Genomic DNA, 144,179 nt, shown 5'->3' with positions numbered 1-144,179 from the left:
CCATAATTTATCCATTTTATGCTTAAAATAGTTTATAATAAAAAAGCTTAAGAATATTTAAGAAATATGGAAGATAAAATTTCAGGCCTATTATGTAATAATAATATCCCCAAAGAGAAATATTAGAGCATCATGCATGGTATATTCAAAGAAATAATGGCTGAATATTTTCCATAATTGATGAAAGACATAAATTAAGTTAAAAATATATACACATAATGCCCTTTCATGAATACATGTTTCTCTTAAAGATCAATTAAACTTGGCCTGGGATCTTTTTGACTATAATTTTTATGGAAAAAATAAAAGTGTCTAAGTGAGAGTGAACTAAATTTATTATAAAACTTGAATATCACAATGTTTTTATTAGCCTACTGAAGAACAAATAAAGAAAAATTAAGCCATAAGTGAAATTCTCTCAAATAATACCATTAGTTATTATGTAATATAAATGGCCTACCATGTGGAAGAGTAGTAGTAATTTTCTGTATGCTGACAGGTAACTGATTTCACTGTTAATCACTGGTGATCAGTTTATGGATTACATTTGAGCATGTATGCAGTACGTTTAAGGTAGAAGGGATTGATGATTTTTGGGTTTTTTGGGGGGGTTTGGTACTGGGGATCGAACTCAGGACCTTGTGCTTGCAAGGCAGGTGGTGGAACCACTGAGCTAAATTCCTGGCCTTGATTTTTGTTTATTAAGTAAGCATTTTTGTTTATTATCACTAAAGACCCAGACCACATAAAAAGGACTTTTCGTTTGATTAGTTGGTTTTCTTTCTGAGGCATAAAATAGGACATGGGTTAGCCAACTATGACCTGCAATACAAATCTGGCAAGATACTTGGTAAATAAACTACTTCAAGTATACATTTATATTTTAAGTGGTGTAAAGAAGAAAATAGAGAACAATATTTTCTGACACATGAAAATTACATGAAACTGACATTTCAGTAACTTTAAATACACATTTTTTAACATAGGCACCTCATTTACATATTGTTTATGGCTATTTTCATGCTACAATGGGCAAGTAATTTCAACAGAGACCAGAAGGCTAGCAAAGCCTACACTATTAACTCTCTTAGCATTTACAGAAAAAGTTTACTCCCCCCTGACACAAACTCCAAATAGTAAACTCAACTGATTTAGCTGTGTATGCAGGAAGAAAAGGAGATGGACTGGAAATAAAATAGTTTATATTAATGCTAATTTATACACAGCTTTAATCAGAGAGGAATTATGTAAAAATATGACACCTGAAAATGAGTGATTCAACACTAAACAAAACTAAAAATGTCATTAAACTGTGGTAAAGAGTATAACTTTTTTCATATTACATGAAAAAATCATGAGTAAGTAAATGATGGTGCATTTTCCTACCACACTAACTTAGCTGTTGAAGGGAAATTTTCTGCATGAGTCTTGAAAAGGAGTCATAAAATTAAAACACTATGTCATGACATTGAAAATGCCAATAAAAATCATGTTTTTAGTTTTGTGTTGTGTTACTCTTATGGGAGTAATAAGAATCCAGTGCTTCAAAACCAAAACCTCACATGTTTACTTTGAAAACAAGATACATACATTTCCATAAGAAGATAAATTGTGGTTTAAATTTACTACATTGCTGAATTTTATTCTTGTCAAGCACTTGGTATTTTCTCATTCATTCGTCAGAGAATGGAATTAATGATATTATTGTGCAAATTTTAAATTGCCTCATTCCACAAAATGCAGAAAAAACAGAATAAATGTTTAGAGCTAAATGAAATCAAAAGTTCAGCCTAACATTGTTGGTATTATTGTTTCAGTATGTTTACTTATTTGTGCATGTCTAACAGTGATAGCAGTCATTCTCAGTAAACAGTCTCTCTGTAACTTCCAGGTTCATGTTTAATACAAACATGGACAACTGTATCAAACAGTACTGCCACTCACAGCGATAAATAAAAGTAATTTTCTAACTCATTTGAAATAAAACTCAGGGTAAAAAATTCTTATATGTGGAACCTCACTGTCCTACATCCAGGAAGACAACAGATACTACATTCTTTTCTGATTTGAAACAAAAGATGATTAACATTTTAAGTACTTGCTTTTCTTTTTAAAATTGCAATGAATTTATGTTTTTTATCTGCCTATAATAGGGAGGCTTAACTTTGCATATAAGTAGCCCACAGACACTGCAATAACCTTTGACAAAAATGTTAAAAAAAAAAAAAGGATGACCTTTTATGTTAGAAGTAAATGGTGAAAATGGCATGAAGAAAATAGAAAATCAAGTGAAACAGAGGACAGGCAATATTTTAACACAGATATATTTTTGAGCTTAAAAATCTAGATAAGAAGACATATAGAAATATGATAATGAGGTAAGTTTGGGAGTTTTTATAGTTTAAATCTAAAATATCCCCCAAAAGTCTCATATAGTCAGGGGTGGGGCTTTTAAAAGGTGATTGGATCAGGCTACATTCATCAGTGGATTAATCCATTGATGAATTCATGGCTGAACATGCTATGAGGAGAGCATCCTGGCTGGAAGTGTGTCGCTAGGGGGATGATCTGGAAGACTGTATTCTTGTCCTTGGCTTCTCTCTTTTATCTATGCTTCCTGGTTGCCATGAGATGAACAGCTTTCCTCTGTCAGGCCCTTCCACTATGTGGTTTCTGCCTTGGACCCAGTCAACCACGGGCCAGATCCTCCCAAACCATGAGGCATATTAAATCTTGTTACGGATGTCAAGTATTTTGTCCCAGCAAAGTGAGTAACCTAGTTCCTAAGAATGAAAAATTAGTATGCAGGAGGTAGAAATTGACTACAAAGGTAAATCAAAGAATACTTATTTTGTTTCCTACAATGCTGATAATATAAAATTCCATTTATTTTATTTTTGAAATTTGAGAGTTTTTTTAATTCCAAAGTTCTACCAAAGGGGAAAATAGGTATCTTTAAGAATTTCCAAATCAGATTGTGAATAACCAAAACAGCAGATTTTTATAAAGAAAAAGAATGTTCTATGAATATGGACAACTGTGGTTAAGCTTAATTGTGTCAACTTGATTGACTTGGCAACCATCTAGAAGATTACTAAAGCACATTTTTTATTGTGTTTAGATGGGTCATTGGAGGCATGATGTTGGGTAATATATGTGGTATCTGGACCCTTCCTCTCTGGTGCGGCTCCCCTAATCTGCTTCCTGGCCTCCATGAACTATGCAACTTTGCTCTATCATACTCTTTTGCCATGATATTCTGCTTTGGATCCAGCTGGCCATGGACTGAATCCCCTGAAACCATGAGTAAAATTAAACATTCCTCCTTTAAGCTGTGGGTGTTGGGTATTGTGTCTCAGTGCTGTGAAAACTGACTGATAACATGTTCTCATAAGCACTTTCACTAGAGAAAAAGATGAGCTATTTTCAACCTAGTATTTAATGGCCTATTCTATTATAAATTAAAATGGAAGGTTCTATAACATTTTTAGACATACACTCACAAAAACTTGATACCTATTTATCATTCCTCAGAATGGTATTGGATCATTTCTCAGCCTATTGGCTAAGATCAAGTACATAATGCTATTGTAGACTATGCTCCATCAAAATAAGGGAGAAGATATGGGATCTGAGAGCCAAAAGAACAAATACAGGAGGGAAATCAAGAAAATCACTGTTACGACTTTGGAAGAGTCATCTTACACAAGATGAAACTGATTCAGTTCCTAATGTATTTGAAAATGTTAATTGGGAGTTTACACAATTAGAGGACAATATAGAACTAAATTAAGTACATAAAAATCTAAGCAAATGAAAAACAAGATACAAATTCCAAGGAATAAAAGATATTTGCAGTTGAGAGCCAATGCCAGCACCCAGGAGGAGGCTGCCCAGCTGCCATTCCACCGCCACCGCTCCCAGGGCAGAGGAGGTGAGCTGTGCAGGTGCCAACAGCACATGCCCCCCGCCCCAGGTGGAAATGAGAAGACACATAAACAAGCCTCAAAAAGTGACTACCAGATCACCTACAGCAACCCCAAAGGGAAACAATATGGAACAATCTGATACTCAACTACCTGGACTCCCTGAACTGGCAACAAAAGAGGATCTGGAAAAAATGAAATCAGAAATAATTCCTCACATAACAGCAGAGATTGTGCCCATAGTGCAAGACATGATTAATAAATCTAGAGAGGGAGGACACAGATAAAAAAAATAGAGGAGCTGAGGAACATGATGGAATCCAAACATAGGAAACAAATGGAATCCATAAAACAGATGCAAACAGATTTCCAGGAGATTAAAAACTCCATTGAAAGTCTACACAGCAGAATGAACCAATGTGAGGACAGAATTTCAGATATAGAAGATAAGATTGCAATTGGTGACCATTAAAAGAAAAATTTGCTTTAAAATTGTAAGGGACCATGAGAATTCAACCCAGCAGCTGCTAGACAATGCAAAGAAGAATAACATAAGGCTGATTGGAGTCAATGAAGAAACAGGAAAGAGTGCAGATGACATAAAAAAACTGTTCACAGAAGTGATGGCAGAAAACTTCCCGAGCAGGGGAAAAGAACTTGACATACAGATAAGTGAGGCATATAGGACTCCAACTAGCCTTGATCAAAAAAAAATCTACACATAGGCATATAATAGTTAGGATTCCTTGGGTCAGGGATTTAGCTCAGTGGTGCCATCACCTGCCTCACAAGTGCAAGGTCCTGAGTTCGATCCCCAGTACCAAAAAAAAAAAGTTAGGATTCCAGAAATCCAACAGAAGAACAAAATTCTACAAGCAGTGAGAGGAAAGAAACAAATCACATACAAAGAAAAGCCCATCAGAATCACAGCAGACTTCTCAATGCAAACCCTCAAGGCAAGAAGAGCTTGGAGCGACATATTTCAAGCCCTAAAGGAAAACAGCCTCCAACCCAGATTGATGTACCCTACAAAACTATCTTTCAAAATTGATGGAGAAATAAGATACTTTCATGACAAAGAGCACCTCAGGAGCTTCATGAATACCAAACCAGCACTCCAAAAAATTTTAGACAATATCCTAGGAAAAGACAATGAGGATCACAACTCCAGGAAGCCCAGCAGAATGAATCCATTGGGCGTCACAAATTAAATGCAAAGGGGGAGAATCCAATGAAAAGAAAAAGTCATGACAAGGCTTTTAAGACTTTTAACTTCATCTCCCTCATGAGTGTATAATTCAATCTTATTATTGTACTGATTAGTATTCTTCTGATTCTAGTGTTGCACACCTTTCCTTTGCTGTACTGGCTATTTATCATCTTGTGCCTACTTTTTAATTGGGTTGTCTATTAATGAGTTGTAAGAGTTCTTTACATAGTCTGGTCATAGGTTATATGCATTGTAAATATGGTCTGTTTAAACACTACTTTTCATTTTAACAATGTCATTTAAAGTTCTACATTTTGATGGAATCTCATTTATCAAATTTTTTCTTTTATACATCATGTTTTTTATATCCTAGGAAGTTCTTTCCTACCCTAAATTCATAAACATTTTCCCTTGTAATTTCTTCTTAAAATTTTATAGTTTTAGTCTTTCATATTTAGGTTCATAGATCCTTTCAAGCTATTTTTTTGTATGGAAATAAAGGGTTGAGGTTAATTTTTTTATACATGGATACCAGGTGTTCTAGTGCCATTTGCTGACGACACTGTCTTTTCCTTGGCTCTTGACTTGAGTTTATATTCTATAAAATGTTAATGTTAAATAATCTTTCAAAAACTCAGTGGACCATATATGTGTGGTTCTATTTCCAGATTCTCTGTTTTATTCCAATGATCTATATGTCTTTCCTTACACCAACACTGCCTTCATTACTATAGCTATATAGGAAGTCTTAAAATTAGGTACTGAATCTCTTCCATCACTGTTTTTTTTTTCTTTTTACTTTTCTAGGTCCTTTGTACTCCTACATAACTTTTAAATTTCAATATCTAATTCTTCATTTATAGCAAGTATACATAGACCTGAAATTTTATATATACCTTGTATTTTCTAATCCTGCTAAATTCAAATACAAGTTCTAGGGGTTCCTAGAGATTTCTTAGTATTTTCTCTGTAGATGATCATTTCATCTACATACAAAGATTTTACTTCTACCTTGTCAATCCTATCCTAATTGTGTCATTTTATTGCCAGAGTATTTTGGTTTAGGCCTATGTTTCAAAGTTTAATGGACAGATGAAGAGTAGCCATATCTGCCCTTGTTCCCCAGCTTAAGGAGAAAGCATTTTATCTTCTCCGTTCATATAAGGCGTTCTCACTGGAAGTATGGAGTACATGTCTTTAATCTGTTGAGAAGGTTCTGTTCTACTTCTAGTCTCCTGATAGCTTTTACCATGAACAGCTGTGGAATTTAGTCCAATACTTTTTCTCCAACTAGTGACAGGATCATATGGCTTTTTCCTTTCCTCTGTTAAAATGATGACTTTTGGGGGTGGATCTTCCAATGCTGAACCAACACTGCCATCCCTATAACAAAACCACTTTCTACATCCTGCCAGATCTGACTTCTAATAATTTGTTTTGTTAGACAAATTTCTATCTATGTTCATACTTTTTTTTCTATTATCTTTATCCAGTTTTAGGATTAGCACAACATTGATTTCCTAAAATGAGGGGAGAAGTGTTCCTTATTTTTTCTGCTTTAAATGTTTTATATAATTTATCAGTTAAAATGTATATGAGCCTGTTGTCATATAGGTAGGTTTTCAAGCTAGGAATATACTTTCTTTAATAGGTACTATTTAAATTTTATATATCCTCCAGAGTTGGTTTCATTAATTTGTCTTCCAAGGTACTTCTTAGAAGTTGTCAAATTTATTTCAAAACAGATTTTTGTAATATGCTTTCTATATCCTTTCAAATTCTGTAAAATCTGTGGTAATGTCTCCTAGATCTTGATATTGTAATTTTAAAAATGTATAATTGATATTGTGTAATAGGAAGAAAAGGTCTAAAGCAGTAGTGGAAGTGGGAGGGGTAGGGGAAAGGAAAGAGGGGAAAAGAAAAAATATGAGAAAAGAAAAAAAATGGAAACAAAGTCTTTGCAAATAGGGAAGGGTGGAGGTGGTGAAGGGAGGGCAGGGGAATGGGGAAAAAATAAGAACCACGATACTCACGTAATGGCACAAGATCCCAATGATGAATGTAACTGTAATTTATATCTAAAATGCACCAATAAACTTAATGGGAAAAAAAAGATAGTTGCAGTTGAAAATAAAAGTAGTCACAATTTACCATACAGCTTAGGAGTAAAAAAAAAGTTTACATAGTTATCATAAAGTAAAAGATAAACATAATGTAAAAGATGTTCTTATTAAAGTTAAATCTATGCAGAGAGATAGGGGAATAGAATGTCCTGTATAGATGGAGATAAAATCAAAGTAGATTTTCATTCTTTGTAATGGAGATTTGTTATTGAATAAAACTGAGATTGAAAAGTAGCAAATACACATTTTGTATAGATGCATGATGGTTATAACCATAAGGGCCAGGCAAGGGAGTTAAAAGGGAAGTAGACATTGGAGAGGTAGGTGGTTCGAGGGGCTGCTCCTTTTTATGGAAGCATTGCTTTTTGCAGGTATCTCTGTCTCCATATTACAGGTATGATTAATTTTATTAAAGTATATTTTTAATCATTAAAATGTAGAATATCAAGTTCTAGCTATTATAATATGAACAAAAATTAGAAGATATAGCTTAATATACACATTGATTTGCAAAAAGAAATTTCTTCCTTGATCACTAAAATAATATGCTAATTTAGATAAAAATTAAATTTGAGGCCTACGTACTTCTCAGACTTCATCACATATTCTCAACTCAATTGATTTCAAAGGACCAAAGGTGAGAAAAGTTTCTTTAAAATTTTATCTAGGACAATGATTTTCCAACTGGCTAACATTAATACTTTCTGTAAGGTGTGTGCACATTATTTCTAGATCTTAATGTTTTTGTCAGTGGCATTTCTTAAAACTCTTCTGCTGGAAGCCATTTCCAGGGTTGAAGATTATACTGATTTTCCTTGCCCACTCCCATTTCATAATTATTCTGCTTCCGTTTTACAAGTGAAATACATATCCTTCACCCTTTGCTAGTCTGACCACACAGAATGAACAATGCCCTGAGAATTGAAAAACCTTCCATAGCATCAAGTCACAAGAAAATCCAAATATTGCTGAAACAAGTGGACTCTATTGAGTAGGTAACAATAATTTTAAAAAATCAATTTCTTGTTCTTTCTTTCTTTTTGGGGGTGGGGGGTGGGGGGCGTACTGGGAATCGATCCAAGTAACTTGTGCTTGCCGGGCAGGCACGGCGCCACTGAGCTACATCCCCAGCCCTCTTGTTCTTCCTTGCTATGAGAAATAGCAAAGAAAATACAAACAGCAAGTAAATAACAAAATATTAGGGAGATCTAATACAGTTGACAGCTATAAGATCACTAATGTATTGAAATTAAAATACGAGCAATGATAATGTGACTTTTGACATACAACAAGAGGAGTTCAAGGAATGTTATGTTATTTTCTGACTGAAACTTCCTTTTTGGTCTACCTATGTTTCTCTGAAATAAAACTGATGCTGAACCACACCTCAGTGTAGAATAAATGTCCATCCACTTAATATCTATATTTTAAGTAAAATTTTACCAGTTTGACTTGATAATTATCAATATGCATAATACATTTATGCTGCTTTCATTAATTAAATGTTAGCAATAATGTCATAATTAGAATCCTATGCTTATCTGAAATTTTTACAAATGCATTTCAATTAATATACACACTTTTTCTTGCGGGGAAGTTTGAGAAAGTGATCAAAAATTCTAAAAGTCTATTATTTGGTGATTGAAATGGAATTTATATATAAATTTGAAAGAAAAAAAATAAAAGTTTTTCCATTGCTGAAGAAAGATGCTTTGTACATATTTCTAAGGAGGTGGCCAACAGCGGTGGAGCATATATATTTTTAAACATCAATATTTAATGATATCTTTTCTTATAACATGCAATAATTTTGTCCTTATCTTGAACAACTTTAGATATAAATTTAGACTATTTAAGGGGACTTAATAAGACTATTTAACTTAGAATATGTATTCTCATCACTTTTGAGATTATTTTACCAAGTCTGAGACCAAATATTTTGCAAAACAGCTATCAAAAGTTGACTTCTAGCTTACATAGTATGGGCGGCGACATTAGCTAGCGCTCGCTCTACTCTCCCTAACGGGAAAGCAGCGGACTACAAGAGACTGAACTGTATCTGCCTCTATTTCCAAACAAACTCACGTTCAACTTTCGCTCAAATAAAAAAGCCGGGAAAATTTTATTAATCCTTTTTTAAAAAAAGTTAATATAAAATTATAGCAAAAAAGGAACCTGAACTTTATAGCAACACAGCTGGAACAATCCGCAGCGGCGGCGGCAACGGCAGGAGAAGAGATTTAATTTAGTTGATTTTCTGTGGTTGTTGGTTGTTCGCTAGTCTCACGGTGATGGAAGCTGCACATTTTTTCTAAGGGACCGAGAAGCTGCTGGAGGTTGGTTCTCCCGTCAGAAACCCGACGCCAGCCGGGGATCTGGGGATCTTCGCACTATCCCCGAGATCTGAGTGGGATGTACTTTTGAAGGATGTGCAATGTTCAATCATAAGTGTGACAAAAACTGACAAGCAGGAAGCTTATGTACTCAGTGAGAGTAGCATGTTTGTCCCCAAGAGACGTTTCATTTTGAAGACATGTGGTACCACCCTCTGACTGAAAGCACTGGTTCCCCTGTTGAAGCTTGCTAGGGATTACAGTGGGTTTGACTCGATTCAAAGCTTCTTTTATTCTCGTAAGAATTTCATGAAGCCTTCTCACCAAGGGTACCCACACCGGAATTTCCAGGAAGAAATAGAGTTTCTTAATGCAATTTTCCCAAATGGAGCAGCATATTGTATGGGACATATGAATTCTGACTGTTGGTACTTGTATACTTTGGATTTCCCAGAGAGTCGAGTAATCAGTCAGCCAGATCAGACCCTGGAAATTCTGATGAGCGAGCTTGACCCAGGAGTTGTGGACCAGTTCTACATGAAAGATGGTGTTACTGCAAAGGATGTCACTCGTGAGAGTGGAATTCGTGACCTGGTACCAGGTTCTGTCATTGATGCCACACTGTTCAATCCTTGTGGGTATTCAATGAATGGAATGAAATCGGATGGAACTTACTGGACTATTCACATCACTCCAGAACTAGAGTTTGCTTATGTTAGCTTTGAAACAAACTTAAATCAGACCTCCTATGATGACCTGATCAGGAAAGTTGTGAAAGTCTTCAAGCCAGGAAAATTTGTGATCACCTTGTTTGTTAATCAGAGTTCTAAATGTTGTACAGTGCTTTCTTCACCCCAGAAGATTGAAGGTTTTAAACGTCTTGATTGCCAGAGTGCTATGTTCAGTGATTACAATTTTGTTTTTACCAGTTTTGCTAAGAAGCAGCAGCAACAGCAGAGTTGATTAAGAAAAATGAAGAAAAAACGCAAAAAGAGAACACACATAGAAGGTGGTGGCTGCTTTCTAGATGCTGATACCAGGGGCTATGCTTTCCATAACCATCACCTTGTAGTTGCAGAAAGCCCTATATGTAATGATAGTGTAATCATTTTGAAGTGTATGAATTATTATATCAAGGAGTTAGATATCTTGCATGAATGCTCTCTTCTGTGTTTAGGTATTCTATGCCACTCTTGCTGTGAAATTGAAGTGCAGGTAGAAAAATTTTACTGTATGAAACTTTACAACACTTGTGAAAATAATTCAGTTTGGTTCATGCACAATGTAATATTTCTGCAGGTATCGTCCAAGATTCCCCACAGACAAGGCTTTCGTCCTCATTGCGTGTTGGCCTCAGCCTAATAATCTGGGACTTTTCTGTTAAATTGCTGCCAGGATTTTACATCTAGTTACCTCCACTTTCTAGAACATATTCTCTAGTAATATTATTGAAACCAATTTCTACTTCATAAAAATGTTTTTGCAACAGCGATTAAAGTTTTTCTTCCATGAGTCAGGTCCTCCTAAGAAAATGGTTCCAGTTACTCATTTTGTGTATTACTGTTTTAATAATTGTTCCTGCATTTGTAGTCCTCGATTTCTTCCCTCACCATGGTGTCTTTCCCCCACCTCCAGGCCCCCAAATAAAAGCAATACACTGTTTTAAAAAAAAAAAAAAAAAATGTTGATTTCTATTCAGTGTACTAGGTAGAGTCATATCCCCCTCTAGTGGTTAAAATAGTAGCATATGAGGTACAAATGTAAATAAACATGCAGCATTTTGGAAACAAATTTTATTTCCTTTTTTGTATTAAATAGCAAGTTTTGTTAACTCTGAATAGAGTGAAAAGATTTTGAAAATTAAGAAAAAAGAAGGGGATCAACAGATGGATGGAGGGGTGAGACAGGGGAGGGAAAGGGTGGAAAAAAGGAATTAAGATGCATTGTGTACATGTACCAGTTCCCCACAAGCAACGTCAACCACAAGCAGGTACAAAGTTAATTATTAAATTGGTTAATTAATTAATTTTTAACAGGGATTTGACAACTTAAGAATAATTGTGATTTAGGGTGAACCAAGCAAGACTTTTTTTCCAGAGATGTCCAGACAGCCCTCAAGAGTTCAGAAACATAATGCAGATGGTCCATCAGCTGAATACAAAACTGGCCCTTGGCTCATGTGTGCTCATTGGAACTGTAGAGGTTTAGGGATGCACACCTCTCCCTAGACCATCTCTTCTCCTTCTCAGTCTCCGTTACTAGGGACTCCACAGGTGGGTGCTATAGGTAACTAGAATGCACTTTGTGGAGAAAGCCTGGCTTAGTGGAATGAGTAGGGGATGATTAAATTTGAAAACCAGATTTATCCCCACATACCCGTACCTATGATCTTAGGAGAATTAGCTTCTCTTGGTCATACATGAATTGATATTAGTTACATATATATATGTGATCGATTTATTACATACATACTATATGAAGAGAAGATACTGTATATATCTATGTGTTGATATATAGATATAATCAATCTTCTATTGGCTCTATTTCTCTGGAGAACTCTGACTAATGCAGTCACAAGAATAAGCATGGCCATATCATCTCCCCCATGGTTGGGGAGCAGGTGTAAGAGACAAGACACGGGCAGAGTGGCTCAGGCAGTATTATGCACATGACTGCCAGAGACTCTCCACCTTGTCACCAGGTTCTTAGGCTCTAGAACTGCATATGGACCACACATGTGACAGGTGCTGTGCACAGTCTGGATTCTCTGGTCCCTTCCTCTCAGGTATGGAAGAGTTTAAGACAGTAAGTGGTCTTGATTCATCACTGGCTGTCCTATCCAAGTCCTCAGCCGCAACCAAGAGGAGTAGAGCTCAGCCTAAGTCTCCCGCAAGTTCTGCAAGGCCTGTTTTACTTGAACGGAGGCAAAGGGGAGATTTAGACCCCAATATAAATATCATCACAAGAAGGAATATTGGACTGGTTTTCTTGTTGTTTTGTTTTGTTTTGCGGAGTAGGGGGATTTCTAATATTTTAAAGGTTTTTTTTTTTTCTTGTGTGATGTTTCTTTCTGTAAATTCCAGGAGGGTGTACTTGTATTTGTAACTCCATATGAGTACTAGTTATTGGTTTTACTTCTATAGTATGTTACCATGTCATGTTATGTTCTTCCACAAAAAGTTGTAGGGTTTGCTAAATTAGTGTTTCTCTTAGGTCATTAGTTGAACTCAATCTCCTCTCTTCCTTCACTTTCCATTTAAACTCCTCCCCACCTCTTCTGCCTTCCTTTCCATTCATACTCTTTCAAGTCTCCCCTCCCGAACCCCTTCTTTTCATGTATCTAAATACCACCATTAAAACTTATTTTTTCTTGTTTTTCAAGTATATGTGTGGGGAGATCATATATATGTAACTGTGTTTGAAGGCCAATTATTGCCTTTGCTTCTACACTGTATTATTTTCACTTGTGTGGTTCTCCTTCACCAATGACTCAGGTCTTCTAACATTGCGTTTCTGCTATTTTATTAAGGATCATATCTCTATATATCTCCTATTACTTCCCATTTGTATTTTCTTCACTTTTCTTGTTTCTTTCCACCTCCTCACAAAGCCTTTCAAGACTGCACCTTGTGCCTCCTCCTTTCTGGGTATAAAAATATTATCATCAAAACCTATTTTTCCTTTATTTGTTTTTGTCTCTCTTTTTTCTTTCCTCTTAATTTTTCCTTATTTTTCTTCCATTTCCAAGCGTATCCTTCATCATTACTATTCCTTTGTCTTCCTGGGTTACAGAAAGAGTTGAGAACTTCTTAAGTAAGATTTGTTGTATGTTGATATATGGTTGCTTCTTTGGATGCTAATGTCACTGGTAGCTGTTCTTGCCTTGCAATGCAGTGCTAAGGATTGAACCTCGTACTCTGCATAGGCCCACTGGGTGCCTGCATGCTGAATCAAACCCAAAGGCAAGGACACATCACAGGGAGAAATCCATGTACTAAAACTATCTCCACAATAATGGCACAGCTTTCTGTCTCAACTGATCTGCAACCTTCAACATAAAAATCCCCCAAAACTGAGAAAATAAGGCAATAAGATGACTCAAAGAATTTGTAACTCCTCAAAAGCATATCTCAAAGATACTGAAGTGGACAAAATCCTAAAGAATTTTTTAAAAAACAAATAATTAAAATTATTAAAAAGACATCAAGGAAGAGACAAACAGCTGAATGAATCAATTGCTAAGATGATCATTAAAGAAGATATAAATAAGCAGTTGAGTGAATTAAGGAAAACAATGTAGGATATGAAAGACTACTTCAGTAAGGAATTAGAAACTATGAAAAGTAAACAAGCAAAAATCCTGGAGTGAAAAAGTCAATTGAAAATCTCAGCAGTAGCCAAGATCATTCAAAAGAAAGGATATCAAGCCTTAAAGACAAGGTGAATCTAAAACAACATCTAGTCAACAATAATGAAAAAAAGGGAATAAAAAGATTCTCTAAGTACACCCAGATAAATTTAAAAGAACAAGCTTAGGGATCAATGAATTGGAGGAAGAGGTTGAGGTAGAGGCTAATGACATAAAATATTTATTCACTGAAATCATTACAAAATTTCCCCAAATTTCTCAAATCTGAGGAATGAGATTGATACCCAGGTAAAAGAGGCATTTAGAACCTCAAAGAGATACAGCAAGCTAACAATGCCAAAATGTCTAATAGAATGAATGCATCAGGCAGGGTGAGCAGTAAGAAGTTAAGAAAAGGAAATCAGCAATAGGGAAATAATGCAATGACAGGAAAAATGCCAGTCATTTCTGGAAGCTAATATCACTCTGTTTCTACAACCAGAAAAGGACACAGCAAAAAAGAAAACTACAAGCCAATGTGTTTTATGTTATGAACATAAACACAAAAATTGTCAGCAAGATACTGACAAACAAGATGCCACAAATCATTAAAAAAGATACAGTATGACCAAGTAGGCTTCATCCTAGGGATGCAGGAATGATACAACATATGCTAGACAATAAATAATACATAAACAGAAGCAGGGGCAAAAATCTCATGATTATCTCAATAGATGCAGAAAAAAAGCCTTTGACAAAATGCAACATCCATTCCTGATAAATACCCTAAAGGAAATAGGTATATAAGGGCCTTATCTGAATCTAATAAAGCCATTTATAACAAACCAATGACCAATATCATATTAAATGGGGAAAAGCTGAAAACTTTCCCTTTAAAATCAGAAATAAAAGAAAAAAATCAGGAGCAAGATAAAGATATCCACTATCACAACTCCTGTTCAGTAAAGTTCTCAAAACACTGGTCAGAGGAATCAGGCAAAAGAAAGAAATTTAAAAAATAGTTATAGAAAAAGAAGAATTCAAATTATCAGTAGTTGCATATGACATGATTGTTATGCCTTATATCTAGGTGTCCCTCCAAAGCCTCAGGTGGTCATAGACGGAGCTTCTCAGATGTGGTTGGGTCTACAGTGTGTGATGCTGGGATTAAGGATGTAATGCTGGAAAGGGCAGCCCATCCTGGGTGTGAGTGCTACCCACCCTAAGCATGGGAGGGAGGAGAAGGAAAGGGATGTGAAAAGAATTAAGATGTGTTATATGCATGTGTCTACTCCCATAATGAACGTAATCATTATGTCTCCAAATGTGTACTAATACAAACAAAACTATTTTAAAATCAATGAATCAGAGTTGGTTCTTTGAAAGGATAAATAAGATTAGTAAACCCTTAGCCAAACTTACCAAAAGAAAGGGAAGCCTTATATCAATAAATTAGAAATGAAAAAAGGCAAATTTACAACAGACTCTACTGAATTCTAGAGGATTGTTAAAACTATTTCAAAAATTTATACTCTGATAAACCAAAGAATTCATAGACATATGACTTAACAAAATTAAGTAAAGAAGATAAACAAAACCTGAAGAGACCAATGACAAACAATGAAATTGATTCAGTTAAAAAAAAAAAAAAAAGAACTATCACCTAAGAAAAGCCCAGGACCCAATGGATTTACAAGATTTACTTTAAAGAAGAACTAAGGCAATACTACTCAAAAATATAATGTAATTGAAAGAGAAGGAATGTGTCTAAACTCATTCTATGAAGCCAGCATACCAAAACCAAATAAGAACTCAACAACAAAAGAATACTACAAGCCAATGTTCTCTATGAACATATCTGCAAAAATTCTCAATAAGTTACTTACAAATAGAATTCAACAACTCATTAAAAAGATCATATACCATGAGCAAATTTGTTTCATCCCAGAGATGCAAAGATGGTTCAAAGTACATAAATTAATAAATGTAATACAGAACATAAACAGAATCAAGGATAAAAGTCACATGATCATCTTATGGAATCAGAAAGAGCCTTTGAAAATTTTTTTAAAAATCTCTTCATGTTAAAAAATCCTGGTGAAAATAGGTATAGAAGGACTTTACCACAAACTGATAAAAGCCATGTATGACAAACATACAGCCAACATTATACTAAATAAGGAAAAACTTGAAGCATTTCTTTTAAAATCAGAAATGAGACAAGAGTGTTTACTTTCATAACTCCTCTTCCATACAGTACACTAAACTTTAGCCAGAGCAATCAGGCAAGAGAAAAAAATAAAAGGGATATGAATGGGAAAGAAATAAGCCAAATTATCCTTATTTGTAGATGTTATGATTCTTTACATAGAAAGCCTAAAGAAACTCCCCCAGGAGACTTTCAGATCTGATAAACAAACTCAGCAAAGTGGCAGGATACAAAATTAACACAAAAATCAATAATGTTTTCATACACCAATAATATATACCATCAAGAAAGAAATCAGGAAAACAATCCCACTTATGGTACCATCAAAAAAAAAATTAAATACCTAGGAATCAATCTAGCCCAGGAGGTAAAAGAACTCTAAAATGTAAATTACAGAACTCTGTAATTTAAGAGATAAATTGAAGAAGACTTAGAAAATGGAAAGACACGTTCTTGGAGTGGCAAAATTAATATCATTAAAATGTCTATATTACCAAAAGCCATCTCTAGCTTTAATGCAATACCTATTAAAATATCAACAACATTCTTCAAAAACTAGAAACAACAATCCTAAAATTCATGTGTAACCATAAAAAAGGTTTGAGCCTAGCCTGGGCAACTTAGTGACTTAGTGATACCCTGTCTCTAAATAAATGAATAAACAAACAAAATGGCTAAGAATATAGCACAGGGTAATGGCTCTGAGTTCAATCCCCAGTACAAGAAAGAGGGAGGTGGATAAAAGCATTATAAATAGTAAAACAATATGAAAAGTAAATATATCTGTTCTAGCAATAAATGAATTATATACATATTTTTTCTCTTGGAATTCACAAATGAGTCAAAAAGTAAAATTAAATCCTTTGTTGGACAGTTATATATAAAACTTAAAACAGAATATATAACATATCATATGCACAAAAATGTTACATCTTTATTACTATATATTAATTTTTAAAAGAAGTTGGTGTGCTATTAATGACAAAAATATTTGAATTAGGGGAGAACAATGTGGTAGAAAAAATATATTTTTCCTGAATCTGAACTATAAGTGTAAGTATGTTTCTTAATGGAAACATTAATGACATTATACTTTTCAAATTAAAAATGTTTAAGGAAAAATGGAAACATTGTTTATTTCAATAATTACACCATTAGAAGTTGGATTTGATTAGTGCACCATATATTCATGTATGGAAATATCATATTTGAACTCCATTAATTTGTAGAATTAATACATGTCAGTAAAATTTTTAAACAGTTACCACTTTGATTTAAAAGTCAAATCTCCAGATTGGCACACCATGGCTTCTAGGCAGCAGGAAGCTTTCCAGATAGGTGTGCTGCAAGCTCCCAGCATAGAGGAAGCTTCCAGGTAGGCATGCCATGGCTCCGAGTGCAGAGGAGACCTCCAGATCAGTGCACCGTGGCTCCCAGGCAGCAGGAGGCTTCTGGGTAGGCATGCCATGTCTCCGAGCCCAGAGGAGGTGAGCCATACACCCCCCACCCCCACACATCAAAATGAGAAGACAGGTAAACAAGACACAGAACCAGACTTCCAGATCACCTACAGCAACCCCAAAGGGATACGAGATGGAACACTCTGATACTCAACCACCTGGACTCCCTGAACTAGCAATGAAAGAGGATCTGGAAAAAAAGGAAATCAGAAATAATTTCTCACATAATAGCAAAGATTGTGCCTATAGTGCAAGACATGATTAATAAATCTAGAGAAGATACAGATAAAAAAAATAGAGGAGCTGAGGCACATGATGGAATGCCAACAGAGGAAACAAATTGAATCCATAAAACAAATGCAAACAGATTTCTAGGAGATTAAAAACTCCATCAATTTTCTCATATTAATGCCATGGAAAAATAGGAACAAAATCTTTGTAAATAGGGAGGAATGGAGGGGTTGAAGGGAGGGCTGGGCAAGGGTGAAAAATAAGAACCAAGAGAGACTATGTAAAGGTGCAAATTTCCAATGATGAATGTCATTATATTGTATACCTAAAATGTACCAATGATTAGAATGAATAATCGATAATGAAAAATAGGAAGAAAAGGTCCAAAGGGGTAGAGGTAGTGGGAGGGGCAGGGGAAAGGAAAGAAGGGAAAGGAAAAATGATGAGAAGTGGAAAAAATGGAAATAAAGTCTTTGTAAATAGAGAAGGGTGGAGGGCATGAAGGGAGGGCTAGGAATGGGGGAAAAACAAGAAACAAGATGCATCATGTAAAGGTACAATTCCCAATGAGAAATGTAATTGTGTTGTATACCTACAATGTACCAATAAAAGAATTTAATTTAAAAAAAACTCCACCGAAAGTCTATGCAGCAGAATGAGCCAATGTGAAGATAGAATTTCAGATATAGAAGATAAGATTGCAATTAGTGAACAGGAAAAGAAAAAATTTTTTAAATTTTAAGGGACCATGAGAAATCAATTCAGCAGCTGATTGGAGTCAATGAAGAAGCAGGAGAGAGTACAGATGACATAAAAAAAACTGTTCAAAGAAGTGATGGCAGAAAACTTCCCAAACAGGGGAAAAGAATTTGACATACAGATAAGCGAGGCATATAGGAATCCAACTAGCCTTGATCAAAAAACAACTACACATAGGCATATAATTGTTAAGATTCCAGAAACCCAACAGAAGAACAAAATTCTACAAGTAGTTCGAGAAAAGAAACAAATCACATACAAAGGAAAGCCCATCAGAATCACAGCAGACTTCTCAGTGCAAACCCTCAAGGCAAGAAGAGCTTGGAGTGATGTGTTTCAAGCCCTAAAGGAAAACAACCTCTAACCCAGATTGACATACCCTGCAAAACTATTGTTCAAAATTCATGGTGGAATAAGATACTTTCATGACAAAGAGCACCCTAGGAACTTCATGAATACCAAACCAGCACTCCAAAAAATTTTAGACAAAATCCTAGGAAAAGACAATGAGTATCACAACTCCAGGAAGCCCAGCAGAATGAATCTGCCAGGCAGGACAAGAAATAAAAAGCAAAGGGGGAGGATGAAACAAAAAGAAAAGGTCATGACAATGATAACTTAATACATATCAGTTATAACCATCAATGTTAATGGTCTCAACTCACCAATCAAAAGAAACAGACTGGTAGAATGGGTCAAGAAGAAAGATCCAACAATAGATTGCATACAAGAAGCACACTTAATTCAAAAAGAAACTCATAGACTCAAAGTTAAAGGGTGGAAAAAAATACTCCAAGTGACAGGCACCCGATAAAAAGCAGGAGTAGCTATCCTCTTTGCAGATCAAGTGGATTTCGAACCCACACTGATTAAGAGAGACAAAGAAGGACACTATATCCTTGTAAACGGAACAATCCAAGGAGAAGAGATGACAGTCATAAATATCTATGCACCAAACACTAGTGCACCCAACTATATAAAACAAATACTAATGGACATGAAAAACCATATAAGCACTAATACAATAGTAGTGGGGGACCTCAATACCCCATTGTCACAAACAGATAGATCAACTACAAAAAAAACTAGCAATGATATACTAGAACTCAATCAAACTATTGAAGATATGAATCTAACAGATGTTTACAGAGTGTCTCACCCCACAAAATCAGAATACACATTCTTTTCAGCTCCACACGGGTCATTCTCCAAAATAGAACACATACTCGCGCATAGAACCTATTTAGGTAAGGGCAAAGGAATTGAAGTTATCCCCTGTATATTATCAGACCATAGTGTGATGAAATTGGAGATCAACAGCAAATGAAACTACAAAAACTTCATAAACACATGGAAATTGAACAACACACTTCTGAATAACCAATGAGTCACAGAGGAAATTAAAGAAGAAATCAGACAGTTCCTTCAAATAAATGACAATGACAATACAACATATCGGAATTTATGGGACACAATGAAAGCGGTCTTAAGAGGGAAATTCATAGCATTGAATAATCATATTAGGAAAACAGAGTGTGCCCAATTAAACAACCTGATGCTGAACCTCAAGCTTCTAGAAAGAGAAGAGCAGGACAAACCCAAAGCTCATAAAAGGGAGGAAATTATAAAGAACAGGGCAGAAATCAATGCAATGGAGACTAAGAAAATAATACAAAAAATCAATAAAGCCAAGAGTTGGTTCTTCAAAAGAATAAACAAAATTGACAAACCCTTAGCCAACCTTATAAGAAAAAGGAAAGAAAAGGCCCAAATCCATTCAATTAGGAATGAAAAGTGTCAAATTACAACAGACCCAGCAGAAATCCAGAGAATCATCAATACCTACTTCCAGAACCTATACGCCAATAAGATGGACAACACAGAAGAAATGGACAGATTCCTAGACATGTATGAATTATCAAAATTGAATGAAGAAGACCTAAAAATTCTAAACAATCCAATATCAACAAATGAAATTGAAAACATAATTAAAACTTACCAACCAAGAAAAGCCCAGGTCCTGATGGCTTCACCACTAAATTCTACAAGACATTTAGAGAGGAACTGCTGCCACTACTGTTTAAACTCTTCAACGAAATTGAAAGGGAACCAACACTCCCAAAATCATTCCTGGAAGCAAACATCACCTTGATCCCCAAAGCAGAGAATGACACAACCAAATAAGAGAACTATAGGCTAATCTCACTAATGAACATAGATGCAAAAATCCTTCATAAGATACTGACAAACAGAATGCAGAAGATCATCAAGAAGATCATACACCCTGACCAAGTGGGATTCATCCCAGGGAGGCAGGGATGGTTCAACATATGCAAATCAATCAGTGTAATATATTATATCAATAGAACCAAGGACAAAAACCATATGATCATCTCAATAGATGCAGAAAAAGCATTTGACAAAATCCAACATGCATTTATGATAAAAACCCTTCAAAAAATCAGAACAGATGGTCTCTACCTCAATCTGACAAAAGCCATCTGTGAAAAACCAACAGCCAATATCATACTAAATGGTCAAAAACTGAAATCCTTCACACTAAAATCAGGAACAAGAAAAGGATGTCTACTATCACCACTCCTGTTCAATATAGTTTTAGAAACATCAGCCACAGCAATTAGACAGGAGAAAGAAATAAAAGGAATAAAGATAGGAAATGAAGAAGTCAAATTGTCATTATTTGCAGATGCCATGATACTCCACAAAGAAGACCCCAAGAACTCCACCAAAAGTCTTCTAGACTTAATAACCAAATTCAGTAAAGTAGCTGGATACTAGGTCAACACACAAAAATCAATAGCTTTCCTCTACATGAACAACAGAGTCACTGAGGGAAATAGTGTAAACAATTCCTTTCACAATAGCATCCAAAAAACTGAAATACCTAGGAATGAACCTAACAAAAGAAATCAAAGACCTCTTCTCTGAAAATTATAGCACTTTGAAAAAAGATATTGAAGGGGATATCAGAAAATGAAAAGACATCCCTTGCTCCTGGGTAGGAAGAATCAATATAGTGAAAATGTCCATACTGCCAAAACTGCTATATAGATTCAATGCAACCCCAGTTGAAATCCCAGTAGCATACTTCACAGACCTGGAGAAAACAATCCAAAAATTCACTTGGAAAAAGAAGAGACCAGGAATAGCAAAAGCAATTCTAGGCAAAAGAGACGTGGCAGGGGGTATCACAACCCCCAACTTGAAACTATACTACAAAGCTACTGTGTTAAAAACAGCATGGTACTGGCAAAGAAACAGACCTGTAGACCAGTGGAACAGATTAGAAGATGCAGAAACAACTCCAGACAAACTCAGTCACCTCATCTTCGACCAAGGAGCCAAACACCCTAACTGGAGGAAAGATAGTCTCTTTAATAAATGGTGTTGGAGAAATTGGGTTTCAACTTGCCAAAGACTGAAACTAGATCTATATCTCTCACCATGCACTAATCTAAAATCAAAATGGATTAAAGATCTAAATATTAAAACAGAAACGCTGAACCGGCTGGAACAGAGGTTAGGTAGAACTCTTCAAGACACTGGGGTAGGAAAAAACTTTATGAACAAAACCTCAGATGCTCATGAACTACCACAAACAATCAACAAGTGAGATCTCTTTTTACTAAAAAGCTTCCGCACAGCAAGAGAAACCAGCAGCAGTGTGAAGAGACAACCAACCATGTGGGAAAAAATTTTCACCAGCAGTCCCTCAGACAAAGGTCTACTATCTCGAATCTATAAAGAACTTAAAAAAATCAGACCTCCCAAATTTAAAGATCCAACCCAAAATGGGCATCTGAAATGAACAGACATTTCCCACACAAAGAAGTAGACATGCCAAATAAACATATGAAAACATGTTCAACATCACTGGTCATTCTAGAGATCCAAATGAAAAAAATGCTGAGATTCCACCTCACTACAGAAAGAATGGCTGCTATCATGAAATCAACCAATAACAAATTCTGGCAAGGCTGTGGGGAAAGAGGAGCCCTGCTCCACTGCTGGTGGAAGTGTTGATTGGTGCAACCACTGTAGAAATCAGTATGGAGATACCTCAAAGAACTAGGACTGGAAGTCCCATTTGACCCAGGTGTTCTTCTTCTGGGTATCTTCCCCAAAGAATTAAAAAAATCATACAACAGTGATATCTGTGCACCCATGTTCATAGCAGCACAGTTTGTAATAGCTAAAACTTGGAAACAGCCCAAATGGCCATCAACTGGAGACTGGATCAAGACAATGTGTTTTTTTTATAAAATGGAGTACTACTCAGCCATCAAAAATGAGAAATTAGAGACATTTATTGCTAAATGGATGCACATTGAGGTGATACTCTTAAGTGAAATAAATAGGACACACATGTGTAAGTACAGAATAGTTTCTCTAGTGTGAGAAACTGAAAGTGTAAATAAGGACTAAAAGGTATAATAGATAATGTGAAATAGGAAGAAAAGGGGCAAAGGAGAAGGGGAAGTGGAAGGGGGAGGGGAAAAGAAAGAGAGGAATGGAATTAATATGAGAAAAGGAAAAAATGGAAACAAAGTCTTTGTAAATAGGGAGGGATGGAGGGGTTGAAGGGAGGGTAGGGGAAGGGGGAAAAATAAGAACCAAGAGAGTATGTAAAAGGTTCATATCTCCAAGGATGAATGTCATTATGTTGTACACCTAAAATGTACCAATAAAAGGATATACAAAAAAATTTTTTTTGAATAAATAAAAATCAAATCTCAGTACTCGTTCTTCACCAAGATGCAAGTATTATTTTTTCTTTTACTTAGAGTTGTGCAACATACAATTTATATTGTATATAAAATATACAATATAAAAATTGAAAATTTTAACTCAGTGACATTAATTAATTTCAGTATGTAACCAGAATAAGCAATTCAAAAATGTAGCTGGGGCGGGGGATTTAGCTCAGTGGTTTCGTCGCCTGCTGCACAAGCGCAAGGACCTGAGTTAGATCCCCGGTACCAAAAAAAAAGTATGTGCTTCTAAAGTCATAGATTTTTATTTGTATATTTGGGTTAAGTTTTGAGAAAATGTAGAATTATCTTGTTTTTTTTCCCGCCACTACACTGCATTTCAATAACTTGCATTTCTAATCTTCAGTTACACCATGTATCACATACCAAGGCAAGCTGAGAAAGATGTTAATTATTTCCATAGTTTTAGATCAAATGTCCTATCAGGAAATTGATTCTTTAATCCTACAATTTGGGGCATATAGTTTAAGGTCATTACTTTGATTTCTGAGAACCATCTTTAGCATAACAAAATGTCTTTTGCAAATGAATTTGCCAAAGGCACACTTTTACTAGCAATGAGCAAATAAAATCATTTGTGGAATTACCCACTGATTCTCTGAAGAGAAATATTTAAAATATTTAGATAGCTACAGCATTAGCCAAAAAGAGCCAATCTATTGGTGAGCCTTCCCTGATGAACTAGAAATTTTCTGTAAATTATATAACGAAATCATTTAATTGTTCCAAAATTCTCGTCAGCAAAAATTACAACTCTCATATATCCATGCACAACAACCCAGTGTACTGTGTACAGTTCACACTGAGTGAGACATGGAGGCTTCAGGCAGAGATCCTGTTGCATGCACAATTCTAATTACTGCATCTGTACCTGGCTGCATGTTAACTCTTTGCCAAAGAGCTTCTTGGTGGTACACTGATTATACTTGAAACACTTCTGTTTGTCCAAGTTTGCTTTTTGGATATATTCTGGCAATCAGACTGTTGGAGGAACACAATCTCTGGTCATCCTGAATTTTGACCAGTACGTGTTTAACTTTTCAAAGCTGATTTCAAAGGACAAATGGGGCATTAGCAGGGGCAGCAAAACAGTCTCACATTGTGATTAGGTCTTGTCTTACAACATTCTTCCAGACCAATTTTGGTTATCTGACAATTCAAGAAATTTTGTAAATCTCTAATATAATTTAATAAACCTTTTGTTTAAACTAGCTAGATAAGACTGTGTTGTGTGTAACTAAAACATCTGAAAACTACTGAAAATGATTGCAGGTTTGATATGGTCTCACAAAGCAAAAACCTGGGTTTGGTTATTTGAGAGTGGAAGGGCAGAGAAGATCTAAGAGGAAATGCTGGGACACTATGTCTGAGGCACAAGGTGGCAAAAATCACTGCTGAAATCATCCCGAGTTTATCAGGAATAAAAGATTTAAAAATCAACTTTGAGATGTTCTCTCTCATATGAGAAATCTAGGGAGAACTAAGAGAAATGACATGAAAATAGAAGGGAGACTGTTAGAGAAAAGGAAGGGGGCCAGGGGAGGGAGAAATGAGGGATGAAAATAGTCAAAGTATGTCATACACTTGTACCGAGATGCCAAAATGAAAAACACTAGGCTGACTCACTTACATACACTAAGAAAGAAAACACAGCTTTGAGGAGTTCCAGGCCAGCCTGTGCCACAAAGCAAGACTGTGTCTCAAAACAAAGAAACAAACAAAAAATAGCTTTGGCAGAACGAGGGAAAAAAGAAAACAACAACAACAAGAAAAATTTTGCATCAATAGCACTTTTGATGCCAACACACACGTCCCTAACCCTAAATCAATTATTTTAGCTGTATTGTTCTCATATAAAGAATCAGGGATCCTTGAGTCTACATGATTCCATTACTTGGTGTTAGAAAATACAAAGATGGTGTCTGGAAAATCTTTTCATTGCCAAAAAGAAAAAAAAATGCTTTTGACCTGAGCCAATAGACCCAGGAAAAATAAAAAAGAACCAGATTAAAGGTCTCTGAAGAGCAAGATTTAATGATTAAGTCATTAATATTGTAGATGTGATATAAGAGATTTAAAATAACAGAATTTATTTCAATAGAATATATAGAGCATAGGCATGCATATGCTCATTAATGTATGTGTATCAGCTAAATATTTCTGTGTAACAAACCACCACAAAACTTATTAGCTTAGAATAACAATCATTTATTATTGCTTACAATTTTGCAATTTGGGAAGAGCTTAGCTGGGATGCCTTCTTCTGCTCCATTTGGTGTTCGTTGGAATAGCTCTACAGGGGTTGCAGGACCCCCAGTGGCTTGACTTGTATATCTGATGCCTCAGGTGGAGTGAATGAACTGGCTTCAGGCTGTCTGGGCCTCTCCTTCCACATGCATTTCTCACAATTCACAGATCTAGCCCAAGATTCTTACATGATGGCTGAATCCAAAAGAAAGAAAATGGAAGCTGTAATAACTTTCAAGGCCCAGGCCCAGAAACCACATAATGAAGTTCTGACCACATGCTGTTAGTCAAAGTGAGTCATATGGCCTATCCAGATTCAACAGGAAAAATAGACCTCACCTCCTAATTGTAGATGTAGCCTGTGTACAGGGTTGGGAGGAATTACTGGGGATCAGATTTGGAAGCAGCCTTCTAGCTACAACAATTTATCCCCCCTGCACACACACACACCTATGCAAAATATACTTTCTTTCTCCTGAGACTCCTCAAGGTTTCATTCACTTATGGTACCAGGCTTGAAATCCAAATATCATCGTATGAATCAGATCTGGATATGGATGACACTTCTTAGGTGTTCCTCTTCTTGTTGCAAGGACCAATAAAGTGAAAAACAAATTCTTTTGGCATCCCAAACACCTAATATACAGTAGTGAGCAGGGATAACTGCAAGATTCTGCCATCAAAACAGGAAAAATGGAAGACAAAGCAATAATCAGTCTGCAGCACTTCTGAAATCCACCTGGGCACTTATCACTAGCATCCCCAAATCTGGGAGGAGGCAGTGCTTCTTCATTAGGGTTTAGTTCCCCGTCTGTTTTCCTTTATAATTTTTAGTTTCACTTTCTATGTTCTTCTCTTTTTTTCAATAGAAATGGCCCATTTCTCATAGTTCAGTAGTTTTCTCAGTCTGCTTCATAGAAACTTGGGGGACTCGGGAGCTTCTTCTCATTTGATCTATCTCTGTCCATTTTATTCCAACTAGGTGGAGCTTTAATCAATACACTTCTTTAAAATATTTTGTGAAATTTTTATAAATCTTACTGGGTTTGCTTAATGTCCCAAAAGACATCCATAATTCTGAGACATTTTTCACTTTAACTTGGAAATATCAGGCCACTATGTAATAAAACTCTTCAAAAACAAAAAAAAAACAAAACAAAAAACCCTTCAGTTTCTTAGGATGACCTTAGGCTAAATAAGAGGGTTACAAGGTAAATATTTCGGAATTCCTGATAAGAGGTCTTAAAGTCACACATGGATTTAATCTTTATCTTGCAACATCCTTGATTTTATCTCTGTCTTGAGGCCATTTCTTTTTTAAAAAATTAATTTTATTGGTACATTTTAGGTATACAATATGACATTCATCATTGGAGATTTGTACCTTTACATAATATATCTTGATTCTTATTTTTTCCCCATTCCCCTGCCCTCGCTTCACCCCCTCCACCACTCCTTATTTACAAAGACTTTATTTCCATTTTTTCATTTTTTCATATTAATTTCATTCCCCTCTTTCCTTTCCCCTACCCCTCCTACTTCCCCTTTGCCCCTTTTCTTCCTATTTCATATTATCTATTATACATTTTGATCCTTATTTACACTTTCAGTTTCTCACACGAGAGAAACTATTTGGTATTTACGTGTGTCCTATTTATTTCACTTCAGAGTATCAACTCAATGGGCATCCATTTAGCTTTAAATGTCTCTAATTTCTCATTCTTTATGGCTTAGTATTCCATTTTATTTAAAAACCCCACTTTTTTTTACCCAGTCTCCAGCTGATGGGCATTTGGGCTGTTTCCAAGTTTTAGCTATCACAAACTGTGCTGCTATGAACATGGGTGCACATATATCACTGTGGTATGATTCTTTTTTTTTTTTTTTTTGGTACTAGGAATCACACTCAGGACCTTGCACTTGCGAGGCAGGCAGTAGCACCACTGAGCTAAATCCCCAGCCGTTTCTTTTAATTCTTTGGGGAAGATACCCAGCAGGGGAATAGCTGGGTCAAATGGACTTCTGGTCCTAGTTCTTTGAGGTATCTCCATACTGATTTCCACAGTGGTTGTACCAGTCTACACTCCCACCAGCAGTGGAGCAGGGTTCCTCTTTCCCCACAGCCCCACCAGCATTTGTTATTGTTTGATTTCATGATGGCAGCCATTCTTTCTGGGGTGAGGTGGAATCTCAGCGTTGTTTTCATTTGCATCTCTCGAATGACCAGTGACGTTAAACATTTTTTCTTATGTTTATGTGCTACTTCTACATCTTTGTCTGAAAAATGTCTGTTCTTTTCAGATGCCCATTTTGGGTTGGATCTTTAAATTTGGGAGGTCTGATTTTTTTAAGTTCTTTATTCTAGATAGACCTTTGAGGGACAGCTGGTAAAAATTTTTTCCCACATTGTGGGTTGTCTCTTCACACTATTGGTGGTTTCTCTTGCTGTGCAGAAGCTTTTTAATAAGAAGAGATCCGACTTGTTGATTTTTTGTGCTAGTTCACGTGGAACTGAGGTTTTGTTCATGAAATCTTTTCCTACAACTGTGTCTTCAAGAGTTCTACCTAACCTCTTTGCCAGCGGGTTTAGTGTTTCTCTTTTAATATTTAGATCTTTCATCCATTTCAATTTTAGTTTAGCACATGGTGAAAGATATAGGTCCAGTTTTATTCTTTGGCAAGTTGAAACCCAATCTTTCCAGCACCATTTATTAAAGAGGCTTTCTTCCAGGGAGGGTGTTTGGCTCCTTTGTCAAAGACGAGTTGGCTGAGTGTGTCTAGAGTTGTTTCTGCATCTTCTAATCTGTTCCACTGTTCCTCAGGTCTGTTTCTTTGCAGTACCATGCTGTTTTTATCACAGTAGCATTGTAGTATAGTTTCAAGTTGGGGATTGTGATACTCCCTACCTTGTCTATGTTGCCTAAAATTGCTTTTGCTATTCTAGGTCTCTTCTTGCTCCAAATGCATTTTTTGATTGTTTTCTCCAGGTCTGTGAAGTATGCTGCTGGAATTTCAGCTCATTCTGCAAACTAAACTTTCATTGGAGTTTTTAATCTCCTGGAAATCTGTTTGTATCTGTTTTATGGATTCCATTTGTTTCCTATGTTGGGATTCCATCATGTTCCTCAGCTCCTCTATTTTTTAAATCTGTGTCTGCTCTAGATTCATTAATCATGTCTTGCACTATGAACACAATCTCTGTTGTTGTCTGAGAATTATTTCTGATTTCATTTTTTTCCAGATCCTCTTTCATTGCCAGTTCAGGGAGTCCAGGTGATTGTGTATCAGATTTTTCCATCTTGTTGTCCTTTGGGGTTGCCTTAGGTGATCTGGAAGTCTGGCTTTGAGACTTGTTTACTTGTCTTCTCATTTCAACAGATATAGCCTGCTGTGCCTTTGTCGAGGCAACTTTTTGCTTACCCAGTGGTCTTCAATTCTTAGCAAGCCATTGAGCACACTCTTGTCTGCTGCTCACCATTGCCCCAATTCCTGGCTTCAGAATGGTGGCCTTCTGGATCCCTGAGCTGACCTGTTGTCCAGGCAGGGTTCTGGCTGGGGCCTGTGCACACTTAGGATGGTATCTAGGTGTGCCTCTGGCTAGGGCCTGCCCCTCTATGTAGATGTTGTCTGGGGGAGTCTTTGGCTGGGGGCTGTGGACCCCAGTCCCTGATGTCTGAGTGGGCTTCTGGCTAGGGTCTGTGTGCACTTATGGATGGTATTGGGGTGGTCCTCTGGCTGTTGCTTGTGCACTGTGCAGCTCTTTTCCAGGTGGGCCTTTGGCTGGGACTGTGGGTCCAAGCTGCTGTGGTTGGGATTGGGGTGGGGCCCTGGCTGCTCTGGTCCCTGCCAGCTTCTCGCTGCTTGAGGCCATTTCTTACATTGAAAATATTTTGGGGGATGAATATGTTTTGAATCCTCTATATCTTAGCAAAATTTAATTTTACTAGGCATAGTTTCTAACTTTTATATCAGTGAGACAGTGTTGCCAAATGTAACAGCATTTTGCCAATGTAATAGCAATTTCCTAACTGCTACTCTATTTGCCATATTTACCGTTCCTCTAACTTTTTCCAACAGTATCCTTGGCAAATTGGTAAACATACTAAAAAAAAGTGAATAGACTTTGCAGGCATATCTCATTATAGTGAACCTCCTAGACAGTTTTCCCTGCTAATATATCCTATAATAAACAATTGAAGTAATGTTAAAAATATTTAGAAACTAAGCCAGAACCTTTAAAGTAACATACAGTTCAAAAAATAAATCATGAAAGAAATTAGAAAACACTTTGAACTGAATGAAAATTAAAACTCAACATAGTAAAACTGGGGGATGACCCCTTAGTGTTTTTAGAGGGACATTTATTGTTTTAATGATTCTATTTTAATAAAAAGTTCAAAATCAATGATCTTAACTATGATATTAGCAAACTAGAAAACAGTTAACCTAAATAGAAGGAAGGAAATGATAAAAATAAGAACAAAAATCAGTGAAATAGAGAAAAGTGATAAGAGAAAAATCTAAGTGGCTTTGGACTTGGCAATGGTCTTTCAGATAAGACATCAAAGGCACAAATCATGAAAGAAAGAATAAGCTAGACTTCATCAAACTAAAATTCTCTGCTCTGCAAAAGACACTGTCCAAAGAATGAGAAAACAAGCCATAGATTGGAAGAAAATATTTGCAAATATATATTTGATAAAATTGGGTTATCCAAAATATACAAAGACTGCTAAAGAAATGAACAATAAGAACCCAAATTTTAAAAATGGGCCAAAGACCTAAACAGACACCTTGCCAGATAAGAAACACAGATGACAAATAAGCATACGTCATAAGAAAATACAATTAAGACAATGGAGAATACTGCTGCACATCTACCTATTAGAATGAACCATATCCAGAACACTGACACCAAAGGCTAGTGAAAATGGGATACAGAGCAACAGGAACTATCATTCCGTGTGAGCTACAATGCAAAAGGATACAGCCACTTTGGAAAACACTTTGGTAGATTCTAAACAAAACTAAACACAGTTTTATCAAACTATCTAGCCAGTGTTCCTTAATATTTATCCAAAGGAATTTAAAATTTATGTCCACACGAAAACTTGTGCATAGACACCGATAGCAGCCTTATTCATAGTTGTCAAAACTTGGAAGCAACCAAGATGCCTTTTAGTATGTGAATGAATGAATACATATTAACTGTGATACATCTAGGCAATGGCATATTACTTAGTGCTAAAAAGAAATGAGCAAGGGCCAGGGATTTGGCTCAGTGGTGCCGCCTCCTGCTTCACAAGTGCAAGGTCCTGAGTTCAATCCCTGGTACCAAAAAAAAGAAAAAGAAAAAGAAATGAGCTACTAAATCATGAAATGACAAGGAGAAAACTTAATCACATGTTACTGAGTGAAAGAAGTTTGTCTGAAAAGGCTTTGTGCTGTATAATTCTATTACACTTTGGAAAAGTCAGAACTATAGAGATGGTAAGAGACTCGGTTGTTGCCAGGGGATAGGGGAAATAGAGGGACAAGTAAGTGGAATAGAGAATTAAATGTTAGGGTAGTGAAAATGATGCTATAGTTGGTGGATATATGTCATTATATATTTAAAGTCCATGGAATGTGCTATCCCGAAGGTGAACTCTAAAGCAAACCATGGCCTTGGGTGATGACATGTCAGTGTAGGGTTATCACCTGTAACAAATGTATCACTTTCTTGGAAATATTGATAATTTGAGAAGCTATGCATGTGTGGCAACAGTCATATGTGATTTATGTCTGTAGTTTCTCTTCCTTTGGCTGTGAACCTAAAACTATTCTAAAAATGAAAGTATTTTAAAATAAGAAATAAAGTGCCTTTTTAAAGGACAAGTAATAAAAAATCGACAAAACTACTACTTTAAAAATAACAATAAAATTGGTAAACCTCAGAAACAAAGGGAAAGATCACTACAGAACATTACAGTTAAGAATATTAATACTACATGCCAACAAATTTGACAGAGAAATTTATAAATTTCTTAAAAGAAAAATTATAAAAATGGAAAAACATAGAGAATATCTGATTAACCCTGTATCTTCTAAAATCAAGCTCTAAATGTTCTCATGGTTAATCCTGTTAAAATATAAGGAAGAAGGCCGGGGATTTAGCTCCGTGGTTCCACTGCCTGCCTCGCAAGCGCAAGGACCCGAGTTCGATCCCTGGTACCAAAACTATATAAGGAAGAAGTAATATTCCTACCAAACTCTTAGAAAAGAGAGGAGAGGCTGGGGATTTACCTCAGTGGTTCTGCTGCCTGCCTCACAAGCACAAGGTCCTGAGTTCAATTCCTGGTACCAAAAGAAAAAGAAAATAGAGGAAAGGAATACAATTCTTAACATATTTCCTAAGGTCAGCATTAATCCTTATGGTAATATTAGAAAGTTAAAACAGAAAACTAAAGGCTAATACTCTCATAAACATAGATACAAAAATCATAAAGAAAAATAATACCAAATTTAATCCAACAATACATGAAGAGGAATATGCTTTGATAAAACAGGGTTTTTCCCAGTAATGTCAGGTTGGTTTAAATTTTTAAAAAAATCAATGTAATCCATGTCAGTAATATACAAGAAAGGTCATTTCAGCAGGAAATATTTATATCACCTCTCTACAAATAGAAGGTTAATTATTAAGCCTGATGACATCTACAAAAAAAAAAAAAAGCCTACAGTTAACAGAATACTTATTAGCCATAGTGGTGCACACTTGTAACCCCAGCATTCTGGGAGGCTGAAGTAAGAGGATCACGATGTTCAATATCATTACTCATCAGGAAAATGCAAATTAAAGTCAGTTTGGTACAGTGAGTTACACACACAATAGAATGGCTAAGGTTTTTAGAAAACTGACTGAAGTTATTCATACAGAAAGTATTAAGAATTCTCATGTATAGCTTTGTAGGGATGTAAAATGGTACATGCACTTCAGAAAATAGATCTTATAAAGTAAAACAATCTGGCAACACCATTCCAAGATATTTACCCAAGAAAAACTGGAATGCAGGTTTATCCAGATAACTGTACATGTATGTTGATAATATCATCATTCATAATAGCCAAAACTGGAAATCAAACTTTTCATCCAGTTGGTGGAAAAACAAATTATAGTACACCCAATACAAAGGAATACTATTGAAAAGTAAAAGGGAATGAACACCTGGAAAATGCAACAAGGATTAACCACAAGAGTATCATATCAAGTAAAAGACAGGTTCAAAGTGCAGCATACTAGATGATTCCACTTTATGACATGGACAAAGTAAAAATCTACAAGAAGAAATCTTGTCAAAAGCTTTGTGGGATGGGAAAGGTTGATAATTTTATTTGAGGTGATTGAAATATTTTATATCTAAATATGGTTGTAGTTAGACAATTGTGTAATTTATCAAAACTCACCGCACTGTACACCCAGAAAAAGTAAATTTAGGGCCAGGGATTTAGCTCAGTTGTTCTGCCACCCGCCTCACAAGCCTAAGGACCCAAGTTTGATCCCTGTTACCAAAAAAAAAGGAAATTTAAGTAAATATGATCTAAATTTTTTTAATGGGAAAAACTTGTCGATATCAGGTTAACAGCAAGGAAAAAAATTCTTTTTGCTGATTCACTTCAAAAACATTGGAAATGCAAAATATTTCTCTTGCATTAGGTTAATTACATTTTTTTTTAAGTAGAAAAAGTGTCTCATGCTGTCTACAAACATAGACAAAATGTTTTAATTTTCCCTATTATTCTCTGAATAGATCTTTGCAAAGTGTCTAAGTGGCCCTTTAGTTACAGAAAGAAATCTTTAATATATAAACATAAGCATCATTTATGAGACTAACCTTTGTATTATTCAAGTCAGCAAAATAAATGTTAAAACCTCATTTCTTGGAGCTTCTCTCTGCACATTTTAGTTCCTGGAAATAAAACTTAGATATTTCTCTTTCTCAAATGTCTCAGTAATATTTATCAGTCAAGTTTAAAAACTGGAAGACAATAAACAGACTGAAGTAATCATGAGATACTTGAGAAAGCATACATGTTTCCAATAATACTGAGTCAAGTAACAATGGCAAGGTAAGTTTGGTAATACTAGCCATTTACGGGGCATAGTATTTCAAAGATACAATGAAAATAATACAGTTCAGACGAAGGACTATTTTAGGTATTGAGGATACAGCAAGTAAACAGACTAAAAGCCCTGTTCTAATAGCATTCATTTTCTACTGAGGAGGCAGACCATGGCAAATGAACAAAGCACGTAAGATCAGATAGTGCATATGTGCTAGGAGAAAAAACAGAAGGGATATAAAAAATGATGGCTCATGATACTAATGTGGATATTTGAGATGACATTTGAGCTGAGATTTGAATTATGGGAACAAGCTTTATAAAAGACAAATATTTTGTGTTCAAAGTATAGAGGACCCTTGACTTATGAACTCGATTTGTTAGCGGGGGCTGGTTGTAACTCAAGTTGGTAATTGAAGGCTCAGGCTCCTTTACACAGCCTTCAAAGTCTCTCTCCTGTGTACAGGCAGATCTCAGTGTTCTTTGGAGAGACACTGCCCCAGGATTTCCCAATTAACCCCACATAGGAAAGGATGTTGTAATGTTCCTTCTAGAACTCTTTAAGGATTAAATCTGTATCTGACACCATCTGGAAGCACAAGCAGCTGGCATTCAGGTGTAACTCAAGACTTTGGTCTAAGTTATAACTAAAATCCTCGTTGTAACCCAAGTTGTTCATATGTTGGCCAGTCATAGCTTGAGGGTCCACTGTAGCAGTAAAACAAAAACAAAGGTAAAGCAGTGCTAAAGATAGGTCAAACATAAATGGGGGTGGATATTTTAATATCATTAGTGTTGAAAGGTTGCTTAATTTCATATATTTCAAGATTTGATATCTTTTGGCTATTTAAGTGGAAATCAGGGCAGGGATGTGGTTGAAGCTGGGATACTCAGCATAAGAGACAGATACAGTGAAATTTCTGAAAAGGACATAAATAAAAGGCATATGATAGTAATAACAGAAATTCCAGAAAGTAAAAAGAATTAGGCAAAAGGCAACACTTGAGTAAAGAAAAATTACAAACAACTACAAAAACCTACTATACCTAGATCCAGCTTAGTAAAACTGCAGGGCAGTTCAGTTCCACACTCATTCTACAGTCTAGTCTAATATAATATACCATAATGATATTACAACACAAAGTAATCTGCCAGCTAAAGCATGCATATCGTTATCACAGTCAACATCCTTACTTAGCTCATTTAACAGAAGCATTGAGTTTAAGAATGCCAGGCCAGGGATTTAGCTCAGTGGTTCTGCCACCTGCCTCGCAAACCCAAGGACCTGAGTTCGATCCCTGATACCAAAAAAAAAAAGGTTCAAACTGGGCACAGTGGTACATGTCTCCAATCCTAGCACTGATAAAGAGGGTGAAGGCAGGAGGATACAAATTCAAGTCCTGACTGGCAACTTTGTGAGTCATCATCTGAAAATAAAAAAGAACTCAGAGGTAGAGCACCTATTAGTTCCTAAAAACATTTATAAAAGAAAACAATGAGCATAAATTATTCTACAAAATCACTACTTATTTCCAAGGGAAATGCAATTCCAATGAAATGATTTTCTTCCAAATAATCTACAACAGAATGGCTAGAAATTTTAGCAGTTTTGAGTCTCAAGATACTCATCATGTTCAACTGTGTCCCCTTTAACACCCTTCACTTATCACAGATCTGTATTAAATGCAATATGTGAAAGTTTTCTCAGTGCTTTTACACTCTGAATGTAGAGGCATCTCTATTAATATCTTTTATAGACTACTTCGGAAACTTAAAAATATTTTAAAATTATTTTCTAAATAACAAACTACTCAAAATTGCAACAACCCATATTCTTGAATATACAGTAATACCTCCATTCACAAACACTTGTTTGCAAACAACTGGGTTCATAAACAAAACCGTTTGGCAAAATTTTAATTTTGTTCATATATTGCACCTGGTGACAAACTCGAACACAGCCATCTTCCCCACACAAACATGGCTATCTTCCCCAAAATTGTAAAACAAATTAAGTTCTTAAACCAAGATATTGGTGTAAGTTTATGTTTAGATAAAGCTGGGAAAGTCTAAACATATATTCAAATACTATTAGAAGATTGGCTACTTTTCCAAATCCTCAAAGGTAATTTTATAGTCAGAAAGAGTAATGTGCTACAGAAATAAAAATCACACATGTTCTCGAAGAAATCTCATCAATGATTTTTATATAAATCAGCAAATAAATCACTCAACTTTCATAATACATCATAAAATTACCAAAAGAAATGGTCACACATGTAATCTCTATTTTATGAAGTTGTAATGGTTCTCACTGTATTTTGCCAACCATTCTAAAATGAAGGAAATCATTCAAATTTCAGTTTTTCATAGCTTTCTGACAGTCTGAACACTAATCTCTAACCTACACTGACATTTTCTTTATAAGCAAACAGGCCATTGCTTTTAATAAGAATCATTTATTGTATATTAAGGTGGAGGGTTAATTGTACAATGCTATGCATAATCTCTTATCCTTAAAATATTAAACATAAATGGATAAAAATAGCAAGAGAATGAGCATGTAAGACCAAACATAAGCATATTTATAGAGAATGTTTTCTATTATATCTATGTACTGTTGCTCTACTGTGTCTTCATAAACTTATGGCTTTGCTCCTTCCCAACATAGATGCTGATTTTTTATAGTTAACATTTCCTGCAAATTAATCTTTCAGATTCCTCATTCAACTCAATTAATTGACTTAAATATCCAACTAAATGTAGCACTGTTAGACTACTCTATTTTCTCCAAAAATGTTTCATGAAATTTTCACAGGATATAATGCAAATGTTTCAGCTACAAAGTGAATTTAAAAATGTCAACCCCGATTCCACTTACTGTATTAATATTGTAACTTCATTAGGTATAATTTTTACTCAGATGATCTTGGGGAATATAATCATTTATATGAAAAGTGAGAAAAGTGAAAAGGCTTAAAAATGTGTGCCAACACTGAGTTCTTTCGTTTTTATATTTAATTATAAACTAGATATTCAAAATTAGGTTATTCTCTTTTATGTTATCTTATATACCAGGAAAGAAACATATTATTATTCTTCAGGGTACCAAAACAAAGTAATAAAAAAATTTTTTAAAACATGGGAAGGTTCTGTACACATAGTATAAAATTTAAACTTAACTGAAAAATATTCAATAAATAAATCTATGAATGAATTTTAAGACTTTTCACAGCTATCAATAGGGCTATGTATAGAAGTACTATCTGAATATATCCTAATTGTCAGAATTAAGATTAAAATTTGTTACATAACAAGCATAACAAAAATGCATGTCACATGATTCAAATAGTCTTGCTGAATATAACAAAATTAAAAAATATATGAATAAAATATCTTCAGGAAGCCAAAGGTTCCAAAGATTTTTAGACCTAAGTTTTACTTTATAGAAAGATTCAGTTTTCAAAACAGATTTAGTTGTAGTACATTACCAATATTCAATTGCTTACCAAAATATCCTTTTTCTGTCAAATGTTACTTTAAAAAAAAAGATTAAGTGCTTGAAGGAGTAAGAATGCAGCAGAAAACTACAGGAGCCCACATATCCTTTTTCTTAAATTTAATTTGTCATATATAAGGTTTTTATATACAATCAGTGTGCATTGTAACAGTTTATATTAAAAGTCAATCAAGTTTGTCTAAAATGTTAAGCTGGCTGCATAGCACATTTGACATTATTGCCCACATGAAAAGGGAAAACAAATGGATTTATAGTAATGTTTGGCCATTTGGATTCTGAGAGTCATATACCTACCCTTTTAAACCTTTCAAATGCATCTGAAAAAAATGTTTCCAGAGCATGCTGTTTAGACTTTCCATATTATCTCATCATTTTTTCTTTTACTACAAACATAATATTGACTAAAAAAGGGGGAGGGGAGTAACATGTATCTAATAAAGTATTCAATATAAAAAGGACTAATGGAAATAAGTGGCCCCTTTCCCCATTTTTACATTCTACACAATGATTCCATCAAGACAAATCATTAAAAAGTGTTATTACACTGATTTTTTTTTTTTTTTGATAAGAAGGCCTGAGTTGGTAGAGAAAGGAACAGTCAAAAAAAGCCTGACGGGGAAAGAAGGAAAGCTCATTTAATACATTTACAATAATTTACAGCCATTTTTTTTCTTGTAAAAAGGCATAATAATAAATCACAAACAGGAAATTCCTGGCTATATTACAGATATAAGTACAGAATTTAAATATTCAAGCTTGTGATGAAAAGCGGCAAGGTGGTCGCAGTGTACAATGTAAACAAGTAGCTTTGGAAAGTGAACAAAGTCCTTGAGCCTTTTTTCTTTAAGAAAAGAACTCTCTTTCATTCCTTCCTGAAACATACTCACAGGTCAGAGTAAAGTTCATATACAAACATAACTTAAATGGAGGTCAGTCTAAAATAACTGACTTAAAAAAGTTTTATCCAGCCTATATGGGAGGGCAGTGTTGAGGTCCCTGTTATAGTAAACATTTCCATTTCTTTAAAAAAGAAAAAAAAAAAGTACTACAATATTTGTAGTACAGTGCAGCATAATCAAATATAAAAATAGTTTCTCTTCTGTTGGGATAATAGACCTTGCATCCTGGAAAGAAGTAACAATACTGCTACTGATAGAAGATCTGTTTATATCTTTCAAGTCATGTAAGGCAATTACTGTGTTGGTTTATGATATATGGCTAAAAGAAAAGTCCAGAAAGACAAAGCATAAGTTTCTGTTATGTTTTCCGATTACTCCAGGTGTGCTCAGGTGTACTTTTGTGTTCAATTGAATGTTCAAATGGAGATCTGGAGCCATAAGGAGACCTCTGATCTAGTGGTGACCTAGGGCCACTGCTGGAAGCTCTGTGGTCCATTTGCCACTCTGAGTGATACCTATAATCCCTGGAAGATTTATGGTGTGTGTACTCAGAACTTGATCGGTGATCCGAATGTACCCGATGATCTGAATGAGATCGATGATCAGAATGAGATCTCTCTTTTAAACTTCCTTCCAAATTTGACCTGTGATCTCTACTCCTGTGATCATCCAGTTTTCTGTGTTTCTCTCTGTCACTGTAATATCTAATAAAAGAGAAATTGTATCTTTTAGTCAAATCTAATAATGCAAATTACGTTTCCAAATAAAATACTAAGAATAAAACAAAAATACTTTAAAACGTACTTATCATTGTATATAAGCTCATACCCTCACTAAACTCCATAAATCAATTTTAAAATCACTGGAGTATCTCTTTGGGAAAAAAATCATTTGATTCATAACATTAAAAACCATACAAAATACCTCACACAACATCTAATTTCATATGCCAATCTGAGAAAATATGCTATTTTTATTCTTTATTTACATTCATGCATCATAGCTGTCTGGAAGTCAGAACTGGATAATCACAACCATCCAGGACACCCGTAAAATCAAAGTCTTTCATATCAGAACTTCTAGCCAGGAAAAATTTTAAATTCAAGAACAAAGTCTATGAAATGATTTATAAAGGAGAATTTCCATTGACTGATGATGCCTATTTAAAGCCTTCTCAAGTTAACTAATTTTATGTCAACACAAAAATCATTACTGAAAACTGTACTCTATATATAAATGTGGCAGTCTACTAAGAAGTAAATGTGGCAAGTTTAATGATAACTAATCTCTAAAATGTTTGCCTTTTCAAATAAAAAACACTGAATGAGAGTTATTACAAAGAATATAAATTATCTTTAATCAGCCTATGAAATTATAAACCTATACCACTATTACAAATTTTTCTTTTTATCATATGTCCCTTTCTAATATTATACTATTCTATAACTGATGTCTTGGAGTGTGACAGAGCTTCTCACAGAACAGATTAATACTGTGAGCATAACTGAAATAGAAACAGTGTCTTCTAATTTCTTCTGAAATGCTGGGGTGGAACCTAGGGCCTCAGGCATGGGAGGCAAGTACTCTACAACGGAGCTGCACCTCAGCCCTTCTAATGTTCTTCTGATTTTTACTTTTATTCCTCTCAATTTTTGAGTTTATAGTTAGCAATAATCATTAACTATTAAAAATAATCCTTTATCAATAAATGAGTATATTATATAAAGGAGTATAATATATATTCAAGTTCTCTACTCAAAAACTTCCAACAGCTGGCCATGGTGGTGCATGCCTATAATCCCAGGACTTGGGAGGCTGAGGCAGGAGGATGACCACAAGTTTGAGGCCAGCTTGAGCTACATAGGGAGTTCATGGCCAGCCTGAACTACATAGTGAGAACCTGCCTTGAAAAATATTAAAACAAAAAAAAACCAAACCTTCCAACAGTAATCATATTAAAACTCAAGAGAAAACTTCCTGGTTTCAGTTCTATACCAGATTGCTGAGATTAAAGTTTAATCTCAATAAGGTTGTCAGAATAATTTTTTTCTACCCTTCATGAGTATTTTTATAATACAGGATGTAGAATCCCCTCCCCCACCAAATCAGGATCACTATTCCATCAAGCTCTTAGTTTATCTGATTATATTTTGAGTATATGATCCAGTATTCTCCAAAACCAATTACAATGAATCCCAAAATTTAACATCTTCCTACATCAACTTCCAACTTGCACTGTATACTTTGATTTCAACTTTTTAATTCAAAATTCAATTTACAGAGTCAGGGGTGGTGACATGTGCCTGTAATGCCAGCACTTGGGAAGCTGAGGCAGGAGGATTGCTCTAGGTTTGAGGCCAGCCTGGGCTATGTCATTCAAAGCAAGTCTGAACTGAATAGCAAGACCTGGTCTCAATAAACCACCTCATTTTATAGAGAAATTAAGTTATCAGTGGTAGAAAATACTATAGATTAATTCTTTTGTTTATAAATACACAAGACTTGTTCCGACAGTAGGTCCAATACAGTAAATAAAAGGAGAAACCTATAAAGCAAATTTCAAAGTAACTCAAGTTTACCTGCTGTCTTGCTTGTAGTGATCCCAGTCTCGATGATCTTTACCATTACTAAATGAAGAATAGGGTCTTTTCCTGGAATCACTCTTTTTGTAAGAATCTCCCTGATGTCGGTCTTTATGGTGGTCATGGTACTGAGATAAATGTCTATCAGAAGAATAACTATCCCTGCTGCTATCGTCATGATTTGTATTCTCTTTTAATCTCTCCACATCTGTTAAAGACAAGAAAGTCCAACTTTTGTTAATGATTTTAAAAAAATACGTGGTGATAAAAGTATTTTATTCCTAGATAGTTAAGTCCTGTTTTAACCCCCGCCAAAACAAAATCATCTCAAATATCAGTAGTTAAAGCATTTGGAAATGGTCTAAAAATGGCAGTTCTAAGACTTAAAAAGAGGTCACTTGGTCCTGAAGTGTGAAAAATCACAACTGGAAAATATGAAACCCAAACTGTTCTTGGACTACACTTTTGTACCTGCTGTCACAAAATAGAAAGAATGCATTATTCTAAATGATATTAGAAATGAATAAACATTCATTTTAACAATTATCCTACAATTTCTAGAATTTAGCAAAAGGTTTATGCAAAGGATAACAATAAACTGAACATTAAAAAAATAGATTTTATCTAATAATGTAGGTATAAATGAAATTACAGTATCTTCTCAATATAAAAGTACTTTTAAGCAAGAACAACTTAAGCTTTTCATAATTTTATCTAAAAACCCCAAAAAAGGAAAACAGTTTTTAGATTTATCTTCCAAAACAACCAGTAAGGCTTACCTACCTGGATTTCTAATCACATGAGCATTCAAGTTGCTGTTCTGGTCACTGTTTTGCTAAAATAAATGCATACAGGTAAGAATCTTTTCAGTGGCTTTAAATACTCTTAAACACTCCTAAACCTGGGGAGGGGATGGCCTTAAAAAATTCTGATACTGATTGAAGTCTGCATATCAGATATTGAAATGTATAACATTTATAAATCCTATAAACTATTTGCTCCACAGATGTCTTTTTAAGCAACCGACTGAAATAATTTTAGACCTAACAAAAAAGTTGCAGAGGTGGTAACAAAAGCCCCATATACCATTCCCTAGCTTTCTCTTTTATTTTACATAACCACAGTATAATGATCAAAACACTGACAGAAGACTATTAACTGAGCTCTAGACCTTATTCAAATCTCACATTTTCCTGCTCCAAGACCCAATCTGGAACCTATACTGCATTTCAGTGTCATATCATATTCTGTGACAGCTCCTTAGTCTTTCCTCACCTCCACAACCTGGACACTGTTGAGGAACACCAGTTACTGAAGACCACCCTTCAAATGTGATTTATCTGCTATAATCTCAGGATGACAGCGAAATCATATACATCTTTGGCCACAATTCCACAAGTGTGTATCAGAGGGTTTCATGATGTTGATGTCTTATTACTATGATTACTTGTTTAAGTTACTCTTAAACAAGTGTCTCTTCCATAAATTGTTATCCTTTTGTAAGAAATCAACATCTCAGAGGGACCTTTCAGACTATGCCAGTATTCTACTCTTGCCCATGAATTTTAGATTCCTTCTGTGGATCTTGCCTGCAAAAATTATTACTGATGTGTTATAACACAAGTTTTCTATTTCATTAAGTGCTTCTTCATTGACTAATTAAATTCTTCTGTAATAATGTATCATGGTTTTAATGAAATAAATTAAGGAATAAAATGTAATGCACTAATTTACCTGAGTTTCTTGTCGTTTTTTAATAGCATGCTTATATAACTTATGTAACTTTCTTGCATCAAACTCAGTAAACTTAGATACAAAAATCCACAGGTTTCTAGAAAAAAAAAAGGCAAATTAGTCTGGTGGAAAATCTTCTCCTCAAACACACACACACACACACACACACTCTCTCTCTCTCTCTCTCACCAGCCCTCTATAGAACAGTTTAAAGAGATTAATTTTCATATTTACTTTTTCAAACTTTATATATGGATAAACTCCAATGAATTCAAACCCCTTCATTTTATAATCTTTGTAATGAAAAGTAATAATCTTAAACTGAAATTCACTAAAGATAAGTAAACTCACAAATCAAGAAGAGACTCAAGAGGTTCATGCTCCAAAACTCTGTATATGACATCAGGTAAGATGAGGAGAAACAGCGTGAGATGACAGGGATTAAACTAGTATAGAACATTCTTAGCCAGGCATGGTGGTGCATGCCTGTAAGCCCCACACTCTAGGAGGTTGAGAAGTTCAAGCCTACCCTTGGGCTACTTATCCAGCTGTCTCAAAAATTAAAAAGGGCTGGGCATGTAGCTCTGTGCGAAGGTCTAGGTTCAATTCTCAGTACTGACAAAAGGGTCTTCACACATGAAAAAGCAACTGTTTTTTCATAAATGATGTAATAGTCACAAGACTACCATGACACTATGAAGCAGGCACAGGGCGGTGTCTCTAGGTTTCTCTTTCCATTCAAATGTAGGCATTATTATAGATTGTGATTATTTCATAATATATAAATACATCAAATCAAATTATATGCCATAAATATATACATTTTTAAATTGTCAAATACATCTCAAAAAATACTGCTAAGTCACTTGTCATCAGAAAACACAAATACACACTGAAGGGATAGTTACCCTGAAATATAAAATTAAACTTGGTTGAGAAAGCTAATTGATACCTGACTGAACTGAAATCCACTGAAAAAATTTACCTGGCTTTTAAATTTAGACTACTTCTAACGTATCTACATTCTACAGTTAATCCTCAAGAGGGAGAAAATTAATAAGCTGCCTTTTTGTTCAAAACTGGTTCTTGTTAAAAATACATCTTTTTTTATTTTTGGTTGAGGATTTTCTTGAAACAGGGTTTTGCTGTATAGTTCAGGCTGGCTTTGAACTCACCATGTAGCCCAGGCTGGCCTCTAACTCAAGGCCATCCTCCTGCCTCAGCCTCCCAAGTGCTGGGATTACATGCATGTGCCACCATGTCTGGCTAAAAACACAGTTTGCCCTAGAAAAACCTAGTCAGGAATTAGATTCTGGTCCTTATTCTATCCCTTGCACAACATCTTATTCTGGGCAAAGCACCAAAACTGACTAGTGTTGGCACTTGCATAAACCTAAGAATCAGTACCTTCTGTAAAAAGTTCAGTTCCCAGGGGCTTTTTCTGTTAAACCCCAAACCCAACACAGTCCTAGGAAGCTTTTCACCTTAGTCCTTTTTCTCCTTTGTAAAATGGAAGTTGTAAACTGTTCAGATTTCCTGAAAGTAATACTATTGAAAGATCTATTAGAATGTGGCATATGAAATTACTGACAAATGAAACATAAATTTTCTATTATTTTGGCCACCTATCAATTACAGTGATCTTTAAATAAAAATTAGTATTCCATTTCACTCATTTTGAAGAGAGTTGGTTAAAAGACTGAGCAGCATCTATGAGCAACAAATAAGGCAGGTAACTATAGCTACTGTAAAAACATACTTAATGTCAACTGTTCTGTAAATCAGGTCTTTATATGGTAACTATGGCTGAGGTCTCTGTCTTGTTTTGTTCTGTAGAATCAATACTTATTATTCAGGGACTCAAGGGCGGGGTTAGCCATTCAACAACTGGTCATTATAAGTTATGTATTATTTTCCTTGTTTCTGCATTAAATTTTTTTTCTCCAAGATAGCACTAGACCAGAGAAAAAGTTTATTTACTTTCTGGGATATCTGTCAGTTGGAGTCTCTCTGCTCCCCTTTCCTCCTTTTAAGGGGTTCTGTGCCACCAGAGTGGCAAGAGGAATGAACAGTAAAGAATATGGTATTAAGGTGAACAAAAACTAGGGAAAAAAACCAAAGAGATAATGTGGCCAACTGAGTAAAGAAAAGTAAGACTGGCCTTTAGAGGTAAAATGACCCTACAACACAACAAAAAGAGTAAGTTTCTTGACTATTAAGTCTTTCATCTTCCAAAGATTCCCTGATCTTTTCCTAGTAACTAAATCTGAAACAACATCTATTTGTACTAGTCACTATGTAATTTCCTTTTTTCCATTCTAGAAAGTAGGCAGCGCTCTCTCTGCAACGATGAAAAGCTAACCCTTAATGTAAGTTTTTAACAATTGGCATGTAGTAAAATTAAGTATTTTTCCCTCAGTGGTCCTCCCTAACCAATAATCCATTCTTGGCAAAAAGCATTATCTAAACAGAGCTGCCAAACTCAAATTTCATAATTTGTAAAAGGAACCCAGGCTTTTTACACTAAGAGTGCTCGCTTTGGCAGCACATACACTAAAATTGGAATACAGATTACCATGGCCCCTGTGCAAGGATGACACACAAATTTCATGAAGCGTTCCATATTTTATGCACATCCTTGCAGCACAGTTCATAATAGCTAAATCCTGGAAACAACCCAAATGCCCATTAAGCAATGGATAAAGATGATGAGGTTTTTTTTATAAAATGGACTAGTACTCAGACATAAATGAGGATATACTTGAGACATTTCTAGGTAAATGGATGCACCTTAAGTAACATAAATAGGTCACGTGTAAATACTGCATTGTTTCTCTGGTGTGAGAAACTAAAAGTATAAATAAGGACTAAAAATGTATAACAGATATTGTGACATAGGAAGAAATTGTTCAAATTGGAAGGGGAACTAGAAAGGAGACAGAGGGGAAGGAAGGAAAAGAAAAAAACGAGAAAAGAAGGATAAAATGGAAACAAAGCTTTTATAAATAAGGAGGGGAAGGACTGAAGGAAGGGGAGGGGAATGGGAAAAAAAGGATCAAGATATATCATGTACAGGTATAAATTCCCTATGATGAATGTTATATATGTATCTAAAATGTACCAATAATCTTAATTAACTTAGAAGAATTTTTACACTAAGAAAGTGGGAAAGAATATAATTCTTTTAAATGTAAAAAAATGGAAACAAAGTCTTTGTAAACAGGGAGGGGTGGAGGGGTTGAAGGGAGGGCAGGGGAATGGGGAAAAAAGTAAGAACCAAGATAAAGTATGTAAAGGTGCAAACTCCCAATGATGAATGTCATATTGTATACCTAAAATGTACCAATAAATAACATTAAAAAATATCAATTTTGAGAATAATTCACTGCATTCCATTCCTTTTCCTAATTGTATCAAAGGCAAGCAACAGTCTAGAATGTATTTGGGAACTACAGACAGAGCAAATTAAACTTTAGATCCTGAGTATGAAAAGACAGAAAACTTGCCTATATTCTCATTTCATTTGATTTTATTGTTATTCTACGGTTCTATGCTTTGGGGATCATCACATATTAAAAAAGCTTGAGAAAAACAAAATAATTCTGCTTATAATATCAAAGAAAAGTATGAAAGCTCCAGAACAGTAGCCTCCTTCAACCCATGCTTTGCTTTCCAGTTTCAATTACCCAGTACCAACCATGGTCCAAAATCATTAAAAGGGAAGTCCAGAAAAAAATAACTCCTAACTTTCAAATGCACACCATTCTGATTACAGTGAACAGCACAGTGAAATCGATGCCATCGCGTTTGCTTCCAGCCCCACTCCATCCCACTGGAGCAAATCATCCCTTTGTGCAGCACGTTCACAATGAACATTACTTGCCTGTTACTTAGGGTGGTGTTGCTTATCAGAATGACTGCCTGGGGAAAGCAGTGCTTTGTGTTCAAGTAACCTTTATTTTAATGTCCCCTGAAGCACATAAACAGTTATGCTGGCTGGCAATATGGAATTGCCAAAAAAAAAAAAAAGTTATAAGTGCTTCCTTTATATGAAAATAAAAGCTCTCTATTTACTAGGAAAACAGAAAATTCACATGCTAAGGTTGCTAAGATCTACAGTAAGAAAGAACCTTCTATCTGTGAAACTATAAAGGAAAAATATACATACTAGATTTCTGTAGCATCCCAAACTGCAGAAGTTGCAGCTATTGTGTGTGGTAAGTGCTTATTAATATGATAGCTCAGTTTTCACTTGTGTACCAACATTCTAGCTTCTTTTGCTAACTGGGTTCTGGATGAATTTAAGGAGAAAGAAGAACAATGATAGGATTTTTCTAATATATTCTAGTCATTTTCACTCCTCTAGAAATGTCATTATACTTCTTTTGAAGTGTACCTGCACTGCACATAGCGAAAAAGTTAGTAGACTAATGAACTGACATTAATGACTGCAAGGTGACCATTTTATTTCTTTCCTCATCTGTCTTGCAGTTTGGCTTAACACTGATCCGGATCTAGTAAAATAATATAGCAGCTCAGGTTTCAAGATCAGTAACTGTGTTACTGCTATTTCTAAAGTAAAGAGAAAAATAGAGCTTTGCTTACTATATTTCTTGAAACGAGCTATTTTCATAAGTTTATAACATATCTGAAGACAAATTGCTAAATTTGAGCAACAAAGTTTTGCGGAACAGCAACTTCTAAAGATTACTGAGAATAATTTGGTGAGTTGTAAAGACACTGAAAATTCAAATGCAATCTAAATTTTAATGAAATAGATCCCCTTATTTCTCATTTAAAGACAGAGATGACAACTGTAGCTCATCATGATCGTAAGCAGTACTCATAAAAATACTTTGAAGGAAAAAAGTGAAAATAGGTTACTTTTTAAACACTATGTTGTCACCTGAACTTCAGAATTAAGAGAAATAAACTGAGACACACACATAAATAAAAAGTTACAGAATTATAAATCAGACAATTCCTGAAAGCTTATTACTTACTTTCTCCACTGCTTAATTTGTTCAGGATTTGCATACTCTTTCAGACATTCTGTGATATGGTCTCCAATTTTTATTAAACATTGTCTAGTATGTTCCAGTTGTTCTCTTTCTGAAAGGCCTTTCTCAGGCCTATCAAGTTGTTTCAAAGCTGCTTTGACAGGCCTCATTCTTTCTTTACACTTGAAAATGTGAAAATAAGAACACAAATATATGTATTAAAAATCTGAAATCAAGATCTCTCTGAGCAATATTTATATGAGTAAAAACAACATTGGTGACCATTAAATCTCATCTCAGAGCTATTACATATCAGTTTCCCCCCTTTTTTCCTTTTGGATATTGTTCAGGAAAACAAGGCTTTGAAGTCTGGATTTTACTCGGCTGCTACAAAAATGGTTACTTCTTATACTGTAGGGTGTTATGTAAGTAGTCTCGCCTACTTCCACCCCACCAGGTACTGGGGAATGAATGAACCCAGGACCTTAACATCCTCAGACTCCCTCCTTTTCTTAAATTTTTTATTTTGAGACAGAGTCTCATGCTGCACAGGGTGAGCTTGAAATTGTTATCCTTCTGTCCTGGCCTCCAAGAGTGCTGGGATTATAAGCATGCACTACTACAATGGGCCTAAGTAGTCTTAAAACACAAAATACTAATATTAATACATTTCAGAGTATACCCTATATCCACTAAAATATACAGTAAGGAATTAATTGAAAGTATTTTATAAAGAAAAAATTAAGGGAAAATCTTCATATAATAAAATACACTAGCAACCACGGTACTAAAATGAATGTAGGCAGACATATATAAGCTGTATATTCTTCCAAACCTTAAGGACAAAATAAGGTGGCAAACGATAACTTCTGCTACTCTCATAGTTTGGATACCTGAAGGACAGGGTAGCTGATAGAGATCAACCCTTTCCTTGATAAATACTTTACATACTAATAAAACAATGAAACATCAGTAATTGTGTACCTCAGTTTTACTGCTGTATTAAAAACATAAAATCAGAATTAAGATATTACTAAAAAAGGCAGTTTTAGATAAAATTTATGAATAGCAATGTAGAAACAAATTTAAATTTAATAAATAACCATGAGAAACAACTTGGTTTAGGTCCAGGAATGTAAAGATGAGACGGGTCAACATTAAACAATATATTGAAATGTTAGTTGGTCCAAAGCCATTTAATTAAAAAAGAAATCCTTGTAGCACCGGCTGGTATGGATTTGTATTTTACTGTTTCACTGGCCTACTTAACCAAACAAGTTGGGAAGTTTTCCATTCTTTGTCAAGAATAATTGAAGAACTATTAGAATTATGTATTCTTTTTTTCATTGTTTATTGGTATACTTTAGGTATACAATTACAGTTACATTCATCATTGGGAACTTGTACCTTTACATGATGTACCTTGGTTATTTTTTCCCCATTCTCTTGCCCTCCCTTTAACCCCTCGACTCTTTGTAAATAGGAAGGAGTGGAGGAGTAGAATTATGTATTTTTTAGAGGCAAAACTTTCTGGCAGATCTGATGCCATTACAAAAAAAAAGGTAGGGCCAGGGATTTAGCTCAGTGGTACCGCTACCTGTCTCGCAAGCACAAGGTCCTGAGTTCGATCTCTGATACCAAAAAAAAAAAGGGAGAGAAATCTTTAGTTTCCTATCCAATTTTTAAACATTATTCCTAGCTCCTCTTATTGTATTTTATTTTTGGTTTTGAGATGGGTATCACTATGTAGTTCAGGTGGCCTTGATCTTATGGTGATCCTCCCGCCTCATTCATCCTGAGTAGTGGGATTACAAGTGTGCCCCACCATGGCCTGCTTCCAATTTCTCTTTTAATTTTGGTAGTTTATATTCTCCTAGAAAATAATTTATTCAATGTATGTAAGCCGAGTACATACATGTTCTTGGCATTATTCCAAACCAGAAAACAGAGTAAAATAGTGACACTATGATACTTCAACCCTTGTTATAAGACAGCCAATAAATAAGAGATACAGAGTTCAACGGTGACAATGGTGACAATGGTGATCAAGAAAAATAAAGAGAAGGAAGCTTCTTACCTTATTTAGATTTTAAGGAAGAGCAATGTTTGAGAAGATACCTAAAGAAAATGAAGGAATAGGCCATTCAAAGCAGAGAGAGAGCAAGTACAAATGCCCTCAAATTTTTCTGACATGTTTAAAGAACAACATGAATGCTAATGTGACTAGAACCAAGTGAGAGAGAAAGTAGGCAGGAAACAACAGGAGTTAACCAGACACTATACACCTTTAGGTTTGGTACAAAATCTTTTATGCTAAAAGAGATAGAAACTCAGCTGAGCTCTACATAGAGAAAAAACATGGTGCACTGTCTTCTTCATGTAGCTATCCTAATCACTGTGGTTGCGGTATGCAGTACAAAATGAGGTACAGACAGGGCACAGGTTGAGAGATAGGAAGGGTGGAAGTAGCAAGAACACCTATGATGCTACTAAAATAATTCAGGAAAGGGATGGCTGTAAGTTAAATCAGTTCTTAGAGCTAGAAGAATTTGCTCACTGACATGAGTGTGAGTGGGGGAGAAGAAATGATGACAGAAATCTATGCCAAGGCTAAGGCTTCTGGATTAGAATTAGAGAAATGATAAAACTTACAAATACTTATTAGTTACCTTTGCTTTAAATGTACTTCATTTGACCCTGACAACAGTTCCTTTCAACAGTATTTGAAAAAGAAACTGAAGCACAGAAACAAATGACATCTGTCAAACCCAGGTTCAACTGATCTCAAATCCTGTGCTCTTTCTTAATCACTAATTTATATTTTAATTATAAAGACAAATCAGTAAAAGACAAGGTAAATCAAGAGTTGCCAAATAGGGCAAAGATATGAAGGAGAATAAAGGCTGAGAAAAGGCCACTAAATTTCTTAAGAGTTACTCTCCAATAAAATAAAATTCAGCACAAGCCCAGAAAAGCCTGGCTTCGGAATATACAACAGTTCAAGTGAAAAGGTTACTGTTTTTACCTCAAAAAACAAAACAAAACAAAAACCAACATATCATCACCTCTCCACTCCTGCCCAATACAGACTAAATTATTAAAAAAAAAAATCAATGTCTGAACCTTCAGAAGTGATTAAAATTAAAAGTCCAAAGACAATACTTGCAGCCCAAATACATAAAATGGAAGATAGGACAGAGTGACAGTTTCACATTTTGAATGTCCTCTAAATTCTCAGTGACTGGAACAATGTCAACAGATGAGATCAAGAAAGCTGGTACGGACTACTATTTTTAAAAGTGTGAGAAAATACTTGAAGGTTTTTAGGGCATGTCATAGAATCAGGGAACAAAAATGTTCATTATATCAACATTTTCTAGTGAAGAGGCAAAAAGATGAGAAAGTGGAATGAGAAACTGGAGATCTAGAATGACACAGTCGGTCAAACATAAATGTAGTTTTAGAAGGAAAATTTCCATCTTTCAAATACAGTAGATTAATTAACAGTGAAAAGGATTTAAGATTATATCAAAGTCTAACAACCAGAGCTAACTGTTCAAACTAGTATAAAATATTCAGATTAGAACAGAAATTTCTAAAGGATAGACGATAGATAAGTAGATGGATAGCTATACATAAATATAGTGCATTTATATGGCAGATCACGTTTCCTGCATTTGCTGCCAGTTTTAATATTTTAATATTTTGCCCAGTTCTGGTTTAAACTCTGAAAATTTCTTACCTGTCTCATCATTCAATCTTTTTTTCTAATTATTACTCCCTCTTGATTTTGCCCTTTGGCTGGACTTTTTAGACTCTATCAACGTACATCACATCATCACATCTGTCAGCACCTCCACCACAATCACTACTGATTATTGAGCTTCCTGAGCTTTTCTGAGGGCACTGGTCTGAAAACTTTGCAAGTATCAATTCATTCAGTCTCCATACTTACTTTCCAGACAGCAGCACTGACTCCAAAGCCTGTAGTGCCAACCATGTACACACTGCTTCCCTACAACACAGCCTTACTATAATATTTCCCTCAAAATTTCTGTAACAAGTTGTTTCATAGTTGAGGATATTTATGAGTTCTTGATTATATTCATTAAACCAACCCTTTAGAAAAGGGCAAAGAGGGGTTCTTCCCTTACACTGAGGAACATAAAAGTATCACAGTGTGTAGAACCAGTGTATCGTAGACAAGTGTTATTCAAACAGATTCGGGAACCTGTGTCAGTTCACAGCCATAGAGGTACAGAAGGTGAATGTGTTTAGAAACAATTTGACAGAGCAATTTTATATCTGGAATCTAGTAATAAAGCATTACAGCTCAGACTTTTTATATCATTTTTTCATATTTAATTTTTTTTACTTTTCAAGAGAAACATTTCCAATTTTAATTTTTATTGTATACTCTAAAATTCCTGGTCTATAAATGCAGCAAAATTGATCTTTAATTGTAAATAAGACGCATAATACAGAACCTACTGGTTCAAGAATTGAAAAACTTATGGCCCTAGAGGAAAAAATTTTGCTTTATTAAGTATTAAACCCTTTATTAAAAGCCTTTCCAAACTGATTCTAAATTTAATATATCTTTCATAATTTCAATCTATTGTTTTTATCAAACTACAGTAAGTACTATGAAATTCAAATACTGTGTATTTCGAAGTTTACAACTCCAAAAACTAAAATTGCAACTTAAAATGTATGAAATATTATTAATAATCAGAAAGTCTACTGCTTACAATGCTGAATGTCTTCTGATCCAGCTCTTCAGATTCTTCAGATATGGGAACTGGTTCACCACTTGCAGTAATGTGAACTGGAGCATCTAACACCGAAGATTTTTTGGATCTTTCCTTACTTTCAGACTTGGATTCACCCAACTACAATAAGAGAAAATAAAATAAAATAAAAACCCAACAATGAAGGCAAAAAGATTAGTACTTTCAAAAAACAACTACTGTCTCAAATCAAGAAGTGATTATTCTCAGTGAATTTTCTATTTTGTTTTCTTCCCCAATTTTATTTGGGGAAATAAAAAACAAAGCTACTCTTTAACGTTCTTCAATATGGCCATTTTAAAATGCTAAAACCTATTTTTCTAAATAACTAAACACATTTTTGAAGAACTCAGTTATTGAGACTAACATTTAGTCTCCTACAATGTAAATAAGCTAATTATTTTACTTTCTAAATTTTACATAATGATTTGCATACCTTTTCTTTCTTTACATCTTTTTCTTTTTGCATAGCTTCTTTTATTTTGTTTTCTCTTTTTTCTTTGAAATCTTTCTCCTGTATATCTTTCTTATTCTCTTTTTCTTTTATCTCCCTTTTAAGTTCTCTTTTATTCTCCTTTTCTTTTGCTCCCCTATTTTCTTCTGGTTCCTTCTTTATACAAACATCTGGCTCAGGTTTTTCTTCACTGTCTCTTTCTGTCTTAAACTTTTTATTTGGCTGTTTCACAGAAGTGATCTCATCCTGGAAAGTGCAAGTATGGCCAATGTATTACTAACTGAATTTTGACAAATTCATTTTTTTTGCACAACTATGGACTGCATGTATGTGGATACTGAAAAAGATAATCAAGAATCTCCTTAATAATGATACATGCATTATTTACCTGCCTATAAACTAAGTTAATAAGCCAAGCCAGTTCTATTTAACTTCATAATAAAATTAAAGGGGACAGAAGCTCATTTAATTGGCAAATGTTTGAAAAGGAAGGGCTGTTCTCTATGCTTTTAATATAATGTGTAGGCAGAATTCTGTCCTGGAAATGAGATGTGAAACATACACACAAAATAGAAAATCAGTACCCAAAAGTAAGATTTTTACCTTAGTTCAAAAATGCCACATTCCTCTTACACAGAAAAGGTTGCTCCTCTAAAAACGCATTCTTACCTTATCATCATCATCATCAGACTTCTCTGAAGGGAGGGGGGAAGAATCACTCTTTATTTCTTCTTTCACTTTTATAGATTTCATTGCTTTATTCTTCTTAACTCTTCCTTTTTTCCTTTTTAAACCACCCTAAAAATAATTTTTATTTTAACCAACTCCACAAGTTTCATTTTTAAAAAGTTGAATACTAAATCTAAAAGCTAGATCAAATATTCCTACCACACTTAGTAGTTTGGTGATAAGCTACATTAACCTTAGTCAATAAAGATATTATAATTAAATGAATCAAATACAATATTATTGTCAATATTAAATACTTATCAACTATAATTACTACTTCAAAATGAGAATGAGAGAAACAGAAGTGGATTTTTTTCACTCCCTCTGATTATCATCACCAATTAAACTCAATGGTATCAAAAATAGCCATCAGACATGGTTTTAATGTCAGAAAGAATGCTGACACTGTGGTCATAAGTACATTATAACTGCTTTACAATGTTGCTAAAAGGATTCCAATCACTCGCTTTGGGTACCTTTTTCCACTTTTTGGAAGCTCTTGTTAAATAACTCTGTGACCTTTGACACTATCCCTTAAACTCTCTAATGTCTCCACATAAAACAGTTTGCAGGTTTGACTTTTCAAAAAATGCTCACACTGTAAACAAGTTTTCTATCTTCAAGCACTAGAAAAAGCAAGATCCCACCTCTAAAATATCTGACTCACCAGTGTTAAAGTGTATAGTGAGGTAATTTAAGGCAAAACACTACCATATTCAAATTAAATTACTAAATTACAGAAAAACATACTTATAAGCTATATTAACTATAGATGTGTATCTAGCTTAGTAAGTCGGAAAAGTAAAGTGCTTTTAAGCATCTAAATTATGACTTACTGCACCAGAAAGTCTCACAGCTTCTTTTTTTGCAAGATCTCTACTAAGTAACTTGATGAGGTAGTCCGCACGTGTCTGTAATTGTTTTGCTTGTGGTTTTTTATCAGGATCATCTGGAAGAATCTGGAAAATAAATTTTTAATTTTTCAGGTTATCCTTAATAAACATGAAAAATTTATTGGCAAAAATGTGCTTAACCATTTTAAGAAATATTTATCTCACTAACAAGTTACATTAATTCTCAATGAATACTTCAATACAAAATATCTTCTTTATACCTATACCATAAGCAAAGATTCAAATTTCTTGAGAACACATTTATGCTTCAATAAAATTGATTACAAATTTATTTCAAACACACAAAATGTATTTAACATCCAGTGCTAACTGCTACAGTATTCTCAGATTCCCTTTCTCTCTCAGTAACAGTATATTTAAGTATATTAAAAATATTTCTAGGATACAGAGTATTATCTATCTAGAAGATAACCCAAAGTATACATCAGAAGCAAATTTTTACAGTGGAAATCTAGATTATTTAAATTTTATTGTATAGTAATAAACAGTAGGAATTAGGAAATGTTTCCAGTATTTTCCATTTTGTGGAAAGAAATGATTTTAACTAGCACAGCAGAATCAATAATCCCAGATCCTAAATCGCTAGTATTTTCAAAAAAATTATGGAAGATTTTAAGGATTTGTCTTTTCCTAAATAATAGCTGAAAGATATTTTTAATATTATACCCGAGGAAAAATACATGTATGACTTAACAAAAATACAATTTCAAAGGTAAAACAAAATCTTAGGATCACTAATGTAAACTCAAACCTTTCATGAAAACCAACTTCTGAAGAAGCCAGGACCATATAGCTAAGCAGAACCTTGGTTTCCTTATTCCCAGTTGAATTTATTTCCAAAATAATTTAAAAGCAAAAATTATAGTAAATTAAATACAAAATTAATGGTCAGCAAAGTCAAGAAACATAAGTACCTTGTGTGTGAGACTGAGGTCAGGATCCATTTTAATCATTTCCCAACTTCCATATCCATATTCATAGATACCGATTAGTAAGTTGGAATCATCTTCTTTGCCCCAGTCTATATCAAAATGAGCTGCCTTTGTGTAGCATGGGATTGTATACCTAGCATTCAGATTAATAATTACTGTCTAGTTCATAATTGCCCAATTAAAAATTAATTTTTAAAAACATGAGTCATTAAATATTTTGAATCAAAACACAACAAAAATGTTACATAGTAACTCACTGCTTTCTTTCTTCTGGGTCTGAAGGAATGGATTTGTGCAATGGTATTAATTCTTCTTCATGGGAGATGACTAGCTTGGCATTTACTTGTACTCCTGATATTCGGAATGTTGGCCCCTTCACTTTTCCTAGTCTACCACCTTAATTTTTTAAACAAAAGAGCATATAAAAACATATTAAACACAATTCCACAAAACCTATGCTATTACTTATTAAGGAAATTGCTGACAAACCTCAAATTTCACTGCATAAACAGCAGTCATTATAATCTAGGCAGATGTGAATTCACACAGTAATATTTTTAAGTGATTAAATTACTCAAGATAGATCATCTATTAATACTGTCAGATGGTCAGATGTAAGAGTCCTAGCAGAATTTTTTCAGCACATCTGATTATTAAATCCTATATAAATGTTTTTCTTCAGGCAGATGAACTGCAAAATAAATATAATGAAATAACTACATCCCAAATCATTACCACACACGAATATTTACATTCTCTTCCCCCAGTCCATACTAAAAAGACAGTATAACTAAGTGTAATTCCTGACATTATGTACTGGCCAGAATCTATCATAGACTCTTAACAGGTCGATTCTATTGTCTTTAAAACTACAATTTTGTTTTCCATTTCCTATTACTCATTTGTCTTGTAGGCATCTTTTAAGACTGACTGCTTAAAATATAATTCCTACCTCACTAAGTGTACTTTGAAACTTTTATTTACTTCTCTTTATATTACTGATTACATTACCTGTTCGTTCGGTTCCTGAAGAACTATCCTTTAAAGCTTTAATACAACCATTATGTACCAATTCTCCTAGTCTTCTGAGGTCTGTTTCTGACTTATCAACTAATTCAGCGTCTCGAGCAATTGCATCTAATCTGTAACAAAGCAATAAGATTTTCAGGTAAATATGTAAAATGTTAATGAAGTAGTGTTATTTAAGATAAATTAGGTTTTAGTCTACTTCAAGATTTAAATGTCACTCTACTCCATGACCTATAAATTCTAGTTTACATAACTGGAATAGCATATATAAAAAGTAGGAGAATTTGGCAGGGAAATAATTCACTTATATATTCAAAGACAATAAGCTTAAAATAATTTATTACAGAGCAAATGGTAGTCTGCAAATTTGAAGGTTACATACCAATTCTGTAAAACATTTCCTTAACTGATCAAATTTTTAAAAGTTCAAATGAAATGATAAGACTTTATGGCAATCATAAATGAAAAAGACAAAAAGTATCATAATTTTTTTTATTGCTTTCCATGAAACAGATAATGCAATGATTAACAGTTAAGACATTTTTCTATAATCTAAAATAATTATCCAAATATTTCATAATATTTTAAACAAGTCATCTCAAAACAGATTATATCTCTTTTAAGAATTAAGAGGAAAAAAAACTAATTTTAAGACTTCTAAGAGAAAACTAATTTTAGTTTCTGCTGCTTTATATTTAGAGGCTGGGTTAGCTGCAATAAAAGACAAAGAATATTCAAATTTCAATAGTTACTGGGGTTGGGGCCAGGGATTTAGCTCAGCGGTTTCGTCACCTGCTGCACAAGCGGCAAGGACCCGAGTTTGATCCCTTGTACCAAAAAAAAAAAAAAAAATAGTTACTGGGGTTAATCTGTAACTTGAAAAAAAACTGCATTTAGAATTTGAATTTTAATAGTTTGTTTCTAAAAGGATGCAATTAGAGAAAAGTTTTTTAATTTCCATAGTTAGGGAAAATAGGTGTGGTCAGAAGGTTAGGTAAACAACTCAGTCTCGTTTTTATAAATCATTAAAGAAAAACGAGATAAAGATTATAAAAACTAGCTGGGGATTTAGCTCGGTGGTGCCATGCCTGCCTGACAAGTGCAAGGTCCTGAGTTCAATCTCTAGTACTGGAAAAAAAAAAATTACAAAAAGTGTATTACAGTTATAAAAAGTGTAATGTAAGTAAGTGTTTCATAGATAATTTTACAGATGAGAAAGAACAGTATGAACACATTTTAAAAAATTAATCTGAACCTACTTCCTCTAGATTAATTTTAATGATGTCCATTAAAAGCAAATTGAACAAAGTAGCTAAACTAAATGTAATGTAAATAGAGCTAACTGTGTAACATTTCATAATTTCATGAGAGCAATGAATTTACCTTTCCAAAGGGCCACCAAATTTCTTATAGCTCTTGATAAACCTAATGTAAAATAAATGTTTGGTTTAAATGTATGTTTCATTGTCCAATTAAGAAATATATTTATAACATATACAGAAATAAGAAAATACTTGGTAGTGTAAAAATTCAGGGGACTATTACTAATAAAACAACGAATTAGCTGTTATAAACAAAATGTCATGACAGTAAGCAATACCAAGGAAAACATATTTTAGCATCCAGTATGAAGATACCAATGTTAATACAACAGAAACTAATTTTATTTTAGAAATTACTTTATTATTTTCACAAGACCAAAAAAAAAAGCTCCAAAGCTATCACAGGAGTGTTCCAGAATACTTGTTAATCCAATCACACCTCCTCATATTCCAAGTGCTAATAAAAATTTAGCAAATGGTTTCAAATCAGATGTGTGATATACCAATAATGGAAAATAAAATTTTTACTTCAGAACAAAGCTACTTAAGTCATTGATGGATGAGGAGAAAAAAATCCAGAAAAAGTAGAAGATGAAATGTTTCTTCAACTAAAGACAGAATATCCAACAAATCAGATGGTCATGAAAGTATCGCTTACAAAAGCTAATAATGTATTTAGCTTTCTAGTAGGAAGAATGAGGAAAAATAACAGGTCTATGATTTAAAAGTTACAATGGATTGAAATTAAACTCAAAATATAAAAATTAATAAACTTTTCCAAATTCGGTATATAAAACTATTATACAAAGTAAGCTGCTATGCCATTCCCCTTAAGGAAATGTATACAATAAAAATACATTACGAGCAGAAGCTACAATTTATCATGCATGTCCAATCTTAATTCCTACTTGGTCATATTAGGAATGATTTTTTTTCTTCTGGTAATGTAAACCCAGGACCCAGGCATGTTAAGGAAGCTACCACTGACCTACATTTCCAGCCCCAGAAATGCTTTTAACACAAATACTTTCAAAAAGCAGTAACTTCAGTGTCAGAAAAATATACAACTAAATTATTCCCATAAAAAAACTAATAGTTGGAAACCATAAACGCAGTGCTTTTAATAAATACATCAAATGTATCAAAATATACCTTCATTATTCAGAGAGGCCATTAAAAATTATGAATTACATTAATGAAACCAAAAAAATTTAGTCGCCTAATTAGTCTAACAATGAATAACATGCAAAGATTGGATACTAACATTTTTTTCAGAAAATTGGTTCGCAAGGGCTGGTTGTAACTCAAGTTGGTCACCTGAAAGCTCAGGCTCCTCTACACAGCCCTCAACATCTCTCTCCTGTGTACAGGCAGACCTGTGTCCTTAGAGAGACGCTGGCCCAGGATTTTTCAATTAACCCCACACGGGAAAGGATGTTTCAATGCTCCTTCCAGAACTCCTTAAGGGTCAAAATCTGTATATGTGATCATCTTGAAGCACAAGCAGCCGGCATTCGGGTCATAACTCAGGACTTTGGTTATAAGTTAAAACTAAAATTGTGGTCAGAACCCAACTTGTTCATATGTCAGGCAGGTTATAACTCGAGGGTCCACTGATAATGAATACCCAAAAGCAGAACCACCCAATTCCTATTCATACAGTTAAACTGTATTTGGTTCCTCTAAAACTGTTATCTTAATTTATGAAAATTACTGTACTTTCATATTTTAGTTTGGCCCTCTAAGAAAATCAAATTTAAAAAAAATTTTATATCATCTTACCGCCTAATTTCTGCATCACTAAATCCTTTAATATTCTCCCGAGGGATAGTGCGTGGTCTTCCACGTTTCTTTGGCCTTTTCCCTTCTGAGACCGAATCACTGTCAGATCCAGAGTATCTCCTACTTCTACTGCGCCTTCCTTCACTTCCATTGAAACTAATCTGAAATTTGAAAACAAAAATTTACTCAGATTTTAGGGTAAAGAAGACTTTTACCTTAAGGACAAAGAAAAGATTGTAAAAACTTTAAAAGTACTATCCTATATATCAAAAATACTTCATAAGTAAAAGTAATAAGCAAACAGAACAGAGAACAGCATATCCTGTTAGAGAGTTATTCACAGCCTAAATATTTAAATTACTTTTTTTTTCTGGTGGTACTGGGCATTAAAGCTAGGTGTTCACACTGAGCTACAACCCCCAGTCGTTCTTTGTTCGGAGACAGGGTCTCCTAAGTTGCCCAGGCTGGGTTCAAACTTGTGATCTACTTAACTTAACTCCCAAAGTGCTGGGATTACAGGCATGTGCCACCAAATCCAGCTTGAAAGCACTCTTAGCATTTTTAAATGAGCAGTTAATCGAATGACAAATACAAAATTATACTACTTCAGTGATAGTTTTTAATAATGCAAATTAAAGTAACAAATATAATTCCTTTTTAAAAATCTATCAACCTGACAATATTGAGCAATAATAGTCAATACTGGTAATGGTACAAAAAAGTAGACAGTTATGTAACTGTCAGAGGGCAGAGGTGACAATGCAGTATTGTATCAAAAGTCTTATCAATTATCCTGCTCATGCAGCCACATCATTTCGAGGGATTTATCCTGAGACAGATATGTGAAATTACTGACCAATAGTCATTTACATGATAAAGAAACAAAATGCAAGCAATATTCATTAGAACCCCGACAAATCTATCCAGTGGAATACTGAGAAGCCATTAAAATTTTATTGTAGATTAATAACATTCATGATACACTATCAAAGGAAACAAGCTCCAAAATCAACATAACTAATTTCATTTGGTAAATGATATGTATTTTTTTAACAACTGAAGTGACATATACTATAATATTACTAGTCATGTATCTGAGGGGCAGACTATCTCTCTCTTTTCTATTTTCCTTCTAAATACCAATTTGCTACTGTTTTAACTAAGCTCATCAGGTATTTGAAAGAAAAAATGCCACATGATCGACATAAATGTCTACTTGAAACAGTCATAGTATTAATGGATACATGAAAATACACACGGGGTAGGCCAGGGTTTAGCTCAGTGGCACCGCACCCGCCTTGCAAGCGCAAGGTCCTGAGTTTGATCCCGGTACAAAAAAAAAACTCTTTGGAGTAACTCTTTGGAGTTTTCCCAAAGTCTCTGAACCCATAATATGCTGAAGATTTGTATATTTAGTTTATATTTATTTTAACCCTCTCCTACCCTTCCATAGGATCTAATGCAAGGCTGTGCTTCCCATACTGTACAAAAGAAAACAATTTAAAGTATGGAGAAATAAACACAAGAAATAACATAGTGATACCTTGGTTCACAAACTTAATTCTTTCCACGATTCTGACTGCAACCAAATTGCAAGTATAGTGCTGCTTATTACTTCTGCCTATTACAGTATGTATATGCTTGCAATTTGGTTGCAACCAGAATTGTGGAATGAATTCTGTGACCAGAATCATGGACTTAAGTTCATTATCCAAGGTACCACTGTGGGTATATATGTATGTGTATGTATATATATATATAAAATTACTTTCAGGCCAAAAGCATATTTGGTTCTACTTCCCCCTGTTCTGTACAATGCTTAATCTAACAACCTAATCTACAAAGTTTTACCTTTTTTTAAATACACCAGAATTAAATCATAGGGCACTCTGATTTACAAGGAGAAGTTAGAGTTAGGGTTAGGGTTGAGCAGTGGCGCCTTTGTGAAGAGCACAGGTGGCAGAAATCAAGTAACAAGCAGGTAAGAAAGTCAGCTACAATCTGCTAAAGGCTTAAGGTAAGGGGAACCTGAGAGCACAGGATGCCCGGGAGCTAAACACACACAGGGAAAACTTCTACTCCTTTTCAGGCACTTCTCCACAAATCTCCATGAGGTGCTTGTGAGAAAAACTGGGAATGGGGGGAGAATGGAGAACAGGTTCCTCCCAGGATACAGGTGTGGATAAGGTGGTAGTCTTTCTGAGACAGGCACAAAGCCTTTCTAGACCCTTTCTCACCTAGTAACCTGAGGGCATGGAGAAGACCTCATATGGTCATAGAAAAAGAAAAGCCATAAAACTGTCTCCTTGGGGTGTGGCACCAAGGCAAGGGCCAGCATGAGGTAAGTTTCTCACTTGCATCAGGCTCAAAACTTAGTGAGGCACCAAAAAACTCCATAATCACAACAATCTTGTAATACTCTACACACTAGAGAAGTTAATGCTCAGTGGTTTCGCCGCCTGCTGCGCAAGCACAAGGAGCCGAGTTCACTCCCCGGCACCAAAAAAAAAAAAAAGAAAAAGAAAGAAAAAAAAAGTTAATACAAAAAGAAATCAAGTATTAGGGTTTTCTTCTTTTGCTGAAGGATTCAATAAATGATGGCAGTATTTTAAAATTTGTTATTTTGTTCATTTGAGTCCTAAATAAGCAAAACGTTTTTTAAAATTTAAGTCATATACAGGATGTTTTCTGACCACTGCAAAGTTAAATTAGAAGTCATTTAAAGATACTTGGAAAACCTTCCCAACATTTAAGAATTAAAAAACATTTCTAAGAAACCTATAGGTCAAAGAAGTAATCACACAGGAAATTATAATGGGTTTTGAAATGAAAGAAATGGAAAATAATTACAGATTAATTTGGAAATTTCAGAAAAAGCAGTGCTTAAAGGAAAATTTGTAGCATTAAAGGTTAATGTAGAAAAGCAAGGACTTAAGACTTAGTACCAAAGTTCACACCCTGAGAAACTTTAAAATTATAAACTAAACAAAAAGCAAAAAGGAAAGAATGATAAAGAGCAGAAATAAAGTTAAAAACAGAAAAATCAATGAAACAAAAAAGTAGCTGTATGACAAAAAATGAATAAAATTGATTATCTCTAGAAAGATCAAGAAAAAATTACTAATGTTAAAAATGAAGGGCATCACTAAAAGAGAAAAGGATACTATAAATTCATCAATTCAATGGGACAAAACACATTCCTCAAAAGAAATTATCATACTCACTCAAGAAGAAATACTCTAAATAGTTTTTATATATAAAAGAATTTAAGTTAGTTAAAAATCTTCCAACAATGAAAACTATAGGCCCAAGTAATTTCTGACAAATTTTCCCAACACTTACTATAGAAATTATTTCCAGCTCTACACAAATTAGTCCCTAAAAACTGAAGAGGAAGGCACTTTCAACTCATTTTATAAAGCAAACATTATCACATCAAAGACATCAAAAGAAAACAAAACCAATGTGTGAGCCAGTATCTCTCATAAGCACAAGCAGATCAGGCCAAGAAGAATAATATATTCCTATATTGCAGGACTGAGTTTTAAATAACAAAGTTACCTGTTTTGCACAGTTTCTCATTCTTGGGAGCATATAAATTTCCTCAAGTTCCTTCTGCCTTTCTTCCTCTTCCAATCGTCTCCTTTGATCTTCTGGAATGATTTCTTCCCAATTCTTTGAGTTTCTTTCAGGTTCCAATTCAATGTCATCCTCATCCATATTTGAAAAGTTAGCAACCTGAAAAATTGCAGAATTTAACTGAATAGATATTATACAAAAAGTTATCCTTAGAAATTACAGAAGAACGTATCTTGAAATTATGTTTCTATTTTTTTAAGGGAAAAGAAGTTGCATGCAAGAATATGACAATAACCCCCCAAATACCAGCCAGTAACACTGGCACGCCTGTAGTCCCAGCTATTTGGGAGGCTGAGGCAGGACTGCTTGAGGCCAGGAGTGAAAAGACAAGCCTGTACTACATGAGACCTCTATCTCAAAAGAACCCGGAAATACCTCAAGATAATGAATATGACCATCATCATGGACCAAACCAAATACGACTACTAAACTATCTAAATTTATTTAAGGCAAAGTAATCAAACCAAATGATTTCTAAAAACCTTCCCTTCAGGAATAATTCTTTTTGCCCTGCTTGCCAACAAAATTATTAGTGTACCAGAGCTAGATGCAGTTAACAAAATAATATCTAAAAATTTATACTATTAGCATAGTATTAACATGATAATCTTCTAAAGGAACTTCCAGACCAGTCCATGAACTACCAAGTGCTAGTGAACACTTATTTTTATCATAAAACTGCATAACCAGGCATAATGGTACATGACTGTAATTCCTGCACTTTGGGAAGCTGAGGCAGAAAGACTGCAGGCAACTTAGAACCTACCTCAAAAGAAAAACAAAACCACAAAACAAAGCAAATGGCTAAGAATGTAATTCAGTGTGAAGCCCCTATATTCAATTTTCCATTACTGGAAAATAACACAACACAACATAAAACAAAGCAAAACAAAGCACACCAGAGCATAAAGCTACTGATAAAGACAAACAGCTCTCTAAGACTTTAGATATATGACTTAGATTTCTTAAAACCTAGTTTCCTTTTCAGTTCTAAAGCAATGGATAGAAACAGCAAAATGACTTGTGAGGATAAAATATAACATTTAAAGTACTGAGCACAGGTCTGGTATATAATAAGCACTCACTAAAGATGGCTGCCAATACTAGCCTATTAAAACTTACAGATAACTAGATGAAGACAAGAAAACAATGCTTATCCTACATAAAGAATGAGGCTAAATGTGTTTATTCTCTCCTCTTATTCAATATGATAACCTTAAAGACAACTGTGTATCATCTCAGTTATAAAAATAACTCATATTTATTCTAGTTATCAGAATTCGTTTCAAATTACCAATTAGTCAAATTAATACCAAACAGCTTCATTATAAGAAAAGAGTTAACTTAGACCATGCTTAGAGTGAATGCGAGGTCCATACACCTTTAGTTCTCACCAGGATTACTGAGTCTTCTAGTATCTGATTCAGTTCTTGTCCCACTGCAAACTATCCTGCACACAGCAGTGATTCATTAAAAATTATCACAATCAGCTGTTATTAATTTCTGTATCCCTCGTGTGGGGCACACACTAGATGCTCCATAAATATTTGCTGGCTGAACAAATGCCATGAATTTAATTGATGTTCAAGAACTTCAGCTTAATTGATGTTCAAGAACTTCAGCTTACAGAAGATGGCTAAGATGATACAGAGGATCTTGTTTCTTTTAACAAATGGCATTTGATTTTCTCTAAGAAGTCACGTAAGAGTTAATTTAGGGCTCTCAACTCTCTCCAGCCTTCATCAAACCCACAATATTAAGAAGTACTAATGAACAGTAACATTAGTTTTGACTGATTTATTTCAGTCTTCTTGGGCATAATAATTTTTAATCTATATAAAAAACCCGCAACAATAAAAACCAACTAATAGTCTTCATTCATGTAAATCTAAGAGATCATATTCATTTGTTTATCAAAATACTTGAGGAGATGCTACTTGCTGAGCACTAGTCTAGGTGCTAATTAGGCAACAACAGCCCTCTCCACCCAACCAAATGTAATTGTTCATAAATGATTTGTTCTCATTCAAATCAGCTAATACTGGTTTGTCCGAAAAGTTTTTATGCAGCATTTTAAGATAAAAATTATCTTGCTCATTGTGCTTTAAAGAAAGTAACAAAACACCTATTCAATCCCTCTCAATTTTATGATTATAAAGAAAAATTAAAAAGAAAAAGAAACCTACCTTGAACTGGGAAAGTAATTCATCTCCTACAGTTAAAGGGCCTGGTTCATTTTCATGAGTTTCTGCCCTCTTCAAGATTTCATCTATATCCATTTCCTGTAATTAGAAGTAAATCTTTATTTTAAATATACTTGAATCCTTCTATCCTATCAAAATATAACACACTATAAGGTAATTTTTTTTTTAACCTGGGGCTCTTGTTCTTCTCCTTCAGGTTCCTTAAAAAGTTCCTCAGCACCAAACTTTAAAATAGCTGATAATTCTTCTTTATTGAAAGGAGTAGAACTAAAACCAGGAAAAATAAAAATGCTTAATATTAACTGTTAACATTTACACATCGTTTTATTAGATTGACAGTCACCTTTAGAACAGTTATATGAAGAAGTTAAATGAGCAAAGTTTTAGTACATTTTAAAATGAACTTGAAGCACTGAAAACTTAAGAGGCTTTCTCCCCCTATAACTACTGAAGTGAAACTAGGTAATATAACACTTCAAAAAATAAGGTTAGGGTGACTGTAAAGTAACATTTTTTAATAAGAAAACTACCTTGACGGAGCAGAACCTGTGTGCAGTACTGTCTTCCCAGTTGTGTCCATTCTTTGAATCACAAGATGATCTAAAACCATTTTCTTTTTGGCCCTTTCAAGAATATCTTCTTCAACTGATCCCTTTGTGACTAGACGATAAATATTCACCTGTAAAAACAGGCATAAAGAAGCAAACTGCAGTGAAAACCATCTGTCTTGCCAACCCGAAGTGCCCAAACATGAGCACAGACTGGTTCATCCCACATGAAGTTTTTACTTCAAAAGTAAAATGAAGTTTTAAAACCAAAATGAAAATTAATGACTACCAGCCAAGCGTGGGGATGCACACTTGTAATCCCAGAACTTTGGGAGGCTGAGGCAGGAGAATGACAGTTCAAGCCCAGCTTGGGCAACTTAACGAGACCTCGACTCAAAAAAGTTTTGAGGATGTAGCTCAGTGTGAAGATCCTGGGTTCAATTCCCATTACCATCCAAAAAAAAATACACACACACAGTGAAATTTCTACAAATTGAGACTAATTTGAGAATTTATTATGTTACCTTCTTATATTCTCCTTAGATTTTCTTTGCCTATTTTTGTTTTTAAAGTAATGACAGTTATTTTTAAATTGATTTAGCTGAGAAAAAAGAGAAAAGCAAACTTCTGACAATCTTCCATCAGTTTCATTACAGTGTGTCATCACTGCATACAACACAAAATCCTATGAACTGTTCCCAACTTAATAAAGCCCTAGCCATAAATGAAGCTTCCAAAAACTGGAAAGAATTCTGATGCACAGTAAATAGTTCCTTTCTCTAGGTCAGAGAGAAGTTCCACAGAAAACAATACCACCATATAGGGGTATTTTGCTACAGAACTGCCAGACAATTGAACAGATTTTTAAAATGGGACTGGCCTTATGGAATCCTGTAAGCACATGGACAAAATACAGGGCAACAGAAAGGCAGCACTGTGCCCCTCAAATGCTTTAAAAAGTTAAAATATGTAAAGAAAGATATTAAAGTTTTTATATTAAATGAAAAATATTGAATTCTATAGTTACAAACTTAATGTATAATCAATCAAAACAGAATGCGTAAATTGTATTTAGGTACAGTTATCTCAATTCTGTCAGTCACTCTCTCTAAGGGATTTTGGTAAACTCAGTTCCTCAGTACCCTAATAATAGCAATGACTGTGTTCCAACAATCTTCCAGTGATCTTGGCTGATTAGTCTAAACATTAATCATAAAAATCTTTTTCAAAAAGACCCTAAACAAAATAACAGAAGTTAAAAATACCTGTTTCTTCTGTCCAATTCGATGAGCTCTTGCCTGTGCCTGAAGATCATTTTGTGGGTTCCAATCAGAATCAAAAATAACGACAGTGTCGGCAGAGGCTAAATTAATGCCTAAACCTCCAGCTCTTGTAGAAAGCAAAAAGCAGAAATCCTGTAAAGAATTATAAATATGTAAGATTTTAAATTTTCCTAAGCTATGACTGAATATACCAATTAAAATTTTTACAACTGACTTTCTAAACTTAGAAAGTATTTAAGAAAACTGAAAAGAACCATTAAAAATTAATACATAAATCTTTAGCAAGATCAATCAACAAGACTCCAAAACACAAATACACATGGTAAGAACAAACACCAAACTGAATACACTATTTACTTCTGGTGAAAAACAAAAAGGAATTAAGAGATAAGGCAAAAAGAGTTTAAATGAAAGTAGGCTAATTAATTTTGAAGCAAACTAAATGCATCATGCTGAAAAATATTGGTAAGGAAGAGTAAAAATTCTTTAGATTTAATATAGAGGATGATTTAAAAACCTCATTATTAAGGCTGGGGATTTAGCTCAGTGGTTCCACCACTTGGCTCATAAGCACAAGATCCCGAGTTCGATCCCCGGTACCAAAAACAAAAACAAAGCCTCATTAAGTGAGCTGGGCATGTAGCCAAATGTAAAGTGCTTGAAAGTGCTTGTCTAGCATATAAGGCCCTAGTTTTGATCCTGGCATCATAAAAAACAAGAAACAAAACTTTCATTTGCTAACAGAAACCATAGCTAAGACTCTTTTAAACAAGTTACAAATATTATGCCTAAGCAAAATAACAAAATGACTGAAAGTAAATTTACAATTTTAAAACCATTCATACCTCTGATCCCTCAGCATTAAAATGATCTAGAGCTTGTTTCCTCAGCTCCCCCTTTATTGATCCATCTAATCTCTAGAATAAAACACACAAAAATACAGCATGTATAATTTTTAAAAAGCTATTAAAATCATTTATGAAATTAAGTAGAAAGGGCAGTATACACTATGTTCAGATGTTATGAGAAGTTATGGCAGTAAAACAATGCCTAGGCATTCTGTCTTCACTAAGTGACATTCTGCCTGCACTAAGACTTCCCCAAGAGTAAGCTGCTTACAAACAACTGAAAGAAGTTTCATGATATGATATACTCTCATACTTGATAATCTAGTTCACTTTCTAAAAGGTGCAACTCATTAAACTGATTTCCAGGATCTATTAGTAAGTTACAACCCAATTTTTAAAAAACTGATGAAGTCCAGTGTGACTACTGGACCAAGAGTATTAATAGTATTAATATCAACTGACAACACAGAAACTATTTTTTTTTTTTTTTGGTACCGGGAATTGAACTCGGGTCCTTGCGCTTGTGCAGCAGGCGGCAAAACCGCTGAGCTAAATCTCCGGCTCCGACACAGAAACTCTGGAGGGAAGGACTGAGCCTAAACCCTCTAGATAATTCCAAGAATGCCCTGCAGCAAATTCCACCCATGCTAAGCATGAAAGGTATCACAAACTCTCCTCAAACAGCTTACACCAGTATCCTTATGTGCCTTAGGGGAGAGATCCAACTTTCTCCATGTCATTTTCTGTCACAGTGAAATGGATATACTACTGCAGCCTCTTCACAGACTACAGAGGACATAGTGAGAGAAAGTAGAAAGACACTTAGTTCGGTACCTGACATACACTGGGTGCTTATTAAGCATTGGCTATTATTGGTCTAGGGGTGTGGCTCAGTAGTGAAGCGCTTTGCCTATCATTTGTGAGACTTGGGTTTGATCTCTAACACAAGGAAAAAAACAAACTATTGTTTTCAGTCAAATTATGATTTACAATTATTTTATAATGAGAAACTGGTGAACAAGTAGAAGTAACTTGCCCACTGTGATACATACATTTAGTTGATACGTTAATATTTTGGGAAGCTATGTGTCAATGTTTGTTATTATATAAATTTTTTTTTTGGTGCTTGACACATTTAGTAACCACTTTTGATACAAATTCTCAGTAGACAAGTTATAAAAAGGAATTTCTTTAAACCTGAAAAAATACTTACAGAAATTATTACAAATATTATAATCAATGGTGAATTATAATCATTCCTGTGTATTGCTATTCAACACTGGGCTAAATATTATAGCAAGTATAGTAAGAAAGAAGATCTTTAAAGAAAAAGCTATAAGGAGTGGAAAGAATGTAAATTATTTCACAGATAACAACTGTATATTGAATGGAAAACTTGAAGGAATTTTGCTCAAATTATTAAAATTAATCATAAAGTTAATCATTGAAAGAATGAAATAAAACTGTCAGTTTCAGCAAAATTACCAGTTATAAGATTAACAACTAAAATTTAGTGGCATTTTTGAATACCAGAAACAAAAAGCTAGAAAATTAACATATAAAACATACTTTTTACATTAGTAGAAGCAAAAACTCAGGAAGAGCACAGTAGAAAGTATAAAAAACATGTTTTGGGTTGGTTGGTTGCCTGGTTTGTCATTTTCAGTTTATTCCTGAAAACAAACAGAAACCTAGGCTGTCATTTTCATGGAGTTTCAGAAGAGAATGGAGGTAAAAACTGGTCCTTTTTAAAGACTTTCAACCAATCTTTTTACTTTTTTTAGCTCCGCCTATATCCCAATTTCAAATTATTGAGTCAAAAATCCTTTGAATCTCTGCAGCTCTCTACAATTAGTTACTTCTAAAGTTTTCATACTGGTTGATTACTATTTTGCTTTCTCCAATCTAAATTCATTATCACACATCTACCATTAGATTCAACTATCTTTTCTCTTGTCTGTGTGTCCTGGATAGTTTGTGCTCCCTGACCATCACTTTACTGCCATTTCACAAGACTTTCTGGGAGACCAAAGACTAACTGAAATACACAAGGCTCTCCCTTTACATCTTTTCAATCATCTTTTCCATCTGCCTTAATGCAGTTTTTAAAAAATCTACAAAACGTATAATAGGTCATGTGAAATAGGAAGAAAAGGTCCAAAGGGGAAGGGGAAGGAGGAGGGGTGGGGGAAAGGAAAGAAGGGAAAGGAATAAATACAAAAAAAGGAAAAAAATGGAAACAAAGTCTTTGTAAATAGGGAGGGGTAGAGGGACTGAAGGGAGGGCAGGGGAATGGGTTATAAAAATATTTTTTATTAAAAAAATAACCAAAATATATCATGTAAAGGTGCAAATTCCCAATGATGAATGTCATCATATTGCATACCTAAAATGTATCAATAAAATGAATTAAAAACATCTAAAGCAGGCCTAGAAGAGACAATGAAAATAACAATTACTCCATTCCTAAATTTAAGATAAAGAAAAATAATAATACAATTATTTAAAGGAGATATATTTCTTTAAAGGAAAAATACAAAAATCTGCATATAATTACAAAATAATTTCAAAGCTAATTCTCTAAAATAAGGTCAGGAATTAGATGAAACAAAGACAATCAGGGTGGGGGATTTAGCTCAGTGGTTCCGCTGCCTGCCTCGCAAGTGCAAGGACCGGAGTTCGATCCCCGGTACCAAAAAAAAAAAAAAAAGACAATGAAATGCTTACTTGAAAGGGGAACTGACGATATTTCAAATATTCTGCAAGTATATCTAACATCCGCACCATTTGAGAAAAAATGAGAACTCTGTTGCCTCTTTCTCTTAGTCGAATTAACAGCTTGTCAAGCAGAATTAATTTTCCGCTACTTCGGATTAAGTGCTAAGGAAACAATAAGTTAAAACTGTTACAATGTGTTAAAGATACAAATGATACAAGTGCTCCACTTAATACTTCAAATTGCTTTAATTACTTTCAATTGAGATTTTAATGCTAAAAACAATTTTGGTTTTCAAAATTTTCTATGACCTTTAATTGTTTGCTATATTACATAAATTAAAATTGTCCTTGCCATTTAGCATCTAGGTTTTTGTATTTTTAGGAGGAATAAAAAGTACTATTTCATGCTATTTGCTACTTGCTACCCTATTTCTCCAAAAATCTTGGCCAAAAAACAAAACAAAACAAAATCCAAAAAACCAAAACCCCACACATAAGCAGCAGCAATTAAGTAAACAAAAGTTTAAACCTAGGCAGGTGTACTATATATGAGTTACTGATCCTAGCTACTGTATATGCTCTTGTAACTCTATTAAGGTGTGCCTTCACCTTTCTGTTTTATCTTCCGTAAGTAATGGGGACAGCAGACTTTGAGGTCAAGATGTCCTTTTTTTTAGAACACCACTGGTCAAATCACAAACTCAGCATAATCACTATTAGTGATTTTTTTTGACAATTATGTATATACTAGTGGATTTTTGCTGGATAAAAGGGATGACAGAAAAATATGGTGAATGTTTAAATTTTTAAAATGTATTACAGTAAAAGAGACATTGCCATGAATCACTCTCAAAATACTTGCCCAGAGTGTTTCAAACACATCAATCCTAATATTCTTGCCACTTTCTCAAATAGTTCTGCAAGTATTCTTTGTACTTTGTCTTTAGTTGTGCTCTTGTGGCTGCCTCAGTGTCCTGGATCAATTCAAAATGTTTACCTTCCATGGTTCTTTTGCCTTCAGGGAGTAGCTAGAAGTTGTACAGTGCCAGATCCAGTGAATACAAGATAAGGGCACAGGGGAGCACTAATGTTTTTACAATCCTGCACTTCTGTTGGATGGCATGCAGCAGCATCCGCCATATTTTTTATCATACGTCATTAAAGACACAAAAGTGTGTTCTAAGCAAGGGCATTGATAGCAATGTGTCTCTCACTGCAGTAACTTTTTTAACCATTTACTGTACATTTTGATCACACCTTGGAAATTGGTACATCCAACAGTTTAATATGGATTTCTAGAAAACTGATCCAAATTTAAAAACTAAACTTATGGTTTTTATTTTATGAAGATTAAAGCCATAATCAAGACCATTATTTAAATAAAACATTAGCCAAATAGAACTTCTAATATAGTAAAGCCCCATGCTCTTTTCAGTTAAAACAGAAATAAACATTTCAAGAATTTTGCTTTACAGAAATAATTAATTTTTCTTACAACAAAGTAGTATTATTTAAAACTTCTTACTTGTAAGGCCTCCTGTTTATTATAGAATTCATTATTATCTGGTGGTTTAATGAGGTAGCAATGGTTACAACATTTCTTTAGCTCCATCATAATGTTCAAAAAGCCTGAGGTACTGCCCTTGGAACCTTTGCTGAGGGCTTTGTAATTCCTAGTTAAAATCCACCTTTAAAAAAGAAACAAAATCATGAAAATTATGTTTAGCAGAAAAAGTAACAAAATAAATTCTGAATCCAAAAAGAAGAAATCTAGTACCCAAGAAAAACTGCACCATCATGGAATTCACAACTAGATATACAATGGAGTGAACCTCATTCAAAAGTCTCAGGGGAATACATAACTTATCTGAAGCACTAAGTATACATAGGAAAAGGATTTATGTAACAAAGCGAGTATAGTATCAATTATTTACCCCTTGAATTTGATAAAAAGATGTTCAAGTGTATCATCTACCTTAACATTTTTACAAATTTCACTTCATTAGACAACTACTGAAATTCGACCTTTTTTCACAGACCTAAAAGTATCATGAAGATACTTGATTTTAACTACACTGTGTTTTCTAAATTATAATTACATGATTTTACAGAAAACTTGGAGCTATTTTACTGCATACTCCAAACCACACATAAAATTTCCTCTTACCAGGAGCCAATTTCTGTTCCATCACCTTTCATTTCTTTCTTTCTTACAAAGTCTTCAAAGGGATTTTACAATCCACAAATATCTGGTTGTATTCTCTCACTACCATTCTTTACCAAGTTATTCAGTATCTGCCCAAATCTAAAGAGCAAAGTGCAATCCATGGACAATGCTCAACACCATTAAGAGGTACATAATAAAGGACAGATTTTTTTCCTCTCTGTAAAAAATTTTCTTCTTTCTCTAGAGGTGATGTTTTAAAACTTTTTACAGAAACTTATTGTAGTATTTTATAACCTTAGTTTCCAAAAAAATACCTGGAAGAGTCTAAATCCTAAGGTCCATGACACATGACCAACAAGCACTCATAGAATAATAGGGGACTGTGTCTTCTATTTCAGCATTGCTCTTCTTTTTAAAAGAATTCCATACCAAAATTAGAATACTGTACCATCATTTTGTATTACAAAGCATATTATGGCCATAAATTAAAATGTGAATCTAAACAAGCACCTGATCTATCAATGTATAAAAAATACACGGGATGTGTTACAATTCTTCCAAAAAGATGCACTATGCAAAATATACATTATGGAAAAATTCTACAACATAGTTGCTTCCCTCATCAAATAAATTTTAAGAAAAAGAAAAACCTACAGATAAAAAGAGGTAAAATCAATTGTCATAGACCTTATTTCAATCCCTGTTCAAGCAAACTTTTATAGAAAGCTTGAGACTATACCGAAAATCTGAACATACTGAACACTTAATATCATGAAATTGTTAGCATTTTTAAATGGGATATTTAAAAATCATTAGAGATAATGGAATAGTATTTGTCGGTGAAACACTTATCTCTGCTTTGCCTCAAGAATAAGTGGAAGAAATGGAGATGGCTAGAGAGACAGCAAGAGTGGCTTTAAGTTAAAAAATAAGCTGAGTAGGGCTGGAGATTTAGCTCAGTGGCACTGCGCCTGCCTCGCAAGCACAAGGTCCTGAGTTCGATCCCTGGAACCGCAAAAAAAGAAAAAAAAAAAGCTGAGTGATAGCTGAGTTTTATAATATAATCCTACTTTTGCATGTATTTGAAGTGTTTCATAATAAAAACCTAAAAAATTATGCCACGACTACATATTTAAATGCATGGCACTTACAGATTTTTACTATAAAATGTAAGTTTTCCTAAAACTCCAAATATATGTAGCAAGGCATCTCATTTTATGCAGTCAAACATTTAAACAGATGTTAGGACATACTGCCCCTTTTGATTCTTTAAAAAGTCTTACTACAGATTCTGACATAAAATTACACACAGTATGATTTGATAATGCAGAGAGGCCTAAATCTCTTTTACTTCTGTCAATTATAATTACATAATACCTTACTATCATGGAAATCAGAAAAACCAGAATGCTTAAAAGAAACTGGGGGCCGGGGATTTAGCTCAGTGGTTCTGCCGCCTGCCTTGAAAGTGCAATGTCCTGAGTTCGATCCCCCGTACCAAAAACAAAACAAAACAAAACAAAACAAAAAACTGTCAGGTATGAGATCTAGAAAAGAAATTAATGATGTATTAAAAGATTTAGTCCTGTCACTTGATAACTGTGGACATGACATTAAATCTCTCTGCCCCACTATGCCACAGAATAAATCTATTCTCAAATTTCACAACTATTACTGCTCAATTTAAGGGAAAGGTGAGGGTACCAGGATGAGGATAGACTACGGAGGCTATTCAGAATTAAATACTTAGAATATGTGTTCTGTGTACAATATTACAACTTACTTGTAATATTGTTTCTGTAAAGCACTCATTTCCATTCTTAAAATCTGTTCAACTTTGGCAGGAAGAGATTTTTCGACATCTTTCTTAACTCGGCGTAACAGAAACGGCTCCAGCTCCTTGTGGAGGCTCGCGTAACCATATTCTCTCCCTTTGCCATGCTCTTCTTCAAAATCTTCCCAGGAAGAAAACCTTTAAAATTTGACATAATGGGACAATCACTCAAAAAAAGCCAAAATGTGTATGACACATTTCAAGGAGTCATATAAACTACAGAACATGGGGGGGGGGGGGCACTAAACTTAATCACATGTAAGTCTGTCTTCCATAAATTTCATTTTATATACATGTTATATTCATTTTATATACATGAATATGAACAAGAAATAACAGCAAGAATCAATAAATGGTATTACATCAAATTAAAAACTTTACAGCACAGGAGTCATTGAGTGAAGAGACAATGTGCAGTTTAAGAAAAAATATTTGTCAGTTACTTTGCAGATATAAGGTAAAATATAAGTACTTTTGTAAGTTAAAGTATTTTCAAGTAAAAAAGTAATTATCCCTACTAATTCTCAAAAATATATATTTAAAGGGCCAGGGATTTAGCTCAGTGGTGCCACGCCTGCTTCCCAAATGCAAGGTCCTAAGGTCCCGAGTTTGATCCCAGGTACCCAAAAATATACATATAATGTATATTATTATATACATGTATATAATTATACATGTATATAATATATAATACATAATGCATTTATATATTATTTATATATGTGAACATATACATGTACGTGTATTTTTATGTGTGTGTGTATATACACATAGATATATATAAAGTTATGGCTCTTTTAGAAAAAAGAATGACCTTTGGTAAGTCATTTAACCTTTTCAAGTCTAGTTTTTCTCATTTATACAATTGGGTTACTTGCACCTTGTTGTTAGGGCTACTATCAAATACAAAGTACAGCTTCAAATTTCCAAAGAAGGTATTCTGAGGGCTGGGGATGTAGCTCAGTGGCGCCGTGCTTGCCTGGCAAGCGCACGGTCCTGAGCTCAATCCCCAGTACCAGGAAAAAAAAAGAAAAAAGGGAGGTATTTTGAACAAATGCAAAATCAATTTTGTAATTTATTACCCATAAATTTATATACAAAAATTTAAAAATTCAAATATAAATCCCAAATATCCCACTCTCTTTGCTGTTCTTCTCAAATAATCTGCACTCCAATGCTTTAAGGCACTTACTGACCATACTACCTAAACTAATTTTGTTTCCATTAAAAATCTGCACACAAAACTATGATTAAAAATGTATAATACAAAATTTTCTTACTTTTCCGGCATAATGAAATGGAGCAATGACCAGAGCTCTTTCAGGGAGTTTTGTAAAGGGGTTCCAGTGATAAGGAGGCGGTGGTTAGATTTAAAATCTATTAAAGTTTTGTACAGAAGGGAATCATCATTTTTTAATCGATGTGCTTCATCAACACCTATGAATGCCCAATTCAAACCACCAAGGAAAGCCTTAGAGGGAACAAGGAACACAGTTAATATCTGGATAAAAAAACAGAATTCAATGTCAGCTTTCTCATGCGATCTGAACTAAGGTTATTAAAACGAGACAAGATAAATTTTTTTAAAAAACCTTTGTCTAATTTCTAAATAAAAAGTACTTCAGGTTTTATTAGAATTTTCAAATCAAATTAATTCAGTATACAAAATGAAGTTTCTTCTAGGACTAATTTAACCATCAGAAAATGACATATCAACTCAGTTTTTACTGGTTAGACACTGCTAAGGAGAAAAAAAAACCACTTCTACTACCAAGTTAGACATTTTTTAATAGATTTTTAACCCAAGCACAATAAAGGTCTCAATGTCAATCTGAACAGTATTTTATTCTGGGTGTACTCTATGACTTTGATGAACTGATGATCTTTAATATATGAACTTAGGTCTCTGACTTAAAACAGAAGGGTCTGATTCTGTGTGACCTCTGACAAGTTTGTTAAACTCTTTGAGACGATTTTTCTTTTCAATACAAACAGAAATAGCAAATATAAAGTACACGGGAGAATTAAATGAGACAGCAGATATAAATATATTTCACACAGTGGTAGCTTAATCCAGTTAAAGAAGTTCTTCCTCTTTAAAAAGCTTATAAATCAACAGATAATATCAAACTGGTTTAAGTCAGGAGTTGGCAATATGGTAAACATTTTAGACTCTGCAGACCAATATGTGGTCTGTTACATATTCTTTCAATGCAGCCCTCTTAAAAATGTAATGCTTTAAAACCTTTTAAAATGCAAAAACCATTCTTAGTTTAAAGGCCTTAAAAAAACCCATCAGCCCATAGGCTAGCGTTTGCCAACCCATTCCATGACTTAAGTGATGCTTTCATCCTGTCAACATATAGTAAAGAAAAAACTAATACAGCAAACCAGAAAACATCACAGGAAATACATACCTTATCCTTCAATAAAATTTCATAAGTTGTTAAAAGTATATTAAATTTTAACCGTTTGGTCTGGGGATGCATCCATTCATGAGTTCTTATCTATTAAGAAATTTAAAGACAATTCTAAGACAAACATTAACCAAATTGCATTTCTAAAAGAAAAGCCACTCTACATAAAAATCTATGCTTATGTAATAAGTTATTATTTAGTCTAGCATGCTGTGTTGATCTAATAAAATGTAAATACCATGGCATATCAAAATCTTTTACTAAAAATTGAAACAATTTAGTGTACATGTTTCACCGAAGAAAGATTTCATTAAATAAAAGATAAACTTATTTATTTAATAATATTTATAGATGAAGTACGAGATCTGGGGTTTGCTGTGTAATAATTGGGAAAAGTGCAACATGATGAGGTACATAAAAAAACTGGCAATGAGGTGAAACGTGAGACTGGAAATGAGGAAGTGGATGTTTACACACTATTTTGTTTTTGTGTATACAGTAAGTCCCTGACTTACAAATATTCAAGTTGCAAACTTTCACAGATACAAATGGACCTAGCATTACATTTGTAGATGTGAACAAATAGTGGAAGGAGCTCATGTGTCTGCTGGACACTGTCACAGTGTGCTGCTGTGTGTTACTGTACAGAAGTAAAGTACAGTGGGGAACTTGCTATATTTTTGTGTTTGGTTTTTTTATGCTTTACATTATATATTTTTGTCAAAGGTGTAAGACTCACTTTGTCAGTCTTAAGAATGAATCTGAGGGGCTGGGGATTTAGCTCAGTGGTTTCGCCGCCTGCTGCACAAAAACTCAAGGACCTGAGTTAGATCCCTGGTACCAAAAAAAAAAAAGAATGAATCTGACCTATGACTATTCTTCTGGAACATATAAAGTTGGGGATGTATTGTAATTGAAATTTTCTGTGAGAGAAAACATATATGTATACATATAATATATATATATATGTATATATTAAACCAAAATTGATTTCTGTTATAGCTATGTATTATATACATTTTTGTGGAGAGTTCTCTTAGAATTAAGACTACAGAGACAGAACAAAACAGATACTCATCCTCTAAGACAAGTAGGTCTAGATTTCTAAGTTTATAGAGAAACAACTTACCATGTTTCTGCTGTTAATGTCACCTAAATAAACCACAGCATTCATCTGAGAAGCCCATGTCTGAATCTCCCTTTGCCAGGAAGTGAGAGTGGAGAGTGGTACTACTAATAGAAAAGGTCCATATAATTGATGTTCATGAAACAAATAGTTCAAAAACGAGATCGTCTGTATTGTTTTTCCAAGGCCCATTTCATCAGCAAGTATGCAACTATTTCCTCTACAAAGTTAAAACAAAAACAAAACACCATGTATACAATAAAGGTTCAAATACACAAAGTAACTTCTTTTACATCATGTATATAATATAGATATCATGTATTTATATGAAATTATAAAAAATGAATCTGTTAGGTATTTTATAAAACACCATTTTTTATGAGCTACACTTAATAAATGGGAAAAGAGTGCTGGGTATGGTGGTGCATTAACAGTAATCCCAGCTATTCTAAAGCCTCAGGCAAAAGGATCAAGAGTTTGAGCATAGCCTGGGCAGCTTAGCAAGGCCCTTCTCAAAATAAAATACAAAAAGGGTTGAGGATGCAGTTGAACAGTTGAATGACACAACATTTGGCTAGCAAATGGATGAGACCCTGGGTCCAAGCCCAAGCAATGCCATGCCCCCACTCCAAAAAAATAACAGCATCTAGCGAAAGACTTAATCACTAGTACTGTAAGAAAAGTAAAGGAAGCTAGGTGTGGTATCCGGAATCTGTGATCTCAGCACTCTGGGAGTACAAGGCAAGACGATGACAAGTTCTACCCTAGCCTGGGCAACCTTATGATATACTGAGGGTCCTCTCAAAAATAAAAATAATGAAGGACTAGGGATGTAGCTCAGTGCACAGGCCCTGGGGTCAATTCCCCAGTACCACAAAAGGAGAAATACCATTTAAAATCAGGGAGGCTTAAAAATTAACTGTATTATCCTTCATAAATTCTGAAACCAATTTGTTTACTAGAAGTCCAAACATATTAAGTAAAGAAAAAATATCCAGGAAGAAAAGAGGTGAAAAATCATATCTAAATTGCATCCTAGAGGTTTCTATATACTCTCAAGAGTTGGGACCACAGGCCAAAATAGAGGACTAAATGATTATTAGAAATAACTAGGGATGATGATATAGCTCACTGGGAGGGTACTTCTCTGGCATTCATGAAGTCCTGGGTTTAATCCCTAGCACTGGGAAGAAAAAACAAAAACAAAAGTAGGAAAAGAGAAATATTCTAGGAATAGTGTGGGATGGGATTGCTTTTTTTTTTTAAGTTGAATTCTAATACATTTAAGAGCTACATCAATCATAGTCGGGCATGGTGGGACACACCTATAATATCAGCACTCAGGAGGCTGAGGCAGGAAATGCTTTAAGGCCAACCTAGGCTACACAGTGAATTTAAGACCAGCAAGACTTTGTCTGAAAAGAGAACTGAAACAATCAAACTCAAATCCCACTGGATTTTCTTCCTAGTATATAAGTATTGTTTATGCAAAGTAAAAATTAACAAGCATCTGCATATAAAAAGCTGCTATAAAAACCTTTATGTTTATGAAAACCTTTTCTGAATCCTATACTTGCAGGCAAATTAAAATAATTCAAAATATACTTACTTGCACCAAGAATGAGCAAGCCAATTTAAACCATTGAGTTGGTAATCTCTTAATTCTAAACCCTCATGTCCTCCAATATAGGATGGCTGCTTCTTCAGAGCTACAAATCTTGGTCTTTGTTTTAATACCTTTAGTGAAAATAAGTGTTAACATGTAGACTTGTCTAAGAAATTACACTAAAAAATGAAAACTTAAGCATTCACTATAAACTTTAAAATTCCATCTCAAGTCATCAATTTTAGATATTCCATAATTCAACATACCTAAGGATTTACAAAGAATACCATTTTCTATGACTCTTAACAAGAATGCACAGTGAACATTTTGGTCTTTTAAGCAAAAAAAATGGAGAAAATTAAGTTTCTGCCAAAATACATGGGTCTCATGCATTTCTTCATGCATTCAAGCAAAAACTATGTTAAATTCACTATGTTAAATTCATTCATAACCATCACTCCTGCACTGAACTAGCCAATAAAACATAACAGATTAGGTTTCCATGCAATATCTGACTCTCAAAATATTGTTACAAACGTAATTCAATTTTGTAATAGCTAAGAGTTTTAGTAGCACCTACCTTAAAACCATGGCTAATAACTTTTACAGAAACTTAAGATTTCAGAGGTATCTAGGCAAGGTAATCCTTGTTACTTTGTAATAAGTATGAGCTTCTTGCCCTTTCCCACCTTCAGAGAAAAGTATCATCTCTGCCTTTTTAACAGCATGTACCTCTAGTTTCCAAGGAAATTTGATCTCACCAGCCCACTCCTCGTAAATACCATCATCAACTTATCATCTTTATGACATAATACCACTCACCAAAGGTAAAAGTTAACCACATCAAAGATCACAAAGCATTATAGAAACCTCACTTCCTAGGAGACCTATGCATTAAGGACTCTCCTTCACTCTGTCTGCAATCAAGATCCAACTCCTCTATTTAGGTTTATAATATTTATGATAAATACATTTTCATTCACTGAAAATGCCAAACAATACTCACTTTGCAGTCTTTAAAAGGAGTAGTTTTTGATTGGTTCCTGCTAAAATACTCATCAATGCACGCCTGAAACTTTTTGGAAATGAGCGCTCCATCTTCCCAGCTGCATTCTGAGTACGGAAGGCCCTGCCACTTGCAATAGTAGTCAGGATAACCAGCTGCTGACTTCTGGTTGGAATGAGCTGTGAGATAACCATGTTATTTATTTTAGTTGTTCACATTTAATCTTATGAGAGATTCTTAGTAAATACTTCACAAGTAAACATCACATACTTTATAATACTGTAGCTTAGTAAGGGCATGCGAATGTATTTCATAAGTAGTAAATTTTATTCTTTCAAATGATTTGAAAATAAATCTGAAAAGACAGACATTTTATCTGAATCATTTATAACTAACCAATTATACGCTCCACTATTTGATACTGTTTATGCAGATCATCTGTAAGTTCTTGCTGGCAATTGTAATATTCCACATCTTCTGGGGAAGCATTTTTCAACCTAAAAAAATTTAACCAGGAACAGGCTTTAAAATCTCCTCTAAATAACTTATTCCACTAAATACTATCCACAGACAGGAGCTGCCATTTGCCACTTAATCTTGTAAGACAAGCTTTAACAACAAAGAAAGTGAGACAGAAATTAATTGTGATTTTTAGTTTTACAAATTTATAACTTATAATGTATGACAGACATTCTTATGTGATTGTTATCAAAGAAAGGCTTGGACATAGCTACCCCTAAAAAGTCTGATCTTGAGATGGAATACAATAGGCGAGAAATAGCTATTGTAGGCTGTCATTTAGTTCTTGGTTATGTATTCCCGATTATCAAGAGTTTGCTAATAATCTTTGAATGATAAAAAAAAAATATGGCATACAGAATATTTACCATCTTTTTGTTTCCTGATCTTTTTTCTTGTAATTATCCAATTTTTTCATTCCTCTAACATTCTGCTGTTTAAGGGTTTCTTCTGTCTCCCAAGTATTGTGGATATGGGACCATCCTTTCCATTTAATTAAATACTGGATCTCTCCTGGTTCCTTGTTTTTTTCAAATCCTGCATTTGGATCACCATCTGCTTCAACCGCATAGATGGTTGTAGTAGCACCAGTAGCTAAAAGCAAAAGTACAAGACCTTCCATGTAGGATTATTTCCTTTTAATTCAAAATTTTTAAGACTATGAAAATACAAACACTTTTAAGCAAAGAAACTATTAGAGTACAGAAATTTATGGGAAAGTATGTTATCTATAAAGAAAATAGATTAAGAATTTTAGAGCTCAAGAATTAGCTAATTTAATCACCTTAATTTTAAAATGAGAGATAAAAGGGTCAAAACAGTGGAAAACACCAACTTACAATAATCGGTAACTGGGAAGTTGACAATTTTTAACTTCCAGTTACCTTTTACAAATCTATATATTTCCAGATAAATATAACCTACTTATTTATGTAAGAAAAATTTTTTCAAAAACCAAAAACTTTGTGAAATTTTAAGTCCTTGATTAGCAACTAATTATTTAGGGTGAGCAGGCCAAAACCTCAAATTCACAAGTTAGGAGTTTTCTAAGTATCCACATTATATGATAATGAGGTCAAGGGAGTATTTTCTGGGAATACGCTACTCAGGCCAATAAGCAAAGTACAGTTTTACAGCAAATAGGTAAAACAGAAGAAAATTCACCCTCTTAGCATTTAAATATTTAAAGAGATTCTTTGACCCTGGTGCTATTTAAAAACCAAGCAATAAAATGTTTTAAAAAAATACCTCCTTTTCGCCCAATACGACAATCCATAAACCTTTCTATTGTTTCAAATTCCTCTTCCTCAGGTTGAGGAACATCCTCTCCACAGACTTCTAGTAGGTCATCAGAATCTGTTTTCATTTCTTCGTCTTCCTTATAGCTAACATTGACAGTTGCTTGGCGACGAGAACTTCTTTTATCATTATCATAATCTTCCTCATCATCATCATCCTCAGATGAATCAATTTGTCTCTTTTTTTGTCCAAGTATCTTTTTTCCATTTTTTGACTTAGATCTAGGGAAGAATAAGAAAGGGTATATATAGTTTTATTAAAACATTAGCATAAAACAAGATCTGAGAAACTATATTCAAAAAGAATGAATATATTCCATAACCTACAATTTTTAGCATCAGGCCAAGAACACACTACACTTACCTATTTTGAGGCTTTCTGCTTTTTACTTTGTTTTTTGGCTCATAATCAGATTCCGTTTCATCACAACTGCTTTTATTTCTCTCTTCTTCAGATTCTGAATCTGAACCAGACTGAGATGCAGATCCCGATCCAGACATTTGCCAATCTTCACTGTATATAAAATTCATGAAGTTGTTTTATTTATTCATACATAAGTAACTTTTGTCACTAATAAAATACAGAGATGATCAAACCAACTAAATCCCATTCCAGCTAATAACAAGATTCTCGTTATGGATAAAAACGTATTATGCTAACTTGAAGAGTCATGGGTTTGATTTTGAAAATTTGGTGTAATTATTATATTAGCCCTTTCCAAAAATAATATTCTAATCACTTTCATTTTAGTTTTCTAGAGGTTTTTTTTTCTTATTATTTTTTTTTTGGTAGCAGGGATCGAACTTGGAACCTTGAGCTTGAGAGGCAGGCGCCAGAACTCTAGAGGCTATTTTTTAAAAAACACATTTTTTAAATTATAGTACACATTAAGAAAAGTTTAAAATACATTACCAAAAAAGTCAATAAAAAAACTACCGTCATTATTATCTCAATCCATATTCGACCTCAGCCTTTTTACTGTTTTTAATCCATTTAATTTATTTATTGCCAAGTCAACATGCAGAGAAAAAATACTGGGTGCACATGTTAATATTTTGCTCTTATATGAAGTTCAAATGAAAGATACATATTAAATTCTTATGTTTACAGACTGAATATCCTTAATTAAAAATCTGAAAATTTCTGAGCATTTTGTGCTTAGGAACTCTTAGCAGAACGTGAAATACTTCTGATCCTGAGCATTTCAGGTAAGGGGTGTTCACCCTGTACTGCATCCTGCCTTCAGCTACTGCTTTGCTCCACTGCTCTGCATCTCTTCTATCAATTACAACAATGCTAAAGTAACACAAGCATAAAATCTGATCTTGAAAACAAAAATAATACCAGTAAATTGTTTTTTATCTTACATCTTTTTAGGGCTTGGAAAATGAAAGTAGCAATATGCAGGATATATGGGGGAAAAAAATCTCCTTTTTGTATGTTAAAATTTTTACATTCAAGCAAATAGATCCATCATCCCAAATTACTTGTTTTTTTAAAATATCATTCTGCTTCTACCCATGCTAAGTTGAGAAATTAACAACTCGTTAGAAAATGTAAATAGCTGACAAGGCATAGCAGTTGAATAGTGTTGCAATGAAAACTAGAATACTGGGCTAACTCCTTGGTAGAGCACCTGTCTAACATGTGGGAAGCCTTGGCTTTGATTCCTAAGCAGTTCCTAAACAGACAGGGGCGGGGCGGGGTGGGGGGGAGTCAGAGAAGGGAGGAGAGAGTGAGGGAAGGGAAAGGGAAAAAAAGCAAGACACGTAAGGGGTCACACACTGTAATCCTACTATCTGAGAGGATGAGGCAGAAGGGTGAAAGTTCAACAAGTGAAAGCTTCTCTCAAAAATGGGCTGAGGGTAGAGCTGAGTGGTACAGAACCCATAGTCAATCCCATTATTACAGAGAGAGAGAGAGAGAGAGAGAGAGAGGAACAGAAAACTGCAAGACAGCTCTAAGAAAACAGCCATAATATGGTAAACCAAGGATTAAAAACATGATACAGTAAGATTCAGAGGATAAACTGATCCAACACACATCTATTAATAAAGTACCTAAGGGAATTATAGAATGAGAAAGAACACATCCAATAATATAATGACTGAATTTTCAGAAACTAAGACCCAAAACTTCACATTAAAGATATACAAATCCTGTGGGAAAAGTAACAAATCCAAACAGACATACCAAAGTGAATGTGCAAAATATCAAAGACAAATAGGAAAAAATGAGACAAAATTGAATGTTTCTAAAAAATAAAGAGAAAAAATCTAAACCCCCTTTATTTTTGGTACTGGGGATGAAACTCAGGGCCTTGTTCTTTGTGAGGCAGGCGGTGGCACCACTGAACTAAATCCCCAGCCCCAAATTAAACTCTTTTAAATGTTAAGTAAGAATTTGAAACAATACTTTGTCAAGATTTTTAGGCAATTATTGTAAATTTCTAAATTATTTCTGCAGATGAAGTGCATTTCATGTGCACGTAAATAATAAGGACTGTTAATATAAATTAACAGAATCATCAATAATCCTCTGGTTCCTAAAATTCTATTTCCCAAGCTATTAAAATTTTAGAACTTAGAAGATCTTTAAAATTTATAAATATGTAAGGGAGAGGATTATAGGAGACAAAGGGGTATATTAAAAAGATAAATGTTAAGGGCTAATAGTTTTAATTATCTTTAAAATGACAGGAATAAAGAATTTAGAAGAGTCTATTTTTGGGCAACAATTTTCATAAAGAAATACAAAGCCATCAGTATCTTTCTGACAGGAACAAAATAACATACTCTTTATGCTTTTTCCTTTTGACATCACTCGATGAGTCATCAGAATCATCACTGCTAGAAGAATCCTGTAGGGAAAAATAAATGTCAGTGTCATTCACTAATGATTATAACTTAACCATGTTATCAAATTTTTACTTGCTATAATTATGTAACATTTGCTTTGCTAATAATAGCATCTGTAAAGCCTTTTTGTGTTCTATGTGCTTAAAATAACTATAAATTTTTAACTGTAAATTAACAGTGAAATCAGGTAAATAATCATATCAGTATTTTGTGCAAAACCCAAAATCTACTATCTCTGGTGATCATCACTGTTGCACTGGATATCAGATGGAATCCTAGCTGTCCATATGCTAAATTTCAAACTAACATTTTTCTTCACCATGAGATTGGTTTTTTGTTTTTTATTTTTGTTTTGTTGTTTTGTTGGTGTGGTATTGGGAATTGCCATTGCCATTGCACTGAGCTACACCCTCAGCCTTTTAACTTTTTATTTTGAGACAGGGTCTCAGTAAGTCACTAAGATGCCTGGGCTGGGCTCAAACTGTGGTCCTCCTGCCTTAGCCAACCAGAGTGGTGGGATTACAGGTGTCTACCAAATCTGGCTCTAGATAAATTTTTCCTGACTGCATTGGGTAAACACACATGCAAGTATGTTTGCACACACAGAGTTTATAGTTGCAATCTATTCTTCTGAAACTACTGTATCAATAGTTTTGCATTACTCAAGAGCTAAGATATAAAATCAACCTAGACATCCATTGAGAGGTGAATAAAGAAAATGTGATATATATAATTGACTATTCAGCAATAAAAAAAGAATCAAATTCTATCATTTGGAGCAATATGGATGGAATTGGAGGACATTATGTTAAATGAAGTGAGCCAGACACAAAAAAGACAAAACAGCCCGTCTCACTTATGTGTGGATGCTCAAAAGTTGATGTTGCTAAAAACATCAACAGAACAGAATAGTGATTTTCAGGCCTCTGAAGGATGTGGTGGAGGGAGTGATGGAGAGAAGACAGTTAAGGGTATGAGCATAGATGGATAGGAAGATCAACTTATAAGGTCCTACAGCATGGTACGATAACTATGGCTGATAATAACGAACTGTTTCCAAATAGCAGAGGTGATACTGAACAATCCAAACATAAACATGATGAAAATGTCTGAGCTGACAGATGCACCAAGTACCTTCATTTGATCATTTTACATTGTATAAATGTATTGAAATGACACTGAACCCTCACAAATATGTACAATAATTATGTGTCAATTAAAAACAAAAATATTTTTAAACAATTTTGTTAATATTCTGTACAAATGTAACTTAACAGTATAATTCATGCATTGTGTATACATGTACATGCATACGTAATTATTTCCTTCATATTTCATATTTCTTGTTTTGCTGTGATGGGCAACTGCACGTAAATTTACCTTGATTATTTTGCATTAATCCCTCAAGGCAAAAATAAATGATTATGTCTATATTTCAAAATTCTTCACACATATATTTAAATGCAGGTATCTCAAATTTAGGCTTTAAAAGCCAATGTTTTTAATAGTTTCATAAATACTAAATGGTTAGGTACTATGTCAACTTTAAAAACAGCTCATAATGAAAACTCACCCCATCTGATCCACTATTAGATGAGGCTGGATGTTGCTGTTGCTGCTGCTGCTGCTGTTGTTGCTGCTGCTGCTGCTGTTGCTTTTTAAGCATTGCAGATCTCTGAACAGCAAGAATACTAGGGCTAGATTTCCAAAACTGTTAAAGAAAACATGAACAAGGGAAAAGATGAAATGTTTGGGATACTGAAAATAATAAAACCAGCTTATTAACAATTCCATCATTTTTACTCCTGCCAAAAATTAAATGATTTTCTTCACTCATGTTACATATAATACAGTATCACTATAATACAATTAAAATAAAATGCTGAGGTTTAACTGTAAGCAATTTAGGGTACTCTGAGTTCCACAGACAGATGGTAACAGTCATGGGGGGGTATTATTTTTAAAAACTGATAAAAGGAATAAATATGAGAAAAGGAAAAAAAGGAAACAAAGCCCTTGTAAACAGGGAGGTGTGGAGGGGTGGAAGGGAGGGCAGGGGAATAGAGAAAAAATAAGAACCAAGATACATCATGTAAAATTCCCAATGATGAATGTCATCATATTGTATAAACTTAATTAAAAAAAAAAGAAACCAAACTGATAATATGCTATTACTAATGCTACTCCCAATGTAGTTATCTATTTTATCAGTGTGAGGTAAAGCTGAAGAGCCTGACTCAGAATATACGTCACTATGTCACTATGCACATTAGCTCAGCCCACTTTTTCTTTGGGAGTGGGGCAAGATTTTCTCCATGGAGAAACCTGCATGTAGACTTACATTCTTTGCCCAAGCTTCTTATCTAAATATGAGTTGATACTCTTGAGTAATATGGCATGTATTACATGAAGTGTGGACAGGTTTTAGTTTATTTTCTAGCTTTTTTTTTCAAACAGAATAGCTCTTACTCTCTTTTACCAATTACCTATGAGGAAGCAGAGCTCTAATAAATCTTCCTGCTGTTAACCATAAAGTATCACCTTTGAAAGTAGACCTTATAAAGCCTTCTTATCCACAATAGAAAACACTTATGAAATTCAACTTCTGCTTCAAAAGGAGGCAGAAAAAGTTTTATTCATGTGAGTGTGCATTTTCAACTTGCTTATCTGTAACTATAGACTGCTTCTCTTTTAAGCTAGTTATTCTACAGATACATAGCCACAAGTTTCAGAATGACTAAAAGTAACTCTTAATATTCCTATAAACTTACTCAAATTAATACAAGAAATTTACTTTTCATTGGATATTACCTCAGCTCCATCAACTTTCGGTGGTTTTGCTTGAACTTTGTTTTCTCGGGATGTGCCTGACTCAGACTCTGACTGACTGTCTGATTCAGATCCAGAATCAGAGTCACTGCTACCTGACTGGCTACTGCTTCCATCACTACTGCTTCCAGTACTCGAACCAGATCCAGAGCCTGAAGCTGACCCAGAATCATCATCTGACGGGCTACAATTTGAAAATAAACAGACTTTAAATAAAATTCATTAGGAATTTAATTTTTCTTAAAAATCAGTGGAAAGTTTCAAGTGATTAAACATTTCACAGTGCACTGCCTATGGGCAAACAAATAGAAAATTAATCTTCACTCATTTATAGTAACTGACATATTCAGTACAGTTTTAGCTAAAGCCTAAGCAATAAGATCAAGACAATGAGCAAAACTTACCAAGTACAGGACCCTAGGCTAGCTGTAGTAATCATAAAGTAGGAACTCTGAAAAGGTTAAATTACTGAAATTCTTACAGTACCGGGCAAAAAAACGTATTTGTAATTTCTAGTTGTTTTTAAGACTACATCTGTTCTATAATTCCAGCTGAATGCAATTATAATCAAGCTATTATAAAACATAATTTACTTTTAAAAATTAGTAATGCTTGAAAAAATCCTTTAAATTTCTCATGGATCCATAGATAGAAGTCTGAAATAGCAAATTACAGTAATTCCTAACCTCTAAACACAAAAAAAGAAACAAAAATGCCTCACTGAGAATCTTTTTTCCCATTCTAATTACTGGTCCAAGGTAGCAGAGAAATGGTCTGGACTAACCAGCTGATTACAAAAATCTTTTAATCTCCAAGACCATTACATAGTTTAAAAATCTGAACTGCTAAAATTTTGGACATTAAATTTCTGATACATAAGGTAGACCTAGCTTTGACATGATTTCATCTAGCTTCATGAGAAGTCACAGGTAACATAATTAATATATACATGGCAAAACAAAAGCCCTATCTTCTGTATTTTTTTTTTTAAATTCCACCAGGTGGCAGAATTGCTCTAAGAAGAGACCATAAAATTAGTTAAGGACTTAAGACTTTTTAACACAGAAACAAATAAAAGTTTACAGAAAGGATTTTGATTCCACAAGTTAAAGTTAAAATATTTAAAGTTTGAACAAGAGTACCCATGTTTTAAAACCTACTGGAACGTAAGGTTTTCTTCATAGAAACAGTAAATAAAAATTTGCCTGTAACAGACTTATGCTACCAAGGTCATTTTTGCCACTATTTCTATCCTCTCATCATATAATTCTGAGGGTCCAAAACAGCATAGTGCCCATTAACTTTAAAAAAAAAAAAGAAAAACTGACATCCTTTTAAAATAAGTTTAGCACTGATATCAAAAAATATTTTCCTGGGCTGGGGATTTAGCTCAGTGGTTCCGGCACCTGCCTCACAAGCGCAAGGACCTGAGTTCGATCCCCGATACAAAAAAAAAAAAATTTCCTGACAAACAACAACTTTACTTCTACATTAACCCACTAGGTAAGAAAAGCTTCATTTACTCGATAAACTGTACCAAAACCTATTCACGTGTTAGGTGCTGGGGGACATGAGGTGAGACAGGGCCCTTATCATAAAAAATTTCTAACTTTGAGACAGTCCAGTAAATTGGCAAGTATCATTCCATGCTACATTTAAGACAACTGATCCAGACATAGCCAAGTCTGGCACAGTAATCATCAGAAAATACTTAGAAGAAAATGTTAGAAAACTTATTCTTCAGTTAAGAAGAGGTGAAGAGAAGGTGTCTTTGTTTATATTTCAGATAAATTTGTTTAATTTGAACATGATGCAATCTACACATGTATCAAAACATCACATGGTACCTCACCAATACATATAATTTTTATATATGAATTCAAAAAATAAACTTTAAAATTATTACAAAAGTAAGTAATATATTTCTTTCTAGATAGGGTCTTGCTTTCTAGTTCAGGCTGGCCTGGAACTTACTGTGTAACCCAGGCTGGCCAAGAACTTATAGCAATCCTCCTGCCTCTGCCTCCTCAGTACTGAGATTCTAGGCATGAGCTACCACACCAAACATATCTTCTATACTCTTCAAAGAATGATTTCAAGGATATAAAGTGAAAAAAGCAAGATTCAAAACAGTATGATATGCCCCCTTTGTACAAGAATGGGAGAATATTTATATATTCTTATACTGTACTTTCAAAAAAGCAACAATGGTAGCATAAACGAACAACTAATGTAAAAATGGCTATCCACGGATGGAAGACGTTAGATAGTACAGGCAATAGGGACTGAAATCAGTCTTCAGTTTTGAAATGATGCAACGTTTTATACAATTCATTTAGAAATTCAAAAAATGAAAAATATACTGGACTAGGAAAAAACTCTCTATATGAAACAATGAACTAAACAGTGAAAAGCTAGTTCTGTAATAAGTTTAATTTCAGCCTACTGCTACGAATGTCCTAAAATAAAAATCTGATCATAGCTAAGCTGCTTTTAAGTTTCAGTCTTTCAAAGTTCAAACACTGATGAGGCCTTTCAGGATTTCATCCCTGTCTAGTTTTCCATTACGAAATTTTCCATCAGCTAATACCCAATGTTTTTAGCGTCCACTGATGATCATACTTTTATCTGTTAACTAGGGGCACTAAATGCTAGTATTTTATCATTCTTCATTTACCCAATATATTTTTTCATTATTAGGTGGAATACGTCTAAAAAAGAAAATTTTCCTCGTATTTGTTAGTCTTGAGGAACACAAAAGAAAAGCATTTTCATCTTCTCCTTAGTTCGTTCTATAAATTGGTCAACCTATGCAGGTAGAAATACAAGAACTGCAAACATCTTTTCTTTAAGAAACCTGAAAAGATGAATGTGAAAAATTGGGAATTGTATGCAAAATTTGCCTATGAAAGTGGTAGCTCACTCAGCATATCTTCTTTTCCTTAGTAACGGAAATCCCAAAGTTATGGTCAACTCTGCAGCTAAATATGGCCATCATCTTAAGTTGTGACAAGTGAGACACCAGCAAAAGGTTGACATGTACTTTCAGGAAAGCTGTTCAATGACAACTCTCAACCAGAAGGTCTTCTGTTTTATGACCCTCTGAGGATTTTCCTTCAAAGTCTGTAGCGAACAGCAGAAAAAGATAGGGAGCGTGCTCAAAATTCACATCTGCACAAGTTTCTTTAGCATAGAAGCAATTGTTCTTTTCCAGTAATACCAAGGTTATTGTAATATATCTGATGTTAATAACTTGAGTGACTAGAAATAAACATTCTGTCCATTAAGAAATGAGATGGAGCCAGGTATGGTGGGGTACATCTGTAATCTCAGCAATCTGGAAAATAAAGCAAGAGGACAGACAGTTCCAGCCTAGCTCAGGCAACTCAGCAGCTTAACGAGACCCTGTCTCAAAAAGGGAAAGAAATGACATGAAATCCATTGAGTTTTTAAAAATCTTAAGCTTGCATTTTTAAGAGGTTTAGTATAGTTATACCATTTCTGTCCAATTTTTTAAACTATGCATGCCTGAGTTCCATCCCATACTTACTACACCCTGGGGTAAAAGCCAGCACTGCAATGAATTGAGGGTTTAATCCCTTACTTTTGTTCCAGGGATAAAATGACTAAAATGTGATCATTGCCTGCTTTTCCAACTTAATTTAAACCCATTATACTTGGCTTGCTAGTGTTACTTCCTTCAGCCTTTGAAGGAAGGCTGCCATAGTTGTTCTTGCATCATAACCTTGGTATTATAAGCAGTTATCCCTACCTAGGAAGCTTGCTAATTGCCACCCCACCCTCTTCCTTAATACTTCTACTGTACTGATTTTCACTTTTCAAGTCATGATTTTCCTAGACTTTCTCCTCCAGACTACTCTAGGCACCTGGCACTTAATACATGCTTAATGTAAACTAACATGAGCAGAGGGGTGTTTTACTTAACAAGTATATCCCCACTTTCTAGTATGCTATCTGATAGATTCTGAAAATATACTTGTGAATTTACAAATAAATGATTAATACTATCTTGTCTTGCTTTTTATTAGAAAGTCCTGTAAGCCTAAATCTTACACAAATTCTGGTTTCTTTCCTTTAGGCTTTGCTGACTCTATACTTTTTTTGGTTTTTTTCTTTCTCAAACTCATCTAACTTAAGACTGTTAAGCAGAAACTTCTTTTGAAAAATATGAAAAAAAGAGTCCACTTCTTACAGCCACAAATGTCTAAATCTAGGTATCACCAGTTCCTATGGATGATGCATATGTTTACATTCAAGAGTCACCTTCCCCAAACAAATGTCTAATACATGAAAAATTTCGTTCATTTATGTTTGTTGGTTGAAGCTTATAGACCCTCCTCGCATTTCACTTAAGACAAAATTTTAATCATACAACTCAGTCAACAAAGTATCCTCATACTATGTTCCATTTTATCCTTACAACAAAAACTGTCCTTAAAGACACACCTAAGGAAGGAGTTTTCTTAGTTTTCAGAGGCAACACTTCTAGGGTTTCAGCATAAAGGACAAAATTATTAATGTTCTTAATTCTAGATGCAGCCAAATTCTTAGTTCCAATCTAATTTCATAGTCTTGTCCTTTCAATCTCTTGTCCTGCAATTCTTCAAATATCCCCCTGTGCTACTCTGTTTACTCATAGCCTACTGTTCTGCCTTTGGGTTCCTTTTCATTTCTGGCATGTGCAAGCCTGGCTACAAGATGTATAATGTCCATGTCACAGCCTCAAGTATGAGGCGGCTTGTCTTATATCCTCTTCCTCATTCTCATCTCTTTTGGGGGGCTAAAAAAATGACAAACACTGGATAATGTTAAAACCAACAAAACTGTCCCAGCAGCCAGGGCATCTGGATAACCTCAAAGGGTAGAGCTCACTTATCTGACAGTGAGAAAGATAAAATTGCACCCAACCCCCTGTGTTTTGTGGTCTCTAGTAGTATTTTCTCTAATGCACTGACTGCACTGTTTATTCCACATTTTTGAAAGAATGGGTTTCGTGCATATATAATTTGAACTCTGTCATCTCACCTAACAAGGATTAGAAAAACCCTCACAGGTTTCTACTAAAAACAAAAAGCCACAGAGAAAAAAAATCTTTATGTGTAATCAAAAACATAAAAGAGGGCTGGGGATTTAGCTCAGTGGTTCCGCCACCTGCCTCGCAAGCACAAGGACCTGAGTTCGATCTCTGGTACCAAAAAAAAAAAAATAAGATAAAAGATGAGTCAATTCCTGATTGAGTAACTAGAGGTGGGAAAATGGAAATTAAGGCAAAACTTAATGGAGTGATTTGAGCTCAGCACAGGTACCTACATCCCTTGACTTTTCCCCATCTGGAGAATGCTGCTTCTTGGGAGAAACTGGTATAACTTCCTGCTGTTTTAAGACTACTCAAAAATACGTCCTTTATGTAGCCATCTCCTATTTCCCTAGGCACAGGTCACTGTTCCTATTGCCAATATTTTGTTCGTGTTACTAATAATTCTTGCACAATATCGCAATTATTTATATATGTGTATCTCTCCTAATGAACTTCTAAAATTCATTAAACTGGGACCTTCATTTTAATTGTTTTTATAGACCATTTTCTGTCATCCACTTCAGCATGACTGAAGAAACTATGTGGAAAGTAGTAGGCAATGAGTAAGCACTGAGCATTAAAACTGACAAAAGGCCCACAATGGCTTTTAAACTTTCTGCATCACTACCTATTCATAAATATACATATATAAACAAATGTGAGTAAAACAAGTTTGATGAAACAATACAAGTAGTAATTACCATCTGTATGACTGAAAACCAGGCCTTGCTACTGCTGTCACCAAAAATAATTTCTTTGAGCATTCTGAACAAAATTGTGTTATATTCTCTTTTTAAAGTACACTACGGAGGGGCTGGGGATTTAGCTCAGTGGTTTCGCCACCAGCTGCGCAAGCGCAAGGACCCGAGTTCAATCCCCGGTACCAAAAAAATAAATAAATAAAATAAAGTACACTACGGAAGCTGGGCATGTAAGCACAGTACTCTAAGAAGCTAAGGCAGAAGGACTGCTCATGTTGGAGGCCAGCCTGGGCAACTTAGTGAGACTTTGTCTCAAAAACAAGTTAAAAGGTGGTTCAGGGATATAGCCCAGCGCAACGACCCTAGGTTCAATTCCCAGTACTACAAAAAATAATAAAATACTTCTTGATTTTTAGTTCCTAAAATCTCAAACTAAAAAAATGAGAATAAAGTTACTAGAAATGGATGACTGCAATAGTAACTATTATCACAATTAATGTCAAGGATGATTTGTTTGGGTTATTCATGTGGAAGCAGAGGTAAACTCAAAATGTTTGCTTAAATATTCTCTAGCAGGAATTTAGAAAATAATCAGATGAGAAATAAGGGCTATGTACACATACATTTAAAAGTCACTGAACAAGTTTCATAATTTATTACAATTTATTCCAATATCAACAGCATGAAAAAAAATCTCAAATCCTACATTTATAACAACCAGGGAAATTTAATAACTCCCCACCTATTAGTACTATCTATTGGGTGAGAGTTTAATAACACACACAGAAATTATATTTCAAAATAATCACGGGAAAAGCAAACAAAAATAATCAAGGGGAAGAGGGCAGCCAGTGATTAGAGATCAAACTAGACTGCCAAGAGATAAAATGTGTTGAACACAGATGAAGGCACATTAGGGTTATCTAACTACCATCATTACTTCTGTATACGCTGGAAATTATCCATAATATTTAAGTTAGCACAATTAATGCTTTCATTTGAAAGTTCATTCAGATGGGAGGCTGTGGCATGAGGATGAGAAGTTCCAGCTCAATCTGGACAACTTAGCAAGATCTGTCTCTCTCTCTCACACACACACACACACAAACACAAACACACACACACACACACACACACTCACACACAGAAAATTTCTTAAAAGGGTAGGGGATGTAACTCAGCCCAAAGGCTGAAGTGTCAATCCTTAGAACTACTAATAAGAAATTATCTGTATGTTTCTTTAAAAAGTTTAAAAATAATTTATATGCTCTTAAATTTCTTAACAAGTATTACCACAAAAAGTTCCCAGCACAATGTAATTTTAAAGAAAACTATATGGAATTTGATTTTTTAACACAGTGCAAATACCCATATGAGTATGTGGCATAGAAGAACAAACTCCATCTACCGTTGTTTACTAAAACAAACCGGATACAGCGACACTTTGGTACTCATTAAGTGGTTTCAGGGGGTGCATCTAGTACCAAAAATGACAAGTACAAAACAAAGTGTTTGGGCTGGAAAAGTATAGTGGGTTAAGATGCATGTGACACCAATAAATTCAGGCTTGTGTGTTCAGTACCAAACAAACAAGTACCAGGACAGTATTTTCTTGTCAAAATTCGCCAGTACCAAATTCAATGAGATAAAGCAGTCAAGTACCAAGGTACGGACTGTATAAGCAATGTAGTATATGAAATAAGCTACTGCTTCTTAGGTCTATTCTTTGATTTAAAACACATACTAAACCCAGAACAGAGAAAGGATCATTTGCACTTCTAGCACCCATTTATACAGCTAACTGTAATTATTACAAACTTTCCTGTCAAACCAAACTTCTTCCTTTCACTAACATAATTCAGAATTTAGTCCATTTCAAACTGTGAAAAAAGTATTATAGATGCTGCATCAAATGATAGTAATTTTAATCCAGGTGTGGTGGCACATACCTATTATGTACACCAGCAGCCCTCTGAGAGGCGGAAGCAATTGAATTCCAAGCTTGAGCCTACTCGGGGCCACTTAGCAACTGAGCAAGACTATCTCAAAATAGGGGTCAGGAGGAGGCTGACAATGTAGCTCAGGGAAGTCCCTGGGTTTAATCTCCAGTGCCAAAAATAGTGATAATTATTTACCTCAGATGAAAAACAAGAATTCTTGTTTTATACTTGAAACAGTCTAAATAGTCTGAATTCTGTAACATCACTGTATCCAATGATTCCACACGTTTACACTAAAACTCTGAATTACAGCATTCACTGTCTTCTACTAACATCTGCCTTTGTATAAAATTACTCTCTGCTTTTTGCCTATGTCTACTGAAATACCTCACCATCACAAAAGCCACACTGCCAAGACACTTTCAATACACATAAAATTTAAGATTACCAGTGCTTTAAGTGATCCAGAAAAAAAAAAGGGCAAAAAACAAGAAAATCAAACCTTTAATACTGACATTAACGTGGAAGTCAACCATTTTCCTTATGATCAAACATACATTAGAACTACACAGACTTAATATCACTGCGTTTACCATGTCCACCTGACACATCTACCTGTGAAGGCTATCTTGCTTTGGAGAACTGGAATTTTAAGTATTCCATAGAATTTACCATATTAAGTAGTCTGTCAATCGTCTAAACTCTTAAGGATAAACAACTATATTTCTAAAGTAATAACAGTAGAGCTGAGAAGTAGCTACTAAAAGTCATTTTTATTAAAAGAGTACCTCACTATACCTGTGCTTTATGCCTCAGTTCTGAGATACTAAAGACAATTCCAGAAGTCCCTACTGATCAGACAGAACTATGTCTCCATAACTTTGTATTTTAACCTCAGCAGTAATTCTGATCTTACATAATCTACCCACACTAAGAAACTTCTGAGTGTAGTTTTTCACTTAACCTTGACTTCTGACTAAGCAGTTGCCTCATTGCAGTGATGGGTAATACTGTATTTTCAATTATAAACAGCAATTCTCAGTTACTCCTTTATGACAACTGGATTCTGGTACAATAGATTCCTGGGGTCTCTCCCTAAAACTGGTATTTTTGACAGTACATTCAGATTGGAGAATACACTCCAGTATCTCTATCCTTTTTTTCTCTTAAATTCTACTATGCTTCCTTATTTCTCTTTCTTCCACCTGATGGCCACATAAAAATTCAGCATGACACTGAAAAAACTTCAGGACAAAGAACTACAAAGTAAGATGTCCAATACATCCTATTTCAGAGGACTTGTACACATTATTGGGAAACAAAAACCTTCATTCTCATCACTCATCTGAACACACATCAACTGTTCCTTTCTTTCCAAAGAATATATATTTTTTTACTCTATCATTAAATTTAGGAAAATTAAAGTGCTCCAGGAAAATTTTCCATATAGTTCATTCGCTCCAGTAACTTATCAAATTCCATTTTCTTTCATTTCACTTGCATGCCTACATGACCTCATAAATCTGAACACACTTTACTGACTGCATATATAAACTGTCCCTTGATTATTACCTCGAGATTATAATAATCATTCTCAATGTTAATTTATAACTTTGAGATGCACAGGGTAATGTTGCAGGGTGAACAAACTGTTCTGTACAGCACTGGGATAGAGGATACCAATTTTATGCATTTCACAAAACCCACAGAACTATATATCACAGACCAAAACACATATCTTGAGGATCTTATGGTGAAATGCAGACTGACAGATGAAATCTATCTTTATGACAATCACCCTGAAGAAGCTGAGGGAAAATGAGCTAACATTGAGTAGCTTTGAAAAATAGTGGTTTAGCCAGAAGGTGTAAGGCTACATATAAAAGTATACTGTGCACAAAACACTGTATTTTAGTTGGTAGTTTCTCCTGGGGATATAAGCCTAAAAATTCTAAAACTGCTTTCCCTACATAATAGATTAGATACATGAGTGCATGGCTGGTAGGCAATGGGAACCAGTTTCTCATTGCTGCACATGCAGGTTATAAAACAGCAAACCAGTAACTGGAATGAACCTTATGGTATAGGATTTGAACTGGAGACATCAGTATGAAATTATGTTTACCTTAATACAAATATAGATAGACAGATGCAGAAATAACTATAAATATGTAGATATACACAGTTTAGTATGTACATACCTATCCCCTAGTTCTGTCTGCTTGGCTGAGAGGACCTAGAAGCAGGAATACTTGAGTAGCAATGAGCACATTCAACATTCAGATCTTGGTTTCTAATCACATGCTACAATTCCACAATCCTGGAAGAATGGCTGATTCTAAGGTAAAAGGATGAGAAGCTGGGCTTGGGAGCTCATGCCTGCAATCCCAGCACTGGGGTAGAGGGAGGCACAAGGCAGGAGGGTTGCCACAAGGTTAAGGCCAGTCTGGACCCAGTCACAAAAAACAAAAGAGGTGGACTGTGTAAAAGAACCAAAACCAACCTGAAAAGGGTTCAAATGGCCAAAGTTTGATTAATTTGAGCAACAAAATAATAAATAACTTACTGGATTATAAAACAAAGTATAAAATATATACATAAATCTATGCATATAATAAAGAATTCTTTGCAGAAATTACAATTAATATGTGCAGATACTCCCCCAACTAGGAGATAGAGCTTCACTACCAGTCAACTCCATCGAGAGGACACTAGACACAGTGACTTGATATCAAAGAATGACTTGCATCCAAATAATATGAAAATAAATACTAACTTTACAGTGGAGAAAGCTGGAAAGTACTACCCTTACCAACTGGTAAAGGGTAACATCAGTGCCCTGTATCATGTGATTGGAAAACTTTATTTCTATAATAGCCTTTCTAAAAACCAATAAACCCTAGTTTATCCTAAGAAAAACACTAGACATATCCAGATTTGGGGACATTCTACAAGATACTTGACCAGTATTTCTCAAAATGTTTAAGGTGATCAAAAAATAAGCAAAGAGAAAAATCACATATATCAAAGGACACTGAAGAGATCTGACAACTAAATACAACTCAGGACTCCAGACTAAATCCCAGAACAGAAAAATGGGATTAAATGAAACACAAAATCCAGGTAAAGTCTGCAATTTAGTTAGTATTTAGTTAATAGTTTAAAATTTTTTTTTTAAATTTGTCTATACATCTAGTTTTTCCTTCTAGAAAGTGGTAATTGTTTTTTTTTGGTACCGGGGATCGAACTTGGGTCCTTGTGCTTGCGCAGCAGGCAGTGAAACCACTGAGCTAAATCCCCAGCCCCTAGAAAGTATTAACTGTTAACAGTGCAAATATCACAGTTTTGTGTAATTCACATAATGCTCAATGTCGTATGTACATACACATGCTTGGTTCAGTCAGAATAAAAGCTCAACAATCATTAGTTGTCATTGTTACTGTTTCTAAAGAAATGAAATTCACTTAAGCTTCTTGTTGTCATGGCCCATGGCACTATTCCTTAGGGGTTACCAGAAAACAAAAGTCCCTCAAGGATTTAGCTCAGTGGCACTGCACCTGCCTCGCAAGCACAAGGTCCTCAGTTCGATCCCCAGTATCAAAAAAAAAAAAGTCCACATGTAACAATATCAGTAACAACAAACAACTCTCCCAGTGAACAGCTTTATATGTTTGCATATGAATTTAATACATAAAGAATAACTTAAGAATCTTGTTAAAATAAAGATTCTGAATTCAGATGGCTTTGGATGAGGCCCAAATTCTTTATTTCTAAGCTCCCAAATTGACATATATGCTGCTGATATAAGCACAAGAAGAGCTACAACATTTCTATGTCTTAAACCTTCCCACAGAAAAATGTTTTCTCTATCCCTTTCCACAAAGACATACTCTTATTTTTAAATAGAGAGCTGTAATGGATATAACCAACAACTCATGAAGACCTTAAGAAAGCAACTAGGTAAAACAGACATAACAAATGGGCAACTTCACATTTATGTTTGCCTAATCACTACCTTATGTCTCTATACAAAATAATCAACCCTTTGAAAATTAAGTCATGTACATTCTCTTACCCTTATTAGTTAAAATGAAGTCTAAATAACCCAGATCAACCATCCTCTTATGAGATACTGTGATTTTTTTTTCTTTGCTTTTTGGTGGTTCTGGGGATTGCACCCAGGACCTCAAGCATAGTAGGCAAAGTGTTCTACCACTCACGGGACTATATTCCCAACCCTTTTTGAGGTAAGATCTCACTAAATTGTCCATGCTGGACGTGAACTTTCAATCTTCCAGATTCAGCCTCCAGAGTAGGTGGGATCACATGATACATCCACCACCTAGCCTGGCTCTGTGAAATTTTTTTTTTTTTTTTTTTTGGTACCACGGATCAAACTCGGGTCCTTGTGCTTTTGGGGCAGGCAGCAGAACCGCTGAGCTAAATCCCCAGCCCTCTATGAAATTTTTAATTTGGTAAGTCCTTTTGCACAGAAAGTAATTATTAAAGCTCCTGTTAAGTAGTATACTGAGCTTTTAAAACAAAAGGAATACATTTAATTTGGGATTTGGTATCATGTGCAGGATACGTGAGAAAAAATTGAAAAGCACATACTGAACTAAGAAATAGGAATTAACAAAAAATGAAATGGTAAATCATGCTTTTCTTCAATTAATGGTATCACAGGACATTTTTAGTTTTCTTAACTCAATGACTTTTAGCTATTTTAACTCTGTGATGTACTATTTTCCTGTCTTCCTGAAAGTGTTTCTTAAGACTATCTTTTGAAACTTAGTAATAAACTGACTTAAAAATAAAACAAACTCTGAGGTAACTCAGAAAATACTACTTTAACTGGCATTGCATTTTTTTTTTCTTAAGACAGGCTCTCTCTATGCAGCCCAGACTAACCTCAAACTAGAAAACCTGACTCAGCCTCCCAAATACTAGGATTGCAGGCCTGTACCATCACACTATAGTACATCCCAAAATTTAATAATTGTAATTATTTTTAGAGGAAATTTTAACTTGGTAAATTCTATGAGAATTTCTGAACAGTTTTTTTTTTTAAATTTTACTTTTTAATCGACACACAATCTTGTGTTTGAGGACATGCATGTATGTATTTGTGGTACTAAGGATTAAACCCAAGGACTTTCCACTAAGGTACAATCACAGCTCATTTAAAAATTTTATAAGACAAAATCTCACTAAATTGCTAAATTGTTCAGGCAGAAGCTGGGGACGTAGCTGAGTGGCACAGTGCCTGCCTGGCAAGCGGAAAGTCCTGAGTTTGATCCCAGGTACCAGAAAAAAAAAATTGCCCAAGCTAGGCCTGAATCCTCCTGCCCCAGCCTCCCAGAATGCTGGGATTACAGGCATGCCCACTATACACATGTCCTGGAGACACCCAATATTTTCTGGGTAACAAAGTAACAGTTACAGGATACTGTATGATACTTAAATACATGTGTACAATTTGTACACATCAGATCAGGGTAATGAGCTGAGCATAAAAAGAAATTACTCATTAAAACATTTCCAAAGATCTTTTATCCCACTCACTGTCTACCACAACACTGCCTCCCTAACATTTTAAAGTTGAGACCCACACAGGATATCTGAAACATAAAACAATGAATAAAATATTTTCTTTAAACCAAGGAAATTTAGCACAACACAGGGTTCCTCTACGTAAATGTAAAATGAACATGCCTATGTTTAAAATGTTAATGTAAATCAAACATCATTAACACTATAAAAAGTTACAGTGAAAGATCTTATTCTAAGATATCAACTACAGCTTAATTTGAAATGGCTAAGATTGTTAAAGCACATCACCAACATCTTCCCCTACTCTAGGAATTATTTGAGCATAATATGTATAAAGACTAAAGTGATTCAAATAAATACGTAAATGTACATGGACAAACTTAAATTACTAAAAATTTCATCTACGTGCAAGCATGTATTAATCATCTAAAAATAAGAAAATATGATCATATATTTCACATAAGTTATAACTGAAAAATACATTAATTTTTTAAACATATTAATAAAAGACACATTGACATTAATCTCCCCTCAAAATACTTCCTTCAACTTTAAATATATTTATCCTATCATTTTTGCACTTTCTGAAGCAGTTCTGTAACACTCTTTTGTGAGTCTTTAGTTGTCTTATGGCTGCCTGGACTCAAAATGTTTACCTCTCATGGTCATTTTTGACTTCAGGAAAGAACCAGAAGTGGTATGGTGCCAATATTGATGAAGACACGTCACAATGTTTTTACTGGACAGAAACTGCCATAAATGGCTGATCAATAAGAGGTGATCAAAATACATTAAAAAACTTCATTACAGTGAAAGAGACATTGCCATTAATCTCCCCCGAATTACTCCCCTTGCTTCTAACATACCTATCCTATTGTCCTATGTGTCTTTTACTGGGATAAGCTTCAAAGTTTAAATATTCACTGTATTTTTTGATCACCCTTATAATTTACTCATAAATCTATTCATGGAATTAATCATCATTCAATATAACTTTGACATACAGTCTAACCTGGATTTGAAAAACTTGTTCACGCCTGGGGATTTAGCTCAGTGGTTTTGCGCCTGCTGTGCAAGATCAAAGACCTGAGTTCGATCCCCGGTACAAAAAAAAAAGAAAAACTTGTTCACAAATAAACAAGTAAACATAGGCAGAAACTAATGCTTTGAAATCTTCCAGCATTTTCTTCAGAAAGATTAACTTCAGTTATAAAAAACTATGTTGAGCTAAAACTGTTCTACAGGTGCATCCTGGCCCACATTTCTTAGTAAATAAGCTTCAAAATTGTCAGTTGTGACACAGCCAAGAAAACCTATTTTCCTGGGTATTCTTTCAGCCCAGTAGGTCACCACGAAAGAAATGAACTTAAAAAATGACAACAACTTTTTTAGTAGAAATGTAACTATACCAATCAAAAATACCAACTGACATCAGGCTTAATTCTACTTGACTTCATAAACTTCCACAAAAGGAAAAGGAAATCATGAAGTAAAAATACATTTTAAAATTCTAGCCAATAAAAATCAAATCTGAAACTATTACAATATATAACAACTTTAAAGGCCAGACAATTTCTTATCTCATTATTGTGAGAAGCTCCCTTCCTTGGTGTTTTAACCATGCAATTTCTTTTGTACTGCCTTATGAAGAAAGCTTTTGAGAGAGGGGGCAGGAACTGAGTGTTAACAAGACCAAAGCAAAAAGCAAAACAGCAATAAGGAAGAAAACAAGGCAAAAAGAAGCAAGTCTCTATTTCTGATAAATTCAAAGCAGTTACAAAAACTAGGTAACTCAATAACCACATTTGTAAGAAGCAAACAAAACATGCATGGTAGAATTAGTGACTCAGAGTAATTAGGAAAATATGCTTTGTAACCATTTAAAATATGTATACATTGTTAAAGAATCCTTTAAGTAAATACAATTTCATAGTAATTTTTTTACCTGTATTATCAAATTGGGCTCGTTACTCTTCCTTGCTTGAATTATGTCAGCAAAATACATAAAAGATTATTAGAATAGGTAAGTGGTCAGAATATACCAACAAGTGATCTCCCTGCATACCCAAGTAGAGGATTTACGTGAGTTTTATTTGCTGTTTTGCAAATAGTCTGGTTCCTATGTTTCCTCTGGATATTTCTATTAGCCATTTCACTGGTCACCAATAAGAGAATGCAAACAATCTGACCTGTATTCTATTCACTTACTACAACCAATACAACCACAGAAATTTTAATCAAAGCTCAGATTCAGTTTTCTAATTTAACCTCACCTCTTGTGATCCTAGTCTAACAATACTGTTTACAACTTTACTATTATACTTTGCAATTAAGGGGCAGAATGAAGCTTCCAAATCAGTTCAACCCTTTTCATTTTAGTTGGGGGGAATCAAAAGAACTAGTTACAGCAAAGATGCTGTCAACTCAGGTTCTGTAACTCCTAGAGAAAGATTTGTTCAATTAAATAATGCTTTTTCCATAAGTGTCTCTTACTTCATTCTCTATGATGTTCTTGTTATCCAGTTGGCTTGTAAAAGCTAACAAATTAGAGTATACGTAGCCAAGGATTTAGCTCAGCGGTTCCGCCCCCTGCCTTGCAAGCTGAAGGTCCTGAGTTTGATCCCCGGTACCAAAAAAATAAAAATAAAAATAAAAATAAATAAAGTATTTGTAGCATGGCAAAACAATTCCAAGGTTCAGATCAAAAGTACATAGCACAACATAATTTTCTATCCAACATTTGTGTGTGTATGTGGTTTTTTTGAGACAGGGTCTCACTTTGTAGTTTAGGCCGGCCTTGAATTCACTGTATAGAGCCCAGGCTGGCCTCAAACTCACAATGATCCACCTGCCTCAGCCTTCAATTTTAATATAAATAATCATGCAATTTCTACTTTATAGAAGTAAAAATCAGAGTAAGAGATTAAGTAATTTACTAATTCACATAACTAATACATGGTAGAACTGGGATAAGTAACTGGGCAATCTGATTCCAATGTCTACATTACCAATTTCTAAATATGACAAAGAAATATAACTATATGGATTTTATTATTAATGCATAGATAGCTCAAAACTTTTGGAGCTACAGAATTTTAAGTCCTTGGAGACAAAGAAGTTTTCTTACACATAAAAATGGGTTAATAATTTATCCCCCCCACTGTAAAAAAACTTTATTCCCATAAACTATGTATCTTCTTTGAAATGATGTGATCTTTGCCGAGCATGGTGATGCACACCTACAATCCCAGTGGTCAGGAAGCTGAAGCAGGAGGATGATGATTTCCAAGCCAGCATGGACTACATAAATCGTGTCAAGACAGAAAGATAAAGAAAAAAAAAGATATGGCCCAAGTAAAACCTCTTATACATAGATAATTAAAACTTCAGATCAATCTTGTTTCAAATTAATGTAGTGACAGAAATGTATTCAGTCCAAGTGTTGTGGTGCACACCTGTGATCTCAGCACTTGGGAGGCTGAGGCAGGAGGATTGCTGCAAGTTCGAGGCCAGCCTGGGCTACACAGTCAGTTCAAGGCCAGCCTGAACTACATAGCAAGACCTTGTCTCAAAAAACAAAAGTTTTCTATCTGTCCTGTTATCAATATAGTAGATACTAGCCGTAATGTGATTACTTATAACCTGAAATGTGTCAGGTGTGACTCAATGAATTTTCAGTGTTGTGTAAGCTGAACTTAAATGTAAAGAGCCACATGTGGCTAGTGGCTACTAAGATGGACAGCACAGGTGCTGAAGATAAAACTCCAGGAAAAAAAAAGAGCAGAAAAAAATTTTTTTTTTAGCTTTTGAGACAGGATCTCACTATATAGCCCAGACTGGCCTCCAACTCGTGGTGATCCTCCTGCCTCAGCCTCTGGAGTGCTGAGATTACAGGGGTGAGCCACCATTCCCAGCTGAGAACAGAAACTTTACTGTATTTATTTGAAGATTTCACTAAAAGTCAAGTCAATTTAATTTTTTTTTACTTCCTCCAGCTTCAATTACTACTTCCAACAATATAAACCTGAAAGTAGATTTAAGTAAATCAAAACTTTCTGGAAGTTACCTGCATACCTTTACTGGCAAATAATTAAAACCTATAATGTTCACAAAGCTTCATATAGTAGAAACTTTACCTAAGACAACGGAAAAAAACCCCAACAAACAAGTTTGCAACTGTCCTAGCAAGAAAGTTAATAAAGTGCTTTGCTTACCTTGATTCTCCACTACTGTTTCTAACACTTTCATCATCACTGTGTCCATTCATTGTAAGTATCAATAAGTTTTAAAATAAAATATAAATCTTTTCAGCTTAAAAGACGACAATAAGTTCTGATTCCTCCTTGAATATAAAAAATCACAGATGAATTTTCTTCAACATTCACAGATTTCCTGGGACCCTCTTTGATTTACCTAGGAAAAACATTAATAAAGTAAGAACATCTCCTATAGAAAAAACATAAGCCCTGTTTAGGACATGTAGAAATCTACATAGCCAATCTGACAAAAGGTTGTACGGAAGGGGAGGAACACTTTGACTTAAAATATCTAGGGTTCTATTAACTTCATTCCTAATTAATTTATACAATTTAATCACTAACATACTTTTGAAAGAATAAATTATTTACGGCATGATAAAACTTTAAGAGACTTGCCACTATTTAGCAATATTTATATATATTAATACAGTGGTACCACATAACATGACAAGAACAGAAAATGGAGCCTTATTTGATAACTTGGCCAAGTGGAGAGGAGAGATTACTTTTAATGAAGCCCTAATTCCTACCACCAAGAATTCCATATACCCAAGTGAGATTAGGTCCTAAAAATGCTCACGTGAGACCAGAAGTATAACTATCATATAATCCTACCAAAAATGCACAGGTTAAAATAAACGTGTTCTTTCGCAGGTAAACTGATAGTGAAGTGAAAAAAAATTATGTATCCAGTTTGGACTTAAGAGATTTCACGGGGGGGAAAAAAACAGGTAACACAATATACAGTATGATTTTAAAAGTAAGAGATTTAAAGCAAAAAATAATGGGAGGGAGACAGTTATTTCCACCTCTCAAAATATCAGCACTGCACTGGAGAGTCACCTACAAGCCATCCACGAATAAACAAAGGAGGTCTCCGGCAGGGGAGGGAGAGGAAGAAGCGGGGGAAGGAGACGTCAGATCCTTCCCCAGCCAGAAAGTACCGAGACAGCAGACGGAGTGCAGAGTTGTCTTCCGACCTCAGCAGAGAAAATCACTTCTATCACTATTCCCATTCCACAAGAAAAGGGGGGAGGGGGGAGGCGGTTGTTGCCAAGCCAATCTTAGCAAACTGCACCTAGAACAGGATTTTACGGCTCCAGATCTCAGTCCAGTAGACCTTCTGCAAGAACAGGTTATCTAGAAAGTAACCATTCAACTCAACGTCCATCTCTACTGTTAAACACGAATTCCAACCCTAGTTTAAAACAGCAACTATCAAACAAGTATGTCTCTAAACAAACCTAAGTACTCGAACTACCTCCCTCTTGAAAGTCTCCGTGAAGAAAGTTCACTTTCTGTTCTTTCCCTTTCACCTTCCTTTTGCCCTCAAAATGGCTTTCCCGGTGCACTGTAACTTCCTTCCCCGCATCTCCCTGCTCCGAGCGGCCCTCCCGGAGGAGAACCTTTAAAGAACCCCAGGTTCTGAGGCCGAAACACGCAGCTCTCAGTCCGGCTGCTCCATCTCAACAATAACCAACTCTTCCAATCGCTGAGCCTCTCCCGTCCCGCTCCTTCCAGCGGTCGCGCCGTTCCCCCTAAGTTTACAAAGCGGTACCGCGGGGGGTTCGGAAAGCCCCGGCTGGCTCCCCGCGCGGCCGCTCGGCCCCCGGCCTCCCCGGAGCGGAGCCGCTCTTCCCGCCTCAAACTTCGCACAGACCCACCCGGCAGCCGCCCCCCCTCCGCCGCGCCCCACGTGCTGGGCGCCGGCTGCCGCGGGCCGAGCGTCCGCCCCCCGCCCCGCGCTCCCCGGCGACCCCGCCGGGATGCGCTCCGGCCACGGCCTGCGCCCGCCGCTCACACGCCCCCCGCCGCCTCGCCTCGCCTCGCCCGGCACCGAGCCGCCCCCGCCCTGCGCCCTGCACCCCGCGGGCCCGGCCTGGCCCGGCCGCCCCTTCTCACCGGCAGTCGGGCGGGCTCGGCGGGGCGGAGGAAGCCGGCGCTCTCGCTCGCCCGCCGGGAGCCCGCACGGTCGGCGGCCTCCCCCGCGCCCGGGCACACGCGCGAGCTCCGCCGCCGAGTCTTCGGGCTCCGGGAGTCTCGGGCTGAGCAGGAGTCCGTGAGGGGGAAGGGGAAGCCCCGGCCGGCGGCCCCAACGCGCGATCCCCTGCGGAGCGGCTCCAACAATCAATTCATTATTGAGGCGCCGCAGGCCCCGGCGGCCAGAGCCAGAAGTACCGAGTCGTCGTCGCCGCCGCCGGCACACGCGCGCTCCCGCTCCCGCCGCTTATCGGCCCCTGGCAGCCGCCATGACGCCGAGAGAGCAAGCGAGCGCAACCGTCTTCGTCGTAGCCGCCGCCGCCGCCGCCACCGAGGTCGCCGTCGCCTCCGCCTCCCGCGCGACGTCAACGCCCCGGCTCCCTCCCCTTCCTCACTGGTAGCGAAGTGGGCGGCCGCGCGCACGTTGAGCCCTTTCGGCCGGCGCGCGGGCGGTGGGCGGGGCTACATTGGAGAGTCGTGGGCGTGGAGAAGCAGCGATTGGTGCTGGGGCGGGCGGTGTTTTGAGTGCGCGCGCGCGCAGGCGGGAGCGCGTACGTCGGCAGCGCGGAAGTTAGGGTCTCGAGGAGGCTGCCACCGGCTGATCCTTCCTCCGGCGGCCGCCCTCCGTGGCCAGTTGTCGGACTCCGGGAAGTAGGCGCTGAGGGCTCGCCCCCTGCGTATGTGAGCGCTTCTGTCTCTCTGGCGGCTACGCACGGCTGTCGCTCTGGAGAGACTGAGGAGGAAACGGGGGTGGGAGGGGATTGCGACTGCAGTGGGACGCGGGAGCGGCGGAAGCACCGCGCTGGAGCGGTCCGGTGGCGTCGCCGGGCTTCCTTGCCCTCCCTCCGCCCGGCCGGGCTGGCTCGGATCCCCGGGTCGAGCGCGCTGCTGCGTCACACCAGGCAGCCAGGCCGCCACTGTTGAGCATCTCCGGCCGCCTCCCACGCCCGGGCGAGTGCACGGCCCGAGCTCCCGAGCCGAAGCGAAAGAATGCGAGCTCAGGTTGTTGACGTCCTGTGACGCTGCTGGATTGCATTTGTGGGTGACCGTTGCCTGGTTCAGAAAAGAACTTTCACCATCTTTGCTTTCTAGGTCCCTCCCTGGAGGGCGGATTAAAGGATGCCGCGACGAATCGCAAAAGAACAAAAGCTCTCCAGGGACGCTGGTAACTGTCTCATTTTAACGTGCTACAATTTAGTTGATAGTTTTCTGTTGTAACTGTATCTGCGGGACTTGCTGACAACTCTTTGAGTGTGCTGAAAACATTGTATTTTCAGGCGCGGTGGTGACCCCCTCCCTTGCTCTATTGTTGAAAGCATTTATTTTTTAATCAGAATTCTTTACACAGCCGTTTTTGTTGTTGTTGTTGTTGTTTCTACAGGTACACAGTTAATTTTTAGGGGTTAACTTTTTTTTTTTAATTTTCTAATTACGTTCTTTTGTCGTTTGAGATGGTGTAAAGACCTGCGTTGGAGTGTCTTAACATCCATTCCCAAAATAATTATTTCCCCGTTTGGGAAATAGTCGTTTAACTGGTTTGGTCCAGAAAGTTCAAGGAGATCTCAAAATGTTTAACTCCAAATATGTGCTTATTATATTCAAGAGTATATTTATCCTTGGGGAGTGGGGGGAAGTATGAGGGCCCTATTCAAAAACTACTGTACCCTGTACGGTATATTTCTGCAGGCCATTGAATAGTGAAACAAAATAGAACATCACCATCTTTTTCTTCTCTTTCCTTTAACCCTAGATATTAAACAGCTCTAATGCTGAGTTTTAGGAATAGCAGGATCATGCAGGATGTAGCTCAGCCGTGTAGCGCTGGCCTGGCAAGCGCGAGGTCCCCAGTTCGATTCTTGGTACCAAAAAGGAAAAAAGATCTTAAGAGTATATCCTCAAGGTGTAAATGCTGAGTGTGAAAAACAAAGTGTAAATGAGGACCAAAATGTATGATAGATATTGTGAAATAGGAAGAAAATGTTCAAAGGGGAAGGAGAACTAGGGAGGGGGAGCAGGGAAAGGAAAGAAGGGAAAGAAAAAATTGAAAAAAGAAGGATGAAACGGAAGCAAAGCTTTTTGTAAATAAGGAGGGATGGAGAGGTTAAAAGGGAAGAGGAATGGGGAAAAATAAGAACCAAGATGTATCATGTACAGGTACAAATTACTAATGAATGTTTTCATAATGTATACCTAAAATGTACTGATAAACTTAATTAAAAAAAAGGAAAAAGATCATGCAAATATACATTTCTGAATTCCCTGAAGTATTACAAACTAAGTACTGACCTTTAACATTAAGCTTTATATTAATGTTATAAAATAATGGGAGCTTCCTGGGCCTTTATTTTTGTTACCAGATTGGTAAATAAAAAATTAAAATTACAGAAATACTAACCATACAGATAAAGCATCTTATAATCAGAAGCATTCGGTTAATAACATTCTCAATTAAAACTACATTATGTCATGTTAAAAAAAGAGTTACTGTAGAAAGTCTATTTTACATATTTTCTGAAAGCATATGTCAAACCTTTTACCTGTGCCTTTGATGTGCTAGTCTACATGTAAGAGCTCTAATAACTTTTTTCAGAAACATATCTTGCCAAATTTATAAAATATTGAACCTTGGAGAGTTACGTTTCAGGTAAAATCATAACATTTTATTGCTTTGCAAAATTTTAGAATGACTGTTAAGAATATGGAGAAATAAAAGTAAGTAGAAAATAGCAACAATTGTGCCAGTTTGGTTTTTTTAAGTCAGTAGGAATGCAAACGTATTTTTTGATGATTTGTTACCTGCATAATTAAATTCTGTTTCAGTTTGTATGAATTGTCTTTATTTTTGCTTTCTGGTACTAAAAATATTAGCCAAACACTGATAATCTCAACATGTAAATAGCAAAAATGCCAGAAAATTAACATTAACCAGGAAGCTTTTGTTACTGTTTAATTTCGCATTTGGAAAATTACACATCCCTTAGGAATTTACAGTGTCTAAGACAGCATTTTATGGGTCTTTAATTCTGATATACTCTACTAGAGCTAATCACCAGTGGGTACTCTTCAGTGGGGATGGACAGAAAATCACTTTTCCAGAATTGTGAAGTGAAGTAGAATGCTAACTCTCACTTTTCTGCTAATTTTTTGAATGCCAAGATAGAAATTACATTTCATAATAATGTTCTCATTGCCTAAAAGTTGTGCAAACAAGTTGCCCCTAAAACACTTAGTATTAAAGCCGCTGGCCTGGGATTAAGCTCAGTGGTTCCAGCACCTGCCTTGAAAACGCAAGGTCCTAAGTTTGATCCCAGGTACCCCCCCGCCCCCGCCAAAAAATAAAGAACCTGATAAAGCCAGGGACTTAGCTCTGTGGCACTGCACCTGCCTCGTAAGCTCAAAGTCCTAAGTTTGATCCCCAGTACCAAAAAAACCCACTTAGTATTGAAATATGGACAGTCTCCAACTTCACATGGGTCAGCTCAATATTTTTCAACTTTATGATGGTGTGAGAGTGATACACAGCCAGTAGAAACTGCTTAAAATTTTGAATGTTGAGCTGGGCATGATGGTGCATACCAACACTCAGGAGGCTGAGGCAGGAGAATCGCTGCAAGTTCAGTGCCAGCCTGTGCTACATAGTGAGTTCACCACCCGCCTGTGGTGAACTCACTAGACCAGTGAAACCTTGTCTCAAAAAGCAAATTGTTTTCTCTTTATTGAATATTTATCTTTCCCTGAACTACGGATGTGTAGTAAATGCTCAATGCTGAGCAGCAGCAAAGTGCAGCTCCCCATCAGCCAGTGATCAAGGGGGTAAAAACCACTACCACTGGTACTCTGGGTACTATGGTGTTAAGCCATGATGTTCAGTAGGTTGAGTGTATTAAATGTATCTATGTGTTTGTGGTACTGGGAATTGAACCCAGGGCCTTCACACTGAGCTACATTCCCAGCTCTCTGTCTTTCATTGCATAACCCCATTTTAAGTCATGTATTAGTAGCCTCAAATCATCATCACCCACATCCTTGCCAAACAGGAAAGTCTTTCCAAATATGTATTTAAATTTACAGAGTCCTTTGAGTAGAACTCATGAAATTTTAAGTTATAGTGAAGATTCACTGTACATTTTCTATTTTCCTAATCATAAAAAGGTATGGGTGAGGAATTAGGGGTTCCAGTTTCAGGTGGGGAGAGGAGACTATCACCTAGGAAACTTTTTCCTAATTACAGTGCTTTCTTGACTCCCATTCCACCCTCTTCTAATCCGAGAATTTCTAGAAAGCATTTGGGAAAATTTCCCAGGTTCTGATACCCACCAGCAGCTCCTCCATCTTGTTTATGGCCACTGTATTTGGGGATTTTGACTGTTAAGTCCTTTGTTGTTTTGTTTTTTAAGAGAGGGACTCTCGCTGTGTTGCCTGGCTTGGCCTTCAACTCCCGAGCTCAAGTGTCCTCCTCCCTCAGCAGTCCAAAGTAGCTGGGATTACTAGCTCTTGGTCTGCCCACACCTGGCTCTTGACTGACGCATTTTTGAATCACAATAAAAGTTCAAAGAGAAAGTTCTTAGAGATGATACTGAGAAGCAACTGTGTGTAAAAATGTAACAGACATTGGGTGGATTCAAAGATAGCTACTTCTTCTACTTACAAAATTGTTTCTGTACGGTAAGAAAAAAAGATGTTTAGCTAAATATGTAAATTATCATATAAACATGTATGAAGGTATCATACATACATGATATTCTAATTAACCTTTTCACAGCTGACCTCATCACTGCCTCCCATCTTTCCTAGTAGACGCTCAACATCCTAGACACACATCTCTTCAGGTCAGTGAAAATGTATCTCCCACTGTAAATGGATATAAGCCATCTATCATATGGATCAGTCTCTTGGAGATTTGTTTACGTAAATGGTCAAGAACTGTTGAGCGCCCTGACACAAGTGTGCTGACACCTGAGACGCTTCAGACAGCTCTCTGACCTTTTTTAAGATGTGGAATTGAGCATTCTGTCATTGCAGCATATCATTGTATTGCAATACAGCATTTGTTTTATACTATGTTGTGAGATCCTTGAGCGCAGAGGCTGTGTCCCCAGTACATTGTATTGTCACTTAATAAATATGTAAGAATGTATTACATACCAGACTCTGCTAGAGCAAAAACAGACACTTCCAGAATTAATGTCTAGTGCAGGAAGCACACTGTAAAAATCACACATGAGAAAATAGTATTAAGAGACAGTGCTATGAAAATCTATAATAAAACACTAGTCAGAAAAGTCTCCCCTAAGGAAATGGCATGAACTGATAACCAAGGAATTAGTACAAATTAGAAAGGGAAAAGAGGGAATTGGTATTCTTTTGGGTAAAAAACGATGGGAACTGCCGGGGATTTAGCTCTGGTTTCCCCGCCTGCTCTGCAAGTGCAAGGACCCGAGTTAGATCCCCGGTATCCAAAACAAAACAAAACAAAACAAAACGATGGGACCAAAAATTCTAGAGCCAAAGAGATCATGCCATACTTTTCAGTTTGCCAATAACAGGCCTTGCTCACTTTTAAGATGTGTCCTTCAGGTGACTTTAAGAGGTCTCTGGGCCTGGTGAAGTTATACATCCTTGTAATCCCAGGTACTTTGGGAGGTTGAGGCAGGAAGACCACAAGTTCAAGACTATCTGAGCAACTTAGACCCTGTCTCAAGTGTTTGGGTGATAAGTTATATTGTCACCCTAGGTGTAGGGGACTATAAGAAGCATGGTACTGCTGTAGCAAGCAACAGGTGAGTAAGGTAAGTCTACAAAGAGACCCGTCCTTTCAAGGCCCAAGGCCCAACATAAAGAAACAGCTTCTCCAAGAAGATGAGAAACCATTGAAGGGTTTTAACTTGGGTGATAAATTGATGACATTGGAAAACTGCAAAATTCGGCTGAAAATCCCAAAGGAAGATACTGTCAAAGTAGATTACTGATTTAGGAATATTACCAAATATTATCAAAATACTTCAGATTAGTTAGATTGATTTAGCAGAAAAAAGTTAGAAATGACATGTTCAGCCAGGGTAATGTAGTGGAGCTAGAAAGAAGTAGTAGATAAGACTTGATGGGATTGGATTTAGTGTTGGGAGGTGGTGGGATGTTGAACAATTACAGCTGAATGGCAGTGACACTCTTGAATATGAATATATTTGAAGATGGGTAGGTGGGGAGATCATTTGGTTTAAGACTTAATTTCTGATGTCTGAGTCACCCAAGAAGCTTCCATTTAGAAGTGTGGATCTGAGAAGTTAAATTGAGACAAATAAAAGCAGGTAAGTGTGTGGGAAAAAAGTTAAAAGTCTTAAGTATATGTGAAGTAGACTTTGAAAACAGTTCAGCATGTGCAATTCTGTATTGGCCAGGTAGAGGAAGATGAGCTGGAGAAGTTGCACTTGCCGGAGTGTTGTGCTATTTGTTGAAGAGAAGTGAGTAAGTGCTTCAAGGAAGGAGTGGTGAATAGTGTCAGATGCTTTGGAGAAACCATCTGAAATAAGGCTTGAAAAATACCCATTGGTTTTGTTGACATGCTGGTCATTATTTACCTTAGCAAGAGCTTTTATGTTGAAGCAAGGGGTCAGAAACCAGATTGGAATGGAATGCGATAAATGATGAAGAAATAGAATCAGTCTAAATTTGTCTTTGATATGTTAGGTGAAATAAATCAGACACACGTTTAGATATCACATGGTTTCTCTTATGTGAGAAACCCAAAGTAAAAATAGCTTAAAGAGCAAAATAAAAGATAATAGAAAACAGGAAGATCTTTTGCAAATGGGAAGAGGACCAAGAGATGAGAGGAAGGGGAGGTAAAAGGAAGATTTGCTGGGCCAGGGATTTAGCTCAGCGATGCTGCCGCCTGCCTCGCAAGTGCAAGGTCCTGGGTTTGATCCCCAATTCCAAAAAAATAAGGGTAACCCATTTTTCCCCCTTCTGTCTCTTAGGATCTTTCAATAAATTTTTTTCTACTCAACAACAAAAAAAAGGATGATGTGCTATGTACAGGTGCCAACTCCCCACAGTGAATGGAATGGTCCTGCAAAACATGGAATTTTTTTCTGAGAGAGGCGGGATGCATGAGAGGAGTATTGAGTATGAGAATTAGGTGGAAGGGACAGGCATGTGGCACATGCCTGTAATCCTAACACTTAGGAAGCTGAGGCAGGAGGACTGCAAGTTTGAGGCCAGCCTGGGCCAAAAATCAATTTAAGTCCAGCATGGACTACATAGCAAAACCCTGTCTGAAACACCCCTGCAAAAAAATAACACCCTAACCCTAAGTAACTGTCTAGAAAGTGGTTTAATGAACTCATTTCCTTATAAGATGGTAAGGGTCTATACATATTATCATACTGGGCACAGTACAGTATATGTTGTAGTTCAGCCAGTTAACTTTATAGTCTACTGACTAGCATTTACCCCCAACTATTTCCATGTATCTTTATCTACATCTGCATTACATCTGTAGCTCCATCCTCAGGTTAGGTACTGGAAAAACTTAAAATGAACAAGGATTTTTCTCACTTGAACTTGACGTTCTATTTTGAAGGAAAGAGAGAAGAGAGACATGAATAAGGAAATATACGTTGGGATGGGTTTAGTAAAGACACAATAATGTCAGGAAGAGTAAAGGGAAACATTTAAATGGGAAGAGCAGTAGAGTGGTCCGGAGGAGCCTTTTCCGCACTACATCTGGGAGGATGAGCTGGAGCCTGTTGTCGGAAGAGCCACAGGAAGGGTGGAAATGAGATGGGGCAAAGGCCCTCGGGGAAAGAGGGTGTGTCTGTGTAGAGAACTGAGAGGCAGACTCCCGTGGGAGAGACCAAGTGAGAAGCTGACTTGAAGAATGGTTGAATGAGCACTCGTGTCCTAATTGTTATTCTCAATTTTAGTTTTTATTTATTTTTGCAATTTTTCTATGAACAGTAATTTCAGGATGCAAGAATGCTCATTTGGCTGGAGGCTTCTCATTTCTTTTTTGTGTTTTAAGTTCTCCGTAGGTCTTAATTTTTTGAATACCTGAAATTTGTAACTGGAGATTTGGTTTAATAGTTATGATAAGACATAATTAATAGTTTATTTTTTATTTTCAATCAGTTTTATTTATGGTTTCTAAGAATCTGTTGTTTTCCCCCACTACTTAATATCACTTTAATTAAAAAATGGGAATAAAAATTGTGCAAAGCTGTTTTATATGTCACTAAGTAAGCTTCCTGAGGAAATGGAAGACAAACCTACATGACTCGTGACTCATCTAAAATTATTAGCCAAGACAAAGAGACCCACTTGAAGGGAAAGGAAAATAAATGCAATTACCTTATTCAACTTTGGTGACATATAAGTTTTCATAGATAAATCAGTTTCTAATTTTAAACAGCAATATGCATATTAATGAAATAAGAATTAGACATTTTGAAAACTACTGAAATTTCTTTTTTAAAAGAAAGCAATTTTTGTTCTACAAAGAGTATAAACCAGTATGACTTGTGCAAAGAAGAGATGTCAGTGATTTCTTGCCTATTTTATACTTCTATTTTTGCCCTTGCACTGCCTTTCTTCCTAAGCCACACTCAACGTAGAAACCATAGTCGGATGTGTGTGTGTGCGTGTGTGTGTGTGTGTGTGTGTGTGTGTCTTTGCAGTACTAGGGATTGATCCCAGGCCCTTTGCTCTGAGCTAGAGCCCCACCCCCCGCCCTTTTAAACTTTGAGACACCATCTTCCTTCCTAAAAATTGGCCAAGCTGAGCTTGAACTTGTGATCTTTCTGCCTCAGCCTCCCAGACTGCTGGAATTACAGGTCTGCACCACCATGCTCAGCTTACAGTGCAGGGTTAAAAGCAAAACACATCCCATTGCTTTCCAGTTTAACATCCTTTCAGAAAAATCCAACCTTCTTTCCATTGAGTCCTACAAAAAGCCTGCATGATCTCACTGTAGCCTGACTCTCCAAAGTCTTATCCTCTGTCATTCTCTCCCCTACTCATTATGTTCCAGCCAACTGGCTTGTCTGTCCTCTATCCTGCCAAATTCTTTTCCACTTGCAGGCTTTTGCTCTACTTGCTCTGTTTCTTGGAATGCTTCGCTCAGATCTTCCCATGTGTGAGAGAGACTCTGTCATCCCGAGGTCTCGGACCAGATGTCACTTCCTTAGGCCTTCCTCCGTTACTTTGTCTAGTTTCCCTTTTAATTTCCTTTGTGTTAATGATGCTGACTTACAGTTACTTCATTTTACTTGTCTTATTTATCTTTTCCCTTACTAATAAATATGCTTCCTGATAAACTGTGATGATGAAACATTAAAAATATTAAGAATATGTGTAAATGTTGCAGAGTTTTTGAAAAGCAATTACAATTATAAGTGAAGCATAAAATTTAACAGAAAGTAAAATCACAGTACCTTATTCTCTCCTCTCTCTCTCACCCTCTCTCCCCACAGCCCACAGTGCTGGAGAGTGAATGTAGGACCATTGCACTACCTCCCAGCCCTTTGTTTTTCTGTTTCAAGACAGGATTTCACTAAGTCTCCCTGAGTTGCCAAGTCTGGGCTCAAACTTTCAGTCCTCCTGCTTCAATCTCCCAGAGTCCTGGGATTAATTACAGGTGTGTACCACCATGCCCGGATTCTATTATAATCTTTTTCATGGTCATCACAACACACACTGTTACTCATTCCAAAAATACAGGGGTGTGATTCTATTGGAATGGTAGGGGTGGAACTAGTGTGGGAGTACCAAATGCCCCACAGTAGAAATTTGCATTGTTGATGCAACAACCCTCCTGTCTTCTCCGCATAACAGAGTGGTCATGTCCTCTGGTTTAGAGGTGATCCTGACCAACCTACATTTATATAATCCCAATCCCTTTGCCAATCTAATAGATTTATGGATGGGCAGATCTAAGGACGATAAATTCATGGCATTTACTATGCCATAGGGGTTAAAGAATGGCACAGGGCCCACCTTGGAGTAAGGAACTTTCATGAGAGACCATGAAAGTTTTGTTTAGAAACTCAGGGAAAGGAGTTTCCTTAGCTGAAGATGAAAGATTAGAGAGTTCATCTCCTTTTTCCCCTCTGAAATCAAGTATGTCATTGGAAAACCAGGAACTATCACACCTCTTTTGCCCCAAGAGCAGCAATCTAAAGATGCAAACACAGCACAGAGGAGAGAACTGAGGGCTGGCCCCCAGAGGAAAGGTGCTGCGGGAAGGAGGAAGCTGACTCCAACCCCCACCCCCCCATTACAGAAGTGAGTGCGGTTCTCATTTCTCAAACCAGGAGAACCTGGGATTACTAGAAGCCGAGGCAGCCTAACTAAAAATCCTATGTCTTAACGAAAACTCCAGAAAAAATGTCCAAAATATATAAATAAAGAAATACCTGTTAATACATTTTGCTTAGAAAAATGGAATTGCTAGCAGAGGAAATAGCTTTAAATAGCTGAAAAAAAGTGTCTGCCTCTGGGAAATAAGCCCAGATGGGAAGAGAAGAGGTGAGACATAGGCTGTTCTTGTTAACTGTAAACTTTTCAAAGTTTTTTGGCTTCCTAGCTAGGTATTTTAATTATTGAGGGTTTTTTTAAAACTTGATGAAATTTAGCTGGGTGTTGTGGCACATGCCTGTAATCCCGCACCAGGGAGGCCAAGGCAGGAGAATCCCCTTCATGCTGGACCACATAGTGAAACCCTGTTTCAAAAACAAACAAAATTTTGATGAAGTTCAGGATTTTAGGTTGAGTCAATTAAAATTTGATCTTAAATTACCAATGTAATGCAGTCAATTTTAAAATGAAAATACTGTATTTGGTGTTTTAAATGTAAAGAATGGCAATAGATAAGTAGAAAATGGAGTAAAGAGCCAGGTATGGTGGTGCATGGCTGTAATCCCAGCACTCAGGAGGCTGAGGCAGGAGGATCACCTTGAGTTCAAGGCCAGCCTGGGCTGCATAGTTCAGGGCCAGCCTAAACTACAAAGGGAGACCCTCCCTCAAAAAAAAAAAAAAAAAAAAAAAAAAGGAACACAGAGGAATGGCACAGTATTAACAGATAAGTAGTTTGAAGTTGCTTTATTTTTTAAGTGCCTAATGGCTAATATTTCTGGTGTATACACTTTGCTGTAAAAATACTGCAAAAGTATTGACTAGTCAACAAATGCTGAGTGCTTGTTCTTTAAGACAGATTTCTTAAAACGAAGTGGACATTTTATACATGATATGGTTAGCATAGATCATTTCTGGGTGGTAAAGTTTCTGAGTGGTGAAATATCAGGTTTCCTTTTTATTTTATTTTTTCTCTGAAATACCAGGACGTGAACCCAGGGCCTTCACTTTGAGGTGCATCCCCAGCCCTTGTTTGTGTTTTATTTTGATACAGAGTCTTAGGAAGTCACTAAGTTGCCCTGGGAGGTCTTGAACTCATGATCTTCCTGCTTCAGCCTCTCAGAATGTGGAAATTACAGACATGCTACCACCCTTTCCTTATCTGAGATTTACATTGATTATATGCTTTCACCAAGTAATATTATAGCCCCAAGTTCCACTTGCAAAAAATTGACTGTTTCTATGTGTAGCAAATTTATTACCAACAAATTTTCACAATGCTCTCATATTTATTCTGCATAAAATCACAGATCGATATTTAATACTTAACTCCTCTTATTACAAATCCACTTTGCATCTTTTCTTATCCGGATTTCAAATGGCATCTGATATATAGTTTAGTGAAATGTTTTGATGTCTTCCTCAACCATTTAATTTTTCATACAGGATAAATAGTTGGAGGCACATGGAGTAAATTTTTTCCCTACATAAAACTGCTCATATGAGAAGACAGTAATGGCTAAAATCCAGCCTGCATCCACACCCTTTGTAGTCTGAAATTTGCTTCCAGAAAGAAAGGGCCAAATTCATAACTCACATCAAGTTTCTGTGTGAATGATGACCAAGGTTAAAGAGAAAAATAAAAAAGCAATAGAAGATCCTACGAGTACATGATAAATTTCAGCTAAGACTTTTGAAGCACCTGCTGAGCATTAGGCCTCGACATCCCAGAAAGGGGGGATTTACTGGGCTCACAGTCAGTGACTGCTGGCCAGTTCACATAGGAGCCCCTAAGTTTGCGTCTGTTTTCCCCTGTCCCATCTTGTTAGCATCCCTTTGACTCTCACATGGGTCCTAGTTTGGATGATAGATTGTGTAGTAACTCTACAGAGAAGGGAAAATTTGTTCTAGACTGAACAGAAAAGTCATAGCAAGTAAAATAGCATAGTCTTTTGTTTGATATTGAAGGAAGTTTGGCAGGGAGAAATAGCATAGGGTGGAAATAGACTAAAAAGAAAGGAAGGATTGAAGATAGTGAAGCCCTGTAAACCACTTTGAAGGAGTCTTGACTTGTTTTGAAGGCAGTGAACACTAACAGTGGTTTGAGGGCAGGCATATGACAAAATCATCTTTAGTGTTGAAAAGAACAAAAATGTCCCTATACTATGTGTCATTCCCATTCTCCCAGCCCTATACAGCTAAACCCAGAGAGACAAACGGGGGAGCCATGTAACCACCACCATAATGGGGTGTAAATACTCTCACAACTGAGCTCCGCTTACCTCCTCAGAATGAATGATTGACTCCCTCCCTTCTCTCTGTAGGACACACCAGCTGCTGTCACTGATGTGCTGAAACTGTCAACTCCAAGAGAAGGAGCAAAAGAATGATAAACAGTACAGTGTATCTGGGCATGATGGCACAAGCCTGTAATCCCAGCACTCTGGGAGGCTGAGGCAAGAGGATCTAAGTTCAAGACCAGCCTCAGTGAGACCCTCTCTCAAAATAAAAAATACAAGAAAGGGCTGTGCATGTAGCTCTACAGTAGTACAGAAAATAAATAAATATAAATGTATAAGTATACAACAGCAGATACATAAACCAGTGACATGGTCACTTGTTATCACCATCAAGCATTATGTACTGTATCATTGTATGTGCTAGGCTTTCACAGGACAGGCAGCACTGTGATTTTGTTTACGACAGCGTCATTGTGCTACTGCTTTATGGGGCCTCCCATCTCACTGGGTGATAGGGAGTTTTTGGCTCCATTAAGATCTGTGGGACCACTGCTGTATTTGTAATTCATCATTGCCCAAACTATCACTGCGTGGGGCATCACTGTATAGAAGGCACACACATGCACACACTCTCTTTGAACTGCCTGCATTTTTCCTCTAAGCAGGACATCTGTGTCAGAATATTCTCCCAAGTCACTACTGTGACATTTTTAGTCATTGTGTGGCCACATTCTGCCAGGGATTCAAATACCAGGTCCTCATTGACAATGAGATAGCTCTGATTTAATCCTCAAACTTTTATCTATCATGGTTCATATGAGTTTGCACTAAACTATGAAATAAATTTGTCCCAGCCTGGGCAATTTATGACTTAATAAGACTTTGTCTCAAAAGAAAAAAAATTTTTTAAACGGGCTGGGTATGTAGCTCAGTGCCAAGGTTCTGGGTTCAATCTCCAATTTAAAAAATAGTGTTTTATTGTGTTATTTTTTGGTCTTTGTGCCTCTGACTTCTTTCACAGAATTAAAACCTTTAGAATTTTATCAGTGTTAGGACTGTCCTAGTATTCTGTGTTAATCTGTTTTTCATTAGTATAATGAAGTATCTGAGGCGAGCTAATTTATGAAGAAAAGTGTGTAATTTAACTCATAGTTCTGGAGGCTCCAGGGCCCACATCAGGTTATGGCCTTTTTGTTGGGAGAGGCCTGAGACAGCACAGAGCATCCTATAATGAGAGACAAGAGCTTGCCCTTTGGCTTCTTTCTGCTTGTACAGCTGTGACTATTGAATCCTAGAGGTTCCACTGCATAACTTTCTCTAAACTAATTACCCCCTAAAGGCCTTACCTATAGGCATCATAGTTGAATTAAGTTTCCACCCTTTTAATACCCCTCAATGAGGATGAAATTTCAACACGCCATCCCTGCCATCCCCGTGGGTACTAAAACTACATCTGAACCACAACACCCCCTTCTGATAATACCTGAATTCATGCTGATGACCTAGGGTGGAGACCCAAGACAACCTTGGACCAGTTACCAGAAAGACTAAGTGATTACAGAAGAAGAGTATTGGAAAGACCAGCCCTACCCCAAACCTCCAGGAAGGGGGAGGGCTGGATATCAAGCTCTATAAAAACTCTTAGACAACAAGATTTCAAGAGCGCCTGGGTTGCTGAACACAGAACTGCTTCGAGGGTGGTGAACCTAGTGCGAAGTCCCATACTCTCTCCACCATCCCTCACCTTATCCACTTCTTCATCTGGTTGTTCATCTGTGTGCTTCAAAGTACACTTTACAATAAACCATAAATTAAAGTGTCTCTCAGAGTTCTGTGAGATAGCCTAGCAAATGGTTCAGAGTTCTCCAAGGGACAGAATCAACAGGATAGCTATGTGGGAGAGAATTTATCAGGGGATCAGGCTCATTCCCTTTTGGAAGCTAAGAAATGCCACCACAGGTTGGCAGCAGGCTGAAGAACTTGGGATGTTGATGGTGTGGCTCAATCTAAATTCAAATGCCTTAGAACTAGTAAAGCTGGTAGTGTAGAGCTCGAGGACCCTGGGAGTTACTGGTGGAAATTCTGAGAGTCCAAAGTCCAAGGCAGAAATGAATGTATCAGAGCTCTCTGGGGGGAAACCAACTTACCTTCTGTATTTGTTCTATCCAAGGGCTGGGGATGTAGCTCAATGGCCCCACACCTGCCTGGCAAGCAAAGTCCTGAGTTCAATATCAAGTACAGGGAGTGGGGTGGGGTGGGGGGTATTTGGCAGAGCTGGATGTATTCATACCTATAATCTCAGCTACTTGAGAGGCTGAGCCAGGTGGACTGCAAGTTGGAGGGCAGCCTGGGCAATTTGTTTAAAAAGGCTGGGGGAGTAGCTTAGTAGCTGTGTGCTTGCTAGTTTAGCATATCGGAGGCCTGGGGTGGGGGTGGAGGGCTAGGGGATGAGAGAGAGATTTGGTGTATGTTTTTTAAACTTTAGGGAAATATTTTATATGATAGGTTTTTCCTTGCTGCTTTTCAGAGGCAGTATTGGTTAGATCAACTGTTACTAAATCTTTATCTCTATCTGTGAATATGACTTTATGTTACTGGGAACTGAACCCAGAGCTTTGTGCATGCTAGGAAGCAATCTACCAGTTAACTACATCACTGGCCTTTTTTATTTCATTTTTTGAGACAAGATCTTCCTAAATTGCCCTGGGACTTGTGATGCTCTTGCCTCAGCCTCCAGAGTGGTAGGGGTTACAGGCTTGCACCACTGCACACCACTGATCTTTATGGCATTTTAAGTACATTAATGTTTTGTGAGTACTACACTTACATTTAATGAGATGAATTCATGTTGCCTAATACGTTGCATATTATTTCTTTGAATCATTTTCTTAATCCAGTGACAGCCTTGAGCTTCTTCATTAGCTGAAAATTTTGCAATGTTTCATCAAACACACATAAATATCGTGTTTTAATATACTTTCTCTTTTCTGAACAAATAGGTATTTGTTGGAGGCAATCTTATAAATTAATTTAAAATAAACCCATTGGTTTTTGGTTTATTTCTTATTTTTATCATATAATTAACAGGAGAGGGCAGTCAGAGACTACTGTTAAGAATTCAATGGCCTGCATATATTTCAGAGGCCAAAAAGAAATCCTATAATTCTGCTTTAAAAACACTTGCATCAGTAACACATGCTATATGTTATTTAAACTCGTTTATGGTGAATCATTTATATCTCTGATGGATCCCTTATAACATGGAGGTTCCCAGGAAGCCTGTCTAATCTAGCAAAAAGTAAATCTGAAGAGCTTACATGATGTGCTCAAGACTGAATACCTGACCACTTGAAGTTAGAGTTTACTTTTGTCCTTCACACCCCCCTTTCCTGGATATGTATCCATGAAACAGGAACTAGCTGTGAAGTTCATAGTGGATTCAGAAGAGATTTGAAGAGACAGTATTGAAAAGGTCAGGTTTATACTTCAGAATTACTTAATAATTCAAAAAGTAATTTATCCGAATTCACAAATAAGCCTGATGTCTTTTGCTGATCTTATTGTCTAGTTTTCATGAACTATATTTCTCCTACTAGTATGTTAGTATTTTATAGACATCTTAATTCTTTACAAAGGATATTTGAGACAATCTAGCAACATTTTTTAAAAGCATAAAACTCTTAGGTTTGCTTTGTAATATAGCAATAAGTTTGAGTGATTTCTAAAATTATTACTTGTAGCACAGTATGATGACATCTAGATGTTACAATTGTTTTTAGCAAGAACTCTGGAAAAAATTATATTTGGTATAATTTGGAATGTTCTAAACAATAATTCTCACTTTAATGCTATAGTTTGAGAAAACCGTGATGATCAATAACATGGGAAGTGACGTTTTTATTGACTTGTTTCTCTTAGAAAAGGGATGAGTTTTCTTAACCTTGTTTTTGCCACCCAGGCAAGTTTCTACTATCTCTGTCTCAGTGATATGAATTGAAGAATTGTCTCATTTGTAACTTCAGTAACAGTCACAGGCGCAATCAGTCAGCTTACCATCATGTTTGTTACCTCACAAGAATACTTGTCACTAGTAATCATTGCTTATAACACACTGACAAACCGGAGGTTCACAAAATGCACACGTATATGTACATGCACACATGCACACTTCTATAAAGATATCAGTCACGATCTGTAGTGGATTCTGTGGTCTGACACCCATTCCAGCCCTTGAAGGGCAGAGACACTCTTTTGCCTAGAATGTTAGCTCCTGGTTCTCTGGAAATTGATTTTGACTTAGGCAAGCTGTTTCATCCAAGTTCTTTTTTTTTTTTTTTTTTTTTTTTTTTTTTGGTACTGGGGATTGAACTCAGGTCCTTGTGCTTTCACAACAGGCGGGCAAAACCACTGAGCTAAATTCCCAGCCCTGTTCCATCCAAGTTAAATGCCATGGGTCATACAGTCATACAAGAGTCTTGGCCCACCTCCCTTAACTCAGAACTTCTTTGAAAGGGCTCCTTTGGGTCAGATGAGACCTCTTCTGCAGTGGCTTGACAGTTCAACTTCTTTCTCTAACACTAGTCCCCTCACCTCTCATGGGTCTTGCTCCTGAGATAACCCCTTCTACACACAAGATTTCTACATGCAGGTCTCAGAATCTCAAAATGTATTTACTGGGCTCCCCACCTGCAACATCTTACATATGTGTACTTGCCAATAGCGGACGAGAAAGAAATTGTAATAAGATGACTAATTTTTTTTGATCACATATGGTATAATCATGGGAGAAAAGACAAGAAAACAAGACTTAGATACTGCTCAAGATACATCTCTTTACATAGCTACCAGTTCTATTTTTTCCTATGTTCCTTGCACTAGATTATCTTCTTCCATTTAACTCTAAAGTTTAGACTGCCTTGTTGTTCTTCCAACTGTCATTCTCCTCATCTTTATAGTTCCATAAGTAGTCTTTTTTATTCAACTCACATGGTCACATGAAATTAATTAGCACCTCTGCACAAATGGATTCCGAAGTCCTTAACTCCAACTTCTTCCTGTTCCTCCCCCTCCTTCTTCCTTTCCCTCCTTTTTCCTCCTCATCCCCTCCTTCCTCCTTCTCTCCTTTGAGACAAGGTCTCATGTAGTTCAGGCTGGCCATGCACTCTGTATAGCTCAGGCTAGACTCTAACTCCTGAGATTCTCCTGCCTCAGCCTCCAAGTGCTGGGATTCTAGGTGTGCACCACCACATCTGGCCCAACTTTTCTGAGATATAGTTAAGAAAATCCCTTTCTCTCTCTCTCCCTCTCACTCCTTCTCCCACCCCACCCCCATATGTCAGGTAAGCATTCTACCTCTACAGTTTCCTCTATCTCCACTTTTCTTTGGGGGGGGGGGGAATGTGTGCAAGGGTACTGGGAAATGGTTACAGGACCTTTGCACTGAGCTGCATCCTACACCTTTTTTATGTTTTATTTTGAGAGAGGGTCTCACTAAATAGCTAAAATATCCAGGCTGGGCTGGAAATTGCAGTCTCCTGCCTAAGCCTTCCAAAGTGCTGGGATTAAAGGTAGGCATGGGCCACCACACACCACACACACAGCACACACAGCTCTTACTTTTGAGACAGGGCCTCAGTAAATTGTCCATGCTGGGCTGGAACTGCCTCAGCCCTAGTGGAGCTAGGGTTATAGGTGTGAACCACTGCAGTATTTTTTAATTATTATTTATGTATTTATTTTTTGGTGGTGGTGGTGGTGGTATAGCAGATTGAACCCGGGACCTTAGCACTGAGCTACATCCCCAGCAATTTTAGTCTTTCTTTTTTTTTTAACGGAAGTAAAGTTATATTAAAACAGGAAAAGAAACAGGCTCTGGGCTGGGGATTTAGCTCAGTGGTTCCGCCGCCTGCCTTGCAAGCACAAGGACCCAAGTTCGATCCCCAGTACCAAAAAAAAAGAAAGAAAAAAAAGAAACAGGCTCTGCGGAGCAAGTTTGAGCCAAGTAGAAGTAGGAGAAGTGCACCCTACAGTGTGAGAGTGAGCCATTGTGAAAGAGAGAACACAGTGGCTGTTTTTGTTGTTTTGTTTTTTGAAAAGGACTACTGTTTGCCCAGTTCCTTAAAGTAAACTACCTTAATCATTGTTATTCTTCTCTTTTATCATGTTAATAATTGGTCACTAAATCTTGGGAAGTCTAATAGGATAAGTACCTAAAGGCTATTTTCAGTTAGGTGTGATGACTCGAGTCTGTAACCCAGCACTCTGGGTGGCTGGGCAGGAAGCGAAAGTTCCAGCTCAGCATGGGCAACTGAGTGATTTAGTGAGACCCTGTCTCCGCATTAAAACTAATGGTAATAATAGCAACAAATAGGCCCAGTTATTTAGCTCAGTGGTGCAGCCGCCTGCCTCGCAAGCGTAAGGTCCTGAGTTCAACCCCCAGTACCAAAAATAAATAAATAAATAAATAACAATAAGAATAAATAAAAGGAAGGGGGCTGAGGATGTAGTTTAATGTGAAGGCACTGGGTTCAACTACTAGTACTGTAAAAATAAATAAATTAATAAAAATGAAAGCTATTTTTTCTGTCTTATTTAGGTCTTGCTTCTTTCTTTCTTTTCTTCTTTCTTCTTTCTGATCTAGGAGCCTATTTACATATTGAATTTCATTTCTTTTACTGCCTCCCTTGTTCTTTCAACTCAGAACCTCCCAGCCTAACCACGTGCCACTTACCTGCTGGCCTGTACAACAGACCAAATCCTATGTCATTTGCACAGCCACTATGGGCTCCATTTCCCTGTTGCCAGTCCCTTTCTTGTACATATCCTGAGTCCTCATTCCATCTCTTGTCTTTCTTGATTTGGTGTTGATGTGGGAGTTTCAGCCCTTGAATATTCTTTATGTGCTCAATTAATTACTTTTTTCAACTAAATTTATTTTAACTGATGCACAAAATTTTGCTTATTAGTGGGGTACCATGTAATGCTTCACTTAATGTATGTATTGGTAATGTTTAAATCAGGTTAAACATATCTATTTTCCTTAAACATTTATCATTTCATTATGGTGAAACCATTCAGAATACTTCATTTTAGCCCCCCTGACCCCCATGCAGTGCGGGAGACTGAACCCAGGGCCTTGCATATGTTAGACAAGCACTGGACCTCTGTAGCTTTTGGAAATCTATAGCATATCAGTGTTAGTTAGAGTCACCCTGCTGTGTGCAAAGCTTCTTGCTCCTTTCTAACTGTAACTAAATTCCCCCTGATTAATGCTCCCTTCCAGCTCTCCCCAGCCTCTGGGAACCCTGTTCTCCTCTCCTTCTGTGAGATCAATGCTTTTAGATTTTCCATGAGTCAGATCATGCAGCGCCTGTCTTTCTGTGACATGCTGGTGTCTTGCTTAGCCTCTGGGATTCTGACTTGGTTTTCTTTAGTCCCAACAGTCATTCTCTAAGCCCGTGGTCTAGCCTAATACCCGATCCCTAAGTGGCCACAATGGGTGTTCTGTTGCTAACCACTGAGGCCAGGAACAGCTGCTTCATCATCTTCTTATTTTTTTAACAAAATGTTTAAATGAAGAAATATTTACATACACAAAGGCGCACAAATCTTTTTGCAGTAGCACATAGTAGTAATACAGAATAAAGAGACTTGTTTTGATATATTGGTGCATGCTATAGCATACCTATACCCGTCTTCATCTCCAAAAGTTTACCTTCTAGCTTCCTGTCATCTCGCTTGTATTTTTAGATTACTCATATAAAAAAAGGATGCAGTATGTAATTTTCTGAGTCTGGCTTGTTTTGATGGTCTCTAGCTCCATCCATTTTCCTGTAGATGACATAATTTTGTTCCCGTTCTTAAAGAAATTTACATAAATACATCAAAAATCAGGACCCCCCCCCAACAACAATAACAAATTTCTTTTTTCAGTACTGGGGATTGAGCCCAGGGTCTTTGCACTGAGCTACATTTTTAGCTCTTTTTCGTTTTATATTTTGAGACAGAGTCTCACTAAGTTGCTAAGTTGCCCAGGCTGAGCTTGAACTTGAGATCCTCCTACCCCAGGCTCCCAGAAGAGGGTGTTGAGATAACAGACATACATTGAAAAATATTTTTCGATCAGAAGTTATGTTGTTCTGTGTAGTAAGGATGTAACAGTGAGTGAAAATCCCTGACTGCGTGGAGCTTACAATCTAGAGCAAGAAGTGCAGCTGATTTTGCCCACAGTATTGGCCACAGACACCTGGCCAGCCTCCTTTGTCAAACTGCTTCTGCTGTCAGTAGCAGCATCTCTTTCCATAGTTGTCCATGGGATTTGCTAGCTATTGCTGCTTCACCCTCCTCAGAGATATCTTGGGGCTAATAAGAAAAACTGCTTTCCTTGCTTAAACAACAGCAAATCTGTATGAAAGCCCAAGAATATAATTAGTATGCTTAATAGAATGATATTTTATGTTATATTGAGACACAGAATTTGAATACTTCTTTGCACTCTTCCTCCCGCTAGGCTCCAGGCTTATTATACAAAAGGAGGCAGAGGATTATTACACAAAAGAAACCACACCGAAAAGAACACTGATTAGCTTTGAGACTGAAAGCTGACTTTCCTGACCTCTCTAGGAGGAGAATTGTCTTGCAAACCTGGAGAGTGAAAGGTTTTCCCAAAGTCTTTTTGCCTCTATTTAACATATCAAAAGATAGGGCTGATAACTACTGAGCTTTCAAACCACCAGCAGCCACTATAAGAAATGTGCTGAATTGTATGCCTGTTCACATGTATGTATACATTCACATATATGCAAGTTATAGCTGAAACAAAAGTTTCACACACAAAAATACTTTTATTACTTGCTATGTATGTTGATATATTCTGTCAAGCATAATTTCATTTCTTTTTAATATACTATTGGTAACACACTGAACTGTGATGTGCATTAAAAAAACTACCAGCCTATGGTGTTTTTTTTGTTTTTTTTTTGTACCGGGGATTGAACTCGGGTCCTTGTGCTTGCGCAGCAGGCGGCGAAACCACTGAGCCAAATCCCCGGCCCGAGCCTATGGTTTTTCAAAAGAGAGAATTCAAAGAGAAAGAAAAAAGAAAGAGGTTAATTCTACTTCTGCTGGAAGGGATGGGCAGTGGTGGAAGGCCAGACTTAGGGAGAACATCTGAGGGATCAAGTGTCCAAATTCTTGGGGTTGAGTTGAACTGATCAGAAGGAAAATGTCTTACATTAAAGGATGGAGTGGCATTAATGTGGGTTATAAAAAGCTGAAAGTTTGAAGTGACTGAATTCAGGAGAAAGTGTAAGGTCACCAAGACTCTGTGAAACACAGATAAGGGAGGGACATCTGCAGAATGTTTATATTCTTCTGCTGATAAGCATAGGATGAGCTAAACCCAAAACTGGAGTTTAACCAAGAGGCTGTAACTGACATTACGCTGTGCAGGCCCCACTCCTGATGGCTGGGGGAATGGAGCCCTTCCTCGTGATAATGATATTGTAATAATAATTTTTAAAAACTGAAGTAATTGGTGACCATTGGCAGAGCAATCTGCCTTCTAGTTGTGTCACTTGAAGGAAGACTAGGGAGCAATGAATGGTGATGGGGAGGTGGAAAATGGCAGGAGGGAAGTTGTGCAAGAAAGATGGGAACGTGAAAATGATAAAGGAGGGGTAGGCGTGAAAAGGTACAGACTGCCTGCTCAGAAACACTTTCATGCCTCGGGCTTGTTATGATTAACTGACAAGGCTGTGCTCACAGTAGATGGCAGAAGTTTGTGTCTTCGCATGGTTTCCTCAGTCTGTTCCATCTACACCTTTGCAGCAGCAAGCAGGTTAGGCCGAGGTTTTCATGAGCTGAATTAAATTTATATTTCTCCTTCCTTACCCTTTGAAAGGGGAGGGCCTCACAAAGACCATCAGATAAAAAATAAAAAGGTCCCATTGTCATTGTACCTTTGAGTACAGGAATAAATGTGTGACCCCAGATGACATGATCTTTGGTCAGATATCACCTTTTAGCAGCCCTTCCCTAAGCACTCTATAGTTTACTCCAAGTACTCCTTATTCATCTTTTCTGCTTCAGTTTTCTACATAGCATTTATCACAAATGAGCAATAATGCATGTGTACACACACGTATGTATACAAATGGTTAATGGATTCCCAAGGTTAATAATTAGTATTTTAGCAGTTTTACTTAGTTTATATCCCAACACTTACTTTGCTTTTTAATTTCTGGAATATTTTAAAGCAAATCCTAGACATTCCTCTCTATACTGTGTATTTCAGTTATTTTGTTTAATGCCTTTTTTCCCTGACTAGAAAGTGAATGCAGCTGGGGAGAGTGACGCACATCTCTAATCCCAGCACCCTGGGAAACTGCAGGAGGAGGAAGTTGGAGTCCAGGCTAGGCAATTTAGTGGCTCAGTGAGACCTTATCTCAACATTAAAAAAAAAAAGTACTGGGAATGTAACTCAGTGTGAAGGTCCTGGTTTCATTTCCAGTACCACTGGAAAAAAAAATTATAGAGAGAGGGAAGAGAGGGGAAGAGAGGGGAAGAGAGGGGGAGGGGGAGGAGGAGGAGAGGAGGAAGAAGAAAGAGAAGAGCAAGCAAGCGACCGAGCAAGAAAGAAAGAAGGAAAGAAAAAGAAAGGAGGAAAGAAAGAAAGGGAGAAGGGAAAACAAGGAAAGAAAAAAATCCTGGCACAAAATTTATGCTTGGAAAGTATATTTGACTGAATAAATATGGAATCCAAAACGTGACATTTTTAGTCTACTGCTGTTTAGACTTTGCATAGCAAAGGAAACAACCAACAGAGTGATAAAGCAACCTACAGAATGGGAGAAGATATTTGCAAACTATCTGATAAGGAATTAATTTCCAAAGTAGTAAGAACTCCTACAACTGCATAGCAAGAAAATGGATGACCTAGTTAAAAATGGACTAAGGATTTGAATAGACATTTTTCCAAGAGGTCATACAGATAAATAATCAGTAATTTAGCTGCATGATTCTATTAATGTATACTTTAGAGGGAGAATTTTTATAAGTTAGAATCTTGGTTATTTTTGAGGAAGAGAAAAAGGATAGTTTTCCCTGTATCAGAATTCCTCTGGTAACAGTCATACTACCACAGCTGATTCCTTCGTGGGTAATTCTACCCTCTGCCACAGGTTCTGCTCCAGACCACTGGCAGAATGGATGGAATGGGCATGATGGTCCGTTCTGGGGCAACTTCCGCGTTCTGAAATGGCCATACATATCCATTCCTGTTTGTTCAAACTCTTCCCTCTACCTCTACCTCGGGAGGAGTTTCCCCTTCTCTCTCAGCAGAGAAGAAACCCATAGTTGTGATTCAAAGCAGAGTTGCACCTCCTAAGGCCAGAGAAAGAGGCAAAGGGCTTTAAATCAGATTCCCCTTCAACTTCTAGCTTTCCACTTTTAAGCTGTGTGTACCTGGCTGTTGCTCAGCTTTTTAGCCTCCATTTCTCATCTGTGAAACAAGGATAAGGACATTTAGCTCACAAACTGTTTGAGGGAATAAATGACATGATATGAGAAGAGCTCAATAAATATTACTTTTGTTTCTTTCTCCTTTAATCTGTAGTATTACAAGCTTTTTGCTATGTACTAGCACCTAGTGAGAATAATTTTAAAGCTAAGACATCTTTACTTAGCATAAGTCTACTTGGTAGTAGGAGTCAGGCTTGTAAAAAAGGAGATATGATTGACAGACAAATTATTACTCTGGCCAACAATGGCAAGTTATTGAATTAGAAAAAGATCTAACGAACAAATAATTTTAGAAAACTTGAAGGAAAATTTTAGAAATTTCAAAGGCATCAAGTACAGAAAAGATTGGATTTTTTAGCAAGTTAAAGAAATCAATTGTGAATCTATAGTAGCCATCTAATCTAAAGATAGCATTATCTGGCTCGTGAAGATGAATCAATGGAAAAAGATATTAAGGAGGAAGAAGCTTTAAGACCTTTTTTCTGATTGGTATTGTATAAAGAATAATACAGTGTGAAACTATTTTGATGCCATGTAGATTTTTTTTCTTTTTGGTGCTGAGGATTGAACCAAGAGCCTTCACACTGAGCTACATCCCTAGATTACTTTTAAAATTTTCTTTTTAACACAGGGTCTTGCTACGTTTCCCAGGCTAGGCTTGAACTTGTGTTCTTCCTACCTCAGCCATCCAGAGTGCTGGGACAGCAGGTAGGCACCACCACAATCAGCTTTATTACAGAAGGCATATTTACTTCTGCTGAAAACAAGAACCTACCCATGTTGTATCATGCTAAAGACAACGTCACACATTCAAAGTAAAATAAATAAAACACTCTACCTATTGCAGAAGATTGAATCTAGACCGATATATTTCACCACGAACTAAACTAAAATCAAAATGGATCAAAGATCTAAATGTTAAAACAGAAAGCCTTAATCTGCTAGAAGATAAAATAGGTAAAACTCTTGAAGACATAGGCAAAAGCAAAAAAATTCTGAACAGAACCCTAATTGCACAAAAAAGCATACCAGCAAATGGGATCACATCAAATTGGAAACCCTCCACACAGCAGAGGAAATAACAGAGTGAAAAGACAACCTACAGAATGGGGAAGAAATTTGCCAGCTATTCGTCAGACAGAGGACTGATATATAGAATACATAAAGAATTCAACAAGTTAGACCCCCTAAAATAAAAGGCTCAATCAAAAAGTGGGCAACTAAAGTGAACAGACACTTCTCAGAAGAAGTACAAATGGCCAATCCATGAAAACATGTTCGGTACTTCTGGCCATTAGAGAAATGCAAATTAAAACAACACTGAGATTCCATCTTATTCCAGAAATAATGGCTATCATCAAGACTCAAGTAATAACAAATGCTGGAAGGCCTGTGGGGGAAAAGGAACGCTTCTACATTGTTGGTGGGAATATAAGCTAGTACAACCACTAGCAAAGTCAGTATGGAAATTCCTCAAAACATGAAAACTAGAAATCCCATTTGACTCAGCTATTCCCCTTCTAGATATCTTTCCAAAAGAGCTAAAGACATCATATTACAGTGATAACTGCATGCCCATTTTTTTTAATCAGTGCATATTTTCATTTATTTTAGTTCCACCATTAATCACATAAGAGAAAATTGCTCACATAGCATGTATTAATCACTAAATCTTGGTTTTTACTTTTCCCCACTCCCCTGCCCTCCCTTCCACCCCTCCACCCCTCCCTATTTACAGAGACCTGGCCCCCATCCTTTCCCTTTCTCATATCTATTCCTTTCCCTCCCGATCCCTCTCACCTCCCCTTCCCCTTGGGCCTGATCTTCCTATTTCATGTTATATATTCTACATTTTGATCCTTATTTACACTTTGAGTTTCTCACACCAGAGAAATCATTCAGCATTTACGCGTGTGTCCTATTTATTTCACATAAGAGTATAATGTGCCCATGTTTATAACAGCCCAATTCAATGTCCCATGATTTCTCTTATATGAGAAACTCAAAATATAGATCAAGAGCAAAATAACAGATGGAGAATAGGAAACAGTAAGATAGATCTTTTGCAAATGGAAAAGAGACCAAGAAATGGAGGGAGAGGGATAGAGAAAAAGAGGAGGAGGGAGGAGCAGAAAATGATATTAAAAAGAACTGAGAGGCCGGGGATTTAGCTCAGTGGTTCCACCGCCTGCCTCGCAAGCACAAGGTCCTGAGTTCTATCCCCGGTACCAAAAACCAAATAAATAAATAAAAAGAACTGAGATGTGTTATGTACATGTACCAACTCCTCATGAAGAATGTGATCATTATGTACTACAAACAGGTACTAATAACAAATAAAAATTTTTTAAAAAGTAAAAAGAAAAAGCAAAGTAAAACAAAGCAAACAATTGTAAAATAAAATCATCAGATTTTTTTTTTCATCAAATGTATTTCTGGGTAATAACATTAAACAAGTTTTATGAAATATCTTGATTTCATTTATTTATTTTTTGAGACAGGGTCTCACCATGTATTTCAAACTGGCCTTGAACTCACTATGTTAACCCAAACTGGCCCCACACTCGGAGTGATCCTTCTGCCTCAGTCCCAAATGCGAGAATTACAAGCATGTGGTTTGATTTTAATTTTTAACAGATATTCAGAATTCTATCACTTCTGCCAGAACTTCATTGAAAGAAAAAAAAAGTAAGACAGTGGAAAAGATCAAGTGGCAGCTCTTATGACATTGGCAGAAAGCTACCTCTGTTTCCATTATTGAGAGAAATCTTGATGCTCCACAGCTTTTAAGGAATTACTAGCTCTGTAATGGGACATAAATCTTGAAAATATTCACAACTTGAAAGTCATCACTGTTGTTATGGGCTGTTCAAATGATAAAGTTTTACTATGACATTTGAATAAAATATTTAATGTGCAGGTTGCCTGATATGCACCTGGATAAATATCAGCTGTTGTAATATAATCTCTCACTGTAGCAGTGGGACACAGTGTCAGGCATAAAAACATTTTCCTATAGAAGAAGTGAGGCGAAATGTAAATTCCTTGTGGGGAGGGTAGGGTGTTGGGTATGAACTAGAAAATACTAACAAGATTCCCTACGGTAACCTAGAATACCTACCCCAAAACAGTATTTCCTCAAAAAGATTGCATAATAAAGCTACTAAAGTTATTAAGCACTGAATTACGCTATCTACATAGAGAGTAAATATTTGTAACACAGAGAATAAATCACATATTTACAATTGTGGAGCTATAAAAGGCAATAAAACATAAATATATAAAAAATGTTGAAAAAATGCTGCTTGAGGAACCATGGAGTGCTATTGGTCAAAAATTAGAGTGTTTCATCAATGGCAGCCATGGAAATTTGTTTTTGAAGCACCAGGGTCCTCTTAAAGGGGAAAGATGCAATCAGGAGAAAGAAAAAAAAAACCAGCCACAAAAACAAAACTCCTGAGATAAAATCACGGAACATCAGAATAATTGTTTAATAGGAACAGATGTTCTAACTATTAAATTCCCAGATCCTGATCACTGGGAAGGGGACTACCAGACCTTGTTTCTGTGCTTACATGAATGTTTGGAGTGTAACTCCATTTGCAATGACATTAGCACCTCAAACATTTGTTGTTTATAATCTCATATAATTTTGCTTTATGAGTTTCTGTTACCACTTGGAAGTGACGTAAAGACAAGTACCAGTCTTTAACAGTTAAGATAACATACTTGGGAAGATATTCCCAGAACTAGTCTGGGAATGGTGGAAGAATGTGGAAAGTGAAGGAAAACGTTGGTCACAATGCCTTAAAGAGACCCAGAGGATTATTAACTAACTTGACAGTCCGTAAATGCAGAGCATAGGTTGGATTAGATGTTTTTTATTTCACTTTTAACTCTACAATGCTGTGATTCTTTTTTTTTTTAAGTACTGGAAGATACGAATCTTTTCTTGTATTAAAAATGTAATTATTTAGTCAGTTAAGTGGTAGTGGTAGCTGGTCTACCAGATAAACACCAGATCTTAGTGACCTAATACATGAAGTTCATTTTTCACTTTTTCAGTAGGTAGTCATTTGCAGGACCTAGGCTCTATTCTTTTCTGGGTGTTCTAAGACCACTCTAAGGAGGTAGCAGACTGAAGATCTAACAAGGAAAGCATGCATGGGTTGGGCTGAAAGTGCCTTTTGTGTGGCTTATGCTCTTCTTACTCCATGGCCAGAACTCAGTCTTATCACATGTGTGTATTGTCATGGAGGGTGAGAAGCATCCTCAATCTGCGAACCCTAGAAGAGGTATGGGTATACGAGCATCCAGACAGTGTCTACCAAACTCCCACTGAAATGATCATTTTAGAGAACACTGAGTTTTGACCTTGATTTTAGGGAAAAATTTTTAAAAAGCACCTTGTTAGTCTTCACCATTTGTTCCTCTTTAACTAATGTTTTAAATTTTTTCTTCACACTTGATCTTAGCCAAAAGGCCGAGAAGCAATTTAAATTTTTCCTTCAGAACCACTGGCTGGTAACAAGACTAGGATTTCTCTCATACCAAGTTTCACACAGTCCACTAGACGGTGAGGGGAACTGGGTAAGGAGATTCCGCGTATGTAATGAAGATATCAACAGGGAAATGCTTTCCTTTTGCCTCCTGCATCCCTGTATGCTCATTTTGTTACCTTGTGTCATACAAGATGCAGAATTCAAGCTGAATGTGGTGGTAAACGCCTCTAATCCCCACACTCTGGGAGGCTGAGGCAGGAAAATGGCAAATTTGAACCCAGCCTGGATAACTTAGCAAGATTCTGTCTCAAAAGAAAAAAAAAAAAAAAAAAAGGCTCAGAAAAAGCCTGAGGATGTAGCTTAGTGCTAAACACCCTGGGTTCAATCTCACAACAACAAAATGCAGAATTTAAACATTTCACATAGGGCCGGGGATTTAGCTCAGTCGTTTCGCTGCCTGCAGGGCAAGCACAATGACCTGAGTTCGATCCCCATACCAAAAAAAAACATTTCACATAAAAATTGACTCATACTAAAATATCAGTGAGAAATACTTCATTTGTCGTATTGTAGGGGACAAGGAGGAGGAATCTGTATGAAGCAGCTCACATTCTTGTAAGACTGAAATTGATTTCCATAGTTCTTTTTCAGATATTACGCTACAGGGGTTTTCTGGCTCTTCCCTCATCTGTCCATCAAATGTGCTCATTTTTCTTTTCCTCTTGCAAAGATTCCTCAGAGGCTGAAATTCTTCTAGGGCTGGGAATTTAGCTCAGTGGTGCCGTGCCTGGCTCACAAGTGCAAGGTCTTGAGTTCCATCCCTGGTACTGGGAAAAACAAAAAATAAAACAAAACAAAAAAACAAACAGATGGTGAAATTCTGCTTCTATTACACACTTACATTTCCTTTCCTCCTAAGTTCCCAAACCAGGACTCCAGCTTCTACTGTCAACTTTAAGAAATGGCTTGTCCCCATAAAAACGCTCTCTCCTAATACAAGACTTTCTCAAATTAGCTTGTAATTTTTTGGTTTTTTTGGTTTTTTTTGGTACCAGGGATTGATCTCAGGTCCTTGCGCTTGCAAGGCAGGCAGTGGAACCACTGAGCTAAATCCCTGGCCCATTACCCTTGTAATTTAATTTAAAAAAACCTCTCCATTTTTTTTTTTTTTTTTTTTTACAATGTAAAATGTCACTGTTTGGGCATTGTTTAAAAACTGAACATCAGCTAAGTATTTGTATTTGCTAAGGTTCTCCAGAAAACTAGAACCAATGGGAAGTGTGCACATGTGTGTTTGTGTGATAAGGTATTGATGTGTGTGTGTGCTTTTGTGTAAGGTATTGGATTTGATTATAAAGGCTGAAAAGGGCTGGGTGGAGTGACACTCAGCTGAGTCACAGCTACTCCAGAGGCTGAGGCAGGAGGATCACAAATTTGAAGACAGCTTGGGAAACTTAGCAAAACATTATAAAAATTTTAAAAAGGGTGGGGCTGAGGATGCAGCTCAGCACTCCCTGGGTTCAGTTCCCTAATACAGTCAAACAAACAAACATTCTGTTGTTCCTTTCTCATCCTTGTCTTAACCCCAGTCTGATGTTGCTCACCCAGGATGCTTTCCAGAGCATTACTCTCAGGACCTCGGAACTGCTGCTTCTGTTCATGGACTGATACGAGTCCTCGTCTTGCTGGTTCTTGCAGAGGCCGTAATTCTCAGGACTGGGGTGGATGCTTTGAAGGAGCATGTTGCTAGACACTTGTGATGGGAACTCATTTTTCTTTCTTGAAGTACTGGAGCAATCTGTAAATGTGGTAAGACCGGAACTCAGGGATGCACTGGAACTGGGCTTCAGACTGGATGCACAGAGCTACTGGAAAACTAGGGGCGGTGGAAGTGATTTTATGAACAAGGGAGAGGAACTGAAAGATGCAAGGGATGAAATGGGGTGGTGGCTGCCGAAGGAAGGGGTGAAGTTTCATTCCCTACAGTGATACCAGAGAGAGTTCTCCACCTCTCCCAGGTGGAATGGGTTGAGGAGCACAGCTACTGCCTTACCAGGGGTTGCCCAAAAGGTAGAGAAGATAGCACAGCCTAATGCAAGCGGAGAATTAGGACCAGGAAAATTAAAGATAAGAAATAATGAGTCTACTGTGTTACAGGTAATTTCTAGCTGCTTCCAAGGTTTAATATATGGCGTGAAATCCTAAATTCTGGGTAAAAGAATGCAGAAGTTGAATATAGTGCAAAGTGTCCTAGGATCCTCCTAGAAAAGGAATTAAGTACTATTGGCTTAGAGGAAGGTATTTTATTTTCCCAGTAATTTTTGGTGTTGTTAAAAGAAATCATGGACTTGATGTTTGGTATTTGGTTTCCTTGCACTATATACAGTATTTAAATAAACATTTTACATAATCTTAAGATTTCTAGGTAAAAGTTTTCAAAAAAGTTTATTAAATTATGTGTCTGTGGGTATCTATAAATTTTCTTAGATTATGATGCTATATAAACAGAAAAGATTTTTTTTCTGAAACATGTATTACCATACTCTCCACACAAAATGTACTGACAACAGTCACGAATTGTGTTCTCTTCCCTGCAACTTACCTCTACCGCAGACAGACCAGGTGTATTAATTACTTTCCCTTCCTGGCAACCAAAACTTAAAGCAGGAGAGGTTTATTTTGGCTCAGTTTTCAGAGAATTCAGCCCATAGTTGATTGTCTCCACACACAGACATCGTGGCAGAAAGGCATGGAGAGAATAGCTCCTTAACCCACAGCAGCCAGGAGGGAGGGAGAGAGAGAGAGGAGCAGGGAGAGGGGAGAGGGGAGAGGGGAGAGAGGAGAACACATCCCTCCAAGTCATACCTTCTGCCTCTGGCTGGGCTCCATCACCAAATGTGAGACTTTGGAGGAATATTTTAGATTTAAAACATAATAGCAGGTAAGATATTCTTAAGATTCCATGCCTTAAAAAGTTACTTTCAGGGTATTTAGTCTTTAGCCAAGGGAGAGCTATCTACTATTATCAGAGGCACTTTGTACCAGGAGAGACTTGAACTGGAAATAGATCTTCACATCACCTGCCACATCCATGACATCAGGACTTGAGGAAACTTGTGGACTGACCTCTGAGCTCCTTCCACATCAGGAAATTGTCTAGTGGGCTTCCAGCCGATGATCACTTCTCATATACACCCAACACATGGTCCATTGCTTCTATCCAGGCTCTTTCTACATAGATCTCATGTTGTATCCTGCTAGAGTGAAGAGAGAGAAACTGTGTATTCCATTGAAGCAACTCTCAACTCCTGCAACCCCTGAGGCCAGCTGACACACATAGTTGTAGGGAGAACTATTGCTACAGAGCAGAGAAGCCTATCTTTCCCGGTATATACTGCCAGACTAAATTATAACTTTCCACTAGGAGATAGTTGGCCCCAGTCCACTGGGCTCCTGCCAGGTAAGTCCTTTGAGTCATCAAGCACAATCAGGCTTAGCCTTTTTATGTCCATTGAGTCAGAGTAAAACCTAATTCTCCTGACCTCACCCACTCTACATCTGGCTCTGAAAGGGTTTAAAAACTCACTAGGAATCTACCACAGGAAAATTACGGTGCTGACAGTAATGTACATCTGCTTCTGTAGGCCTTCCTCATCCTGAGCCCTCCTGCAATGCTTTTAATGTATCCCCCAAAGTCATGCGTTAGAAATTTAATCCCCAATATGACAGTATGGGAAGGTAGGGCCCGACAGAAGGGTGTTCAGGACACGAAGTCTCTGCTATCAGGACTGAATTGGCTTAAAATGGATCGCTGTAAATGGCTTGAGGGATAGGCTCTCTCTTCTGCTCTTCTGCCATATGAGGACATAGTATTTCTCACCTCCGAAGGGCCCAGGCATCACCTTGGAAGCAGAAGGATGAAGCCCTAATCTGCTGGTGTCTTGATCATGTACTTCCCAGCCTCCAGAACTGTGAGAAATGAATGTTTTATTCTTTACAAATTACCCTCTCAGGTATTCTGAATCAGCAGCAAAAAATGACTAGGAAGCTCCACTCCTTCATCCAAGATAAGGACTGCTTTGAATCTGATTATGGTTCTTTTGCTTTCCTTTTACCATGGCACTAAATGAATTCCTTAAGAGTTTTGTTATATGATTCATTTCCCTTCGACCTATGACTTGAGCTCTTCCTTCTTTCTAGTATTCAGCTTCTTAATCTGACCTGCTCATTCATGAGCTAAACACAAGCTGAAGTTCAGAAATGCAATGATTCAGGGCTACTGGACATGACATCTGTGCTTTATTTGTGAAAGAACCCAATAAAGATTACATCTGTGCTTTATTTGTGAAAGAACTCAGTGAAGAGTTTCTAGAAACTGAAGATAAACTATTTCAACTCTATCCATCTCTTTCAAATCTTTGGTGAGAGTTGCCTAATGAGTAACCTTCTGAAAATTTCAGAGTTTGCTGCCTTTATTTTTCACCAATATTCTTTATTTGAGTGTGTTCTTTTCACTAAGATGCAACTTACTTTATTTTTAAAATTTTACTTCAAGAAAAAAGAAAAAAGAAAACAAAAAATTTTACTTCAGGCTGTCCTTGAACTCACTATGTACCCCATGGTGGCCTTGAACTCTCAGCGAGCCTCCTGCTTCAGCTTCACAAGTGCTGGGATCGCTGACATGCTACACTCTGCCCAGCCAAGTTGCAATTTAAAAGTATCTGATCAAATCTTTACATAACTCATGTAGGACTTGTACTTTTCACTTTTTTGCCCTTTAAGCACATTCTCAAATTGTTATAGAATTAATCTCACTTATGGTGGTTATTTCTGTGCTGGGTTATGGCTCAGATGTTCTTACTCATCTTTGTCTTTTCCAAAAACTAGCCCAGCATCAGTAGTAAATATTGTTTTTAAATGAATGGATGAGTGACCATCACTGTTTAAGATTATTTGAAGAGGAAAAATTCCCAATGTTTAACTTGTAGTCAAGATCATATCCTCAATTAGCTATAAAAAATGAACCTAAGGATTACATATTCAAGCCCAGCCTGGGAAAATTAGTGACTTAGTGAGACTGTGTATCAAAATATAAAATCAGTAAAAGGCTGGGGATACAGCTTAGTGCAAAGGCCCCTGGTTTGATCCCCAGGCCAAACAAAGCAACAACAACAAAAGAACCCAGAATTATGTCCTCATCAGCTTATTCCACTCCCCTTTATTTTTTTATAAATGGTCTCAGTGGATAGAAGATGATGGCAAATCATATATAAGAACCGTGAAATAATCACAATGTTAGTGGTGATGATAACTGATCCTAAGAACAAGGATTACATTATTTATCCCTGGGAATTTTAAATACAATAACAGATTGGAGAAAGTATGGGAGAGAAGACAGTAACTAACAAACAAACAATTTAGGCAAATATTTGAAAGATGGAACACAGAGGGAGAACAGTAATTAATGCAGCAGAGCAAAATTAGCAGTCAGTGAAGTGCTTGCAGGGCGGATATCAAAGAGGAGCCAGTGGGATTGTTTCAGGACTCTGGTAAACAGTTACATCCTGAGGTCTGGGCTATGGTGGGAATGGGGCACAAGACAAAATGCTGATAACAGAGGGAAGGCCTGAAAAATCTCTGTTCCCAGGTCCCACCTAAACATCCAGAGGCAATGGCTTTCATCTCCGGATTAATGGAATTAGAGAGGCTTTGGAATTGGAGACACCAGCTCAAGAGGTGACGGTGGGGTTAAGTTAGGACACTGAAGGTGCCCCCCCAGCCCATTTGGGTTTTAACCAAAATGCCAAGAATAAGACATATGTTTGTTAAGCAGGAGACCAAGTGCTTTCTTCATGAAAAATTGAGTAGCCTTTGGATCCCCTAACCAAGAAGTTAGCATTTTAACCAGGGAGCCTAGAATGAAGCAAGCGAATTAAGCATTCCAGCTTGAACCTGAAGTGTAAATGATTAGGCCCAGCTCTCCAGATGCCTGAAGAGGACCCTTGGACATGAGAGACAGGTTTAGTCAACTGACTAGGTAAGAGGAATGCAGAGGCATAATGCAAGAAGTATTTTTAAAAAACTTTCTTATTCCTAGAGTAACAATATATTTCATTCTTGGAACAAACAATGTTACTTTATAGGAAAAATGTTATTAAAAACTAATTTAGGAATTCTTCCATCAAAAAAAGTCCCCATAAAAAATGACAAATGAGTATTTCAGAAAAATAGAGCAACAACAATGAAGCAAACAAAGCAACAGAATACGAGCAAAAAGATAAGAAAATCCAGATCTTGTCTCAGAATAAAATAAGGGACTGCGATGTAGCTCAGTGTTCAATCCAAAGGCCCTGGGTTCAACCCAAAGTATTGAAAAAGTAAAATGAGTAAAAATTTAAATTAATTAAAATAAAAAATATTAAAATTACTACTACTACTACTACTACTATACACGGGCCGGGGATTTAGCTCAGTGGTTCTGCTGCCTGCCTCAAAAGCGCAAGGTCCCGAGTTTGATCCCCAGTACCAAAAAAAAAAAAAAAAAAAAAAAAAAAAAAAAAATATATATATATATATATATATATATATATATATATATATACACACACACACACACACATAAAAACAACATATAATATACTAGGCATGTGTTAGTTTGGGTCTTCCAAGAAGCAGAAGCCAGTTGGCCATGGTGGCACATGCCTGTAATCCCAGTACTCAGGAGGCTGAGGCAGGAGGATTGCCATGAGTTCAAGGCCAGCCTGGGCTACATAGTGAGTTCAAGACCAACCTGAATTACACAGTGAGACCCTGTCTCCAAAAAAAAAAATGTTTATAGCAGCACAGTTTGTAATAGTTAAAACTCAGTAACAGACCAATTGCCCAATGGACTGGATAAAGAAGATGTGGTTTTTGTTTATTTTTTTAATAAAATGGAGTACTATTGTTTTTATAAAATGGAGCCATAGAGAATGATAAACTAGAGATATTTATAGCTAAATGGTGCACATTGAAGTCATACTCTTAAGTGAAATAAATAGGACACACATGTGTAAATACCAAATTGTTTCTCTAGTGTGAGAAACTGAAAGTGTAAATGAGGATCAAAATATATAATAGATAATGTGAAATGGGATGAAAAAGTTCAAAAGGGAAGGGGAAGTGGGAGGGGTAGGGGAAAGGAAAGAAGGGAAAGGAATAAATATGAGCAAAGGAAAAAACAAAGTCTTTGTAAATAGGGAGGGGTGAAGGGGTTGAAGGGAGGGCAGGGGAAGGGGGGAAAATAAGAACTAAGATACATCAAGTACAGGTACAAATTCCCAATAATGAATGCCATTATACTGTATACATAAAATGTACCAATAAACTTAATGAATAAAAAAAAATCCTAAAAATGAAGCAGAAGCCAACATGAGATTATATCTAATGACTGTTAACCTGATGGCCAAATTTATTGGCTTTAGTATCCGGCCAGGAAATTGGTGGGTCATGGAGGCAAGACTTCGAGCCCTCTTTCTGGTCTCTGGTGCCTTCCTACCTGGTGGTGTTCTCCCTTCTTCCTAGATGCCATGAAGTGAACAGTTGTGCTTCACCAGACCCTTCCACTGTGATGGTACTGTCTGGAAGCCAGCTTCCCATGGACTGAAATCACTGACACTGTGAGCCAAATTAAACCTTTCCTCCTTGAAGTGGCTCATATCAGATGT

General features: G+C 36.1%; 2 protein-coding genes, 1 long non-coding RNA gene and 2 pseudogenes across 4 annotated transcripts; 3 read left to right on the top strand and 2 right to left on the bottom strand.

Annotated features, from left to right (window-relative positions):
* Positions 1-9,792: 9,792 nt before the first annotated feature.
* On the top strand, positions 9,793-10,634 carry LOC101713051 (S-adenosylmethionine decarboxylase proenzyme 1 pseudogene; annotated as a pseudogene).
* Positions 10,635-36,185: 25,551 nt separating this feature from the next.
* On the bottom strand, positions 36,186-107,920 carry Chd1 (chromodomain helicase DNA binding protein 1). Of its 2 annotated transcripts, XM_087180898.1 has the most exons (37): positions 107,784-107,920; positions 105,837-106,035; positions 88,313-88,514; positions 87,075-87,212; positions 85,439-85,503; positions 83,007-83,156; positions 82,593-82,864; positions 81,713-81,938; positions 81,222-81,322; positions 80,826-81,004; positions 79,823-79,950; positions 78,217-78,433; positions 77,088-77,177; positions 75,951-76,141; positions 74,620-74,808; positions 72,195-72,357; positions 70,679-70,831; positions 67,949-68,020; positions 67,086-67,235; positions 65,803-65,951; positions 65,443-65,539; positions 65,255-65,350; positions 62,991-63,167; positions 59,430-59,590; positions 57,709-57,750; positions 56,308-56,438; positions 55,554-55,692; positions 55,279-55,429; positions 54,287-54,409; positions 53,391-53,519; positions 52,704-52,967; positions 52,229-52,369; positions 47,481-47,659; positions 42,478-42,574; positions 41,527-41,578; positions 40,741-40,951; positions 36,186-38,865 (listed from the first exon to the last, which is right to left on the bottom strand). In XM_087180898.1, the coding sequence occupies exons 2-37, from the start codon at positions 105,887-105,889 to the stop codon at positions 38,520-38,522; spliced, it is 5,424 nt and encodes a 1,807-aa protein (XP_087037024.1). In that variant the 5' UTR covers positions 105,890-106,035; positions 107,784-107,920; the 3' UTR covers positions 36,186-38,519. The 2 variants fall into 2 exon arrangements, with proteins under 2 accessions (XP_087037024.1, XP_087037025.1); XM_087180899.1 differs by lacking the exon at positions 52,704-52,967.
* Positions 45,007-45,106, top strand: LOC147826586 (U6 spliceosomal RNA; annotated as a pseudogene).
* Positions 106,326-123,491, top strand: LOC147826585 (uncharacterized). The gene is made up of 6 exons (XM_087180771.1): positions 106,326-106,434; positions 107,312-109,026; positions 112,624-112,690; positions 114,260-114,322; positions 117,332-117,495; positions 120,536-123,491. The coding sequence occupies exons 1-2, from the start codon at positions 106,326-106,328 to the stop codon at positions 108,514-108,516; spliced, it is 1,314 nt and encodes a 437-aa protein (XP_087036897.1). The 3' UTR covers positions 108,517-109,026; positions 112,624-112,690; positions 114,260-114,322; positions 117,332-117,495; positions 120,536-123,491.
* A 13,291-nt stretch (positions 123,492-136,782) lies between these two features.
* On the bottom strand, positions 136,783-141,019 carry LOC147826584 (uncharacterized). The gene is made up of 2 exons (XR_015438939.1): positions 138,078-141,019; positions 136,783-137,300 (listed from the first exon to the last, which is right to left on the bottom strand). It is a non-coding gene; the product is annotated as an uncharacterized LOC147826584 (long non-coding RNA).
* Positions 141,020-144,179: the final 3,160 nt, after the last annotated feature.

The sequence above is a fragment of the Heterocephalus glaber genome, unplaced genomic scaffold (assembly GCF_053883595.1).
Source record: "Heterocephalus glaber isolate CG9 unplaced genomic scaffold, H.glaber_assembly_v1.0 deba00001465, whole genome shotgun sequence".
Classification (NCBI taxonomy): domain Eukaryota; kingdom Metazoa; phylum Chordata; class Mammalia; order Rodentia; family Bathyergidae; genus Heterocephalus; species Heterocephalus glaber.
This window is presented reverse-complemented; position numbering and strand designations above follow the sequence as displayed.

Excerpts from the sequence above, each read along its gene's own strand:
- Chd1 (XM_087180898.1), bottom strand. The coding sequence starts at position 105,889 with ATGAATGGACACAGTGATGATGAAAGTGTTAGAAACAGTAGTGGAGAA. Across the intron at positions 88,515-105,836 it reads AACAGTAGTGGAGAATCAAG|CCCGTCAGATGATGATTCTG; the intron begins GTAAGCAAAGCA and ends TTCAAATTGTAG. Across the intron at positions 87,213-88,312 it reads CGAAAGTTGATGGAGCTGAG|TTTTGGAAATCTAGCCCTAG; the intron begins GTAATATCCAAT and ends TTTCTTTAACAG.
- LOC147826585 (XM_087180771.1), top strand. The coding sequence starts at position 106,326 with ATGACAAGAACAGAAAATGGAGCCTTATTTGATAACTTGGCCAAGTGG. Across the intron at positions 106,435-107,311 it reads CAAGAATTCCATATACCCAA|GCCGAAACACGCAGCTCTCA; the intron begins GTGAGATTAGGT and ends CCAGGTTCTGAG.